This window comes from Eulemur rufifrons, chromosome 1 (genome assembly GCF_041146395.1).
Source record: "Eulemur rufifrons isolate Redbay chromosome 1, OSU_ERuf_1, whole genome shotgun sequence".
In the NCBI taxonomy this organism is placed as follows: domain Eukaryota; kingdom Metazoa; phylum Chordata; class Mammalia; order Primates; family Lemuridae; genus Eulemur; species Eulemur rufifrons.
This window is the reverse complement of record NC_090983.1, coordinates 31,898,705-32,022,307: the sequence shown is the minus strand read 5'-3', so window position 1 is coordinate 32,022,307 and position 123,603 is coordinate 31,898,705. Positions and strand designations below refer to the sequence as shown.

The window sequence follows — 123,603 nt, the reverse complement described above, 5'->3', positions numbered from 1 at the left end:
TTAAAAGGTTCCTAGTTCAGTTTCTTCCCCACTGTAGCAATTTTTTCTAAAATCATCTTTTCGTTATTTGTCTGACATCTTCCAACATCTGCTCAACACTTTCAAAGGAGACCCATTCCAAGATTGGGTAATTTTTACTCTCAGAAAATTCTTCTATTCATCCATAGTCACTTCTTCAACAAAAGTTTATGCAGCAGCTGCTGTACGATAGGCACTGTTATGGGCACTAAGATACAGAAGCAAACTTGACAAAAATCCATGCCCCTGTTGAACTTACATTTTATAACTAGAAGGAGAAAACAGACAATAAATAAATAAAACAATATGATTTTATGTTAGACATTGATAAGTTAATGGAGGAAAATAAAACAGGAAGAGGAAATGGGGACAGGTGTGTAATTTTAAGTAGTTTGGACTGAGAAGGCTCACTAAGAAAGTGACATTTAAGCAAAGACTTGAAGAAAATGAGCAAGCCCTGTGGTCATTTGAAGGAAGAATTGAAACAAACGAAAAAAGGAATACAAAGGTTCTGCGTTGTGAGCACCTCAAGGTGGCCAATGTGGCTGGAGCTTAGCAATCAAGAGGAAAAGTAGTGAAAAGGTCAGAAAGATGCACTGATAGGGAATTGGGAAAGGGAGAAGTGTCAAATTGTGTAGTACTTTATAGGCCATTGTAAAGATTGAGTGAGGTGGAAAGCCACTGGAGGGTTTTTTCACACAGGAGTGACACGAATTTACTTAAGTTTTAAAAGGCTCATTTGGTTGCTAGGCTGAGAATAGATGGGGGATGGTTAAAAAATGGAAGCAGGAACACTGTTTAGGTAGCTATAGCAATAATGTACATGAGGGAGAATGGCAACTTGGATCAGAGTGGTAGAAGTCCACATAGTGGTAAGTGTCCCATGTGGATATGTTGTGAAAGCTGGGCCAGCATGATTGATGATGGAGTAGATGTGGGCTGTGAAAGAAAGAGAAGTTTCTGACCTGACCAACTGGAAGGATGGAGTTGACATTAAGTGAGATGGGGAGAACATGGTAGAGCAGGTTTGGGGTGGGGGAAGTTTAGGACATGTTAAATTTAAGATGCATGGTAGACATCCAAGTTGGAGATGAGGAGTAGGCAGTTGGATGAATAATTCTGGAGTTCAAGGAAGATGTCTGGATTGAGAATATAAATTTGAGAATCACTAGCATTTAGATTTAAAAGCCAGGACACTGGCTGATAGCCCCAGGGAAAATATATATATGTGTGTGCGTGTGTGTGTGTGTGTGTGTGTGTGTGTGTATAAAAATAGAAAAGAGATGAGGCCCAAGGACTGAGATCTGGTGCCCTCCAGAGGTAAAAGGTTAGAGATGAAGAATAACCAACAAAAGAGACTGAGAAGAAGTGGTCTGTGAAGCAAGAGAAAACCCACAGGAATGTGCTGTTTTGGAAGCCAAGTGAAGAAACTGTTTCAAAAAGAGGGAGTGATCTGACGTTAAATGCTCACAGATCAAATAAAGGAGAACTGGACCTAGACCACTGTACTTGATTCAACAAAATGGTAATTTAGTGACCTTACTGAACAGTTTCCATAGAGTAGTGGTGAGAGCAAAAATTTCTTTTTAGTGGATCAGGAGAGACTGGGAGATGATTTGGGGACAGCAAGTATGAACAACTCTAAAGGAGTTTTGCTATAAAGGGAAGCAGAGAAATAGAGGGTAATGGCATTCCAGCATCAGGGACCATTTCTATTTTCTTATTGTTCAGTTTTCATGCATTTACACACGCTTTTCTTTCTTCCTGGAATACCCTTCCTAATCTTGATGCCTGACAAGTTCTTAGATTTTAAGACTTATTCATTCAACAAATATTTATTTAGTTCATATCACTCGCCATGCACTATTTTATCAGCTGGGATATACATCAGTGAATACAACAGATAAAAATACATAACCTCATGGAATTTAAATTCTAGTTGAGGAAGACAGCCGATGAGAAAATTCTATAGTATGTTAGTGAGCTAAATGCTACGGAAAAAAATTGAAAAATGTACGAGTGATCAGACTTGCTAGGGGAAGGAACTACAGTTTTAAATGACCTCACTGAGAAGTTGACATTTGAACAAAGATTTGAAGGAGAGTGAATGACCATTTGTATATCTGGAAGAAGTTTCTGAACAGAAAGTATTTATTCTAAATGGAGAATAACCGATACAAAGGCCGTGAGGCTGATTAATGCCTGGCATATGCCAGGAACAGATCTTGGTGGCCAGTGTGGTGGGAGGGGAATGAGCTAGGGGGAGAAAAGGAGGAGTTCAAATGAGAGAAATGGAAAGAAGAGCAGATGGTGGAGACTTCTGGACCATTGTAAGCACCTTGGAGAGAAGTGGGAAACATCATCATAGAGCTTTAGCAGTGGAAGTAGGGAGACAAAGGCTGTTGCAAAATTTCAGATAAGACATGATAGTGCCTTGGACTAGGTTGGTAGCAGTGGACATACTGGGAAGTGGTCAGATTATAAATATATTGTGATGGTAAACTGGGATGTGAGAGAGGTTTTTGGCTGAGGGATGGAGTTGTCATTAACTGAAGTGGGAAAGGCTCTGAGTGAAGCAGGTTTGTTACTGGGAAAACTCAACTCAACTCGGCACTTGTCCTGGAGGCCACATCAGAAGAAAAGTGGTTTAAGGAGAAGGAAATGCCATCATCCTAATAATAAGCAGAAATAGGGAGCTTTTAAAGGGAGGCCATTCAGCATCTGGCAATTGCTGTTCAACTGCATTTGATGATTCTGATCTGTCCCATCTCCTGTAGCACAAATAACAAAAGACTTACCCTGCCCCTCTCAACCACTGGCCTGAGCCAGGGCTGCAGGTTTTAGTTCTCAAAAAGGAGTGGAGGATGTTTTAAAGAGACAAAGAATAATTTTTCCATTTTTTTTTTCAGGCCATTCCATCTGTTACAGTTTGAAGCAGGTTAAATCTGATGCATCTGTTTTAGTCAAGTAGAATTGTGGAGTAGAAAGTTGAATATGTGAATCCGGGGAAGAGATCCAAACTGCGGACACAAATATGGGCACCTACGTGGTATTTTAAGCCATGAAACTGTGAAATCACCAAAGGGAGGAGTGTAGATGGAGAGAGGTCTAAGGAGAGAACCTGTTATACATTGGAAGAACCTTTAAAAGAGACTGAAAAGGAGCAGATAGTTAGTATTAGGGTGGAAAGGCTAGTAAGTGCTCATGGTGTGGGTGGAGGAAGATTTCTCATGCAGAAATTAAGATATAAAAGTAAAAAGTCTATTTTACCCTTTAGAAGGACAGAGAGAATGAGAGAGAGAGAGAGAAAAGGGAGGAGGGGAAGAGAGCAGTGAGATGGCATCGCATCCCAAAGAAAAAGAAGGGAGATGCCAGCAGCCATATTAGCGGGCAGTCTCCAGACGTCAAGTTGGCCGTCATTCTTGCTTCTTCTGTTCCTGGAGACTTGGTTTTCTCTGAGATGTAGTCAGGCCAATCACAGGGGATGTGATTTTTGCCTCTGAGGTATGGTTTTGGGCAGGAAAGAAGGCCTGGAGTTTACCTCCCTGTTGTCTGGTCCGGGAGCTTCTCAGGAACACCTTTAGGCTATATAGAAACAAATTCTAAAGGCTGTGAGCTGGTGAACCTAAAGACAAAGATTTATATTTCCTTTCTGGGCTCTTTTCAGGTGTTTTTGAAAACAGAGTGCCAGCAACAGCAAAGAGTAGGGAGAGCTCAAGATTGATCTTTAGCTGTTATTAGAAAATTACAGGATTAGATATTTTCCTGTTATTTCAGCAAGGCCATCCTTACATTTAGGTAGGAAAAAAACCCAGGAGTATGGTGTTCTGGAAGCCAAGGAAAGATCATTTTTGAGGACGGAGAAATTGACGATATCTAATGCTGCTGATCAAGTTAGAAGAGGTCTGAGAACTGACCATTAGATTTAGCAGCGTGGAGGTTCTTAGAGACCTTGCAAAAGCAGTTTTGGTGGAATAGTTGGAATGAAAGCCAGATTAAGGTAAGTTTATGAGAGAATTGGAAACTTGAGTATGGATAGTTCTTTTAAGGAGTTGTGTGTAAAGGTCTGCAGAGAATTGGAGTGGTAGCCTGAGGAAGAAGAGGGAACAAAAGAGAGTTCTTCAAGGTGAGGGAAATAGCAGTATGTTTCTGTGTTAATGAGAATGATCCAGTGGAGAAGAAAAAAATTGATGATGTAGAGGAGAGAATCGTTGGACTGATGTCTGTGAGGAGGCAGGAAGACATGGGATCCAGTGCACAGCATCCTTATCTAAGTAAAGCAAATTTGGCCTTAGGAACACAGTTTATCCATAACAACAGGAGAGAAGGTGATTGTAATGGGAGTTTGGGGAAAGTTCTCTACGGTTTGCTTCACTGTTTTCAGAGAGAATAACAGTGAGACAGAATGTGAAATTATCAAGGAATAGAGGAGTGACCCAGGGGTTGGTAGTTGACAATAGCAATGAGGGATAATAACATTATAGTTCAGACTAGGAATTTTTAGGGAGGAGAGAGGACAAATGGTTTGCAAGCATGAATGTGGTGCAACCTCTAGGAGGGCTGTGGGAGAAAAAACAGCCCCTGCCTGACAGGACTGCAGGCAAATCTATGTCCTCAGGGGAGAGGCTGGTTTAAGAAGAGGAAGGGAACATTCAGAGAAGAGATTAAAGCTATAGAGGTTTCATTGATAATGGAGTGAGTTCCAGAAGACTTCACCAGTTGCACAAGGGTGAGATGGAAACTATGTTCATTTCCTCTGGCTGAGGTAACAAATTACCATAAAAACAACAGAATTTTATTTTCTCACAGTTCTGGAGGTCAGAAGTCTAAACTCAATATCAGTGAGCTGAAATCAAGGTGTTGCCAGGCTGCACTCTCTGGATGCTCTAGGGGAGAATCTGTTCCTTGCCTCTTTCAGCTTCTGGTAGCTGCAGGCAGTCCTTGGCTTTTGCTGCATCCAATCTCTGCTCTTTCCTGTAAGGGCACTCATGATGGTATTTACGGCCTACCTGGATAATCCAAGATAATCTCCCCATTACAAGATCGTCAACTTAATCAAATCAGCAATGACCCTTTTTCCACATAAGGTTTAGAATTACAGGGACCTGATATCTTTGGGGGCCATTTTTCAGCCTACCACAGGACCAAATGAAGAATGTGCAGAGCTGCAGGGGGATTACAGTGAGGGAGATGAGGGTGACCTTGGGAGTCTGGGGCTTCTCCTTGTGATTGACATGGAGAATGTAGTGAGATTAGTCCTATGGACTCAAGGCAGGTAGTGGTAGAGAGGCTGAGTATTGGGGGTTAGGTAGGTGCAGGTAACAGGGTTTTTTTTAGATCTCTGCAGATGGAGGCAAGAAGACTTGGGAGGGAATGGAGACTGGGAGGTTGGTCTTATCCAAGCACATGGCTCAACATCAATTACACCCTCTCAGTGAAACTTTTTCTGATTTTTTTTTTTCCTCTGCCCAGGCAGAGATAACCATTTCTATGCGTTGTGTATTATAGCCATTATTCTTGTGATACTATAATGTAACGATTCCTTTATCTTCCTGTTTCCGTAACAGGCCATAAATCCAATAGACAGATAAGTTTAAGATTTCCTGCCACTCTCTTCTGTATTTCCATTATACTCTATGCATATCACTCTTGGTTACTTCTTGCATTGTATCAAAACAGTGTCTATACCTACATTGTACTGTGCATTCCATGAGAGCAGAGACCATAACCTGCCATCTAATGCTATGCCTAGCACCTATCACATAGATGATTAATATAGGTGTGAATGAAAAAATAGTCATTTACCTTTTTGGATTATACTTTAAACCACTTTTGATGACATTCATACTTTTAGATTTTATACAAAAGGTTATACATATACTTAATGAAAAAATTCATGGCTTGTGCCTATAGTCCCAGCTACTTGGGAGGCTGAGGTGGGAGGGTAGGAGGATCACTTGAGGCCAGGAGTTCATGACCAGCCAGGGCGATACAGCAAAGACCCCATTTCTAAAAAAAAAAATAATCAAATAAATAAAATCAAAGTATATTGTTAAGTCGTGATTGTTACTTTTTAGAATGTATTTATCAATTGTCCTTTTTTTCTTTTATTAATCAATACTACAATTTCTTTCTTTTTTCTTTCACTTTAGTGATGGAGTGCCCAGTGATGGAAACTGGCTCACGTTTTACCACTGGAATTAAGAGACATGTGAAAGACAAAAGAATTTCAAAGACTGCTAGTTTGAATGTTTCTCTTGCTTCAAAAATCAAAACAAAAATAATAAGTAAGTGCCACTGATTTTTTTTTTTTTTTTTAAGTACATTCACATTTTTACTTTTCTCTGGACAATTGATGTATTTACTACCTTATTTTATCAAGTACAGAAAATTATTAAAATGGCTATTTTGTTAACTGATGCTTTTTTTTTCTCTTTGATCCTTCATATCTCCTTCAACTTCTATTAGTTGGGTGGTTTTGATGAGTTACCCTCGGGGGTGAAAACCGAATTTTTAGCAGAGAGGTTAGGGTAGCCAAGACAGCTACGTCCTACAGTGCAAAAAAAAAAAAAAAAAAAAAAAACCAATGTGGGCTTTTCTGGAGAAGAGCTAAAAAGAGTAGCAGATTGTCCTGGCATGCTGTAGTGACTGGATGATGGGTAACCCAAAGGTAGTTGACCCAGATTGGATACTGTAGAGGGGGATTTTACATAGCTAATGTTTATCATGAGGGCACTGATCTCTTTGGAAATGGAAGTTCATGAATTCTGGAGTTAAAGTGTCCGAAGGGCAAAGAAAGGAGGTAGGAAAACTCTGTAAGATAAATTTTTGTTACTTCTGAAAATTACCTGAATGGTTCATACCCATCTTAGCAGGAGTGGGGGAAGTATCCTTGTAGTAACATTTCCTGCTGATATAGCTCCTATGAAGGATAATTGGGTGTGTCTTATGAAATAACCAAGCCTCCTGAGTGTCTGTAAATCATCATGTTGCTCCTACCCAGGTCTCTTGTGTCTTAGACCACCCCCTGCAGTGGCTATTGCCTGCTCCCTTTGGCAAGACCATGGCACACACCCTATTAAGAAAGAATATGCTGAGTTTGAGGAGTACAACAGGAAAATGCTATGGCCCTTTATTTTTTGAAAATCCTAAATGGATTCTTGTCTGTTTTCCATTTATTATGTTGAGGATGGCTGTCTGAACTACTCTCTCTGTGCCAAAGATAAAGTACTTTTTTGGACCCTGTTTTTTAGATTCCCAAATTTTCCTTGGGTACTTAAAAATATTATTAAATTTTATAAAACTAATTCAGAAGTCTAGCAGGTGGGAGGGGGAGGAGGCGATGGGTAAATTCACACCTAAGAGGTACAGTACACACTATGTGGGTGGTGGACACACTTATAACTTTGACTCAAGTGCTACAAAAGCAGTCTAGGTAACCAAAGTGTTTGTACCTCCGTAATATTCTGAAATTTAAAAAAATTTATATTAAAAAAATGTGTTATCTATAAAAAATAATTTATGATAACAAAAGAAAGTCTGATGATTCAGTTACAAACTATACACAAATGCCCCACAAATAAAACATCTATAAATTTAAAAAAACATCTTATTTTACATATGCTATACATTTATTCAGTGGAATATGTTATTACATAGTGACATGTAAATCAAAATTATGAAAATATAATTAGGCTTTAAGTATAAGGGAAAACACTATGTTTAAGTTGAGCTTTACCAAGGAATTCACAATGTAATTTCTTTGCTGCCAACAGAAAAGCATTTCAAGAGTGATTTAAATCATACTTACATAGTACTTTTAAAGAGAAGAGATCAAGTTTAGATTGTAATAGATGCCTAGAAATAAGAGGTAGGATATTTTAGATGGAGGTAAAAGGTCCCACAAAGCTTAAATGATGTAACAGTACAATAAGTACGCTCACTTTCACTCAAAGTTTAAAAAGTAGACTTTGGGAGCAGTAATTGATTTATTCAGTTCTGGAGCCACAGAAACTGGCTTTAAAGTTTTCATAGATTGGCTACTCTGATTCCTATAGGACATCTCAGAAGAGCTGCAGAATCGGCTTTATTCTATTTCCTAGTCAAAGGTAGGAAGGAAGGTAGAGCAACATGTATCAAGATTTAGTTTTTGTAACTGATCTGTTAATAATTATCTAGAATGTTGTGTCTGTGCTATGGTCCTCTTATTCCTAACTCTGTTTATACATATTCTGCACTCCTCACAACTTTTTTATTCTTCATCTTCTATCTAGCTTTTATTTTTTCATATCCAAAGTCTGGGTATATTTTTTTCAAAACTACATCTGTATTGTTATTCTCTTCTTTTCCAACCTTCAGTTAAAATATGTAAAGTAAAATGCATTTTGTCTAAAATAGTTTTACTAAGGAATATGAAAATTTATTAAGGTATACTATCAGTTCAATATTAATTCATTTAAATATCTTTTTACAGACAATTCTTCTATTTTCAAAATCTCTTTAAAGCACAACAACAGGGCATTAGCTCAGGCTCTTAGTCGAGAAAAAGAGAATTCTCGAAGAATTACAACTGAAAAGATGCTATTGCAAAAAGAAGTAGAGAAACTGAATTTTGAGAACACATATCTTCGCATGAAGCTAAATAACTTGGTATGGAATCTGTATTACTTTTGAATTCTAAATTATAGCTTAAATCTTTTAGCTATATTATTATTAATGCTCAAGCTCTAAAAATTTTTTTTAGATCTTCAATGGTGAAAAATTATTGAAAGTCAGTATGCCATGTAAATCTATGTTAAAGGATAAACTGTTAATGGGTAATAAAATGAGTGTCTTAAGTCATTTTAAATGTATGCTTGTGTGCTGAGCAAAGCAGTATAATACCTTGATCAACATTTGCTTGCTTATCATAAGCAAGGCTTGGTACATTAATACATTTTTAAAAGGTAGGAATAATTCTTCCAGTGTATTGACAGGAGGAGAGTTCCGAGTGTTTGTATTCTCCTTAAATCTCAGCATTTTATTGGCTACAAGCCAAACAGAATGAAGACAATAGTTGTTGCTTTTCCTTACAACTGTAACTCTGTCCATAGATAGGGCAGTGAAAGCCATGATCAGCTAGACTGCAACTATAGATTTAGATCCAAAATGAGTAGAACTTAATTTAAAATGGAAAAATGACCAACTGTACTTGAGGATTAAATTCCTATGGCTGACAAACTATATTCTCTTGTCATGTGATATTTTATTGAGAAGATAGAAAAATGTTTGTGGGAAAATTTATAATTGGTAGTTCAAAAGCATTTAAAGTGTGTGTGTGTGTGTGTGTGTCTGTGTGTATGTCTGTGGCTATTTGGATCACACCTTTTTAGCTCAAAGTGATCTTGATTTTTAGCTTACCATGATTTCAATTATTTTCTAATTTTTCTCACATTGATGGTGTTCATAATTGCATGGTGTGATAATAAACTCCAAGCTTTAACTGTTTACAAGGGGTCTTTATTTTACATCTACAGAATAAGAAGCTTTTAGAAACAGAAGCTGTCATGAACAATAATTTGATAACTGCAATTGAAATGAGCAGTCTTTCTGATGTAAGTAGAATTTATATGTAAGTAGTGTCATTTTTTAGATTACCAAGGATAATTGAGACTAAATAGCATCAAGGTTAGAGATTCATATTTCAAACTTTGTGCAAAAGAATGATGATAATATCAATTAACTGGCTAACAGCAAGCATATTATCATTTTGTTAATTGGTTATTGAAATTATTATATAAAAATTAGGTTTTTATTTAAAAACAGTATTAGCTCAGTGGACTATACTGGCCCCTAAACAGACTTAGAAACTTGAAGACATTAATAGAAAAGTAGCATTTCAAATAGGAAAGAATTTGTATTATTTCTTTAAAAGAAAATGGACCCAAGTCCATCCTATTTGGGGAAAAAAATAAAGGCATATCCTACTTTATACCATTCTCTAAAATAGATTCTAGATGGATTCTAATATAAAAAAGGAAATCATACAAGATAAGAAGAAAATACATATGAATTTAAGTTAGATAGGAGAGGCTTTTCTATACCTGGAAGCAAAGATAGAAACCATAAAGCTATGGATGGATTTTCCTCAGAAAAAAATTTTCAGAAAGTTAAAAGCCATAAAAATAAAAGATAAATTGCAAACTGAGAAAATCATTTAACATATGGCAGACAAAGCATTAATATTATCAATAGTTGTAAAAGGCTCTTATAATCTAGCACAAAGAGAATAAAATCGGTAGCAAAATCAGAAAGGAAGAAGGACCAAATGTTAGTGAAATTAACCCAAGTATTTAAATAGGAAAAATGTGTTGTGAAGGATAGTTAATGAGAAGGCAAAATATATGTAATATATGAACTAAAGAAAGAATAATGAAGTCTCTTTTTTTTTTTTTTTTTTTGAGACAGGGTCTCATTATGTTGTCCACAGGCTAGAGTGGGCTAGAGTACAGTGGCATCATCATAGCTTACTATAATTTCCAACTCCTGAGCTCAAAGGATCCTCTTGCCTCAGCCTCCCAAGTAGCTGGGACTACAGGCATGTGTCGCCACACCAAGCAAATTTTTCTATATTTTGTAGAAACGGGGTCTCACAATGTTGCTCAGGCTGGGCTTGAACTCCTGGCCCCTATTGATCCTTCCACCTTGGCCTCTCAAAGTGCTAGGATTATAGGCCTGAGCCACTGCGCCGGGCCTGAAGTCTCAATTTTAGATAAATTCCTTGATAGATTCTGGAGGCAGGTTAGTGCTTCAAAGCCTGTCTTTTAAATGGGATTGCCTATATTTATTAAATAGATCCCAATTTTGTTACTTCCTGGTTCTGTGACCTTGGACTTAAGCTCTTTGGACATTAGTTTTCTCATCTGTAAGGCATGGGTAATGGTAGTATATCTACAAAGAGTTATTGTAAGAGTTAAATGTGGCTAGCATGTGTTCTGATGATAGAATAAAATAAATGTTATTTCTTTCTTATCATATGTCTAAAAGTCACTTATAAGGCTTTTTATTGAATTTAAATGCAGTCTTTGTGATAAGAAGGTGTGCTCTTTCAACCATGTGGTTAATATTTAGCTCCTTTGTCAGAATTTTTATGAAAGCTAGCCAAAGAATGTGTACTTTATGATCTAACTTAATCCACATTTAGATCTTCATCTAAAGGATTTGTGTAAATGTCCCTATGGAGTAATGTTCACAGGAGGTGTGGCTAGCTGCTAGCATTATAAATGTGATATCTAGGATGAGTGACCAGGGGTGTGCTTTATACATATTTAGCACTCTTTAAGGAGAAGAGATGCTTTCACTGGGGTGGGGGGGGGGAAGAGTCAGGGAGAGGGCTCTGTTTTGCTTGCAGGACAGAATTGAATTGCCCTGAATAAATTGCTAAGAGGGGAATGTGATAACAGCAGTGGAGAGTGCAGAGTCAGTACAGGAATTGACTTGGAGAGTGAGAGAAAGAAGCTAGTTTGGTGTAGTGTGGGAGTGTCATCACCAGTACCCCAAGGAACTTTGGAGGACAGATACCCCTAAAAAAGGTTGCTCAACTGTTTGTTTAGAGTTAATGTGATATAAACAACCTCCACTGATTCTTTAAAAAATCTTTTAGTAAAGTCAACATTGTTCTCAAATGCTATTTGTGTGGGTCTCCTTGGAAAAACCCAAAGAGGGCTGTGATTAGCATCTAGATTAAGGAAAAGCAGAAAACGGAGAGCAGCTGGATGCAGAAGCTGGAGGAAGAAAGCACAGCATACAGTCTTGGTATGAAGAGGTTGGAGTGGAAGGGGGAAAGTAGTAAATGAGGAGGGAGAAATAACAAGAGTTTCAGTGATCACATCAGGCAATAGGTGACATGAGAAGCCATTGGAGAGTTTGAAGCAGAGACATTATTATTATTTAATAGACTAACTTTTGCATATCAAGTTTTGTAATTCCTTTTCTCTAGGTATTTGGTGGGGAGGGTGATGTGTCATGTAGACGTGGTTTTAACATCACAACCATATAGAAAAGTGTAGAATGAAGTTTCACACATGCTTTTGTCCTTCCTCCAGCTACTTTCTTCTCCATTCTCTCTTCTCCCTACACTTAATGCATCATGCAGATAACTTCTTACATTTCTTTATATAAAAACAAATAACAATTATAAATATTTTCTTAATTTCTTTCTTACACAAAAGATAGCTTACTATACCAACTATTCTATGCCTTACTTTTTATGTGACATATTTTGGGGATCTCTCCATGTGAGTGCTTCCTCATTCGTTTTTAGAGCTGCTTAGAATAGATCTAGAATGGACTGCTGCTATGTTAAACTAGACTCCTGTTAGACATGTGGGATGTCTTTTGCTGTTGCCTTGACATTAGAGTAGAATGCCTTTCCTTCTTGCATCATTAATTTTTTTCCTCCCTCCTGAATTATTCTCATCAGGATGCAAAAATGTAATCTCTTATCTTAAAAACAAAAACAAAAACAAAAAACCTCTTACTCTGCTTACCTCCCAGGTACTATCTCAGTTTTCTCCTTGCCTTTATGACAGTTCTATGAGAGAGTTGTTCCCACTTTCTCTGGTTTCTCTCAGACCCATTCCAGTTGGTTTTCACCACCACTCCACTAAGCTGCTCTTCTGAAAGTCACCATTGATGTCTGTGTTGCAAAAACCCACAGATAATTGTTGGTTCTTACGTCAACCTTCACATGACTTTCAGGATACCACACTCTCCTAAGTCTCTTTATACCTTTCTGGCTATTCTTTTTCAGTCTGTTCGCTATTAATAGTTCCTTTTTATTTTCCTGACTGCTAAGTTTTGGGAGTGCCCAAGGACTCTGTTCTTGAACTTTTCTTTTCTATTTACATTCATTCCCCCTAAATGATTTCATTCTGTCTTACGGTTTTAATTACTGCTTTATACTGATGACTCCCAAATTTGCCTATCTAGCTTGGCCGTCTTCTCTGAACTCCAGACAATACACTATTGAATTACCTACTTGGCACCTGTTTGGTGTCTCAGAGCCATCTCAAGTTTCACATTTGCCACCAAACCAGTTCCTTTTGAGGTTTTCATTGAAGTAATTACAATTCTATTTTCCTATCTTTTCTTCACACCCCATTTCTGATCCTTTAACAAATCCTTTGAGCTCTTCCTTCAAAGCCAGTCTAGATTCTACCATTTGTCATGTCCCTCTTTCACCACCCATGTCCAAGGCACCATTATATCTTACCTAAATATTGTAAAAGCATGTGAACTTGGCCTTCTCTGTATTCTTTTCTCATTATAGTAGGCAGAGTGAGCCTGTTAAAATGTTAGTTTGTGCTTCAAACTCTCCAGTGGCTTCTCATGTCACCTATTGCCTGATTTGATTTGAACACTGAAACTCTTGTTATTTCTCCCTCCTCATTTGCTACTTTTCCCCTTCTTCCACTCTGACGTCTTCAGAGCACAGTCCTCTTCCTGCTGCCTCAAACACAAACTTTCCCTGCAGTGCCTTTGTACACTTCCTTCACTTGGCAAGTTCTCTTCCTTCAATGGTTGACTCAAAAGTCACTTCAGTGAATCCTTCCCCGGCAACTCTATAAATTTAAACATGTTCCCACCTTTGCCCCTACTTTTCATATCCTGCTTTTCTTGCTTTAATTTTTCTTTTTAGCACTTAACACTATATAACATATGATTTTGTTTATTGTTCATACCATTGGAATGTAAGCTCCTTGAGTATAGGGATTTTCCTCTATACTAGAATAATGTCTAGAATGTGGTAAAATGCAATAAATATGCTTAAAATGTTAAATAGTGTTTCCCCAATAAGAATGATGCTTTTTTTGCTTTTTTAAATAAAAGAGTGAGGTATGTATTTTTCCTGTAATTCCTCTGTTATTTAGCTTTTAAAATAAAAATAATGCTAAATAATGTAAAATAATTTTTTAGTATGATAATGATCATATGGTCTTTCTTTTTAGGTGTCTCAATATGATTATTTTTGTAGCTTTCCTAATTTTACATTTTTGGAATAAAGTTCAGATATGATTTATTGTTCTTTTAACGTGCTAGTGAATTCCTTTTTGCCGGTGTTTTGTTGAGGATCTTTCTATTGTTATTCATAAGGGAAGTCTCTTTGAAGTCTTCTTTCTATACAGTGTTTAGCCATTGATAAAAATGTTCTATATACTAAGCAAAGAAAAAGAATTTGGATGTTTTCCTTTTTCTGTGATCTGGAAAAGTGATATAGTATTAGACTTATTTTTCTTTAAAGGTGGAATTCTTCTGTCAAACCATCTGGACCTGGGACTTTTTTGGTGGGAGTGGTAGTAGCTCTTTGTTAACTTTATTTCTTCTATGGATATTGGTCTGCTTAGGAGACTTTCTTTCTTCCATGGTGAGTTTTATTAAATTATCTTTCCTTAGAAAATTATCTCTTTCATCCAAGTTTTTAAACTGATTTTTACAAAATTGACCAAAGTAGTCTGTCATTATTTTTTTATTTTTGCCTGTGTTGTATTTTGCCAGTTGACTCATTTTGTGTATTTGGACTTTTCTCTGTCTTGTTTTCACAATGTTAGCTTGTTGCAGTTTTTCTATTTTATTTTGTTCTTTTAGAAGAACCATCTTCTAAATTTAATTTTGAATTCTAATTTGGTGTTCCAAACTTAATGATTTTTGCTTTTATCTCTAGTAAGTCCTTCTACTTTTCTGTGGTTTGTTTTATAGTTACTTTTCTGACTTTGAGTCAATGCTTACTTACTGTCTTTATTTTTCATTCTTTCTTAACTCTGTAGGTAAGATGTCATTTCTCTCTCACTGCTTTCAAATCTTTTGTATTATATTTAGTTTTGAGAATTTTGACTTTGATGTGGTTTTTTGGCATGAATTGCTTTGGGTTTATCCTTTTAGGGATTCATTCAGCCTCTTGAATCTGTAGGTCGATGTGTTTGCCAAGTTTGGGACACTTTCAACTATTATTTCTCCAAATACGTTTCTAGCCCTGTCCTCTTTCTCCTTTCCTTTTAGGACTCTGATGACATGAATGTTGTATCTTTTGCTATAGTCCTACAAACCTCTGATTCTCTGTTAATTTTTTCAGTCTCTTTTCTATTTTGTATAGTTTGGATAATTTCTGTTCTGTTTTCAGGTTCACTAATTTCCCCCCCTCTGTCCTCTCTGTTTTGTTGTCAAGCTCACTGGATTTTTTATTTTATTTGGTTATGATATTTTTTCAGTTTTAAATTTCCATTTGGTTCTTTATATCTTCTGTTTAGTTGCCAGCACTTTCTATTTTTTTTATTTGTTTTAAGCATATTAGTAATTATTTGTTGAAGCATTTTATGATGATTGCTTTAAAATTCTTGTTGGATAATTGCAACATTTGTGTCATCTTGGTGTTGGTGTCTGTTGATTCTTTTCTCATTCAAATTTAGAGTTTTCTGATTTTTGGTGTGAATGATTTTTGATTGTATCTTAGACATACTGGGTCTATTATCTTATGAAGCATCGGATCTTATTTAAATCTTCTGTTTTAGCAGACCTCCTTTGACACTACACTGGTAATAAGGGGAGATGCTGCCAACTGCCAAGTGGGGGTTAAAATTTAGACTCCCCATTCAGCTTCTGTTGATACTTGATGAGTGGGGCTGGGAGTTTGGGCTGATTTTCCCCTGGCTGAAATAGGGAGGCATACTTCCTTCCTTTCATGACCTCCACTGACACCAGGCTGAAGGGGAGAATGAGGGCAGGGATTGTTACCACCGAAGAATGGTGAAAATTCTAGTTCTCCATTAGACCTCTTCTGTCACCACCATTGAGGAGACAGAGGGGGGACTCCTTCTTATCACCAAGTGGGAATGTATAATGTATACATTTTATTTTCTGTATATTAAGATGTTTTGACATCTTTAAAAACTTTATTGGCTGAAAAGGCACTGCCCTTCCCAGGGCTAAGCAATTATTAGAGATAATATGGGCTCAGCAAGGAGCATGCCATTTGTTTTAGTCCATTTTCTGCAGCTATAACAGAATATCAGACTGGGCAGTTAATAAAGAACAGAGATTTATTTGGTTCACAGTTCTGAGGCTCAGAAGTCCAAGAGCATAGCATTGGCATCTGGTAAGGGTTAAACCCGTTCATGAGGGCAGAGCCCTCGTGACCTAATCCCCTCTTAAAGGTCCCACCCCTTAATACCATCACAGTGGCAATTAAATTTCAGTGTCAATTTTGGAGGAGATATTCAAACCATAGCACCTTTGATATGCAAACTAACCAATCCAGAGCCATACCTCCTCTATCTGGCCCTTACATCTCAGAAGGCAATATTCTTCTGTTCTGATCATCCCTAGGCTAGGCACTAGACAACTAGGGACCTCTCCATCTCCTCTTAATGGCCACACCTGACTGACCATCTCATAAAAAGAATATGAAACAGGATGTAAGTCCAGATATGTCCTCCACTGACGTCACTGGATGGGGAGGTGCTCTTTACGGCTAGGCTGTCCCATGCCTCTTCTGACAATACCCCTGGTTTAGAGGAGAGTTGCCTTGCAAGTATGGAAGTCTGAGCTCCCCATTTGGCCTTTGGGCCTTTGTCAAAAATTGACTGACCAAGTGTGTGTGGGTCCATTTCTGTATTCTGTTCTATTTAATTGATATATTTGTCTATCTTTATGCTAATACTATACCGTCTCAATTACTGTAACCCTCTAACATCTTTCTTCTTTTTCAAAGTGGCTTTGGCTATTCCAGGTCTTTTTTATTTCCATATGCATTTTAACATCAGCTTGTTAATTTGGTCATGCCCCTGTTTCTATTACAGCTTAGCTCTGTAATAGAAAAACATGGTTGTATGTTGCCTGATTTTCTGGTCATTATTAAATAATTAAAATACGTTTGTGTCAGAAAATTTAGAAAATATAGATAAGCAAAAACATAAAAGATGTATTAAAATCACCCAGACTTTGAATTTTTAAAAGCCATTCAAAGTATGTATTATAAAATCCAGTCATATATTACATAATACATATGTAGACTTGAACGTATTGCATATATAAGTAGAGATATTGTATATGCGTGGGTATATGCATATGCAACAGTCACCAACCTTTTTGGCACCAGGGACCAGTTTCATGGAAGACAATTTTTCCATGGACGAGGGGGGCAGAGCTCAGGCAGTGACGTGAGGGATGGGGAGCGGCTCTGTATACAGATGAAGCTAGCGCTGGCTTGCCCAGCACTCACCTCTTGCTGTGTGTCCGGTTCCTAAGTTTCATGGAAGACAATTTTTCCACAGGACAGGGCGGGGGGTGTGGGGAGGCAGAGCTCAGGCTGTGATGTGCGGCCTGGTTCTTAACAGGCCACGGACTGGTACTTGGGGGTTGGGGACCATAGCACATAATTTATTCATGTGCATAGAAGAATGTTTGGAAGGTCGTGTACCAAAATACTGGTAGTTATTATCTTTGGTTGGGATGATTAAGGATGAACTGTGTTTTAACCTTATCATCACATTATTCTCATTAAATATTGAAGGCTAATTAATGTAAGAATTGTTCTTTTACTATAGATATTCTATAATTTGGTACTTCAAAAACAAACATGATTTAATGAGGTTAGAAACTTTTTTTCTTTGTATTTTCTTTGTTCTTTTCAAAAATAGTTCCATCAGAGTTCCTTTCTACTGCCAGCTAGCAAGAAGAAACGGATTAGTAAACAGTGCAAGTTGATGCGTCTTCCATTTGCAAGGTAAATATGGGCTTGAATTACGCCGGTTCAGAGTACATAGATTTTATATAACACAGTGTTTGTGTGCATTGTACAATGTTCAGGATTCATCAGCCTGTAGTTGCCTATTAAGGTGGGAATGAAGTGGTACAGGTTGTGTCTCCAGGACTCCAAGGAAACTTACCTTCAATTCAATAACCAAGTTCATCTGTAGTGTCCCACTACTTTTCATTTTCTTTTTTTTTTTTTCTTTTCCTCCAGGTCACCACTGGCCCCATCTTGTTTTTTGCTGGGTATATCAGATGACTGTTTCTACCTTTATTATCTTGTGTACCTGCCCCAAGCTTTAAAGTTAACTGTCATCTTTGTTATTCTCTTGTCCAAAATTCTCATTTTTCAATTAATTTGATTATAAGTCATAGAAAGCACAGTATTTCAAAACTATCATTATAGGGGTCAATCATTGAGGCCCAGAGAGGTGAAATGACTGAGCTAATTAATATCATTAACCAAAATTCTTTTGTCTCTTTTAGACAGTGTTCTTTCTGTTGTACAACTTATAGGTTTAATGCTTATACTTAAGTGCACAAGTAAATGCACTTATATATTGAAATGCTGTGTGTACCATAGTAAAAAATTCTTATATCTGCTAGGTCACTTTCTATTCATTCTAGTTTGTTCTGTTGATTTGCCTATTATGTGTACTGTTATCACTATAGTAAATTTTAATTGCTGTAGTTTTAAAATAGTAAATTTTGTCTTTTAGGTCCTTAGTTCTTTTTCAAAAATATATTGATTGTCATTATACACATACTGTTTCATATAGACATACAAATCAGGTGTCAACTTGCCTTCCAAAAAATTTTATTGTGTGTTTTTAGGTGAATTGTTGTTTGAAATATAATATACATGTCAACATGGTAGAATTTCACAAAGTGAACACTGTTGTATAACCAATACCTAGACAAAGAAACACAGTATATTACCAGTATCTCAGATAGTCCCTTGTGCCCCCTTTCTAGTCATTACCCAACACCCACCCAAAGATAAATAATATCCTGACATCTAACATCATAGATCAGTTAATTTTGCAAGGTTTTGAACTTCATATAATGAAAGCATATAACATATGTTTCATATCTCTGGTTTCTTTTGCTCAGCATTACATTTGTGAGATTCAGCCATATTTCTGTATGTAGTTGTAAATCATTCATTCTCCCCGATGTATAGTGTTCCATTGTAAGATTATGCCACAATTTTTTTCTTGTATTTTTTTATTTCAAAATATTATGGTGGTACAAATGTTGAGTTTACATATATTGCCTTTGCACCATCCAAGTCATAGCTACAAACATACCCATCCCCAGACAGTGCATACTGCACCCATTAGGTGTGAATTTACCCATCCCCTCCTCCCCATCCCTCCTGCCTGACACCCAATGAATGCTACTTGCATATGTGCACTTAAGTATTCATCAATAAGTACCAATTTGATAGTGAGTACATGTGGTGCTTGTTTGTCCATTCTTGTGATACTTCACTTAGAAGAATGGGCTCCAGCACCATCCAAGATAATACAAGCAGTTTTAGTTCACCATTGGTTTTTTGTGGCTGAGTAGTACTCCATGGTATACGTACACCACATTTTATTAATCCACTCATGTACTGATGGGCTCTTGGGTTGTTTCCACATCTTTGCAATTGTGAATTGTGCTGCTATAAACATTTGAATGCAGATGTCTTTACTATATGATGACTTTTTTTCCTTTGGGTAGGTACCCACTAGTGGGATTGCTGGATCAAAAGGTAGTTGTACTTTTAGTTCTTTGAGGTATTTCTATATTACTTTCCATAGAGGTTATACTAGTTTGCAGTCCCACCAGCAGTGCATGAGTGTTCCTATCTCTCCACATCCATGCTAACATTTGTTGTTTTGGGACTTTTTGATAAAAGTCATTCTCACTGGAGTTAAATGATATCTCATTGTTGTTTTGATTTGCATTTCCCTACTGATGAGAGATATTGAGCATTTTTTCATATATTTCTTGGCCATTAGTCTATCTTATTTTGAAAAGTTTCCATTCATGTCCTTTGCCCATTTTTTAATGGGGTTGTTGTATTTTTTCTTACTGATTTTCCTGAATTCTATATAGATTCTAGTTATCAGCCCTTCATCAGATGTATACCATGCAAATATTTTCTCCCATTATGTAGGTCGTCCATTTGCTCTAGTGATAGTTTCTTTGGCTGTGCAGAGGCTTTTTTAATTTGATCAGGTCCCATTTATTGATTTATTTTTGTTGTTGCTATGATTGCTTTTGGGGTCTTCTTCATAAATTCTTTGCCTAAGCCGATGTCTGTAAGAGTTTTTCCAACATTTTCTTCTAGAATTCTTATGTTTTCATGTCTTAGTAAAGTCTGTTATCCATCGTGAGTTGACTTTTGTGAGAGGTGAGAGGTGCAGATCATATTTCAGTCTTCTACATGTGACTATCCAGTTTTCCCAGCATCATTTAATGAATGGAGATTCTGTTCAATACTACAATTTATCTGTTCTTCTTACATTGAACATTTCATTGGTTTCCAGTTTTGGTCTATTACAAATAGGGCTGCCATGTATACGCCTTTTGATGAATGTGTGTACACATTGCTATGGGATAGAATTACTAGGAATATATATATAAATACTCCCAGTGACCTTGCTATTCTTATAGTTTGTTGGGGTGATTTTTTTGTACTTTCTATGAATATTATTATTTGTGAATAAGGAAGTTTTCTTCCCTCCGCCCTCATAATTTATAGACATTTTATTTATTTATTTTGGCTACCTTATTGCATTGGCTACTTCTTGTTCAATATTGAATAGAAGTAGCAACAGCAGGCATTCTTACTGTGTTCCCATTATTAAATATTATGGTTACTCTTAGGTTTTTGTAGATTCTCTTTATCAGATTAAGAGAGTTCTGTTGTAGTCATGTTTGCTGAGAGTTTTTTCATGAATCATTGTTGAATTTTATCAAATGCTTTTTCTGTCAGTATTGGGAAAATAATTTTTTTTCTTTTTTTTATTAATGTTATGACATTTTAATATTTTTTCTACTCATGTAATGAATTATAAGGATTGATATGTTTGAATGTTAAACCACCATTGCATTCCTTTAGTGAACGGTTACTGATGATATATCCTTTTGATATATCACAAAATTCTATTTGCTGGTTTTGTTTTTTTTTTTTTTTGAGACAGAGTCTCACTCTGTTGCCCGGGCTAGAGTGAGTGCTGTGGCGTCAGCCTAGCTCACAGCAACCTCAAACTCCTGGGCTTAAGCGATCCTACTGCCTCAGCCTCCCAAGTAGCTGGGACTACAGGCATGCGCCACGATGCCCGGCTAATTTTTTGTATATATATATTTTAGTTGTCCATATAATTTCTTTCTATTTTTAGTAGAGACGGGGTCTCACTCTTGCTCAGGGCTGGTCTTGAACTCCTGACCTCGAGCGATCCACCTGCCTCGGCCTCCCAGAGTGCTAGGATTACAGGCGTGAGCCACCGCGCCCGGCCTATTTGCTAGTTTTTAAAAGGATTTTTGATGTATGTTAATGATGAAAATGGTTTATAAGTTCTGTTTCTTGTAACGTATTTTTTTAGGTTTTTGTGTTTTTATTATACTAGTCATAGTAAATTAATTGATAAGTGTACTTCTTTTTTTGTTTCCTGGAAGTTTTTGTGTAAAATTGATATTTTTTCTTTAAATGTTTGGGAAAAGTTATCTGGGCCTGCAGTTTTCTTGTGGAAAGGTTTTTGATAACATCTCATTTCTTTAGTAGATATAAGAATATTCAGATTTTCCATTTCTTGTGTCAGATTTGTTAATTTTTTAAAAGAATTTAACCATTTCATCTAAAGTGTCAAATTATTGGCATAAAGTTCATAATAGCATCGAGTTACATGCTTAATGTGTATAAGATATGTAGTGATCTCCTTTTCTCATTATTGGTTATGTTTTATCACTTTTTTTATTAGCCTTGCTCTAGGGATTTATAAATTTTGTTTGTCTTTGCAAATGCCCAATTTAAGGGTTTGTTGTTTTTTTTTTGTTTGTTTAGTATATTTGTTTTCTGTTTCATCAATTCTGTCCTTATTTCTTTTCTTCTTTCTGTTTTGCTTTTGTTTTCTTTTCAATTTTATTATTATTACTCTTATTTATTTCTTGAGATAATTTAAATTATCTATTTTCAGCCTTTCTTTTTAAAAACAAGCATTTATGACTATTTTCCCATAAGTACTTGCTTTAGCTGTGTCTCAATTTTTTTTTTTTTTTTTTGATGGGTTCTTGCTATTATGCCAAGACTGGATTCAAACTCTTGGGCTCAAGCAATCCTCTCGCCTCAGCTTCCCAAGTAGGTGGGACTACAGGCTAGTGCCACCATGCCTGGCTTCACAATTTTTCATATGCCATATCTTTATTATTCAGTTCAAGATATTTTCTGTTCTGATTCATTCTTTGACACTATGGATCATTTACAAATGTATTATTTAATATTGAAGGAGTTGGAGGGGTTTTTTTTGGTACTTTTTGTTGTTGATTTCTAGCTTAATTCCGCTGTAATTAGAGAACATAGTTCAGATGATTTTAGTTTTTTGAAATTTATTGAGACTTGCATTAGGATACAGCTTGATCTAATTTGGTAAATATTTTAGGTGCACATGAAAAAATGTGCATTTTGCAATTGTTGAATGCAATATTCTATATATTTCAGTTGTGTCAAGTTTGTTAATTATATCATTCAGATCTTCTATATCTTTTCTGCTTCTTTTGTCTACTATCAGCTATTGAGAGTTGTTCATTAAAATCTACCAGTATGATTATGAATTTATTTATTTCACTTGCTTTATATATTTTAAAAAGCGGTTATTAAGTACACATACATTTAGGACTGATTTGTTTTACTGATGAATTGTTTTATCAATATGAAATATTTCTAGAAATGATTCCTGCTTTAAAGTCTGTTTTGTTTGGTATAGTATTTCTGTGATATATCTTTTTCTATACCTTTACTTTCAAATTCTTTTATATTTAAAATACATGTAGGTTCAGTCAGGTGTCATTTCATTGTCTCAGGCTACTATCTTTTCTGTTGAAAAATTAGCACCCTTTTTGCAAACTGAAGAAGTTCTTTTTTCCTCTGGTTTTCTGAGAGTTCTTATAATGAATTTGTATTAAATTTTGTCAAATGCTTTTTCTGTATTTGTGGAGAGAATCATAATTTTTCTCATTTGTTCTATCAGTACAGTGACTTCAGTTGACTTTCTAATGCCAACTTTGCATTCCTAGAATAAATTTCACTTGGTCATGGTGTATTACTCTTTCTGTATATTGCTGGGTTTGATTTGCTAATATTTTCCTTTAAAATGTCCTGTGTTCATGAGGGATATTGGTCTGTAATTTGTTCATTCATGTTGTAGCATATATTAGTATTTCATTCTTTTCTATGACTGAATAATATTTTATTGTATGGATTTAGCACTGTTTTTAATTTATTTATCAATTTACAGACACTTGTGTTGTTTCTACTTTTTGAGTTTTATGGTTGGATCTTAAATAAAAGGAACATAGAAAGAACTATCCATGCAATTTGCTAAATAATTTTTCAAAATACAAAATTCTTCATTTTATTCCCACTTGCCTTCAGGGTTCCATTAACTTCAAATGATGATGATGATGATGATGATGACAAAGAGAAAGTGCAGTGTGACAACAATATTAAATCAAAGACATCACCTGATATTCCCTCTTCGGTATCAACAAGACAACCTTTATCAACTCAATGTAATTTGGAAGTGTCATTTCTTAAAGAAAATAATCAGAATGTATGTGGTTTAGATGATTCAGAACATATTTCTTCTATTGTTGATGTACTTCCCAAAGGTGAGATTGTTTAAAAATTCATTTTGAGTATTAGTATTAAGTAGTTAGATTCATCAGATTTTCTTCCTGAGGGCAATGATGTATAAACATTTAATCAGTTAGACATCTTATGTTACAGATTTGCTAACTGCTACCATTTAAAACTGGTGGTGAAAATTTAATTTAAAAGTAAATATGCTGATAAGTGTCAAATCCACAGTGGCCTAATACTGTCACTTTGGAAGCAATATTTAAAAATGAACAGGTCTGATGAGCTTTTCTGGGTATCTTGGCTTATGACTTGAAAGATGCCATATATTTATATATTTAGTTTCACCCTCTCCTTTTCATAGATATGAAAATTGGGGGCCTACATAGGTAACCCAGTAACTTTTTAAAGGTTATAACCAATTAGTGATAAAGCAAAAACTTGAGCCTGGGTAATGATTAAGCAAGAAAGAGTAATGGCACTTACATTTTATTTACATGGTGATGTTACTAAATAATAATCCTGTGGTGTAGTCTATGGTGCTTATGAATTTGTCATAGATTTTCAAATTAGGATATGGGACCATAACTATATTGAATTTATTGTTTTGAGTTAGGGTCTGGTTCTGTTGCCTAGGCTAGAGTGCAGGGACATCATCATAGCTCACTGCAACCTCAAACTCCTGGGCTCAAGTGATCCTCCTGCCTCAGCCTTCTGAGTAGCTGGGACTACAGACATGTGCCACCATGCCCAACTAATTTTTAAAATTTTTTTGTAGAGACGGGGGTCTCACTTTGTTGCCCAGGCTGGTCTCAAACTCCTGGCCTTAAGTGATTTTTCTGTCTTTGGCCTCCCAAAGTGCTCGTATCAAGGCATGAGCCATTGTGCCCAGCTATTTTATGGAATTTAGAGCTTAGAATTATTTTTCCTTTCTGGAGATGTGTGTGTGTGTTTGTGTGTATACACACACAAAAAAATATAAAATTTATATAAACTTTAGCTGCCTACTGATAGCCTTTTGATAGTAATCCTTATCAGAGTTACCATTGTTATTTGGCTTCATTTGCTGGCCTCCATCCATTCTAGAAATGTATGTTAATGGCTCTACTGTTGGCTGTACTCTACTTTTGGAACTGAGGTAGTGAATTCTCAGTATATATTTTCCATAGATACAAATGTAAAATGTGACTTATTTAGAGTAACTTAGTACTTATTTCTGAATTTTGTTTTTCTTCTTTTTAATAGAAAGCCATTATCACTCAGATCAAAGTCCCAAGAGTTCTCTAATGAGTGAGATGAGAAATGCCTCACCTATAGGCCATGGATGGGAACCATCTGCTAGTAAAGTGACTGAAAGAAAGAAGCGTGGGTCATCTTGGGAGTCAAATAATCTTTCTGCAGACATTCCCTGTGTGACAGATTTAGGTCAACAACAGATTTCAAGCCCAGAATTAAATAGAAATAATGAGATAAATGATCATATTAACAAAAAGAATACTACAATGCAAAGAAATAAACAGTATCTTCCTGGCTTATCTTCTGAGTTTCCTGCTGAATCTAATGCAGGGTATGTGAATCAAGTTCAGGATAATGATGACTTTCAGTTGCAGAAAACTGTGTACGATGCTGACATGGATTTAACTGCTAGTGAAGTAAGCAAAATTGTGACAGTTTCAACAGGCACTAAAAATAAAAGTAATAAAAAAACAAAGGAGTGTGGAACAAAAACTTTCAGAAAAGTGAAAGATTCAAGATCTGACAAAAGGAGAGAAAGATCAAAGAGACAATTTGAAAATAGTTCAGATGTGGATATTGAAGAAAAGATTGAAAACGGACCAGAAAGAAGATCTGTTGTCCTGGATGGCAAAAGGGATTCAGAAGATCCAGATTTTATTTTCAATACCAAACAGCTGGCCCAGGCTGACATCCTGGAGAAAATAACCCTTCATAATAACTTTGATCAAGATGACAGGCAAAATACACAGTGTAATAAAAAAAAGAAAAGAAAACGTGTAAGAAATAAGCAAGAGGAAACATACTCCTTCTCCCAAAGTTCAGATAAATTCCGGCAGGAGAGTAAATTTGATATGGGTCAGAATTCCCTAACTTGTAATAAAAGTAAAGCTTCTAGACAGACATTTGTGATTCATAAATTAGAAAAAGATAACTTATTCCCAAACCAAAAGGATAAAGTAACCATTTCTGAAAACTTAGAAGTCACAAATGAATTTCAAACAGCCAATCTTTCCTCCAAAGTTAATGGAAATTTATATGATCATGAGACCCAGAATATGTTGGATTTGAATGAGTATATCAATGATATGCGACCTGCTGAGCAAAATGAATCAAAAATAAATAAGCTTAGGAAGAAAGTAAGTCGGAAGACAGAAATAATTTCTGGAATGAACCAAATATATGAGGATAATGATAAAGATGTTCATGGCCCAAAAAAAGGTAATGTTTTCTTACAAACCCAAGAGGATAAAGAAACTATCTCTGGAAACCTAGAAGTTGCAAATGAGTTTCAGATACCTTCTGTTTTCACCAGAGATAATGGTGATTGTGAAGCCCAGGATGTATTGGGTTTGCAACAACAGATCACTGATGTATACCCTGTTCAGCAAAATGAATCAAAAGTTAATAAGAAGATTAGGCAGAAAGTAAATCGGAAGACAGAAATAATTTCTGAAGTGAATCATTTAGATAACAACAAAAGTGAGCATTGTCCAGTAAAGGGTAACTCTTTCTTTCTAACCCAAAAGGACAAAGCAATCATCCCTAGAAACCCAGAAGACTCAAGCGAGTTTCAAACACCTGCTTTTTCTACCAAAGATAGTGGAAACCTATGTGGTTATCAGACTCAGCATGTTTTGGGGGTGAAAAAGCATGTCCATGATATGCAACCTGCTTGTCAGAATGATTCAAAAATAGATAAGAAGCTTAAACAAAAGGTATTTCGAAAAACAGAAATAATTTCTGAAATCAATCAAATATATGAGAATGACGACAAAAGTGTGCATGACCGAGAGAAAGGTAACTTCTATTCTCCAACCCAAAATGATAAAGAAACCATTTCTGAAAACCTACAAGTCACAAATGAATTTCAAACAGCTGATTTTCCCACCAAAGATAATGGAAATTTATGTTATTATGAGACCCAGAATATATTGGATTCGAAAAAGCATGTCACTGATACACAACCTGCTGAGCAAAATGAATCAAAAATAAATAAGAAGCTTAGGCATAAAGTAAATCGGAAGACAGAAATAATTTCTGAAATGAACCACATATGTGAGAATAATGATAAAGGTATGGATGGCCAAGAAAGCTATACAAGAGATCTTGATTTCAAAATAAATAAGTGTAAACAAAGACTTCAATGCCAAGGCATTATCGGTGGATACTCCATGGAAATCAATAGTAATGAAAAGGAAAGTTGTGGGCAAATTTCAGATCCTTACCAACTAGTTAAAAAATGTAAGAAAGAATCATCAGGCAAGGCAAAGAACATTTTGACTAAAGGTAAGAACAAATCTGTTTTGCAGTTAACAGATTCTTTAGAGATACCGATCTCCTTAGAAGCTGATTTAAAACATAATACTAGTGAAGCAGATTCTGATCCAGGAAACCCAATTGAAATACATAACACTCAGAAGCAAAGAACTACAACTCTGAATAAAAAACGAGAAATCCACTTTGTGGAAGTGATAAAAGAAGGAGAGTGCCAGGTCAAAAAAGTAAATAAAATGACATCCAAATCAAAAACAAGGAAAACCTTCATAGATCCTTCTCCAGAGGGCCATGAAGTAATACTTGACACCGTTCAGGGAAAGTCAGTTGACTCTGATCAAGCTGATAAGGAAAACAATGTGGAGAATGAGAAAATGGTCAGAATTAAGCCAGACTTTTACACAGAGATGTTTAAATCTTTATCTCAGATATATTCACCTAACACACACGATTCTTCCTCTGACAATGTTCGTGAAGGTTTAGTACCTTTGAGTATTTCTTCTAGTAAAAATCTGATAATAAGAGAAAATTTTGACCTGGAGTGTTCACCAAGCTTTCAAGTAAGTGGTGATATGCATGAGAAGATGAACAAGATGAAATTTAATGTCAACCAGAGAGCACAAAAATCAGGAATAGGTAGGTCAATAACCTAAAGTGATAAAATCTTAGAAGTGTTATCTTTTAAGATTTTTTTCATTTATTAAATATTTTCTACTATAACTGATATTTTTATGGAATTTTAAAATATATAGCTGTGTAGCATTTATGATCTGTAGAAACAGCATGAAGGAATCTAAAGAAAGGTTAATACTTTGGGAAGATAACAGTGAAAGAATCTTGGACATTTACAGCCTAAAAATCTGATTTGGCCTTTACCACAAAGTTAGGCAGTTAATTTCCTTTTTCTTGTTATTTGAAAGAAATAGAATGTTTCAAATGTATATATAATAATGAATTGCACTGCTTTTGTTTTACCAGACGTGATTGCAAGTTTCTTAAGGGTGGGAATCCTACTCCATTCAGCAGCAAATATTTAATGTGATCAAAGCATTATTCTGGGTGTTGTAGAGGACTGAAAAATAAATAATACCAGCCCCCTTTCCTCAGAATACATATATGTAAAAGTAAAAAACACAGTGGTGAAATGTGGTAAATGATTACTTAATAAAAGCACATATACTATGCTAAGGGATGTCATAGGGAGTAATTTTGACTAGCGGAATCTGCAAAGGCATCATTAAACAGGTAACTCTTAGGCCCTAAAGCAGCAGTCCCCAACGTTTTTGGCACCAACAACCTGTTTCGTGGAAGACAATTTTTTCATGTGGGGGAGGGGACAGAGCTCTGCCGCCCTGTCTCCTAACCCCCATGGCCCAAGGGTTGGGAACCGCAGCCCTAAAGGATAAGTAAGATTGTTACCTGTAGTGTTTACTTTTTATATTCTTCTAGTTATTAAAATAATACTCATTGCAGAAAGTAGAGAATCAGAAAAAGGGCAGGGAAAATATCACCTGAAAGAATTGCAGTCACCCTTTTACCATGTGCATGCAGAATACAGACCTGAATCTATGGACTTTTAAATATATATTTGAACTCATGCTACATATAACATTATTTATCCCACTTTTCCCCCTTAATATTGAATCCTAAGGATGCTCTTTTACCACTAGAGGCCGAGGCAGGCAGATTGTTTGAGCTCAGGAGTTCGACACCAGCCTGAGCAAGAGCGAGACCCCGTCTCTACTAAAAATAGAAAGAAATTAGCTGGACAACTAAAAATATATAGAAAAAATTAGCCGGGCATGGTGGCGCATGCCTGTAGTCCCAGCTACTCTGGAGGCTGAGGCAGGAAGAACGTTTAAGCCCAGGAGTTTGAGGTTGCTGTGAGCTAGGCTGATGCCACGGCACTCTAGCCCGGGCAACAGAGCGAGACTCTGTCTCAAAAAAAAAAAGAAAAAAAAAAAAAATTAAAATTTTTACTGGGAGCCTAACATTTCAATATATATACGTAGAACACTAGGACTTTGATGGATAAGGCTATTCCAGTTAAAAAGCACACTGAAGCAAAAGAATTACAAAGGCCTAGAGTTGCAGGCTATTGTTAGAAGACTGGTGAAACAGCTTTCATCTCTGCTGTTCACAGTGCCTTTCACACTGTGGCAATCAGTGGCATATACGTCGAATGTGCAATAATTTGTGTGCTCTGTGAAAAGAGTTGAATTATGAGGAATTTTTGTCAGCCTGTATGTGATTTCAGAATAAAAAGGTTGCAGGCTATTTTGATAGTTTGTTTCAAATTTTAGTCTCTGTCCTCTAAAAATTGAATTGTTTTAAAATTTACTGCAATGATTTGCAAACTACTATATAGCCCATATCTATTTCCATCTGTGTATACTTTTATGAGTATTTGTGAAAAATAATATTCTTTTCAGGTGATAGACCGTTACAGGACTTGACAAATACCAGGTTTGTTTCAAATAACACTGCTGAACCTGCAAATAAGTCAGAAGATCTATCGTCAGAGCTGCGAAGCAGAAGAAGAAAGTGTACTCCTCTCCATTTCAAAGAGCCAAGTCTCAAAGGGTAAGTATTTCAGTGATATTAAAGTGATTTTAGTATGCTGTTATGAAATATATACTTTAAAAAATTCCTTCCTGAATTAGTATTTAAATGCTTTTGAAAATCAATAAAACATGTAACAACCATAGTATGATTTGGGTAAGATTTGAGGAAATGTATTCTTTAAACAGGCTTTTATGTGTGTGTGTGTGTATGTGTCTGAATTTAAATTGGTTTAATTTTATTTGGTTCCCAGTTCTGCTACTATCATTTTTTAAATTGTAGCTTGATAATTATAATTTTTAAAATTTGTTCCCTATGATTTGCAAACTACTATTTTCCATATATATTATCCCCATTTATTTATCTTCTACTTTGTTCCCTGGAAAAATTCAAAGTAGTTTATATGTGCTTTACTCTCAAAGAATAACAGTCCTTTTTCTTTTCTTTTATAAATTTCAAATGTACTCCAACAAAGAGAAAAGTACCCTCCAATTTATCCATTTCTCAGATTCAACAGTTATCAAGTTTGCCATATATGCTTCATTTATCCTTTTTGTTGCAGTAGTGTTTACAGTCATAAATATGAAGTCATTTAATTCCTGAAACACTTTTGTATATATCTCTAAAAAATAAGAACTTCTTAACAAAGTTCTTAGCAAAACCAGACACAATTATCACATCTAATAAAAAAGATAATTCTGACAGGTATTTTAAAACAATAACCAGCAGATGGCAATAATACACGGGAGGGTGAAAGAGAAGCAAATTGAAAGTGAAATAAAGGACCAAGGGGCTTTTCTTTTCTCTCTCTTTCTTTCTTTCTTTCTTCCCTTATCCTTTCCCTTTTTATCTCTCTCTTTTTCTTTCTTATCTTTCTTTTTCTCTTTCTTTCTTTCCTTCTTTTCTTTCTTTCTTCCCTTTCCCTTTCTCTCTCTCTCTTTTTTTCCTTTCTTTTCTTTCTTTTTCTCTTTCTTTCTTTCTTTCTCTCTCTCTCTTTTTCTTTCTTTCTTTCTTTTTCTTTCAACAGCTTTATTTTTTTTTTTTTAATTTAATTTTTTTTTTTTTTTGAGACAGAATCTCACTCTATTGCCTGGGCTAGAGTGCCGTGGCGTCAGCCTAGCTCACGGCAACCTCAAACTCCTGGGCTCAGGTGATCCTCCTACCTCAGCCTCCCGAGTAGCTGGGACTACAGGCATGCGCCACCATGCCCGGCTAATTTTTTCTCTCTCTCTATATATATATTTTTTAGCTGTCCAAATCATTTCTTTTCTATTTTTAGTAGAGACGGGGTCTCACTCTTGCTCAGGCTGGTCTCGAACTCCTGACCTCGAGCAAGCCTCCTGCCTCAGCCTCCCAGAATGCAACAGCTTTATTGAGATATAGTTCATATACTATGTATTTCACCCATTAAAAGTATACAATTCAGTGGTTTTTAGTATATTCACAGATATATGCAACCATTACCTCTAGTCAATTTTAGAAGATTTCTTCACCTCAAAAGGAAACCCTGTACATCTTTTAGTTATCACCTCCTACCCCACAGTTCTAGGCAACCCCTAACCTACTTTTTGTCCCTGTAGATTTCCCTGTTTCATATGAATGGAATCATATAACACGTGGTCTTTTTAACCAGTTTCTTTCACCTAGCATGTTTTAAAGGTTCATCTATGTTGCAGCATGTATCAGTACTTCATTCCTTTTATGACTGAATAATATTTCATTATATAGATATACCATATTTGTCTGTTAATGGACATTTGTCTCATTTTCATCTTTTGGCTAGTATGAATAATGCTGCTGTAGACATTCGTGTGCAAGTTTTTGCGTATATGTATGTTTTTATTTTCGTGGGTATATGCCTAGGATTAAAATTGTTGGGTCATGTGGTATAACTCTATGTTCAATCATTTGAGGAACTACCAGACTGTTTCCAAAGCTGCTGTACCATTTTACATTCTCACCAATGGTGTGTGAGATATTTAGTTTTTCCCTATCCTCACTAATACCTGTTTTTATATGACTTTCTAATTCTAGCCATCCTAGTGGGTATGAAGTGGTACCTCATTATGACTTTGATTTGCCTTTCCCTGATGACTAATGATGTTCAGTATCTTTTTGTGTATTTACTAGCCAGTTGCATATCTTCCTCGGGAAAATGGTTGTTAAGATCCTTTGCCGTTTTTTCAACTGGGTTATTTGTGTATTTATTAAGTTGTAAGTTAAACTTTTAATTTTGAGCAAATTTTAGACTTTTAGCAAAGTTGTAAAAATAGTACAAGATTTCCCATATGCTCTTCACCTAGCTTTCCCTAATTTTTTTTTTTTTTTTTTTTTTCCTGAGATAGGGTCTCTTTCTGTTGCCCTGGCTAGAGTGAGTGCAGTGACATCATCATAGCATCACAGCTCACTGCAACCTCAGACTTTTGGGCTCAAGTGATTCTCCTGCCTCAGCCTCCCAAGTAGCTCGACTACAGGCGCACACCACCACGCCTGGCTGATTTTTCTATTTTTTTGTAGAAACAGGGTCTCACTATGTTGCTCAAGCTGGTCTCGGACTCCTGGCCTCAAGTAGTCCTCCCACCTCAGCCTTCCAAATAGCTAGGATTTACAGGCATGAGCCACCACACCTGGCGCCTAATTTTAATGTCTTACCCACAAGACAATGATCAAAACTAGAAAATTAGCATTGGTACAATACTACAGTTAAACTGTAGACTTCCACTAACATCCTTTTCTATTTTAGACTTCTATCCAGAGTCCCACATTGCATTTAGTTGTTGTTTCTCCTAAGCAGCCTCCAATCTGTGGCAGTTCTTCAGTTTTTTCTTTTCTTTTATGCCTTTAACATCTTTGAAGACTATTGGTCAGTTATTTTGTAAAATATCCCTCAATTTAAGTTTGTCTGATGTTTTCTCATGATTACAATGTAGTTGTGCATTTTTGGCAAAAAATTCCACAGAAATGCTATGTCCTTCTCCTTGCATCATATCCAGGCTTCATCATGTTAATATGTTTCATTATTAGTAGTGTTAACTTTGCTCACTTGGTTAAGGTGGTGTCTGCTGAGTTGTTTCACTGTAAAGTTACAATCTTTTACTTTATAGTTAATAAACATTGGGGGCGATACTTTGAATCTATGTATTTTGTTTCTCAAACTTTCACCTAGTAATTTTAGCATTTATTGGTGGATCTTTCCTGCAACAATTACTACCGTGGTTACTAATAGTAAGTTTCTATTTCTCTTCTTCCTTGTATATTAATTGGAATTCTACTGTAAGGAAGAGTTGTCCCTTCTCCTTCTATTTATTTATATCAGTATGGGCTCATGGATATGGATTTTGCTCTATAGATGAAAATCCAGTACTATCAATATTTATTTTGTTGCTCAGATTATTCCAAATTTGACCATTAGGAGTTCTTTTAGGTTGTCTTCTGTGTCCTTTCCACAAGACTTTGTACTATTTTGAGCACTTCCTTACTTTCTAACAAACAAGACATTCCAGGTTCATCTTAATGTTTTTTCCTGCCCCAATCCCAGAACTAAACACTTGATTGAGAAGCCTAGTTACCTTAATTGGAGAATTGTGTTTAAAAGCCAAGATCTGAGCACAAGGTATGTTCGTGTCTTATATTGTATTGTATTAGTTATCTATTACTGCAGAACAATATTATCATAAACCTAGTGGCTTAAAGTAGCAGTCTGGACACAGCTTAGTTGGGTGCCCTGCTTAGGGTCTTACAAAGCCTCACTAAAGATGTCATCTAGTCTGGTTCTCATTTGGAGGCTAAACTGGGGAAGAATCTGCTTCTAAAGTCACACAGGATGTTGGGAGAATTCATTTCCTTGTTGTTATGAGACAGAGGGCTTCAGCTTCTTGCTGTCAACTAGAGGCTGTCCTTAGCTCCTTGCCACCTGAGCTTCCCTCCCAAAATGGCCACTTCCATCAAAGCTAGCTATGGAGAGAGTCTCTAGAGTAAATCCTCTAGTAAGATGGAGTCTTATATGAGGAAGTGTCATCTCAGAAATGAGACATCTCGTCACCTTTGCCATACTCCATTTGTTAGATGCACGTTCACAGCTCCTGCCCATACTCAAGGGGAAGGGACTATACAAGAGCATGAACACCAGTACGCTGGGTTCATGGGGGGCTCCTCCTGAGAGTCTGTCTACCATGGTTGTTGTTGCTCTTAGACACTCTCAGCAGGCAGAGCTGGGAAACATGTATGTGTAGTAACTCACACATACAACACTTTCATATTTCTGTATCTCTCTGTATATATTGTAAAAACCATGAGTTTATACTAATACCTCTGATTCCAGTCTAATTCCACAGCATTCATTTTAGCTTTCCCCTTTTGCTTTTTAGTAATTTTTTTCTCCATCAATGAGATACTTGGCTCTCTTTATCTATGAACTATTTACTTCTTTGTCCAATTCTAGTATACACATAAAGTAGTTTCAAGAATGCTAACCCATATCCCTGTGAGAGACATTTACTAACTAGATTATAGCATTTAGGCAGTTCTTCTTTGTCTCAGTTTAGTTCTTTTCTTCTCCAAACCCTTCAGTGTAGTTATGTTATTCAGTTATTCATTTGTTATTGTTTGTATTCCATTATTCTCCTCCTACATTTTGAGAGGTTTTATTTGTTTACTTTTGGAGTTTGTGAAACATTTTCAGGTTGTATAAGTGAGAACTAAACAAAATGGTATATGCTGAGAAGTGTCAACTGCTTCCTCATCTCTGCTACCCTGTTTTCATTACCTCTTCTTTCTATCCCGTTTTGACCTACCTGTGGGTAACTAACCAGTTTTTTAAATTTCTGGTTTATCCTTCCTGTACTTATTTTATACAAATAAGCAGATATATGTATATCTCCTTTTTCCTTAACATAAAGGTAGCATAGTGTGGCTACTTTGTTGAGCTTTACTTTTCATTTAACAGTGTGTTCTAGAAATCACTTCATGTCGATTCATAGAGATTTTTCTCATTCTTTTTTTGCAGCTGGATAATACTTCATTGTGCCTAAATATATATAGTTTATTCAATCATATTCTTATATATGTACTTTTAGGTTGTTTCTAATATTTTGCAATTATAAAAATACTACATTGAACAATCTTGTGCATTTATATTTTTATATTGTTGGGGGTGTATCTTCAGGGTAAATTTCTAAGAGTGAGATTGCAGGGTTGAAAAATAAGCACATATGTAGTTGTCTTAGATATTGCCACACTTCCCTACAGAGACTTGTACCAACAGGCACTCCCACCAGCAGCAGCAGTCCCCAGCCTTTTTGGCACCAGGGACCAGTTTCATACAAGACAAGGCAATTTTTCCATGGATGGAAGGGGACGGGGGGTTGGGGGGAGGGTTGGGGAGGCAAAACTCAGGCGGTAATGCCAGTTCCTAACAGGCCACAGCCTAGGGGTTGGGGACCACAGTGTTAGAGCACACATTTTCCACAGCATCATCAACAGAACATGTTGTCATATGTTTAGTTTTTGCCAGTGATAGGTGAGAAATAGTATCCCAATGTTGTAATTTGCATTTCCCTATGAGTCTGAACATTTTTTTCATATGCTTGAGGTGCATTATATCATTTTTTGGTCTGTTCATGTCTTTTTCCTATTTGTCATTTGGATTTTGGTCCTTTGTCCCTCAGTAATTAAGAAATTTTATATATATATATATATATATATATATATATGTGATATCAGCTCTTTGTGGTATATGTTACCAATATTTTTTCTAGTTTGATTGTCTTTTGACTTTATGATGCTTTTAATTAACCATGCAAAAAGTTTATTTTTATGTAGTCAGATTTACCCATCTTTTTGTTTTATCCTTTTTGAATTTTGAGTCATAGTTAGAAAGCTTTTCCCTGTAGTATGGTTAAATAGGAATTCACCCATATTTTCTTCTAGTATTTTTATAGTTTCATTTCTTACATAAATCCCTAGTCCATTTGGAATTTTTTTCTTGTTGTGGTATAAAATATGGATCTAATTTTATCTTTTTTTCCAAATGGCTACCCATTTGTCCGAGCACCATTTATTTATTCCAGAATTCAACTTTATCTAAAATATTTGTGATTTTCTATACTAAATTTCTATATGTATTTTTGGGTGGTCTAATTCTGGATTTAATATATTGCAATGGTCCACTTGTTTATTGTAGAGGCTTTATTGTAGTATGTTTTAATGTCTGGTAGGGCCAGAATTTTCTCATAGTTTATCTTTTTCCTTGTTTCCCTAGCTATTCTTTAATGTTTGTTTTTCCATATGAACTTCTGTGCAGTATTGGCCTGTCTAGCTCAGGGTTTCATAATCTCAGCATTGTTGATATTTTGGGCTAGATATTTCTTCGTTGTGGGAGGTTGTCCTGTGTCTTGTAGTATGTTTAGCAGTATTCCTGACCTCCATCCACTAGATGTCGGTAGCATCCTCCCATTTATAACAACCATAAAAGTCTCCAGATGTTGCAAAGTGTCAACTGGGAGGCAAAATCACCCTGAGTTGAAAACTACTAGTCTAGCTTATTATTTTTATTGAGATTGCACTGAATTTATACATTAGTTTAGGAAATTAATCTTTATAATACTGAATTCTGTACAACAATGGGGATATCTATTTGTTTATGTCTTTTTTTATGTCTTTTAGAAGTGTTTTAAAGTTTTACTTACATAGGCTTTACACATATTTTGCTAAATTTAGTTATAAGTATTTAGCTTTGTTGCTATTGTAAATGGACGTGTAAATCACACCCAGTGTTATTCATGTATATCAAAACTGTTCACATTTGTGTAAGTTTATATCTTGCTACTTAGCTAAATACTTTTATTCTCTTATCTCACTGATTCTCTGGAGTTTTCCAAGTGTACTGTCATATCATCTGAAAACAGAGATAATTTTACTCCTTCCTTACCCATTTGTATGCCTCTAATTGTTTTCTCTTGTCTAATTGCATTGGTTAATACCACTAGTACAATGTTGAATAGTAGCAGGAATAGTAGGCATGCTTGTCTTGTTCCTGATTTTGGTAGAAATTATTCTATTATCTCTTCATTAAACAAGATACTTACTTTAGGATTGAGGTATGTATATGTAATTTATCACATTATGAAAGTGTCTCTGAATGCCTGTTGAGTGTTTTTATCATGGGTGAGTATTGGATTTTGTCAATGGCTTGTTCAGCATCTATGGAGATTATCATATGCTTTATCTCCTTTAAATTTATTAACATGGTGTCTAATGATGAGTTTCCTAATACTGAACTAGTCTTGCATTCCTGAAATAAATTCCACTTGGTCATGATGTATGTTTTTCATAACGTGATGGATTGTATTTGCTAAAATTTTTTGTTTAGAATTTTTATGTCAATATTCACAACTGACATAGGTCTATAGTTATCTTTCTTTGAATTATCTTTATCTGACTTAGGTGTAATATTACAGTTGCTGTATTAGGGGAATCTAGAAGGTCTCCTTCTTGGTTCCCTTAATGAAATAATTCATAAAGCATTATAACGTACATATTTACCATAATATATTATATATAATTTGTAGAACATTGAGAGTGTCTGGATTTTGAAGGTTTAGTAGGATCTCCCTCTGAAACTGGATCTGGTTTTTTTTTGTGAAGTAATTCCTTAATAACTTTGTCTATTTCTTTTGTAAAAATTGTTCTGTTTAAACTTTCTTGTTCTAATGCACTCACTATAGGTTATTTGTATTTCCACAGGAAATTATCTGTTTCATCTAGGCTTTCAAATTTATTTGCATAAAAGTCTATGACAGTATCTCTTATGAATTGGACATGTAAATGAATTCTAAATATCTTTTCTTTCAATGATTATTTCACCTTTGTCATTTATTATTTCTTGTTTTTGCGCTTTTTCTCTTTTTTTCCCTTGATCAAGTTAGGTAGTGGTTTGTCTATTTATTAACTTTTCCAAAGAATCAGGACTTTGATTTACTAGTTATATCTATTTTCTGTTCTCTACTTTATTAATTCCTGCTTTATAGTTATTATTTCCTTCTTTGTGTTTTCTTTTGATTTACTTTGTCCTTTTTCTAGTTTTTGGAGCTGAGAATTCAATTTATTATTTTTATTCTTTAATTTACATGGTAAAAATGTTTAGTACAGTTCATTTTTCTCTGATCAATTCTTTAAATGCACCTCACAGATTCTGATATACAGTGTTTTCATTGTCATTTTAAAATTTCTTTTTTTACTTGGAAGTTATTTATTGGAAGGTTTTAAAATTTCTAGGTAGGGCAGGCACAGTGGTTCATGCCTGTAATCCCAGCACTTTATGAAGCCAAGGCAGGAGGATCAGTTGAGGCCAGGAGTTTGAGACCAGCCTGAACACTATAACAAGACCCTGTCTCTATAAAAAATTTAAAAAAAATAGCTGGGCATGGTGGCCTGCACTTGTAGTCTCAGCTACTCAGGAGGCTGAGGGCGGAGGATTACTTAAGCCCAGGAATTTGAGGCTACAGTGAGCTACCATCACGCTACTATACTCCAACAAGGGCAACAAAGCAAGACTCTATCTCAGAATAAAGTAAAGTAAAATTTTCAGATAGATGGGCCATTCTATTTTTTTGTTTTGTAAATTCTAGTTTTATTGTGGTCAGAGATTGTTTATTGTAGTATTTCTACTTTATGGAGGTTGCCAGTGTTTCCTTTGTGACCTAATACATGATCAGCTTTTGTAACTGTTCTGGGAGCACTTGAATAGTGTTCCCCATAATCAGGGTGTGAAGTGTGATATATAGCCATAAGACTGTGTTGATTATGTTGCTTAGATCTTCTGTCTCCTTACTTATTTTTTATCCACTTGATCTGTCGTCTTGTACTGAGAGTGGTATGTTAAAATCTATTATGTATTCCTATCTCTCCACATACCTCCTGTAGCTTTTGCTTCAGAAAGGTCGTGGTTCTGTTTTTTGCTGCATAAATATTATAATTACTATATAAGTTCATTGTGGGTGGTGGCCTTTACTATTACACATTTCTGAATTTGCCACATTCTATGCTCTGGCACTTAAGTGATAAAGACTCTAAAAACATATTTATGTTCCCTTCCTGATAACTCCTGCCATTCCTATCATCATTGCCTATGGTGATCATTCCATAACAGCAAGCAGCTTCAATCGGGATCTATTTTTACAGGAGCTGCCAGAAGCTGTGATATACCTGCTGCATACCCTTTCCAATCCAAAAAGAAGGAGAAAAGAAAGTGGCAGCTGGGTGGTCATCACTCAGTATTTGTACTGAATGTTCATTGTGATTTTTCGTTTTAAAACATTTACCAGCTAAGCTGTTTAGCAAAAAAATCTGCATGCACAGATCTAAACTAAAATAGGACACTATTTCATTTTGCTATAATTAGGTTAGAATAGGTAACTCTTTTGAAAGGATTACATAAATTCTATCTGATTACCTAAGGCATGAATATCATATTGGCTCACAAGAAAGAAAGAGACCTTTCCATTTAATCTTTTAGACCTTTTTAATTTGGGACCATGTGCATGTATTTCATCCAAAAACACATATATATACACACACATATATATATAAAATGTAAAGAATAAATACAACTCTGCTTCTTACAACATGGTATACTAGTTGCATGGATCAGCACTCTTACTGAAAAGATAAAATTACTGGATAAAATACTAAAAGGCAAAAAAACTTGAATGCATCTATTGTCTGTCAGAAGCAAATGCAAATATTTTCTAGGGAGTCCTTCTTCATCTCACATCTTAACATATTTTCCACAGCCAAAGTTCCAAAGGAAATGAACAGCTAGCTCACAGTTAAGAAAAATACTACACGTGCAAGGGAACAAGGTACCAGCAGAAACAGCTGTTAGGAGAATCATATACAGAATATATTAAATAAAATAAGTATGTCTGATGTTTCAATAAAGGAGAGGCTTGAAAATGAATAAAGATGTTGAGTTGAAAAAAAGCAAATCACAGAAAAACACCTACAGTATTATTCCATTGATATAAAGGTCAAATGTAAATAAAACCAAACAATATACTTTTTAGGAGTGCAATACACAGGTGGTAAAAACTATAAAGAAAAGCAAAGAAGGATAATTGTTACTTTCTGGGGAGGAGAGGGACGTGACCACAAGGAAATACACTGGAAGTTTCTGAGATGTGGTAATACCTTATTTTTTAACTCGGGTGATAGGAACATGAGCATGTATCTTATTGTTTTTAAATTGTACATTTTCATGTATTGTTGGATGTGTGCTACATTTCTTAATAAAAAGGAAATATGTAGTAAAGCATGCAATGTGTAAAATCTATGTTTATTAATTTTTCTCAAATCTTATAATTCCCACTATTGTAGATATTTCAAATATATAGCAAAGCTTGTGGTTTAAGGAAACTGCTTTTCTACTGGTATGATGCAACAATTTTCTTCTCCCTGCTTCACAGCAAATACTAGTTTCGTGTTGTTATTATTAATCTTCCTTTTTTTCTACTTTGCAGCAAAATGAGAAGATGAGGTGAATTTATGGATTCTGGTTTTTCTGAATTCTCAAAGCATAATGAGTCAAAATAGAAACATAACTAGGATCAAGAAGATGAAACGTTTGATGAAAATTTGCTTTTTTTCCTCTTTGGCCTTTTCATGGAGGGTTGATTTGTCCCTTCTTGTGTTTAGATATATGTGCATAAAATAGCACATGTATCTTTAGATACATGTGCATAAAATAGGACATATGTCTAAATTTTGTAATATTAAACTTTAAAATCATTTTGGTCATCGCCTAACATCTTCCTGGTTATATAAGCTGCTTTCTACCTAATATCCTTTAACCAAACAATAGTTATTAACCTTTTAACCAAATAAACTGCATTAATAAATACTTTTGCATTGGTTATCTTGTATACCAAGCTATCTTGTTTTGTTCTGTTTTTAAACCATTCACTATGTGAGCATCTAAAAGGTTTTAAAAGTCACATCCTACCCTGGCTAGTTTTCTCTTACCCTTCATTCTTCTACTCTCAGAAATACTTGTGTTAAGGTGTCAGTTTTTGTATTACTTCCATTGTATGTAATCCGATGACTTGGGGGAGGGATTAATCTTTTAAGTTCCTTTGAATTTGGTTTTTATAACTAAAAAGATCACTTACTATTCTAGTAATAAGAAGTAATAAATCCTGTTCATATCTGAGATTGATATATAGCTTATCATATGAAAATTACTAGTAAAACTTTATGCTGCCTAGATAGAAAAGCTTTCTTAGACAATATCAGACTACTGAAGGGGTGGGCCCAGAAATCTCCATTCAACAAACACTTCAGGTAAGCCTAGGACAGATTTTTCTAGTTCTGCACTTTGAGAGACTGCCGTAGGGGTACAGGGTACCACAGAACTTATTCATAATATTAAAGATGACATTTCCAACTGCTAAGGTAGAACAGCCACCCAACAATGTCAGTTGAATGGAGGCTAGAAGCTTTATTAAAGTAACAGTCTATGCGGTGGTTAAGAGCTTGACACTCTGACAGTCTTTGTTCTCTTTCCTGAACTATTATTTTAAGACTTTGGGCTCCTAGAGTCACTCTGGTATTATATTTTTGTTCCTATTATTTCTTTCTATTTTTTCTTTCTGTAAGAGTTTTCTTTTTTCTGTTGCCATGCAATTATTTTTTATTTTTTATAGTCATATGTATCAACCTTTTCCTTGACTATTGCTGGAATTTGGTCACAGTAAGAAAAAATTTTCCTACTCCCAGGTTCTAAAAACATTTACCAGTGGTTTCATTTATTTTTTAAATTTCTAATTCATGTGGAATTTGTTTATTATGTGGTGTGAAGTATGAATGCAATTTTGACCTTTTTTCCAAATGATTCTCTATTAACTAAAAAGTCCTGCTTTCCACTATTTTGAAATGCTACCTTTTAATGTTGTATTTCCATGTGCACTTAAATTTATTTTTTGATTTTCTGCTGTCTTCTAGTCTGTGTGTCTTTTTATGCCCAATACCATATGTTTTAAATTACAGAGAGAAGAGTTTGAAAGTTTTCCTTATATAGGTTTTGCACATTTCTTGATAAATTTATGCCTAGTTTATCTTTTTTCTTAGTAGTATAAATGAGGTCTTCTCTTTGATTTTCTCTCCTAATTACTGTTTGCATATATAAAGACTATTGATTTCTGTATGTTAATTACTAAACTGTTTTTGTTTGTAATACTTTTTTCCAGACATAACTCCTGAAAACCACACTATTTTTACCTCTTTTTTCAATTTTTATGCTTCCCATTGCTTTCTCTTATCTTATTGCATGGCTACTACTTTAAGTAAAATGTTAAATAGTGGGAATAGTGAGTATCCTCGTCTCATTCCTGATTTTTTATGGGAACACCTCTGGTTTTAATTCATTAAGGAAGATGGTGGCTTTTGGCCTGGTTATGTATATTTATAATCACATTAAAGTATAATCTATCAATTATTATTTGAGTGCCTTTTTGTTTTTATTTATTTTCAGAGTCTTGCTCTGTCGCCCAGGCTGGAGTGGGGTGGCGTGATCATAGCCCACTATAACCTCAAACTCCTGGGCACAAGCAATCCTCCTGCCTCAGCCTCCCTAGTAGCTAGGACTACAGGAATGCACCACTACACCTGGCTGATTTTTTTATTTTTATTTTTTGTAGAGATGAGGTTTCACTATGATGCCCAGACTGGTCTCCAACTCCTGACCTTAAGCCATCCTCCTGCCTCAGCCTTCCAAAGTACTGAGATTATAGGCATGAGCCACCATGCCCAGCCTGAGTGCTTTTTTCGAAAAATTATGAGTGGGTGTTGAATTTCAACAAATGACTTTTGGCATTGATAGTGATTGTGTAGTTAGGGTCCAGCCAAGGGACAGAAGCCACAACAATTAATTGTTAACCATATATAATAAAGAAATGAAAAAAGAATTGGAAAGGCAGAAGGGACCACTAGTGTATCATAAAGGAAGTAAATATGGGAAGCACCCACCACCTCCAGGGCTGAAGGAACAAAGGGAAAAAGAGTGAACTTGCTGAATTGTAAAGGCTTGGAGGAAGAGTTTCAGGACCTGGGACACTGCAACTGGTTGGGGCCGGTTTCCCATAAAGGCTATGATGAGACTGGTCTGATAAGATGGAGCCAGCTGTGAGTACTGAAGTCAATTGTTGCTGCCAGGGTGAACCATTTCTGTGGTTATGCTGATAGGAACAAAGCACTTTTCTCCTTTCTCCTCTATACTTCCAGTTTGCCTATAACATCCTCTACCTGGTAGAGACTAAAAGGAAGGCTGGCAAAGAAGAAAGCTGATTTGCAAAGTCCTGGCTTTAAAGGGAAACGGAGAAGTATGGATTTGAAGCTGAGACACAATAGCTTAATAATCAGCACAAAAATCTATCAACGTGATACGCTACATAGATTTGCTGATACCAAAGCATTCTTGTTTTCATGGAACAAATCCGCCTTTTTAATGTGTGCTAGCTGTTGTCTCAACTCAGCCCATCTCTCTATACATTGCTATATGATGCTAGGACTGAAAAATATTTTTTTCTTTCCAAGCTGACTTCTTTTTAGCTCCTGTCAATAGGGGGCACTTGAAGGGGATGGAAAATCAGAGTGAAAAGCAACTCACTCCTTCCTGTTTGCTTGCTCTTCTTGTCAGTGTCATCAAAGTAATGGCACTTTACCCAGCAGGAGCAGTAGGTTAAGGCACCAGTTGGTTTTAGCACTTCTAGAACCAGCCACATTATGCTCTCTTGGAGGTAACAGCACTAGTTGGATTGTGCCCTTCATCAGAGGCTGCAGGTCTACCTTTTCAAGGAGGCTTTTTCAGGCCCCTGAGGTATAAGCACCATCTTTGCTGGACCCCATTCTTAAAGGTCTGAGTTCTGACTTCTGGAAGCCCTTTTCCTAGCTCCTGAGATATTAACAGTGGCTCCTTCAGGTCTCCTCCAAGTTTCTCCGGTCTAATAATCCCAGCGTCTTCCCTAACGTATGCACACTTACCCCAGTTGGTGTCTATACATTGCTGAAAGAATGCAAAATGAAACAAGCCTTATTAGAAAAGATTTTGGCAATATTCAATAAAATTACATATGCATTTATCATTTGCTCCTGCAGTCCTACTTTTAGGAAACTATACCAACATTCCTCTTGTAAAAATACAAAACTTGCACTATGGCATGGTTTGTAATAACAATAACAAAAAAGAACAACCAGTGTACCATCAATAGGGGACAGTTTATTTGAAAGCAACCTAGAATGAAAATAATTTTCTATTAGGTTGGTGACAGAGACACTTGACCTTAGAAAAAGTATTTTGAATTTACATCTTCAATAGAATGTAATCTTTTAATCTTTATTAAAAGAACTACAAAGAAATCTTAAACTTTCACTCACTAGTCTTATTGCTACTGTAGTAGTGTGTGGTTATTTTGAAATACATCTACGGACAGGATAAAGCAATTATGTTAAGGTTTTAGAACCAAGATTGTTGGCCTAGAGGAAAGGGATACAACTATAATCCAAGAAGATTTTTTAAAACCTCTGTAATCTAAAAATTTAATTAGAAATATCAGTGTGAATATGTGCTTTTTGTCACCCTTCTTTTTAAAATTTTGTATTTCCTAGTGCTGCCCCCTAAAAATGTGTAAAAACAATGACAACTCATTGGCAATGAGCACCTCTAGCACCCAGATTATGGTTTCTAAATACTTATTACCCATTTTAACATACTGACTGCCACACTAGAAAAAAGAAATTCCTTGGGGCCACAGTGTTTTGTTATGAAAATAGAATAAAAATTTCAAAAATAAAATGATCCTTTCTAATTTAATGAAAAATGTGGAGGGTTTTTTTACTGTTTTCTGTGTATAAGTTATATAATTTGAAAAATAGTTCTCGCGGCTCTCAAGGTGAAGAGACATGAGTTACATATGCTTCATGAGGCCCTGGGCTCAAAACTAGTGTGAGTTAAATACGACTCACATGGCAGTTAATGTGTTAAGGAACCTGGGACAGGTTAGGAAGTCTGGGACAGGATATAGACAAGGTGAGCCGGAGGCATTTTTATTGTGCCACAAACCAAGGAAATTATCAAAAACTAATGCAAGCATATCAAAAGGACACAGTTTCCAATTTGAAGGTGCTTCCATTGGCCTAAGATGAGACAAACAGCATCTTGAAGAATGATGATTACAACTGATGAAAACACATTAACTATAGGAAAAGTCTTAAATTCATAATGATAAGGGGGGAGAGAAAGTAAAACATTGGATACTACTGGAAGTAACTCAATACTCTGAACATTTATAATTTAAGGGAAAGTAATACAAACTTATCTTGCCTTTCTGGTATGAATTTAATTTGTGAATAGTCAATAGCTCTACTGAAGGACAGAGTTCTAGCCAAGAGGATCCCAGAAGAAATGCTAGAATTAGAAAAATTGCAGCACCCCAATAAAATTACTGTTCAGGCAGTGCTCAACAATGGATGTGAAACCATTAGGTGAAATTGTTGTTGGAGAAATTCATTATGAAGGGAAACTGAATCCACTGATCAATCTTAGCATTATTAAGAATGAAACAACCAGACTTCATGGCAACCAAGAATACTATGAAGTATTCTTGACCCCCTCCAAAAACAAGTTGACCCTGAATTTAATCAGAGCTTTAGATCTAATGTTTAGTGTATAGAAAATAAGTAGGAGAGAAGAACAAATAACACCGGAGAGAAGCAATCAGCCACATTCAAAATGTGGTTCATTTCAATAGGACAACAGGCCTGGTTTCTTCTTGGACATGTTGAGATTTGTTTTAAAAAAAGGGGGGGAGTGGGTGAGGAAACTTCTAGATTAAAAGAGACTGAAGACGGCCGGGCGCGGTGGCTCACGCCTGTAATCCTAGCACTCTGGGAGGCCGAGGTGGGCGGATCGTTTGAGCTCAGAAGTTCGAGACCAGCCTGAGCAAGAGCGAGACCCCATCTCTACTAAAAATAGAAAGAAATTATATGGACAGCTAAAAATATATATAGAAAAAAAATTAGCCGGGCATGGTGGTGCATGCCTGTAGTCCCAGCTACTCGGGAGGCTGAGACAGGAGGATCGCTTGAGCTCAGGAGTTTGAGGTTGCTGTGAGCTAGGCTAACGCCACGGCACTCACTCTAGCCTGGGCAACAGAGTGAGACTCTGTCTCAAAAAAAAAAAAAGAGACTGAAGACAACACAAGCAAATACATTGAGCAGCCCTGTTGGATTCAAAGAAATCAAGAGTAAAAGACATTTTTTAGACACAGAAATGGCATTGTGTCTGAGTAATAAAATGTGTGTGTTTTTAATGTGTACTGAAGTATTTAGGAGTAAAATAATGTGTCTGGGATTGGCTTAAAAGTACTGCAGAAAAATGAGGGAGTGTGGCAAAATGTTGAATCGTTAAAGTTTAGTAAGGGGTGGGTTGATGCTAGTTGTATGCTTCATTTTAATGTACAAATTTTGGAAAATCTCACAATAAAATTTTGTGTTTACATAAATGAAATGACATGGGAAAATATTCTAGGTATGTTAAAATGAAGTCTGGAAAATAACTAGTTTAATCCCATTTGAATTTTTAAAAGTGTAGTGCAGATTTCAAAAATGTAAAGATGAACCCAAAAGCTTAAGAGTGGTAAATCTTAAATTGTGGGCTTACAGGTGATTTTTATTTTTATGCTTTTCAGTATTTTCCAAGTTTTACTTTTTAAAACAGTTTTCCAAGATGTTTAACATCTGTTGGTATTTACGAGATAAACTGCAAAGAGTGATAAAACATTTTTTAAAAGTTTATTTCTATATCAAGGTAGCTCTTGATTTTAAAAATAAACTTGAATAATTATTTCTAAAACTCTCAAGAAGTTGTAAAACCATTCGTTGTCCTTAAGATCCTCTCCTGCAGAGCAGAGGACAGAACTGCAGCAGCTGGGGGGCGGGGGGGGGAGGTCTTATCATTTAGCTGGAAAGCCACTGAAAGCATGCAATAACGTAGGATCACCAAAGCGATGGATCTGCCAAGCCGCAAAAGAGTGTGGCACAGACGCTAAGCGCCACAGGCTGGGAGACGAAGGGGTCGTCTTCACCTTCGCCTATGGACTGCAGCCCCCACAGAGCGTCCACGCACATACCAGATCCCGGGAAGAGTTTTCCCGGCAAGGAGCTCGGGAACATTAGGACTTAATCAAGACTTTCTCCGTCGAGGGGGTGGGTTGGACTTTCGGCTCCGCAAGCCCCGCCCCACTCGTCGGGTCGCGCGGCCTAGTCCCTGCGTCTGCGACTCCTCGGAGCCGCCGCCTCCGCGCTGGCCCTGGGACTGACCCCCGCCGTCGGGCCCGCCACCATGGACCCGACTCCCGAGCTGCTCTTCTACGTGAACGGCCGCAAGGTGAGCGCGCCCGCGGGGCTGCCGCGGCCGGCGAGCGCAGGGACCAGCTCCCGCCCCGTCCCTCATCCCTTCCGCGCCCGCCACTAGGGCTGATGCGCGACCCCACCCCGGGCTTACTCGCTGAAAGCCAGGTCTGCCTCTGCGTCCTCACCGCCACCTCTGGGGCAGGGAAAGGACGTGTTTGGGGGGACTGTCCTGGATCTCCAGGCCCCCACCTTCCTAATGGTCCCTTTCCGTCTCCTTCCAAGGCTCTCAGGCTGATACCACCCTCCCCCCTACACAAGAAGGAGAAAGAGCTCTTCTTACCACCAAAGCCAGCGCTCCCAGTGCCCTCCTGCAGGCTCCCGGCCAATAACGGGAACATCTCCCAGCAGGCTGAGAGCAACCTAAGGAGGGCTGAGCCTCAACGCTCAGGGTGTGTTCGGATGAGCAGGGAGCAATTTAGAGTCGGGACAGAACCTTAGAGATGAACTAATTCAAACCACCCTCATCGTTTCTCAGATGAAAAAATTGTGACTGCAAAGTCACAGCTAGTTCCTGGTAGAGCTGAATCAAAGCCAGGCTGTGCGGACCCTACGGTCCTCCTGGGATCCACTGCCGGGCTCACTCCGCAATCCTCGGGGACAGTTCCAGGCAGTGTCCAATGTCTGGGGCCGGCAAAGCCCCGCGGGATGCGGGCATCAGCTCTGCTCACTCTAATGTTGTCCCAGCATATTGACACCTTTGAAGGGGGAAACAGGCAGGAAGGTTAAAGAGCTAACAACTGAGCAAGGACTGTGATAACGCCTTTCCATGGTGCCGGTGCTGGTTCATGTGGAGCACCTGTGACCCCTGCTTCTGGCTGGGGGCACCCAGGACACTTGCCCTGGCTGCCCCCAGCTGCCTCCCCAGGAAGCTAACCAAGGTTAAGCAGCAGGCCCCTCACTTGTGCGACCTGCTCTAGGCCCTGAGCCTAATTTCACATGTATGGTTTTCTATTAATTTTTTAAAGAGGAGCCCTCAAATTGTACAAGTTCTAGCTCCCATAAAAGCTTTGCCCCTGCTGCCTGGGTTCCACTCTGGGTAAGGTGAGCTCGTTTTTCCTGATCTATAATGGGGGCCATTAGGACCCCTCACAAGACTGCTGTGAGGGTGAAATATAACAGGGTGACATGATTGACATTATGTCATTTTTTCTTCTTTTGCACGACAGAATGGTATAGTAAAACTGGCTTTTTTTTTAGACAAACAAGGGTTCAATTCCAGCTGTAACTCTCATTGAGACAACCTAACCTCTCAGAGGCTCAATTCCTCTGTTAGAAGGGGCCAATACTACCCACTTCATACAGAGTGATCACGAGTGTTCAATCCGTGTAAGGGCCGGTATATGCCAGGCAGCGTTGCAGGCCCCTGAGACAGCAGAGCACAGACTTGGCGGAGTCCCTGCTGGCATGGCGTTCATGTTGTGCGGGGGAGACAGCAAGCATAGAAATAAATACTTAATGTATAATATATAATGTATAAACGTATAATGTCAGGCAGTGGTAAGTGCTGATATAAAAAATAAAGCAAAGTGAGGGGACCGAGAGTGGGTAGGAGCTGATATTTTAGATGAGAGGGATGTTTTGGCCCCTCTGAAAGGGTGACATTTGAGCAACCACTGGGAGGCAGTGAGGAGCAAGCCGTACACACACCTGGGGACAGAGCCTTCCAGGCAGAGGGAGTGGCGGGGACAAAGGCCCCAAAATGGGAGGATTTCTGTGTGCTCAGGGGACAGGTTGGGGGGCTGGACACATGGCCAGGGGCCAGATTACTAGGGCTTTGGAGGTGACAGTAAGGGTCTTGGTTAAATGAAGAAACAGGTGTTTTGAGTCTAACAGCTTCTCCCCGGTTCTCCCTCCCCTACTTCCAAACAAACTGCATTGGGATTTCTAACATAATGGCCAACAACAGTCTGCACTCTATTGATTTTTAAAATTAAATAAGCTGGTTCTTATCTATCAGCCCACTTTGTTTGTGGGCCAAATATCCTGTTATCATTTGTAAAGTGTACTCTAGAGATATTTATTGACTTACTTTTTTAAATTACTCCATTCAAAGAAATTGTGTCACCCTTTCCCATTTCTTCTCCTCCCTTCCAAATTCTGAAGCAGCATGTGCTTCAATACTGGTAAGCAAGCCTGAATGCTACGTGGCAAGAATTAGAATAAATTTTCCAGTTCAGAGAGTGACGGTCTGTTGAGAAAATGTGAGAGAGAAACCACCAGAGAAGAGGGGTCTTGAAGTCAAACATGAACTCTGTAACTAAAAACTAGCCTTTGAAAAGGAAGCTTGGAAGCCACTTAGGAGACAGTAGGTGACGTGATTGGTCTTTGGTCTGTACTTTTTGCAAAATCTCCCCAGGTCACCAAAATATGTCATCAGGCAGGAGCTAAGACCATGTGGAGGCAAGAACAGTGCACATTGGTCAGAACCGTAGTTGTAGAGACACTTCTGGAATCTTATTCGCTCCACTAAGGGCCCAAAAGAACAGGTGACCCATTTAACATGGATTTTAAGAGAAGAGGGGCCCATGAATAAATTATACCATAGATGCCACATTCTGACCTCAATTTAGGAACTGAAGCGTGTCATTCCGTGAGGCTGTGAGGTGTAGTGATCAAAGGTGTGGGTTTGGGAACTAGTCAGGCATGCGTTTGAATCCTGTGCTGTCTGTTCTGCCACCTGGCAGTCCAGGGCCTCAGGCAAGGTACTTAATATCTCTCAGCCTCAGTTTTCTCCTCTGCAAAGCAGAGCTAATAACAGAAACTTATCTTCTGGAATTGGAGTGAAGATTAAATTCCATGGACAGTGGTTAGCAAGGTGCTTTTACACAGTTAACACTTAATATGTGGAAATGATTGTTAATATCTGGACCAGAAAATAATCTCCTTCATTAGTAGAGCCAGAACTTGCTTAGAAGTGTCAAGAAGGCTAGGAAATAGTCATTGAACATTATTTGCTACATGGGCTTAGGGTCTTAGTATTATGTAGGAATCTGGAGAAAGCTGTTCATTGGCTGGTGTTTCCTGGGGTCTTTGGTCTACTGAGCTGCTGAAATGGCTACAGTGATTCAGAGAATGGGGTTGGCGGGGGCCACCGTAGAGGCAGCTTAGGCAGGAAGAACCAACAAGCAAAGTAAATTTTAAAGCAATCTGAGCTCAGGCAGAAGTGTCCTCATGGCTGTCCCCTCTGGCCTCCTTGTCTGCTCTGAGGCTGCTGTGGGTTATTCTTCTTTGCTAACCGTGGCCCACAGCATACACCTCTTTCTTCCCTCTTCTTCTACCTCTCAGCCTTGTCCTTTCACATGTACCTGTATCTCATCCTTCTTTTCTATTCTTTTCCCCCCTTTCTCTCTCTTCCTTTCTCTTCTTTCTGCCTCTGTCTTGGATCTGGGCCAGGTCCCCTCAGGCACTAGTCACCAGCCGTGCACAAAAGAAAATGATTTCTTAACCTTGTGCAATGTGAACTTGGACTCTCCCAAAAGGGCTGGCAGAGATCCAGAGGGACAGATTCCGCCTTTGCAACACCCAAGGCTATACTGAGATGAGTATGTGCAGCGACCCTGACCTGAGAACTGTCATCATCTCTCCAGTCCAGAGTCAACAAGAATAACTCTGTCTCCATCCCCTCTGTACCTCCCAGTCACTATCTTAGTGTGACCTTCCTGCTTCACTCCCAGAGCTGCCAGGACAGGGTGCAGGTCCCTGTTTCCACTTCAAATATGATCTCAACCAAATCAAGAAAAATAAACACATTTCAAGCCAGTGGCACTTTGAACCAGAACTCCAATCTCTTGAAACATCTCCTGGAACAAATAAACAGACAGCTAAGCCCTGCTTCTTCCATTAATTCCTTCCCAAAGTATGTAAATATTCCCCAAGCATAAAATGCTATTCTTTACTCTCTGTCCATTAAAACTGGGCTTCTGTGATTTGCCGTCATATCTGGGGACAGAGGTTGTGAGGCTGGGCCAGAAGCTTTATGTTATTATCTGAGATCCATTTCCTCTCTCTTTTTCTTCTGCTGTCATTAATGTGTTGCCTCATGGTCTAAGATGACTGCTGGAGTTCTAGCCATTTCGTCCCTATTTCAGGCAGGCAGCAGGAAGGGATAGACAACCAACAGTTTCTACCACCAGTAACTTCTCTGTTTTTCTTTCTTTTCTTCTGTTCAGATGCCCCAGTCTGTGAGAAATCATTCCTCCCTTCTTGGTGTTCTCATAGCAAATTGTACACATCACATTCAAGTCATTCATTTAATTAGTTAACATTTATTACATCCTTATGGTATATCCCCAGCACAGAGCTCAGAGTTTGACAGAGAGAACAGAAGATGGTTTCTCTCAGGATTGAGATAGGCTTACACACACACAAATAATTATGACACAGAGTAAAACGTGACATAAAAGAAGGGAAAGGACATTGGCCATGGAAACACAGAGGAGAATGGTCACTTGAAGCTGGGGACTGGGAAAAGGTGTATTAGGTGACAGCACTCTGCCCAGGGAACATTTGAGCAGGGCAGGGAATGACAAAATTCTGCCAAGTAGAGAAGAAAGGGACCTTTAAGACAGAAAGAAGCCTGTATGCAGATGTGGTGAAGGTGAAAATCCATGCGCTGCTGGGATCAGCCAGTTCTTCCATATGATCTGAGTTCAAGATACATGGAGATAATGGGGCAGTTTATTAAAGCGCCTGGCCAAGGAATTTGAACTTCTTCTTGTACCCCAGGAATGCTTGGATTGAATTCACCTAAGACACACTCAGTGTACTCGTTTAAAATGTACATTTTCTGGTTCCCTGTCCCAGAAGTCCTGGTTCCATAGAGATTTCATTTTAACAAGCATCCCGGTGATTTGGGAATTCCGAGCATGACAGTTTGGCAGGCAGGAGTGGTGTTAAATTTAGGCAGATATTGAGATGACTTGGATTTTGGAGTGTTCACTCTGGAAGTGGTGCAGAGGGCAGTATCGTGAGTGGCAGGGGTGGAGGCTGGGAGACCTGTTAGGCAGCTGTTAATATTATAATCATTCAGGCAAGTGTTGATATAGGCTCATTCCAGGTAGTGACAGTAGAAGAGAGGGTGTTTAGCAAATTATTTTAGGAGTGGAAGTGGAAGAACTTGGTGACATTGATTGTGTGGATTGAAAGAAAGAAAAAGTTGAAAATAGCTCAGGTTTTTAAACTTAGATAACCCAGCAGATAGTGAGGCCATGAAACAGGTTAGAGGAAAGAAGGAAGGAGTACGTTTGGGAAATGAAATAAAGAGTTCCATTTGAGGCCCAGTTAAGTTGAAGATGCCTGGGAGGTACCCTACTTTTTTTCTTATATCGTAGTATGTGTACACACACTCACGCACATGCTCGTATCTCTTTTCATGTTGCAGACTTTCGTAGGGCACAGATCTGACCTTGGCAACTGGCACATGCCTCACCTTTCCTTGCATGTGGACACTTAGAAATGAGGGTGAGGAGGCAGCCATGGATGAAGCACATGCCTCTCCTCACCTGCTTCCCAGGAGGGCAAATTACTTACTATAATACGGTGAAAGATGAATTCGGCTTCTGAAATTCTGAAGCAAATTGTGCTTCTATATGTTCTGTGAATTTAAAAGTAACCCAGAACTTTTAATCAAAAAGGAGAAAACATGATCACCTTGGAAAACATAACCAATCACGGCGTCCTGATCGTGCCGTCCACAGGTGCCACTGTGCTGCCGGCCTGCTCCCGTGAACTTGCCCGCTGTGTCCTTGCTGCACAGCTTTGCAGCACGTGGCACACACGTTTTACCTTCTCCTTTGTTTCTTGGATTTGGGGGACAAGGTTCGTTGTGGTCTCTTTCTGGAAGCTGTAATTATTTGAACATGATAAACAAGTCTTTTTTTAAAAAAATCAACTATCAGTTTCTCAGAGGCTATTCTATTCCAAAAGCTTCTCTCTCTGTCTCACTTTCTCTCTTTCTCTATCCACTCTACTCTGTTTTGCTAACGTCTTTTCTCTCACTTGCTTCTGACTCTCTAGGAAAAGCTGGACAGGAGTCATCGGTGTTCCCATTAGTAGACACAATCACTGCCTTAGAGAACAGAGCTAATTCAGAACTAAGGACAGGGGTACAATTGTTGGGGGGGCTCAAGATTACACTTAAGAGAGGTGATCTGAGTATCACAGTTGTTCCATAAACATGAAATCAACTTGAAAATACGAGTAGAAGGATTAATGAAAGTGCATTTCCCTCAAATTAGCATGTTCCTACCAGTGTGAATTTCCCACTAGCTCTGTCAATTTTGTGTGCCTAACTCATTTTCTCTATGGTATAGGTGATAGAAAGAAATGCTGATCCTGAAATGATGCTGTTACCGTATCTGAGGAAGAAGCGTATCCTTTGCTTTGTGTGTGTGTGTGTGTGTGTGTGTGTGTATTTGTGTGTGTGTATGTGTATGTATAGCTCTTATGTCCTCATCAAATGATATGTCAAATGTCTTTTTAGAAACATGCTGAGACATATTCCCTACTATAATGGTTTTATGTTTATCTTTGAGGAAGTTCTGCATCTTAGTTTTTTTTTTTTTTTTTTTTTTTTTTTTGAGACAGAGTCTCACTCTGTTGCCCAGGCTAGAGTGAGTGCCGTGGCGTCAGCCTAGCTCACAGCAACCTCAAACTCCTGGGCTCAAGCGATCCTCCTGTCTCAGCCTCCCGAGTAGCTGGGACTACAGGCATGTGCCACCATGCCCGGCTAATTTTTTCTATATATATATATATTTTTTAGCTGTCCATATAATTTCTTTCTATTTTTTAGTAGAGATGGGGTCTCGCTCTTGCTCAGGCTGGTCTTGAACTCCTGAGCTCAAACGATCCGCCCACCTCGGCCTCCCAGAGTGCTAGGATTACAGGCGTGAGCCACCGCGCCCGGCCTGCATCTTAGTTTTATAGACAGTACACAATTGTGGCTGTCAGAAGAACCAAGTTCTTTCTAATGTCTGTATAAAATGGAGAAACTAGCAATGGAAACTAAAGCAATAGATGTTTAAAGAGCTTAATTAAGCATCTCTTAGAATTAAAAGCAGCAATATTTACACTCTATTTTCAAGGACTAACCATCATGCCCATTAGAAAAAAGAGAGCACAGAAATCACCTAAAATGAAAGTAAAAGAAAAATGGAGAAATTAAACCTGAAAATGTTACCCTAGCAAAACTTCCTAAATAAAAGCCATCTTAGGAATGGATTTTTAGCTTGCTGTGCGTGAACACCAGTGAGCTTCCAGAGGTCAGTAGACCCCTCTAAACCATATACAAAATTATGCGACAGTGGGAGTTTGTACATTTTCCCCAGGAAGAGTGAAATTCCCCAAAGAGTACACAACTCCAAAGCATCAATAACTACTTTTCAGAAGCATGAGGGTGGAAACATACTCCTGAAACATACTCATGGAAGTCATTCAAGATCTTTGGACATAAAATCAAAGAACACTGCCTTCCAGGTTATCCACAGTACCTATGTATACTATGTAAAGTTTGGTTCACTGTGAGTGACTGAAAACCCCAAAAAGTAGTGAATAAGATAGAACATAGAAGTTTCTTTCTTTCTCACTGTGTTAGTTCAGGTTCTCTAGGAAGCAGATACCAAAAATGGATTAAACGTGCAAAGGTTTTATTAGGAGAAATGCCTGCGTGAAAGGAAATAGGAAGGGAGTCGGAGAAGGCTTACGGAGCCGTTAGACCACAGTACAAGTCTGACACTGGAAAAGAAGAGAGGGAGAGAAGGTTGAATGGAAGGGCCCTAGACTTCTGGTCAGTCTAAGGCATGTTCTTCAAAACCACTGGGGCTACTTGGCCAGGACTTCATCTCTCCATAGCTCTGAGCCATTGGCGGGGGGCAGCCATGGGAGGCACGGCCTTAATGAAAACCAAGGCAATCGATTTCCGAGTGTAGCAGATGGGTCTCTCAGTCAGTTACCCTCCATGTTCAAAGGGCTCTGTAAGACATGTTTGCATGGCCGTCATACTCACATAAGGGAAACCCAGAGTTAGGTGGATCAGGGCCAGTAAAGCAGTGTCACGACATTGTCAGGGAGCCAAGCTCCACCCTCCTCAGCATGCACCTTTCTCCTCAGCAGTGGGAGATGACTAACTGAGGTCCAGACAGCAAATATAAATGATCCAACAAATAGGAAGAAGTAATTGGCAAAGAAGGGGGCACCCCTCTCCTTCTGAGGACACTCCCCTCCTGGAAGTCATGCACAACACTTACATTAGGTCATTAAGTATGGAATGTCCGATTTCCTTAAGTGCTAAGTTTGACAGTTGATATCTTTGACATTGTCACTTTGACACTTCTTGTTTTATTTTTAAGGTACATCCTCATTATTTCAAACACATGGTTTTTGGCTTGTGATTATCTTTCAAATCTTTTTTTAGAGTAACTTTTGTAAAACCATGGATAAGTCAAAATTCTTGTTATTTTTGAATATGAGTTCCATCGTGGAACTGATGCTGCACAGATAGCTTGAAACATCAGTGAAGTGTTTGGGAAAGATGTGGCTAATGAACACACAGTACGTTGATGGTTCCAGAAGTTCTGTTCTGGTGATTTTAATCTCGAAATAAGCCATATGGGCAACCTGAGACCAAGGTGGATAATAAGCAAAAAGCTGTAGTGGAAGCAAATCCATCTCAACCTATACATGAATTAGCAGCAAGGTTTGATGTTACTATTCCAACAATATTGGATTATTTGACACAAATCACCAAGGTAAAGAAGCTGGATAGATGGGTACCACATGAATTAAACAAGTGTCAGAAGAGAAATCATCTCAAACCTTGCCTTCTTCGCTGTCATGACATAAAGGCAAACCGTTTCTACACTGTATTGTTACATGTGATGAAAAATGATTCTTTCTGACAATCACAAGCATTTGGCACAATGGTTGGATAAAGATGAAGTGCTGAAACACAGCCCCAAACCAAATATTCATCACAAAAAGCTAATTGTGTCTGTTTGGTGGTCCAGTGCTGGTATTATCCACTACAGCTTAGTGAAACCTGGTCAGTTGATTACAGCAGATGTCTACTGCAACCAATTGGATGAAATGATGAGAATGCTTTCAATTAAGCAGCCGATATTGGTCAATAGAGATAGGCCAATCCTCTTGTAAGACCATATGTTGCAAAAAACAACTCTGCTCAAACTACAGAGGCTGGCCTTGGAAAATCTCTGTCATCCACTGTATTCACCAGACCTTGCACCAACTGACTACCACTTCTTCCAGGCTTTGGACCACTTCTTGCAAGGAAAAATATTCAATTCTCAACAAGCTGTGGACAACACCTTTCGAGATTTCATCACCATTCACTCTCCAGGCTTCTTCCCTGCTACATAAATAACCTACTGTTAAGATAGCAAAACTATGTCTATAGTTTAGGCACATACTTTGATTAATTGTATTGCTTCTTATTTGAGATATAATAAACCAAACTTTGATTCGAAATTGGACATTTCATATTTAATGATCTAATATGTACATCCCATTAGCCAATATTGTTAATGACCTATCTAGCTGCAGAGGAGGTTGGAAAAATGTATTATTTATTCTGGACAGCCACATGTGTGGCTAAAAGTTGGGGTTTCTATTACTAAGGAATAATGAGAGAATAGATATTAGGAAACAGCTAGTAGTTTCTTCCACTGAAAGGCAGAGAAATATGACAAACATGGCTAATATGACACAAATATTTCTAGAATTATTTATCATAATAAACAGACACAGATAAGGATGAGAACAAATGTGTAATATATTCATACCTTCAAATACTCAAGCCCTTACATGGGTAGACTCTTCCTTTTTTAGTTTGGCCCTATTTTTGGTAACCTGAGGTTCAATTGTTTCCAAAAGGAGGGCACAAGATACAACACATAAGAGGAAATCAAGAATTTACAAGATTATAGCTGGTATCATGGCAGACATACAGATGTCGTTTGATGAATATGTACTGAACTTGACTATACTTTTAAGAGTCTGTGATGGTGCTGTCTCCTAAGGTCAGGGCTATTCTAAGGAAGGAATTACGGAACACATGATCTTTAACCATGCTCCTTCCAGTTCGACTCACAGGAACTAAGTACGGCTGTGGAGGGGGAGGCTGCGGTGCCTGCACAGTGATGATATCACGACACAACCCCACCACCAAGAAGATAAGGTACCTTGCTGCACAGTCCACCTATAGTTGGATGTTTTGCACTTTATTTCATTCCTTCATTTAGTAAATATGTATTGAGTACCTGCTAAGTGAAAGGAACTGTAGCACTGGGGGTACAATAGTGAACAAGACAGACATGGTCCCAGAAATATGAATGGGTTGGGGAAAATATGTACCATCAGTGAGGACAACATACAGTCAAAGAATCCCCTGTCAAATTGAAAGGCTGCCTGACTCCCTGTGCTGTCTGGAGAGGAAAGGCCGGCTAAAATCGCAGTGGAGGATAATGCCATCATCACACTCCTATATTACTCTCACAGCCTCCTAACTTACCTCCTGGCTCCCATCTAGTGCACTCTCCATGCATCAACAGAGAGATCTGTTTCGAGTATAAATCAGATCAAATCACTCTTCTACTTAAACATCACCAATGGCTTCCCATGTTTAATACCTCTTTATGTTTGGTGTTTATCCTTCTTCAGGTTTGCCAAGTTTCTTGGATCTGTGGGTTGATGTATTCTGTCAGCTTTGGAAACTTCTCACGGCAGTCTCTTCAAATATTTGTTCTGTGCCATGCTCTTTCTCTCTTCCCTCTCCTCCGGAACTTCAATTATGTGCATGTTAGACCATTTGCATCATTTCACAGATCTCAACTGAGGGCTAAGGACCTTAGCACTGGTGAAGTTTCAGGTATCTGCCTGTGTTCCGCAGCCAGACCACCTGCTTTCTGCACTCTGAGAGAGGCCTCCCTGCTTTACAGCCTGGCTCCCAGCTTTTTAGGTCCCTGGGGAGTTCCCTTTGCCCTCCTATCTCCCCTTCCATGCTTTGGGAGATCTCTCACAGCCGTGCCACCCTGTCTTTAGCCTCTAGGGTAGTGACTACCGTATACTCTGTGAAGCCTGAGTGCCTAGGGTTCTCTTTCAGTTCTCCCATCTGTCCCCTAACCTTCTTTTTTTAAGGGCCAAAGTGCCTGGAGAGTTTCTTTCAGCTCTCCTTGCCCACCCATTTTTGGGGAACTACCCCCAGCACTCAGTGATCCCTGGTGGGGAAGACATTGGCGCTAATGCCGGCCAGCTTTGGGTTTGACTCTGTTGTATCAGCCCACATGCAACCATTAAGTTTGTTGAAAGTTGGTCTGGTTTCTCCTTTTTCCCCATCTAAGGCAGGTTCCTCCTTCTTCCATTTCAGGAAGAGAACAACTGTGATATAATGGAGTTTAGCTCATTTATTTATACAGTTTAGCTGATAAAGTTTTTTTATGTACTCAGTATCTGATGAGTTTTTTAAAAATTATGATTATGTGGCTCGTATGACTTATTTTGCTTTTTGGAATAAGAGCGACAATTTCTGTATCTAAATTGAAAATGGCTGTGTGTGTTCCTTCATTTGGATATACGAAAACCAATCCCCAAATAGTGTTCACTGAGATTATTTTTAGTTTTCATTATTATGAGAAACATGTAAATGAATGTTCCTATAGATATATTTATATTTATGTTCATGTCTGTGGCTATTTCCCTGTGATACATCCATGCAGGTGGAATTGCAGAGTAAAAGACAGTGTGCGTCTTCAAGGTTTTTATGTCTTTCAGTGAAATGTCTCCCAGAAGAGCTTGCGGAGAATTTAACTGCCATTCTTATAAGCAGTATATGAGTCCCACTTTCTCAAGCCTTTGCTACCAAGGGATATTACAATTTTTAAAAAATTTGTCATTTTCCTTGATAAATTGCTTAATTTGAGTCCTTCTTAATTTTTGAGGTTGAACATTTGTTTCACATATTTATTGGCCATTTGTGGCCTATTTGGCAAATGAGAACATTTTAAGAGTCATTTTGAATTGGACATTTTCTAGCAGTGGTTCTGTGAGATTGAGGAGCTCTATATTCCACACCCTACTTCTTCTGAAGCACAATATCGCATTCACTTTATCACCTGACCAACCCCTGACCCAGCATCTTCCTGGAAGATAGAATAATTCCTAGGTGGATGGGTGGTTGCATGTGACCAGAGAATGTCAGCCACCCCGCCACCCCCTCCACCACCTTATTCAAGAAGAAAAACTATTGAAGTTAGTGGAAACTGTTCTGAAATTAGAATTAGGAGGCTTAATTTTAATCCTGCCTCTGACACTGCATCTGTGACCCTGAGTAAATTACCCTGATCCTCAGATTTTATGTAATAATACTTCTGCAAAATGGGTGCAGGCTAAGGAAAAAATGTGTATGCAAAGGCCGGGGATGTGATACAAACCTGCCGTAGTGGAGGTGCCCAGTGAATGCTTGTCCCCTTTCCCCCTGGATACAAGGTAATTTGCAATTCATGCTTCTCTTTTGCATTCTGAAGACATTACCCAGCCAACGCCTGTCTGATCCCCATCTGTTCTTTGCACGGTGCCGCCGTCACCACAGTAGAAGGCATAGGAAGCACCAAGACCAGAATCCATCCTGTTCAGGTGAGGATGTGCCTCTTCCTTAAGGGTCTTTGTGCCTCCAAAACCATTAATGACCTTATGAGTCCCCAAGATTAAGAGAGCACAGCAGTCTGGGCCCTGCTGCTCGGGCCCTGCTAACACATAAAGCCCAGCTGGGGCCAGGAGTGAAGCCTGGGATACCGGGAAATGTGAGTGTTTGTGACTAACTTCTTGGAAAAATGCTTTTGGAAGACTACAAGACTTTCTCTTTTCCAAGAAAACCCTGACGTCTCTGGGTTTGTTTTCTGTGTTCTAATTAGATGGGACCTGTCCATCTTACATCTTCCAAACTCAGAGAGAAACAAGAGCCATGTGCATTGAGGGACATAACTTTCTTTTTTTTTTTTTTTTAATAAGGTGAGAAATAACATGATCTTAAAAATGAATGAACATCTCAGCTACCAAAACGATTTATCAAACTTAGGACTTGTACAGAAGACAGACGGTAGGAATTGTCAATGAATTTTGAGGCTTTTTCTCCCAAAGCGGCACCTTGTTAGAGCTTTTGCCACAAGAGAAAAGACACCTTGAGACTCCTGACTCTTTAAATTATGTATACATTGCCCCTAAAAATGCCGTCACTGCTTGTTTTTATCTGAGTTAATGAGGGTCACTTATGAGGAGAAGTAGAAGAGAAAAACGATAGGAGCAACATAGAAAATGGCAAAACTTCAAGTTCTTTAGATTTGAAGGGATCTTGGCTTTGATTTATTTTCCATGAAACCTCATTCCCTAGAGGGAGAGAATTCTGCTCGGTACCCTTGTGAGACTTGGCCATATGCAGGCGTGCAAACACCCTTTCATTCCCTAACTGGTGCTGAGCTCCCATCAGCTTCCAAAATGGACTTGCACCTTGGAACTTAGACTCTAGAGAGAAAATGCTCAGGGCGACAAGTCATGGAAGAAATAAAAGAAATATTTCCTTCTCTTTTTTTTATTTCTCAATTTGCGTGTAATTTGGTTCGTTTCTCTGAAGGACTTCCTTTATCTCAATAATTCAGAACCTCAACTGCACGTTGAAACTACCTGAGAATCTTTAAAAGATGTATACCTGTGGCCCACCCCTAGTGACTTGGTCAGTTGATTTGGGGTGCTGCTTGGGCCCTTGAATTCTGGAAGCTCTCAAGGTGATTGTAAACTCTGCCTTCAGTGAAGCTCTAAAGCTGATGGGGTCAAACATCACAACAACCCATCCCCAGAGTGGAAGGCACCTGGGGTGAGAAGGGCTTTCAGGGACTTCTTGTTCAACTTTAATGTGCAAATTGCCTAGGATCTTGTTAAAATGTAGGCTCTGACTCAATCAGTCTGGGGTGGGGCCCAAGATTCTGCTTTTCTCACCTTTCTGTGCTTCCAGGAGAGGATCGCCAAGTGTCATGGCACCCAGTGTGGATTCTGTACTCCTGGGATGGTGATGTCCATCTACACACTGCTCAGGAACCACCCAGAGCCCACTCTGGATCAGTTAACTGATGCTCTTGGTGGTAGGTTATGTGTGTGTGTGTGTGTGTGTGTGTGTATTTTTAAATAATGATGATGATGATGATGACAGCTAATAATAGCTACCTACTATGTTCTGCACACTGTTTTAAATGCTATTTGAAGATTATCTCCTTTAATCCTCACAATAACTTTATAAGATAGGTACCATTATTATGCCCATTTCATAGATGGAGAAACTGAGGTTTGGAGAGAGTACTTTTGTTCAAAGTTATACCACCAATAAGTAGAAGAGTTGATTTGTTCAGATCAGGATCCATACCAGACCCACACATTGCATTTGGCTGATATATTTCTGAAGTCTCTTTTAGTCTGTAAGAGTCCCCTCCCTTTTTTGTTGTTTGCTTGTTTCTGTAATCATGAAAAGGCCAGTTTTTCATTTACTCTTGGAAAGAGTCCTTGGCAAGAGTCCTGTTGTCTCCACACACTGCTGTTGCCACACTCTCCTGTAGAGCGGGTGCTATCAGGGTCATGGGAAGTATTAGAGGGCTGCCAGTGAATACAGCATGAAGTTGAAGTGACTGAGGTCTTGTGGTGATACTTGTTTCAAAGAGCTGTCTCTATCCACTCTAGAGCCACTGTATCAAGTTCGAGAGCTCAGTGTATGTGTGTGTATTGCGGGGGCCTCATCAACAAGAGTCTAAACAATTTTTAAAAATGGTAGCCTCTCAAATCCCATTTCTGCTGGAACTCTCATGGCTCTATTTGTCTTTGCCTCCTGCCCCCTGAGGACCTCATTTCTCTGCTAGTGAACGTGGGTCTAAAGCGCATGTGTACACCTCCTCTGCAACACTGTTCCAGGGAGAACCAGAGCAAGTGGAAGCAGGAGGGAGAGACAGCACGTAACTGTCTTCTGCCTGCTTTCCTGTAGGTCTTACCGTGCATTTATTTCATGACTGTTTATGCTGTGAAGAAGTGACAAAGGGTTCACAAATTTTAGGGTACCTAAGATATATAATACATGGGGAATTTATGAATAACGAAGATTCCTGGGACACACCCCCAGATAGCTTGACTAAGTGGCCTTGTTTTGTAAGTAAGACCTCAGATTTGGGGGTGGATGAAGAACACAAGACCTCTGTGAGTGAAACACTGGCCTAATAATGTATCGTTGTTGACCGTGAGCAATGAGAGTCAGAAAATATGATTAAGTATTGAGTTTATTCAAACACAAAGTTTGTGGATGACCACCTGGGAAAGACAGACTCCAGAGGAATGGAGTCAGTGTTCCCAAGTGGGGAAGTTAAGGTTTCACTTACACGGGCAGAAACAGAGAAGTTCGGCATTTTCCATACAAGGCCAATCCATATGTTACAGTGATTTGATTGTCTACAGCTTGCTGCACTCAAGGAAGGTTGCTTTAACATTCTGTGAGGGGGAGTAATGATCTAAAGGGGTCCTATCTCTGAGGGTATTGGGTGGTTTCTAATCATTTACAGGAAAAAGCAGAAGTTGCAACTGCATGACTCAGGCCACATGTTATATTTCTCTGAAGGCTCAAAATAATTTAAAGTTCCAACAGCTTCAAGTTTGAATTCCTTAATTTCACACTCTCAATAAACTGTGTGCCCAACTGCTTCCAAAGTTGAATAACTACCTTTGCTGCTGTATAATGACTTTGATCTTTCTTTTCTTTCTTTTTTTTTTTTGCCTTTGATCTGTCAAGTGAAGCTTAGCACTCTCTCCCTCTCTCTTTTTTTCCAATAAATTGTTAACTGCCATAGCATTAAAAATGAGGACTTTTTTTTCTCTTAAAAAACGAAGGAAATCCTGCCATTTTCAACAACATATATTAACCTGGAGGACATTATGCTAAGTGAAATAAGCCAGACACAGAAGAGCAAATATTATGTGATCCCACTTATATGAAGAATCTAAAGTAGCCAAACTCATAGAAGCATAGAGTAGAATGGTGGTTACCAGGGGATGGAGAAGGGAAAACAAGGAGGTACAGGTGACCCTTAAACAACATGGGTCCAAACTGTGTGAGTCCACTTATACGCACGCAGCTTTTGTTCAACCAAAAGTGGATCAAAAATATAGTTGTCGTGTATATAGAAGACCAACTTTTTTGTAAATGCAGGTTCCACAGGGCCCACTGCTGGACCTGAGTGTGTGTGGATTTGGTTTCTGTGGGCAGTCCTGGAACCAATCCCTTGCATATACCAAGGGGCAATCGTATTGGTCAAAGGATACAAAGTTTCAGTTACGCAGGCTGAGTAAGTCCTAGAGATCTACCGCACAGCCTACCGTCCATGGTTAACAATACTGTATTGTAAACTTAAACATTTGCTAAGAGGGTAGATGTTATATTAAGTGTTCTGATCACTAAATAAGTGAGTAAATAAATAAATAGCAGGAGGAAACTTAGAGGTGATAGATATGTTTACAGCATTGACCGTGGTGATGGTTTCATGGGTACATACTTATCTCCAAACACATCAAGTTGGATACATTAAATATGTCCAGCTTTTTGTACATCAATAATACCTCAATAAGGTGGCTTTTGCTTTTTTTAAAGTGAAGCTTAAATCTTGAATGTGCCTGTAGGGAAAGTTTTTGGCTTGAAATCGTTGCGGTGTTTGAGCACCTTTTATAAGCAGAGGGCATAAAAACTGTTTACAGAAAAGTACAAATGGCTGAACTGTTAAAATCTGCCTCGAGACTGTCAACTAAATATCCCGTGTTGGGGATGAAAAAAATCTGACTTTGTGGATTAGGTGGACTGAAATGTCAAGCAGAGTTTTCTTCTAGGATAGGGTCCCTATTTCCATCCTGCGTTTGGCAGGCTGTGCCTCTGGGTCACTTGATTAACAGAGCTTGTTTATTCCCCTTCAGGTAACCTGTGCCGTTGCACTGGCTACAGGCCCATAATTGATGCATGCAAGACTTTCTGTAAAGTAAGTAGAAAGGAACACATGGTTGAGTATATTTTTCCCTCAATGGAACTAAACAGTAGGGGTTGTCAGGTGTGATTATGGGGACAGCCATTGTTACTAATACAGGGCTACTTCTTATCTCGGTCTGTGACTGCTGTTTTATTTGACCTTGGCCTGGTCACATAATGAGCACTGAAGCCTTTTGACACTGACTGTGGATCACTGCTCCAAGAGGTCTTCCCTGACCTATTTGTCAGGTCCCCTGTCCTGCCCCTCCTGCAGCCCCGTGCATGTATGATGTGCACACGTGCACAGTGTGGCACAATTGTCCGTCTGCTTTTCTGTCTCTTCACGAGATTATGGGCTGCTTAACAGCAGAGGCTGTACATTTCCAGGGCCGGTCACTGTACACTCACTGGGTAACTGCTCAATCAATACTTATTGAATGGATAAATAAACAAACAATATCGAAGTGAAGGACATAAGATTGCCCTTTGGAAGTTAAACTGTGAAATCAGTACATCACAGATAAGAACACACCGATGATAATAACAATACTTGTTAATATTTTGTGTTAATATTTGAAATATTAAAATTAATATTAATAATCATTGTCAATATTTAATATTTATTGCTATGTGCCAGGCTCAGTTATAAGATCATTATATATTTTAACTTGTTTAGTAATCACTGCTCTTCAAAATTTCCTATAAGCTCAGGTTTTTTATTAGCGTTAGTTTGGCTGTTTAAGTACAAACGGCTCTTTCCAGGTATCTAACAATATTGATTGTGATTATGGTAGTCACCTGCTTTATTTTCTACTTAGTAGAATCAGCAATAAATTCCTAGTGATTTGTTTTTTTTGCCCACTAGTCTTCTGGCTGCTGTCAAAGTAAAGAAAATGGGATTTGCTGTTTGGATCAAGGAATAAATGGATTACCAGAATTTGAGGAAGGAAATAAGGTCAGTGAAATGTAAAGTTTTTATAAGGTTTTCTCAGGACATGAGCAGTAGCTGACTTACTCTCAGGGAGAATAAGTGGCTACCCAATTGGACTAATTTCAGGTGTGTCATCGTGTCCCCTCTTCCATTCTCACTCTATTTCTATAAAGAAAATTTTTTATCCTAGCAACTTTGTCCCTCAGTCCAGATATTATTCCCATTTAAATACAGCTATCTATAGCAGAGAAAGCACATTGATCCCTTAGTGCCTCTTAGTTTTTAAAGAACAGTCTTCAAGTCTTTTTTCAAAAGCCAGAAGCAAAGTGAGATGTCAGGGAAGTGAAATACCAGGCGGAGCGAGTAGTGATGGGAGCAGTTCAGGGAACTGTGCATGTTCCCAGCTGTGTCTGTGCCACTGCCTGGCTCCTCTGCTGTCCCCCAATTCCAGAGAGAGGGCAGGGAGCTGAGGGGTCCAGAGGCCAGTCGACATCTGTGCTGAGCTGCTGGTAACCAGATCTGTGTTCATGCCCTTGGTTTGCAGCTCAGGGATTATGTCTGACTGTCCATCATCTTCTGACCTTATTCCACAAAGGATTTTACAGTAAAGTTGCCTGATGACAATAACTCCTGATACCTTCTCTTTTTAAGATGAGTCCAAAACTCTTCTCAGAAGAGGAGTTTCTGCCACTGGATCCAACCCAGGAACTGATCTTTCCTCCCGAGCTAATGGTAAGTCCAGCGACATTGAGCTCATCCTAGAGGAATTGATGGTGAAATGTCAGGAAGGGCATTTGCTTATGGATTCTCTCAAAAGTTGGCAAATAGGTAAGACCCATCTGTCATCCTTATCGCAAAGTCTGGAGAGTATGGACTGAGGAGGAGGTAGAGGAATGAGGGTGGAGTCACCAGGAGGGGACAGATGGGTTGACTGTAAGAAGCAGCAGATAGTGTTAATATCTATGAAGTCAGGAAACCATGTGTGTCAGTGTAGACATGTTTTCTACTTTCAGTTTTGCTGAAGTTTATTCTTCCATAGAATGATTTGACAAAATTAAGCATGTTATATTTTTTAACATTAAAAGTTCCTTGGAGACATGAGGGCACCAAAGGGAGATACCTGGAGCAGACACTAGAAGTAGAGCACCATTACACTTTTATCCTCAACTCTCATTCTTTGGAAAGCTCTACCTTTGGGTCACTTTTATTTTTCAGAGGACTTGTATTTCCTTTGTCTGTTTGTACAGTGACAGAGCCGAAACAGGTGGAAATGTTATCCCAAGGCACCTAGACTCCCTATTGCTTTTTCAATAGATCATGGCTGACAAACAACCACAAAGGACCAGGGTTTTCGGTGGTGAGAGAATGACATGGATTTCCCCAGTGACCCTGCAGGGACTTCTGGAAGCTAAATTCAAGTATCCCCAGGCCCCTGTTGTCATGGGAAATACCTCTGTGGGTATGTAGAACCCCGGGGACTTCTTATGGGGAAACTGAGGAAAAGGGTTTGGGGGGAAATAAACTTCATATATGTGTGTTCTCAGGAAAAGCAGTCTGAAATAGCATTTGTAATCCTTTGGACTTGATTTCCTCAGCATTGCTCAAGAGACTTTGTAACTATTCATTAAATAAATAAAGCCCTCTTGCCCCACATTGGCGCCGTGTGCAGAGTTGCACCAGAGGGGCTTGCTCCATAGCAAACCAGCAGCAGCAGTGCCAGCGACAGCGGTCCTGTCTTTCCATCTGGGCACTCTCTGGGCCTCATGTTTAATGGCTCTTTGTTTCCTCTCTCAATGGTGTCCCAACGGGCAGAATATGTTTTACTTAAACTGCAGTTACAAGGTCTTCCTGTTGTGTCCAGTGGAGGCTCAGTTTGGCTGCCCACCTCTTTGAGTAGCCCCTAGAATCGTCCCAAGGAGAATTTTGAGTACACCATATGGCCCAAGTTTTAAGGCTGACAAGTGTAAGGAAAATCCATTCAGCCATTCTCTCCGTATGTGATTTGGTAATAACCAGATGGATAGAAAGATACATAATTTTTTTTACATTTAAAAACATCAGTTTAATCGTAATTTCAGAATTAAAAAGGCAGTTAGCTGCTTTATTCTACTCTTATTTTTTTCAAATCCTTTAGGGCCCGAAGTAAAATTTAAAGGCGTCTTTCACCCAGTTATAATTTCTCCTGATAGAATTGAAGAACTGAGTGTTGTAAACCATGCAAATAATGGTGAGTTCTTAAATCCCTGTTTTCTTAGTTAAAATGCATTAATCAATGTATTTACCTTTCCCAGCAGACTATCAGAAAAAGAATTATTCCTAATTATAATATACAGAGAGATTATCTTCTTATAAAAGTGATAACATCCTGGGTACAATGAACACTACCTGGGTGATGGGCACACTTATAACCCTGACTCAAACATAACAAAATTGATGTAACCAAAAACATTTGTACTCCTGTAATATTTTGAAATAATAAAAAAATAAAAAATAAACCTAAACAAACAAATAAATAAATGCAGAAAACAAAACAAAAAACATTCTGTGTGGGGGGTTGTCAGGGAAGAATTCTTTGAAGTTACATTAGGCACTAATTGTCTGAATAGCCAGATTTTTACTGAAGAACTTTGTCTGCAATTTCAGAGAAATGCAATACTATTCAAAGAAGCATATTGTGCTAAGTGCTGGATAGAAGATAAAGATGAACAGAGCACAGTCTTTGTGCTCCAGAAGCACAGTAGCCAGCAAAGCAGGTTTATTTATTAAGCAGCTTACAGAATGGTTTTTCCCTCTCTGTAGAGGAAATTTATTTAATAGCAATGATGGGAAAAAATATAAATGCGGGTTTAGAGTACAGCCTCTGAAATCTAATTCTTGAAAATGACATATGTTAGCTATAAGATCTTAGTCAAGTTGCTTAACTCTCAGTTTGTTCATCTGTGAAATGGGGCTATTAATATCTTATAGGTTTGTTCAGATTCTAGGACATTACCTAAAGCACCCAGCTTAGTGCTTGATAGAGTGAGTGATCAAAGAATTTAGCCTCCAACACCTCTACCCACCTCCACCTCCATCACCACCTCCACCTCCATCACCACCACCTCCATCACCACCAGCTCAACACTATCACCTTCATCACCACCGCCACCTCCATCACCATCATCTCCATCACCACCTCCATCAAAACTACCACCATCACCACCACTACCTTTATCACCACCACCCCATCAACACCATCACCACCACCTCCATCACTACCACCACTACCACCTCCACCAATAAGCAGGGAGGCACGTATCTGGTATAAAGATTTTATGTCTGTAGCATTGGTCTAATGGACATTTTCAGATTAGCATTGATTGCATTGCGTTATTTACAAATGACTTCATTTCAGAGCTGACTCTGGGTGCTGGCCTCAGCCTGGCCCAGGTGAAGAACATTCTGGCTGATGTGGTCCAGAAGCTTCCAGAGGAGAAGACACAGATATACCGTGCTCTCTTGAAGCATTTAGGAACTCTGGCTGGATCCCAGATCAGGAACATGGCTGTATGTATTTGATGACAGCGAACTCTGGTATGAGTCCCTTGGGTGACTGTCACTGATGAATCATGGTATTTTCATTCATTTTGGAACAGACAAAAAGAATTGTTCTCCAAAGCCTTGTTAATCCTTACTTTAGCACTGTGTTTTTATAATTACATAACTGATATGAAAATAACTCCTTCTTTTAAAAAAGTCTTTAGGGGGACATGTCATGAGCAGACATCTAGATTCAGATCTGAATCCCCTCCTGGCTGTGGGAAACTGCACCCTCAACTTGCTGTCAAGAGGTAAGTGACAGCTCCTACTTGGGGATTACGGAATCCGTTCCTCCTACCCCTGTGTCTGTCTGCGTAGGCAGGGAGTCCAGTTTTGAAAATAACTATTCCCTATAATATCAATAATTCTCTCTGCCTTTCTGGATGCTGGAAAGTTGGTCAGTCTGGTCTTAATACCACACACTCTTGATCTCCTCATCTGTTTTTTTTTTTCAGACTTTGTGCTAGATATTTTCTCATACTGGTCACCATACATTTAATATGCTTGTATTGGTTAATGTCCAGATATGATTTCATTATTGGAGGGAACTATAAGCTATTGAGAACTATCAGGCCCCTTTGTTGAGGACACTCTCCAGATGGTACAAGACCATTGTGGTGCCCACATTAGGCTTTGGGCTCAAACTTAATTTGTCATTGGTGGAAGCCTATAGGTCTTTTTTAGATGAACAATGGTTTGGCCTCATTCTGTATTTATATACTTGATTTTTGTTTTTGGAACTAAGTCCAGAATATTTAATTTGTATCTCTTATTCCAACTTGTTCAACAATTATTAGAAAGTTCTAATTGGTCTTCTATAAATTTTTTTTAGTTTAAAAACATGGACTAGCTTTCTATTACCTGCATTGTTAAATACCTACTGCTTATATTATCTAAACCACAAAATTATCTTAAGAAGGAAGATTTCCATTCAGAATTTTCATAGGTAACATCCCTTTAAAAAGTCATACCATAAGAAACAGGTTTTGTGATGTGAATATAGACATCAAAAGCTTCTTAGTTTGGGGTTTTGTACATAGCAAAGCAGCTCCCTTGCTGCAATCTATTGAAAGTCAGTCCCCAACACAAGGGTTTGTAAAAAAAAAAAACAAAAGCTTCTCAGCCTTCATCCCCAAATCATATGTTGTTATAGTTTTAAACTGTTCTTCCTCCCAATATATTGATTAAAGTACTGATTAGGTGCTGGAAAAAGATGTAAACAAATGAAACAACACCTATTACACAAATTCATTAAAGGCAATTTATTTGTTCACTACTGTACCTAGTAGGGTTCTTAGTTATAAACAATAAATACTTGTTGATTGACTTGATCAAAATATCAAGAGAAATATTACTATCTTCTCCCTACTTGTAAAGCTCTAAGTGAATTGTCCTGTTAAGGAAGAGGACTGCTAAGTTCCTGTTGTACCTAAAATTCTGGGTTACTCTGTTTGGTATTTTTATCTACAAGCAACCAACGAAGACAATAAATAAATACATAAATAAATGAAGCCTAGACTGGAAGAAACATTGCAAGTTGCAATGGTAAAGATTTGTTAAGCACAGGAAGAGCATTTCTTTCCCTAAGCAACCAGTTTCCTCAGGTATTTGGTAGAATTATTTCCCATGTGTTAGAAGTTTATTTAATAGACCACAGATTCCAGGGAAAGTGTCATTTCTTTCCACAGAAGGAGAACGACACATTCCTTTAAATGAGCAGTTTCTCAGCAAGTGCCCCGATGCAGATCTCAAGCCTCAAGAAATCTTGATCTCAGTGAGCATCCCCCACTCAAGGAAGGTGAGAATGTCACACTGTCAATTTCCAGGTGTTACCCGTGAGCCTTGCTTGTTTATTCCAGCACATGGTGGGTTAAGAAAAAGTGTCCAGTGTTTACAGAGGAGATAAAAGCTCAACTTCAAGAGATAGTATGAGATCATTATTTTAAGAGGACTTGTGAATAGTTACCTTTACTTGTGTTACGCACACCCCTCTCATTCCTAAAATCAGGAGACCTTTCTAAATAAGACATGAAGAATATACCATTATCTATGTCTTGGGGTTTGAAAGAGGTTAATGAAATACATTTGCTATCCAACTTAGTGGAAACAAGAGTTTGGCATCAGATAGACTCAGGTTTGAGTCCTGCTGTCAAGACCTACACTACTTACCGCATCACTCTGACCTTTAGATTCCTCATCTGTAAAATGAGAATAAGCAAGCCTGCCTCAGAGGATATATCCGTTTGCCAGGGCTGCCGTAGCAAAGAACCACACAGAGTTACTTGCTTTCCTGAAGTTCTGGAGGCTGGAGGTCTAATGTCAGGGTGTGGGCAGGCTTGGTTTCTTCTGAGGCCTCTGGCACCAGCTTGTAGATGGCCATCTTCTCCCTGCCTTCAAGCGGTCTTCCCTCTGTACGAGTCTGTGTCCGGATTTCCTCTTCTTGTAAGGGCACCAACAATTTTGGATCAGGGCCACCCTCATGACCTCATTGTAACTTTAGCTCTTTAAACACCCTATGTCCAAATATAGTCATATTCTGAAATACTGGAGGTTAGGACTTCAACATATGAATTTGGAGGGGGACGCAGTTCAGCTCAAAACAGAGGATGTGACAAAGATCAAATGAGGCAACATACACAAACTGCCTAGTGCACAGTTGTCACTTTTTCTTTCAGTGGGAATTCGTGTCAGCCTTCCGACAAGCCCAGCGGCAACAAAATGCGCTAGCGATAGTCAATTCGGGCATGAGAGTTTTCTTTGGAGAAGGGGATGGCATCATTAGAGAGTTATCCATTTTCTATGGAGGCGTTGGTGCAACCACCGTTTGTGCCAACAATTCCTGCCAGAAGCTCATAGGAAGGTAAGGCATTGGGTCCTTAGACTCCAGTTAACGGAGTAGCCCTTTCGTGGTGAGATGTAACTATAAGAAGAAAAATGCTTATTAGTACTTTTGTAGTTAACGGCATAGAATTCCAATACGATTTTTATGATTATTTCTATGTCTTGATTTTGTTGAATTCTGAAATAGGCAGCATAGTCTGTGTGTGCGTGTGTATGAGAAAGAGAGAGAGAGCCCATCTCCCAGTAGTACAAATTTGTGTTCTATGTTGCGGGAGAATAATTTATCATGATAAAAAATAAATTATGTGAGTTTGTTCTATGATAATTTGCTAAATGCATTTGCTTACTGGATTTCCTATTTCTATAGATAATACTAATAGATAATATCTCTTGAGCATTTAGTCGGTATCAGCTGCCTTTTCTGGACAAATAACAGGAAGAGTGGTTAAAAGCATGAGCTTTAGGACTTGAGTGATCCAGGCTGCCTAGTCCAAATCTCAGTTCAACCTCTGTTAACTTCCTGATCTCTGCCAGCTTTCTTAAGCTCGTGGTTCCTGGGGTTCCTTAGCTGTGAGAGACGGATGATCGTACCTACCCATAGGGCAGTTGAGAGGATGGAATGAGTGAATACATAGCAGTACGAGATACTTAAAGCAGAACCTGGCATGCAGCCAATGTCCTAGTCATATGAGGGTCAGTAACTCCTGGGCTAAGGACTTTACACCAGCATCACTTATTTCTCAAGATGCCTCCATGAGGTGAGTTCTGCTGTCATTCGCCTTTTACAGATGAGGACGTGTGAGACCTGGGCCAGACACCTGGGGAGTGGTGGGCGGTCTTGAACTTGGGTTGCCTGACTCCGGAGCTTGCACTGTTATTTCCTGTATTAAACTGTGGCGATTTGTCTTACATGCAAGCTGAACCTGTGAGCTCTGAGTCCTGTCAGGCCAGGAGTCTCCTCTTTTGACTCTGCAGGCCCTGGAATGAGGAGATGCTGGATGCAGCGTGCAGGCTGGTTCTGGACGAAGTCTGGCTTCCAGGCTCAGCTCCAGGTGGGAAGGTTGAGTTCAAGAGGACGCTTATCGTCAGTTTCCTCTTCAAGTTCTACCTGGAGGTGTCACGGATTTTGAAGAGGATGGTAAGTGGAACTGGTCATGTAGTACTGCAGTCCCCAGCTCGTGGGCCACAGACTAGTGCCAGTCCGTGGCCTGTTAGGGACCCGGCTGCAGAGCTCCACCCCACCCCACGCCTCCATCCGTGGAAAAATTGTCTTCCAGGAAGCCAGTCCCTGGTGCCAAAAAGGTTGGGGATGACTGCTATAGTAACACCCCAGTACTGGGGCTATGGCGACACCCAAAGTGAAGGCAACAGCCCCTGCTGAATAGCTGTAGAGCACAAACGACAACCCAAATTAGAAACACCTGGCCTTGCTGGGGGCCTCCCTCAGCCTGTCTGCGGGTGGGCGTGAGTTTGGGGAAGGATTGTAAGTAGAGCAGAGAGTTGCACAGGATTTTGTTTAACACCATTCAGTTGTTTGTTTCTGGCCTGTTCTTCTAGATAATGTTCAGAAAATTTGCTAATGATTTGAGTGTGTTTCCCTCAGTAATGCATTTCTTCCTCTTGAGGTTTTACCTTCATGCTCAGGTTTTCCTTCATGTGTCTGGCTTTCTTCTCTGGGTTAGGCTTCATTTCTCTCACCCATAAGATGCTGATGGCAGCTGCTGCACAAGACTGTTGTGAAATGTGTCACTGCAGGAAAAGGGCTTAATATGGTTCCCAGTGCTTCAGGCACTGCTCAGTCATAGTCTTAACAGTGGTAATAACCCAGGCATTCTTTTGTCTGGTCTCCCTAGTGACAAACGATTAGAGCTGCAAGATTGTTGTCTAGGGAGGATACAACTGAAATTCATTCTCTGAATGAATTTACTAGACCCAAAGGGAACTTGAACCTTACTGGCCTCTTTAAGCCCATGCTGCAGCCAGCCAACCAAGCTAGACTAGAGGCCAAGAACACGCTTCACGTGGTATAGACATCAGTATGATTGCTTTAAATAAGAAACACAAAGTCCTCTCTTATCATAGGCTTTGAGGGTGTCTTCTCATTGCGGATGGGAACAACTGAGAACCAGAAAGAAAGGTTGTATCAAAATTTTGAGAATGGAAGCTTGAAATCATATATAAGTGACGTATTATCATCAGGTAACCAAAAGTGAGAAAATAAAGCCAATTGTAGTGCAAACTAAGACAACTTCTTGCTGAATAAAGTGATACAATTTAAAACTTTCACCTTATAGTCTTATACATTCCATTCAACTTCCCCTCTTTAAAAATAATAGCCTTTGTTGGTTTTATTTTCTATCAAAATTATTTAAATCATAAAAAATAACCATCAAGTATATTGTTTAAAGTACCAAGACCCGAATGACCCATTTCCCTCCGTCCTAAGGAGTGTTTTTCCTGGAGGTTGGGAGGCTCCTCCTGCGGGTGCAGCCTCTGCATTCTTGTCCCTCCCCAGCCGGCTGGTCGGTACAGGGTGGAGTGTAATGCCCGTCAGCAGTGCCAGCAGTGCCGTGCTTCGGCTCTGACTTTCTGCTAGCTTAAGTGTTCTCTTCCTTTCCATTTAATTTACTTAGCTCCTATCTTCCTGTTGTTTTGGTTTGTACAACACAATCATTCAAGAAAGCGTGCGAGAGAATCATAAGAAACAAAGAGGTAGCGAAAGTCGGTCGTCTACTGTGTTCACGCGGCCGTTGGTAATGTGTGGGCGCGTGCCCGTCCCTTGCAGAGCGCGTCCTTGAGTCAGGGAGCTGCTTGCGCTTGCAAGGTGCTGGACAGGGTGAGCACTGCGAAGCACGTGTTGGACTTCAGAGTAGAATGCCTGCTAGGCATCATGCTAGCCTCCCTTCTAAGACCATTTCGGCACATTTTAAACCATTGTAAATATCCGCCATGGTTCTGTTTTTCAGGACCCGGTTCACTATCCTAGCCCTGCAGACGAGTATGAGAGTGCTTTAGAAGATCTTCATTCCAAACATCACTGGAACACAATAAAGTACCAGGTTAGTGGCATTTTTAAAAGAAATTCAGAGTCCGGGCTATAGAGCCTTGGCCTGGACATTCCCCCTGTCTCTCGGTGATTCTCAGACTTTATCAACCCAAGCTCCCTTTCGCAAACTCACAGCTTCCTTTAGTGTTAATTAAAATTTCAGAATCAATGAAGAATTCTAACTAAACACAGATCTAGCTGTGGTAATTTTAAAGAAAAATACTGATTTTGGTCTTAAAGGCCACATGCTTTGTACTGTGGCCTCACACCACCCACGTGCACAAGTTGCCCAACTCAGCACGTGCTTCCTGCCCTTGGCACCGTGGAGGTCAGAGCGGGTTCTGTGGCAGGGCCGTGGGCTGCCTTGATTTTATTTCTAAAGCAGCAGAAGACACAGCCCCTGGAGGTTGATAAAAATGCACTAATGCTTTTTAAAAGAGCCGCCAATTTGTTTTGTTTGAATTATCTCCACATTCCCCCAACCCCTACTCTCCAAGTGGTTTTTCTGTGAATCAAACTAAAGTTCTAAGAGCTGCTTGTAAGCTCTCATAATGAAAGCTGGCTATTAGAAAGGACAGAATTCCTCTTAACTATCAAATGGAATTTTCTGCCATAAGATCATAAAAATACTGCCCAAAGTCATCCTATTGGTAAACTGGATAAGATTTGGTTTTTTTTTTTTTTTTATTTCATCTTGTTATGGGGGATACAGAATTGCAGGTTACATACGTTGCCCATGTACCGCCTTTCCCCGCAAGTCAGAGCTCCAGGCGTGTCTGTTCCCCAGGTAGTGCGCGTTGCACCCATCATGTAGGTATATATCCCTCCCTTCTCCACCCCCCCCTTCCCGAGTCAGCACCTTCAAGTGTTGATTTGGTTGTTTTTATTGAAATTATTATCAAGAAACATGACCTTGAGGGTGTTATTAAGTCAACAACATGAAGAGGCTTTTAAACTCATTAGGTCACTGAATCTGTTGTTATAGTTATAAAACCTTACAGTATGTTGTAATGAACATTGAAGTTGATGTATACCCCTCAGGGTTTTAGGTTTGATATGTTTAAAAATTCAAATACACACAGCTCCTTTGAAAGTGATCATTTTGAAAATTAAAAACGCTACATCTTCCCTGGTGTTCTCTAAAATGTGGCAACTGAAACCTGCCTTGACAGTGGTATAAACTTCAGAAAGGAACAGCAACAACAAATTAATGCACACTCAGATCATCCAAGGAAAACTGAAAATCTTCACATAGTAGATGATCTTGAGCAAGAGTTTATTATTGATTGCAAGAAAAAGTTTGGGATAGAGTGTGTCTCCCATACAGAGGAGTTTTGTTTTTGTTTGCCTATGGTTTTTCACATACGCATACGAGTATCCACATTGCTAGAGTGTCATTAGCACTCACCATAAGCATTTTTCCCCTAAATCAATTCATTTGCTTTGAAAGCATTTTGATACAGCTTCAAGTAACCGCCAGTTTGAGGAAACAACATTCTTTCTTCCGTAGTGTCTTTCGCCACATGCTGAGCAGAAGCAAGTGATCACCTATAGTCTCTTCCCTTCTGTCATATGATGTTAGCGGGGCATTGTGGGGCTCATCTCAAAGGAAGAGTCCCTCCCTGATCCAGGGTGGAGGGTGGGCCTAGGAACTGCAGCGAGGGCAGTGGATGGTATGGGAAGGGAAGGCGTCCACAGCTTTTCCCAGACCTCACGCTGGCCGACCTGACTGTATGCCCCCCAGTCTTCCAGAGAAAGCCCCTGGGAATCTGGCCTCAGCCCAGGACCAAATGCAATGCTGACACAAGAGTTATGGGTGACGTTGCCACCAAGGCTTAGCAGGCAGCTCCTCAGACACAGCCTTCGCTCTGACCTCTGAGCTTGGCTTCTGTCGTGTCTTTTATCCCACTATCCTTCTTTCTTCATACCTCCAATTCTTCTCACAATATCCACCCAGCTAGGAAAGCCGACAATTCTCTTCCTATTTGAAATATCAGGATAGACATTATGTTGGTGAATCTCCACTTCGGTTAATGAAACACATTTAGGGTACTTACAGAACCAGTAGAAAGATGTTTTACTCCATGGGTCTCTAAGAAAGAGGAACATTAGTGAGTCATTACTCAAATTGCAGGTCCCTTTGGCTTTATTCTCCACCAGGATTGTCTATTTCTTAGACTTCCTCACTCAAAATAGGAAAATATTCTGGTTGAAGTCAGATCCTCAATATTTTTTACAAACATAGTGATGATGTCATCATACTCTTCTGTAAAATATTATATGTGCCATGCTTCTATATAAACATAAAATAATTTGGATAATAAAATGTAAAGAAATACATGAACATTAGCAAGAGGACATAAATTTATATTATCAGGAAGAATGATTTAAATTCATTTACTTACACAAATGGAATTTCCATTAGAGATGCTTGAGGTCTATATTCAAAAAATTTGAAAAAAATAAAAACAGCATCATGACTCTATGTACCACTTTGCCTATTGAATTACTGCAATATGTTTATTGTCCTGGTGTTATTATTAATAGTGAGTGCTTTCATTCTCAAAAGTACTCTGGTTTGGTTGTAAATTATGCATCTACCCTTTTCTGGGAGACGTTCATAATATGATTATTCCTACTTTCTCTGTAGAACTATAAAAAGTATACTTTGGTTATTTGTTAAACAGAATGTAGACCCAGAGCAGCTTCCTCGAGACCCTGTTGGCCACCCCATCATGCATCTGTCTGGTGTGAAGCACACCACGGGAGAAGCCATTTACTGCGACGACATGCCTGCCGTGGACCGGGAACTTTTCTTGACTTTTGTAACTAGTTCAAGAGCTCATGCTAAGATTGTGTAAGTGGTAAAGTTCTTACCCAGTAGGCATAAATGATTGCCCTTTTATCTAAGTTACATTTGTGAAAAGTAATGGTATGAACAGGGTAAGTGATTTGTTGGCAATATCCAATGCAGACCACAGATGAAATGGGATTAAAATGTAGGATTTACTATAATTTGTGATTTCATAAAGTAACTTCTTTGTCCCAGGAATTTTCTCCCAGTTGTCTGGCAAAGAACTACTAGAGCAGCTATTTGACATGTCTTACCTCTCTCATATCTTATTCTCCAATTACCTGTGCTCTTGGGTGGTACGGCTGCTCTAACGAGCTTTGCTGCATGTGTTATCACCTAGGTCTATTGACCTGTCAGAAGCTCTCAGCCTGCCAGGCGTGGTGGACATCATGACTGCGGAACATCTTAGTGGTGTAAACTCCTTCTTCTTTTACTCCAGACCTGAGACATTTCTGGCGACAGATAAGGTACTGCATTTTTGCTTTCTGTTTGAAAAATAACTTCCTCAGTTAATGTTCCTTCATATTTTCTTAAAAATGGCATCTAATTTGGCATATAATAAAAGATTTCAGTATTCTTTGAATGCTTATTATAAAACTCTATATTCTAATATTGAATGAATTCAAATACATTCATTTTCCATAAAATAAAGAAGTTGACTAGTTATGTAAGAGATACTTTAGGCCATACACAGTGGCTCATGCCCATAATCCCATTGCTTTGGGAGGCTGAGGCAGGAGGATCACTTGAGGCCAGAAGTTCAAGTCCAGCCTGGATAACATAGTGAGTCCCTGTCTTTAAAAAAAATTTAAAAAGTAGCTGGGTGTAGTGGTGTGCGCCTAGCTACTCGGGGGAGTCTGAGGCAGGAGGATCACTTGAGCCCAGGAGTTTGAGGAGTTTGAGGTTACAGTGAGCTATGATGGGACCACACACTCCAGCCTGGGTGACAGAGCAAGACCTTGTCTCTTTAAAAAAAAAAAAAAAAAATTATTTTGTACATACATACACACTTTGGTGTTTTATATTTTCTAGCAACAATATAGTATGCTGTTAACAAGTATGAAAGAATAAATGAGGAGAGATTAGTGATAACTTTTATTACCAAACCTCTTCGCTGAGAATCCCTTGCTATTGCCCCAGTCTCAGTATGTCCCAAGTTCAAGTCTGAGTTCCAGTGGTATGTCCACCATGAAGCCTTTCCTTATCCTTTAATCCAGAAATTCTCTCTCCCTCTCTGAACTTATTCTGACTCATTCATTCATGCTGCCATGTATTCAGGGGCCTTTTTAAAGTGAGCATCTATTTTGTCTGGTCACCATGGCTGAACAAGATACTTGTGGTCCCTACCCTCATACAGCTTACAGTCTAGAGAAGAAACAATGTGGGCCTTTTATGCACTTTCTACCTTGCATTAACCTTGTTTATTTCTATGTGTTATATATTTCCCCTACCTAGTGTAATTCCTTGAATGAGCACCCATGTCTGATTTCTCTGTGTGTTCCCCGCACTGCCTCCCATGTAGCAGGGTAAATGAGTAGAGGCACAGTGATAATGTTGTTGCCATTTGAAAGTTACAAGTGATTAAAACTTTGGCTACTGTATCTCAAGTTATCAGAAAATGCAGCAAGAACAGCAGTCAGCAGGTTTTCTGCATAACTTAGACTTCTCAGTTCAGTGTTTACCCAAAAGAGCTTCATAATTTGAAACAGTCCCTACCTTTGGCGCTCCCTGGCGGATACAGTCGATAAAAATGAAAGCTTAATGACTGAGAGTTTGAACTCAAGGTTGAAACTCCCCCAAGACAGGGCTGTGTAGCACTGGCAGGGACAATGAGAATTATGACCTTTGCATAAATGTTAACTAAAGAAGTAAAACTGGTCCCAGCTGCACCATAGTGCCTGCTCTCTGAGGTGTGCTGATGGGGATTGTAAGCATCCCAGGGGCCACGTCTATGTGCTAGTCACAGGGGCAAAACCAAGCGTCTGTGGAGAGCAAAGAACAGCACCATAGACAGTGTCGAACAGCACCAAAGGCAATCATTGCCTGTATAGGTTTAATTCCTTTTCAAACATTCATTTAAAATTCACTTTATGCCTTAAAAAAAATCTTGTCATTGTAGAAATTGTAAACATACACAAAAGTAAAGAATAGTACAATGAACCCCACACAGATCTATCACCCAGCTTCAAAAATTATCAACATGTTGCCATTCTTGTTTCTTTTCTCTTTCCACTGCTCCCCACATCCACCCCCAATGAACATACTTTTTTGTGTGTTCTAGGTTTAACATTTTTAATATTATTTTTTTTTCTGATGATAAAACTACTATATGCTCATTGTGGAAAAGACATAATAGTTTAAAGTAGATTTTTAAAATGAGTGATTAAGTTTGAATTGTGAATCACAGTATAGGGTCAGAGAGAGAACTCAACAGCAATGGTGGCTTCCTCCAGTCCAGACTGTTTTACCTTTCTTGAGATTTAAGTTCCCCCTGCCCCACATCGAACTTTCTGCCCTGGTCCCTGTGTGAACTGCTTGGTCCAGCTCTCCCACCTGCAGGGGAATGATGCTGGCTGCCAGCCCCCTGGGAAAGGGGATGCCAGAACAGCCCTGATTGTGGCGTGGTGTGGCAGCCACACGTCAAACCGTGGGACAGGCTCTCACAGGCCAGCTGGCCCTCAGGCAGCCCCATTGGCTTGGCCTGGAGCCTAAGTCAGCTGTCCTGAAGACAGCATCACTGCCACCCCTCTGCAGCCATCGCTGCCGATGATACAGCACGAGGCTCTCAACCTCCCCCAGTGCCTGGAGTCACTGTGGTTATAGTCGTGAACAGATGTGAAGGGGCCACATCTGTGTGTATCTAGCCCTGTGCTAGGAGGAAGGAAGAAAATGAACAAAAGAGAAGACCTGGTGCCTGCCCTCCCTGACCACAAAGGTCTTTCTGTGTCGTAGGTATTTTGTGTGGGCCAGCTTGTCTGTGCCGTGATCGCAGATTCAGAGGTTCAGGCAAAGCGAGCTGCTAAGCGAGTGAAGATCGTCTATCAAGACTTGGAGCCATTGATCCTAACAATCGAGGTAATGAGTTCAATGGTGGTGCCAATTCCAGGGCCAGAGGAACAGATATCAGTGGTATATCACTTAAAATGCTTTTGGCTACTGTAGCAGGAAAATATGACTCAAAGTGGCTTCCCAAGCACAGGCGCCTTATTGGCCCCAAACTGTATCAGCATGAGCCACTTCCTCAAGGACCTGATGTCTTTCTGCCTCTGCTCTTTGCTGCCACAGGACGGGCTTTATCCCCATGGCAACCAGGACAACCTGGGCTTCCTTGTTCATGTCCTGTGGTAAAGAGGAACATTATCACCCCAGCATTCCAAGCACAAGTCCTGGGACCCCACCTCATTTAGCCACTTAGGTCACATGTCCAACTTTGAGCTAATGACTGGAGGAGCTGTTGGTTACTACTGGGGGTGGGGGTCAGATGTCTCTGAAATCTGCAGGCTGTGGAGTGCAGGAGACTCAAACAGAAACCTGAGCTCTGTTTGGAAAGGGCAAGGTGAGCCAGCAACGTCCAGGACAGTGGGTCCACCCTGCAACTCTGTGTTCTCCGTCACCCAGGCTCTTGCAGGCCCAGAGTGAGGACCAGCAAGATGTCCTATGAAGTGAATATCAGAGAAACTATTTTTAGATTTTTTAAATGCATATCTTAAATGAGTATGAGACATAGATCATACGATGCCTACAGGCATTCTGGCAACTTAAACAAATTGGAGAATTGCATTTTTTATCTTGATTTTTAGAAAGGAGTTGGAAATTTATAACGGCTATAAGACATCTCTGTAAAGTGATAGGGTGTCCTTCTGCGTACATTCCACTAGTGCTTATAATTCACTGAGTGATGAAAGGATGAAAGTTGGGAAAGCGGCAGGAGTAGATTGGGCTCAGCACACACAGACTCCGTGAGCTCTGGGAACAGCGTTAGCTCCACCACATAGTGCAGACATGGTTCTCTAGGTGATGAGCATGGCCTGGGGCAGAAAAAGAGGAAGTGACTCAGACAAGATTAGCCTCTCCGGGAGAACTTGGCCTTGAGGGTGTTTCCTGCCATGCTGCTCTGTGCTTGGGAACATGGAGTTTGTTCCTGGGAAATTTTATTAATATTTTAAAATTAAAATAAAATCATATCAAGAAGACAAAAATATAGAAGTTTAGTTGCAGTCCAAGTATGATTAGACCTCCCAAATTTTCCTGCCAGTTTCAAATTCAGACATTCTGTTCCCTTCTCAGATCCTTTTCATTCATATGTTGCCTGCTGCTCTTGCTTACTTTATATAGTCCTTCCCCAAAATTTTGCTGTAGAGTTAAAATTGCTTCTTAGCAAGAAATTATTTACATAATGCTTCATCAAAAATTTTGTTTGTAATTCTTTGCCCAATATCAGGGACTAGATATCCACCCTTCTTCCCTCCCCTAACCTTTCAGCCAAATGAAAGTCCCAGAGAGCAAATTGATACCACTCTGTCCTTGCCCTCCCCAGCTCCAACCAGCAGATCCTTAATTGGCTGCCAGAGAATGCCAGCATCAAATACCAACCTTTGGCATTGCGGAAAAGAGTTACCACACGTTTGATCAGAGATTAAGCTCTCCAAGATCCATCAACTGGATTAGAGTGGATTGAATCAAAGCTTATAGCAGGGAAATATGCCCATCTCCCTACACATCGCAGTTCTTTCATCACTTTCCTGACTAAGAAATATTCAGGAAATTGGCTCGAAGTTACTCAAAGAGCAAGCAGCAAGTGAAGTTGAACAAGATTGAACTTTTAAAAGTAGGATTTATAAAACTTGGCTTCTTTTTTTCAACCTGGAGTATCTTAGTCTTAGATTAATAAGAAAAGCATAAGAGTTGATTCCAGCATGACCAGAGCTAGCACCTCGCAGAGCTCACTACGTGGTTGACAGGGTTCTAGGTTGGTTTCATACATTAACTCACTAAATACTCACAGAAGTCTTATTATTCCCATTCTGATGAGGATACGACAAGACAGGGCTACCCAATGTCACAGAGCTAGGCAGTCACAGAAACAAGCAACAAGCGCTCTATCAAAAAAAACCTGGGCCCCGCAGGTGGTGAGAACCAGCCAACCCAGTTTTCGGATGGAGGGAATGGCAATAGCACATCCCTGTAAGGCATGTTGGTTGATAGGTCTAGATGCCTACTGGTGTAGACCAGAGGGAACCAGAGTTAGGAGACTCCCCAACTGCCAGGAGACTGGAATTTCATGGATGGACAAAAAGCCATGTAGATAATGCTAGCTGGAGCTGGCTATCTCATTTGACAGTGGACACACGGATATCAGCAAGACAAATTCCCTGGGGTAGGTAAGAAAACCAACCTACATTACTATAGCTACATCCCTGATTGTGTGTACCACTGTGCCCCTTCACTGTGCACCCAGGGGAAGCAGCAGGAGCCCGCGTTTAGGAGGATTTGTGGCACCCAGACAGGGCTTGTCTGGAATCTTACTTCCAGGGCCGCAGGTCCCAGGTGCTCACCTGCTCTGTGCAAATGAAGTGCTCATGCCCCCAAAGGGGGGGTGTGGGGCGAGCAGGCAGAGCCACCGTGGTCCCAATCACTGGATGTCTTCAGCTAGCATTTACTGAGTGCTTACTGTATGCCATGTAAGTTCTTTACGTGTCTCCTTTCATCTTCTCCACAACCCTATTGGAGCTATATGCACAACTGTTACTGCCATTTAGCAGGTGAGGCTAAGAGAGGTGAGGTAACAGGCCCACAGTCAAACAGCTAGTAAACGGAGAAAAGGAGCTTAACACTGAACCCCTGTGCTACGTGGCCTTGGTTGCATAAAATGAGTTGTGGAGTGAAGAGAATAAACTGCCCGGAAAATATTAGCACCATTCTGGGATTAGGTGCCAGGTTTTTCCTGAGCATACTCAGTTTCTTTGGACTCCATGGCACATTTGCCTTTGCTCCTTGGGGAGTCTCTCTAAGCCCAATTCTTAGCTCAGCTCACGGGGGTCATGCTGGACGTTCATGGATTCCAGAGCCAGGGGCCTGGCTGCCACCCAAGGGCTGGACCTCCTGCCTAGGATGCCTCTCTTTTCCATTCTCTTTCCAGGAAGCTATACAACACAATTCTTTCTTCAAGCCAGAAAGGAAACTGGAATATGGAAATGTTGATGAAGCATTTAAAGTGGTTGATCAAATTCTTGAAGGTAAAGAAATGGTGGGAGGGAAGCAACGCTGGAAGCTTCCTAAGCGTGTCCAGGTTAACGCCCCTTTGCCTTCTCAGAAACAGGCACCTCATTCACAAGTGCGTTTCCCTAGGAGCCAGGGGCAGGCAGACTGGGCGGCGAGACCTTGCCCTTGGCAGCCCCCGCATGCACTGACCACCTGCCCTGCCAAGGCGAGGGCTGTTAAAGATGTCATCTCCTTTCCCGTTCACGACCACCCTGCAAGAGGGTGTTATTATCCCAGTCCCACGGGTCAGGAAGCCAAGGCTCAGAGTGATTATGCAGTGTGACCAAGCTCACACACCAGCTAAGTTGGTCATTAAATTGATATCCTTTTTTAGGATTTCCAAATCCAGTGCTGCTTTCTCTTTCATCCTTTCTCTCTCTGGTTCTCTCTCCCTCCCTTCATTCCTTCTCTGCTTTCTGCTTTCTCCTTCCCTTCCTTGCCTCCTCCCTTTCTCCTTCCCTCCTCTTCTTCCAGCCTCCTTTCCTTTATGTATCTGTGTAAGTAAAATTAAATTTGCCTCTTAGAAATTGGTTAAGTATAATTTTCCAATGAGAATTTCACAGCTTTTTACTTTGAAATAATTTTGAGCTTACAGAAAATCTGTAGAAACATTAAAGAAACTCACATTCCCCAATCTGATGGGGAAAAGTGTAACATTTTTCTACACTTGCTTTATCATTCTGTGTGTGTGTGTGTGTGTGTGTGTGTGTGTGTGTTGGAAGCATTGGGAGAGAGAGAGAGAGAGATACACATGTTTTTTCTGAACCATTTGAGAGGTAAGTTGCAAACATAATGTCTCTTTACCCCTAAATAGTCAGTGGTTGTTTCCTAAGAACAAGAACATTATCTTACATAAACACACAGTTATCAAAATCAGAACATTAACATCCACACAATACTATTATTTAATCTGCAGATCTTATTCAAATTTTGCCGGTTGTCTCAATAATGTCCTTTATAGCAAAAAAAAAAAAAAAAAAAAAGATTTATCACAGGGCTTAAATTACCCATGCTTTTCTTCACTGTGCTCTGCAGCTGTCCCTGCTGTGAAAGCTGTCCCCAGAGCCTGCCTCCCAAGATCCCTGATTTCCCCAGGCGTGCTGGGTGGGAGGGGGCAGTCTGTGCCACATCTCAGAGCAAAGAAGTCTGTTGGCGTTGTCTGTCTTTAAGTGAATTTCCAGGATAATGGCCCTTAGCACATGTTAGAAATTCCCATCTCCTTAATTTTTCTCTCCAGCCCTGATCCCAAGCACAGGAAGAGTCCTGGGTACAGAGCCAGAGCTGTGTAATGTGTAATCGCTCAGCCCAGCTGCTTGAGTTCGAAGCCCATCACGTCCCTTAGCTCCATAGCTGTGTCAAACCTGAAGCTAGTCAGGGTTGACCGGGTAATGTCATCTAGAAGCTATAGGAAAGACACCTTGTACTTGTCACCCACCAATTTTTCTTGGCATCCTGTCTTATTAGCTGTGTGATCTTGGCACGGCACTTCTCAGGGCTCAGTTTCCTTGTTTTAAAATTATATAAGTAAAATAAAAACAGTCTTAAAGGTGCATTATGAAATTGTAAGAGATAATCATGTGTGTTTGGCACACAGTAAGAGATCAATAACCATGAACAACAATTATTATTAGATTTTGATGATTCCATTGTTCTCTTGAAAACGCTATTAGTGAGTGCTAACACGTTGGCAGGTGTTCCTTTATCAGGCCAATGTTTCCAAGATTTTCTCATTATAAGAATCACTGAGGATATTTATGAGACCTGAAGTTCCCTGTGTCCATTTTTAGAATTCTGGAACATCCAAGACAACCCAGGAATCTGTTTTAACAAATTTTCCATGTGATTCTTGGGGTTAATAAAATGTGGCAAGCACTGAAAGGTGAGTTTGATTTATGGAAGTGGAGAAGAAAGGGGGGGCTACACTTCTAGCACAGAGGGTCCATGGCATGAGCATCTTGTAAATAACAATATTTAGGGGATTCCTCTTCATGTTTAGTTCTTGCCATAATATTAGTAAGTTTTTCTGTGAGAATTCAACTGTTGTATTTTTCCTTGACATCTTACTTCATTATTTAATTCAATTGGGTGATCTGTTCAGTCTGTCTCTTAACTTAAATTTTAACTTGTTTCTCCCCATACCCTATTGATAAGTATAAAAGTGATATAGAAATCCTTAAAACTTTTCAGTTTCCATCCTCTTGACTCACTAGTTTGAGTCTATTTTTTTTCTTTCTCTGCTATTGTCATTTGAGTTAAGAATTTTTGACGACTTATTGCAATGAGAGGTAACAGGAAGTAACAATCATAGCACTATCATAACAACACTTTGTCCCTTTTGAAAATAGGTGTTTCCAGAAAAAAATGTTTAAAAGATAAAATACGTGGAGAATTATATCAAGTCTTAAAATGTGTTCTTGGAGAAAGTTATGTGATTGTTGTTGTTTTCCCCATTGTGAAGATATATTTCAGCCCTACCTAATCCCAGTGCCTGTTAAGATCACCACTTACAAACGAGCCAGCTGCGGCCAGAGAGGCTATGTGATTGACCAGGATCGCATCTCAGTTTCCCAACTCTGAAATTGGTGTTCTTTCCTCTACATTATCCTGCTTCTCATTTATCTCTTTAAAATTCTGTTAGCTGGGATGGGCTTTACACTGGAGAGCGCAGATGACAATCTCTTTAGCAGGATTTGTAAGAGACCTGGGGAGTCCTGAAACTGAGATTATTTTCCCCACAACCTGTCCTGTTGGGCATGGTGCAGACAGACACTTTCATATCTTAGTAGCTTTTGGGCTTTAAGGGCCTCTTATTAAAATGTAAATATGCCTGGAGGAATCACTCCTAAACTCATAGTGGGATAACATTTTATCTCAAGGATTAGTTGATCAAATTGGTTTCCAACCGAGAGAGTTGAGAGCAACAGCCTAGGGCGAAGAGGGGGCACCGAGGTGGGGGCTGCAGGAGTGGGCAGTGCAGTGGAACAGGGCTCTAAACCGTTGCCTACTTTGCAGGTTTCAGTAGAAACAACTCTACCTAACATTTTTTCAGCTCTGTATATTATAAATAAAGTAAATATGTAACAAAATAAATTCTTATTGGACAGGCAGAATCAGTAATACTGCAAGCCATGAATTTGAGCCTAGTGACAACAACATGGGTTTTCAGACTTTGCTAAAAGCTAAAATTGAAGTTAAGATATGAGCTCTTGAAATTTAATGTTTATATCTTATAAGTGAAGCAGAATCTATCTGTTCATTCTTCTGTGCTCTTTATTCAGATTTCGGATAAGATAACGAAATCCAGACTCCAGTACAAAATACTTCTTCAGGAATCTCCCTCAAACAATTTGCAAATCACTATTATTGGGTACATTTTGAAGTTTTGAAAGTTCTACCTTCCACCTAACACAATGGTTGATCATAGTTGTATTGTTTGTTCCCTCTGTTTTTCTTCCCCACTTACCCCGCCTTCCTGTGGGTTGCAACATTTTTAGAATTTCATTTTGATTTCCCTATAGTGTTGTTGAGTGTATCTCCTTGTATAGATTTTTTTTTAGTATAATGACATATAATAAAATTTATATATATAAAATATCCCACTGGTATCAACATTTTACCAGTTCAAGTAAAGTGTAGAAACCTTACCTCCCTTTATGTCCTTTTACTCTACTCTCCCCTATTTATAATATGATTGATAATCATCTTAAATGTTTTTTCTACATACATTGAGAACCTCATGAAGCAATGTTATAATTTTGCTTGAAACACAATTTAGAAAACTCAAGAGGAGAAGAAAAGTCTTTACCTCTATTTTTGTTCTTTCTGTTGTTCTTTCTTTCTGATGTTCCAAGATTTCTTTTTTTTTTTTTATAATAATTCCCTGTCTGTTTCAATAGCTTCCCTTTGCCATTATTTTAGAATAGGTCTGTTGAAAACAAACTCTCTTAGTTTTCCTTCATCTGAGATTTCTTTTGATTTATTTTTCATTCTTGAAGGATATTTTCACTGGATATGGAATTCTGAGTTGACGGGTCTTTTAGCAATAGAAAATTTTTACACTACTTCCTCTGGCCTCCATGCTCTCTGGTGAGTAATCTGCTGTCTTTCAAAGTGCTCTCTCCCTATAGATGAGGTAGTGTTTCTCTCTTGATACTTTCAAGACGGTGTCTTTGTCTTTCTGAAGTTTGACTGTGATGTCTCCTGGCATGTATTTCTTTGAATTTATCCTATTGCATTGCTCAGCTTCTTGAATCAGTAGGCTTGTGTCTTTTGCCAAGTTTGGGAAATTTTTAGCCATTGTTTTTTCAAATACTGGACTTCAGTGACACAAATATTAAATCTATCTTTTATTATAGACACACAGGTTCCTGAGGCTCAGTCTATTTCTTTCCAGGCTATTTTTCCCTCTTATTCAGGTTTGTTGATTTCTATTTTTCTGTGTTCTTGTCCACTAATAATATCCTCTTTTCTCCCTATTCTATTGTTCAGCCCATCCATTGAGCTTTGAAATTTTTTCTTGTTGTATTTCTCAATTTTAAAATTTCCATTTGATTCTTTTTTTATATACTTTCTATTTCTTTGCAAAGACTTTCTATTTTTTCATTTGTTTCAGGTGTTCCTATAATTGCTCAATGAAGCATTTTTATGATGGCTGCTTTAAAATCCTTGTCAGATAATTCCAACATCTGTGTCATCTCAGTGTTGGCATCTGTTGATTTCTTTTCTCATTGACGTTGAGAGTTTCCTGATTCTTGGTATGAAGAGTAATATTTGAACATTTTGGATATTATGTTATAAGGCTCTGGATCTTATGTAAATCTTCTATTTTACTAGAATCTTCTGTTTCTCCAGACTATTCTAACCCCTTGCTGGTGGGGAAGAAGGGGGTAATACCTTGTTACTGCCAGTTGGAGGTTAGGAGTCCAGGCTCCCCAAGTGGTCTCCACTGGCACCGCCCCAGCAGAGGGGTTGGGACACCTCATGGCAGCCTGATGAGGGTGGAAAGTATAGGTTTCCTACTTAACTTTTACAGGTGGAAGTTGGGTTGCAGTCTTTTTCTGTGGTGTTTGGCTAGAGTAGAGTGTTTATTGCCTAAAAATTTTTCATCTTCCTCGGCTTCCCCTTTTCTGGTCTTTTGGCTAGAAAGAGTAAATTTTTTTTTTCTGTCTTTGCCTATTGGTGTTTTTAGATTGCTGGCTTTTCTAGAACTAAGTCTGGAATCTATGAGGCAAACAACAACAGCAAAACCCACTGAACTCACTGTGTGTCTTTCCTTGGGTCCTGAAGTCTCTACCAGGTCTGCCTTCTTCTCTTTACCTTTCAGAGTCTTCTTGTATTTGTTTTATATATAATATTCAGGATTTTCAGCTGTATATAACAGGAAGAACAGGGAGAAGTACATCTATTTAATCTTCTCCTGGAACTGGAAGTCTCCTTGCCATAGTATTTTGACTCCAGAAAGTCGCACATGTTTTCCTAGGGCTCTAGGACCTAGCATATTGGCAGACAATAACAGATTCCGGCAGGACCCTACTTCAAATCCACAAGTATACTGAAAGCTAAGCATTGCTATTTGCGACCCTTCACCGTGCAGCGTGCTGGCCCAGCAGAAGCACTGTCAGTGGGATTTCTGCACAATGAGACAACAGCTGGGGGACACCACCTGTACTTTCTGGTTGCTTCCTCAACTTTCATGTATTTTCCTATAACAGGTGAAATATATATGGGAGGTCAAGAACATTTTTATATGGAAACCCAAAGCATGCTTGTTGTTCCCAAAGGAGAGGACCAAGAAATGGATGTCTATGTGTCCACACAGTTTCCCAAATACATACAGGTAACATGAGGCCACTGTGGAGGGGACATGGTTTCTGCCAGAAAAATGTACAAAGAGCAATTAGAGATAAAAATGTTCTTTCTTCAGGAACTGAAGAAATACTGAGTATTAGTAGCCATACTGATTTGGGTATTAATAGCCATATGATTTCAGAGCTTTTAGAAGAGTATTATTAAAGTAGGGGCCTTTTGTTGGAGGTTCTGTAACTATAAAACCAATTGTGGAATCAGCAGGTCTCTTTTGCTCTGCTTTTGGCACTGTTAACACAAAAGAGAAAAGAGGAAGGCCTGCCCCCCAGAGCTTATGCTACCTCACTGATACGAAGCAGTTAGGAAATAGTATTGGGAAAAGAAGTAGCCAGGTGCTAAATCAGCTAAGTGAAAATGTACATGGGTGTAGAAATGAAGAGAAAAGAGAGTTTGCTGAGGCTAGAACCACCTAGGTAGACCCATGAAGAAGAAGTTTTAAGTCTGGATTCATGGTAAGAATGATGCTTGTCTACATTGTAGGAGAAGAGAGGCCATTTCGAGGCAAATCCACGGCAAGATCAAATGCCACTCATTCATGTATTCACTCATGCTTCTGCAAACATTTGTTGCCTGTGTCCTGTATCCCAGGCAACACGCGTGAAAGGAAGAAGGAATGGCACCGTGACTACCTGAGCTGGAATGGAGGGTGCCTTACAGGGAGGCTAGGTTTAAGCACCAGGGGGAAAGTAAGGGAAGCAAAGCAAAGCGCTCTTGATTCAGTAGGTCATAAGGAGCCAGTGCCGTTACCAGAGGATAGGAATGTGAGGATCTGGAGAATTGCCTTGTAGAAGGTGGGCACAAAGTAGGGTCAGATGGCCTCTTTTCTGGGCCTATTCTGCTATTCACTCCCTGTGTGATGGTGGGCCCTCACTTCAACCATCTTGGGCTCCCTATCTATAAAAATTGGTTGTTAAGATTAAGTGACCTCCAAACATTATGATGGCAAGAAAGAGCATCCAGGGAAGACCAACTGGTCAACTTTAGCAGTAATCCAAATGGGAGGTGAGAAGTGCTCATTCTCCTGGGAGATGGTAGAATGTAAGGAAAAGACCCAAGTTGGGAGAGCCTTGGAAGGCCACAAAATCTCACTGCTTTAGGAAACATGTCCCTCATGTGAAAAAAGGACACTTTGGGTGTGGTTCATAGGGAAGATACAAAAAAGTATTAGCACAAAATCCAGTATCTCACTGGTAGTGAAGAGATACTTGATATTAATAATAGTTTTGGCAATGTCCTTATAGCCAGATGTTGCTGAGAGCAGCTGGGGATGCCTGCCAAGGTTAGACATTGTCCTATTATTTAGCATAGCCACCCAGTTTGGGCATCATGTACAGCATCTTGGAATAAAAATGTGCAGTGGCTGTCACACCCCCACTTCAGGGGACAATTTCTTTTTGTTAAGGTCATGGGTGTGACAATGATAGTCACAATTGTGTCCTTGCTGAAGATGAGTCAAATTAATCAGAACTGTTACTGTTCACAGGACATAGTTGCCTCAATCTTGAAGCTCCCAGCCAACAAGGTCATGTGTCATGTAAGGCGTGTTGGTGGGGCGTTTGGAGGGAAGGTGATCAAGACTGGTGTCATGGCAGCTGTCACCGCATTTGCCGCAAACAAGTATGTGGAGAAAATCTGCTAAATATCCTACAAAATAAAATGAAATCATGCTGAAAGCTCTCAATATCAGGATTAATGAAGAAGAATCTGGGCCAAGATTATTTAAAATCACATATAACATACAAACATAAGCAAGCTGTCAGCTTATTATAAGCTACTTGTCTTATATTGTCAATCTATATCCATAAGAATCAAAGTAAGAATCAATTACTTTAGACATGACTTCCTTTACTTAGAAGAAAGAAATATATATATATACACATACACATATATATATACACACACACACATATATATATATGAGAGAATCAATTACTGAAAAGAATGAAAGCCACAGAAAAAATATTACCTGGAATACCTGGAAAGTAGACAGAAACAGGTCCTGAATGGGTAGGGGTTACTTGTCCTTAGCACCTGTTGGACTGACCTATATATGTATAGGTCATTTATATGACCTTTTGGACCATATATATATAGTCTTGCTTTAAATAGAGACTTTGCTTCTGTTATGTTTACATTAATTTATATTGTTATTTTCCTTTGAGTATCTTAAAACATCATCATAGGAAATGGTCTTTGGAGCAGGCACACCTAGGAGGCTTAATTTCTTTGCTGAGTAATATAGGTCAGTTCCAGCAAAAAGACCTGGATTCCAGATCTGTCCTATCAGGGAGCACTTGGCAGTTAGCATCTTCATTTGTGCCAGTTTAAAATGTGGCCTTGGAAACATTTGCCCATAGCAGAGGTAGTTATCACAGTGGGAATACCCCCAGAGCAATATCCTGGAGACTTGAGCATCCAAGAACCTCCCTCCCACAAGTAGCAAATGCCAGGCATCATGCCCTAACCCAAAGGGAGGGGAGGCCACCTGGTATGACTGAGATCAGCAGAAGCTGGGTGTGTAGGGTAGTTCTGTGGTTCTGTGATGCATGTGGGCATCACTCAGCTCCACTCAGGCTCTCATCAGGAGTTATATAAACCCCAGATAATACCTACTTGGTAAAAAAGTTTACTTCTCTTGCTTTTTTGCTATTTTAGACATGGTCGTGCAGTCCGCTGCATTCTGGAACGAGGAGAAGACATGTTAATAACTGGAGGCCGCCACCCTTACCTTGGAAAGTACAAAGTGAGTAGAAGAAGAAGGTGTGGGGGAAGGATTTGTGTTGCAAACACAACATTCCATCAAGGCAGGGGGCAGTGTTTGGCTACTTTCTAATGGGGAATGACTAGGAGCAAATCAACACGTCATCTAACTTTCTATTCCTTGTGCTGACTGTTTAATCACTGACTGATTCAATGAAGCTTTCCTGCTTTGCTCAAAGATACCAGTTTAAGAAAAAATACTAGCTGGTATTGGCTGTTACAGAGTGAATAATTTGAAAACATGAGGATATATGTCTATGAAAGTAAATCTGATAACCATGCTTATTCCCACATGTAAAAGAGGTGAAAATAGAATAATCCCCATAATAATAGTGTTATGTGAAATAGCAATTATTTGCAGGTGTGTTCTTCATTTTTCAATACATTATGGATATTTTTGTAAAAAGGGTCCCAGAAATTTCTAGGAAAATTTTCATAGTAGAATGTAATTATACTTTTGCTTTATAAAATATAATTTTACTTGTCACAGTAGGCTAACTGCTCTAAAAAATAACTAAAAACTCTCAGGGACTGAGACATTAAAAAGTAGACAAAAGACCTGAACAGAAGCTTTTCAAAAGAAGATAGACTTATGGCCAATAAACATGAAAAAATGCTCAACATCTCTAATCGTCAGGGAAATGCAAATCAAAACCACAATGAGATATCACCTAACTCCAGTGAGAATGGTTTTTATCAATAAGTCCCAAAACAACAGTTGCTGGTGTGGATATGGAGGGAAAGGAACATTATACACCCTTGGTGGGACTGCAAACTAGTGCAACCTCTATGGAAAACAGTATGGAGATACCTCAAAGAACTAAAAGTAGACCTACTATTTGATCCAGCAATCCCACTACTGGGTATTTACCCAAAGGAAAAGAAGTCATTTTATCAAAAAGACACCTATACTCGAATGTTTATTGCAGCCCAATTCACAATTGCAAAGATGTGCAATCAACACAGGTGTGCATCAATTCATGACTGGATTAACAAAATGTGGTATGTGTGTACCATGGGGTACTACTCAGCCATGAAGAAGGATGACTTAATGCCTTTTGCAATGATTTGGATGGAACTGGAGACCATTATCCTAAGTGAAGTATCTAAAGAATTGAAAAACTAACTCCACATGTAGTCACTATTAAATTGGAACTAACTGAAGAGAACACATGTGCTTAGAGGGAAGTAAAACTTAATGGAAATCAAACAGAGGGGAGGGAAGAGGTGGGGATGGGTGAAAACCTACCTAACGGGTACAATGAATACTATCTGGGTGACAGGCACACTTAGAACCATGACTCAAGCATTATAAAAGTGATCCATGTAACCAAAAATATGTATACCCTTATAATATTAATACTTTGAAATTAAAAAAAATGAAAACATAATCTCAAGTTAAGAGATGAAGCACACATGGTAAAACCATGGGGAAAGATGAATATGAGTCATAGTATATCCATGAGTCTTCTTAAAGAAGGTGAAACATAAATGTCCCTTCAAGAATGAGTATGCAGAAAGAAGGCATGCCAGATGGTGGGAATAGTGACAGCAAAATCACAGAAGTGGAATGACATGGCATGTCTGGGAGGGGCAGGAGTGAAGGGAGAGGGGGAATGGCTACAGAGTGCTTCCTGGAGGGTAGCGAAAGAGGATAGGTTGGTTTAGGTGGAGCCTGACTGAGAGGGGCCTGGAGTCACTTGCTCTCATAAGAAATACTGAGACTGAGTAGTTCCTTGATCAGTCTAGTGCCATATCTAAACACGGGTGCTTTGGGGAGGGAAATAGGATGGCCTGGGGAGAAGAGAGGATGGAGGCAGGTGGACCAGCGGTGGCAGCGGATGCATTCAGACATGAAGCCATTGGGGTCTGAGATAGGATGGTAAGATGTAGAAGAGATGAGTCCAAGAGCCATTGTAGTGTAAAATAAAAAAGGATTTGGTGAAAAGTTTGGCAAAATACAATGGAGAACACAACCACAAACATTACTTGGAGAGTTCTAGAAGAAACAGACAAGTTGGAAAGAGGAACCAATCTGGAAGGACAGTGATGAGCTTGTTTGTGTAAGTGTTGGGGAAGAAGTGACAACAGGACTTTAAAGCAGAAATGTCATTCACCACCACGGGACTTTGTTAAAAGGACTGGGTTATAGTGATAGAAGCCATCATCACAGGGTGATTAAAACTATGAGAAAATAATGTTTTCTGATGGAGAGTAGTATGAGGATAGGAGACAATATTTGTAATAGTCATACTAATAATTTATATTGAGAACACTTGCTATGTTTCAGACACTTGCCCATAATTTTCTGTGCATTACCTTATTTATTTCCATTTCACAGATAGTGAAATAAGTTACATAGCTTGCCTAAAATTACAGCACTAGTCATATATCCAAGACATCACAGCCAAATCCAATGTCATGAAGCTTTTCCCTATGTGTGGAGGGTTCACAAGGGGCAAAGTAGACTTGAGAGAGGCTTGCTCCTGGCACCAGTACCAAAGGCCAGTTCTCCTCCCCCAGGCTGGATTCATGAATGACGGCAGAATCTTGGCCCTGGACATGGAGCATTATAGCAATGGAGGCGCCACCCTGGACGAGTCATTATTTGTAAGTGTTTTAAGAAGCAAGTTCACATTCCTGAAAGAGTGTTACATAAAATGATTTCACTCAGAAAATGTTCAATAGTTAAGTAATATTTAATTATGAAAGTATAACAGTCATTATTGCAGGGGTAGGCACGTGTTACTGGCGCCCACAGCGTGAGCCCAGAGGTGTTGGCGGAGTCTACATCTGTGTGTCATCTCCATGTTTCCCTCTAAGTATTCAGAGCTTTTCCCACACGCGAACATGAGACCAGGCTTTCTCAGCTTTGGCCCTACTGACATTCTGGACTGGGTGACTCTTTATTTTGGGGGCTGTCCTGTGCTTTGCAGGATGTTTAGCAGCATCTTTGGCTTCTGCTCCGTGGATGTCAATGACACCGCCACCCCCAAGTCCTTAACAACCAAAAATGTCTCCTCCAGACATTGCCGAATGTCCCCAGGAGGCAGGTATTGTCCCTGGTTAAGGACCAATGCATTAGACCCAATGCCAAAATATTTTTTTCCATTTTCTCTGTTTTCTAGGATATTATATTCATTACATTCTGTAGACCCAGTGCTTAGAGCCTATGAATATTTCAAAGGCTTCTGTAAATGTTTGAAATCTGAAAAAAAATGCATTAACTCTAAAATATGAAAAGAAAAAAATAAGTACTTCAAAAGAAAAATTATTCAAATACTTAAAGATTATTTTACAGCAAACATTCAGGGTGTGAGTATATTTAGCTTGTTTGATGTGATGTAGAGGGACTGCCATTTCCAGCCGGGTTTGGGTCTGAGTCTTAGGCTGGGGAGACAGGTACAGGCTTATCACATCAACTCTGGATTTCTCCAGGTGATAGAAATGGGAATTCTGAAAATGGACAACGCTTACAAGTTCCCCAACCTGCGCTGCCGGGCTTGGGCATGCAGAACCAACCTTCCATCCAACACGGCGTTTCGCGGGTTTGGCTTTCCTCAGGCGGGGCTGATCACCGAATCCTGTATCACGGAAGTTGCAGCCAAATGTGGTCTGTCCCCTGAGAAGGTAATACTAAATTAGTCTCGCACACAAAAGACTGAGAATTCAGAGGTGGGGGGCCTTTGGCGGTCATTCAGGTTGACAAATTTAAGATCCTGGGGGGCAAATGATTGGCTCCAGGTAACCCAGCTGACTAGTTAATATAAAGCCAGGGCTCCAAAGTTCAGTGACCTTTGTCTCACTCAAAATCCTTCTCAAAAATCCTGGAAACTGAGGAGCACTGGCTCCTCAGACGAGTGAGCACTGGCTTCTCACCTGGTTAGTGACAGGCCTCCATCGATTGAGGGCATAACCACTACCAACAATTCCACTAAGCCCCTCATTCCCTGCCTCCCTAACGTCTCAGCAAGCTGGGAAAAAGTTGGTCATTTTAGTTATTCAAATGGTCTCCTTTCAGTTCTTTAAGTCTCAGCCCCAACTTCATTCATTAACAAGGAGATTTCCCTCCCTGGGGCCTCTTCCACCCCAGACCCTGCAGTGGAGTTAGGGTGGGGAGAGGTGGTGAGCTCTCTCTCACCCCTGCTCCTCCCCTGTGCCTTCTGCTGTGATGTCCGTGCAGGGAGGAAGAGGAGGAGGACCAGGGAAAACAGACAGCCTCTCCTCATGTGACGTCTCCCAGGGAGCTCGCAGTCCTCTCTTTGGTTCCATGTAGCCACTTTTCAAGTATGTTGTCTGTGGCTCCATTTCTGTCAGCTCTTCCAGAAATTGAAGTCCCTGATGAGAGTCAGTTAACTCTCCACTGACCTTCAGTGGGCACCTCACGTAGCAGTCCTTGGAAGGCCCCAGTCCCCATTCATCTACCTTCTTCCCCCCATTAGACTTTATGGCCGTAGGTAGGAGCCACCTTCCTTATGTCTCTTGGACTTGGTTTGGGGTGGGGGGTCCTTGCCCCTCCCTTCCTGGCCGTCTTACCACAGCCTCTCTCCCAATGTCCTGCCACATTTGGTAGCAGTAGGGAGGAGAAGCATGTGAAGCGCTCTCCTCATCCCCAGGGAAGCTGGAGGAGAGAATAGCCTCTTACCATCACTGCTTTCCCAAAACAGCACAGCTCTCTAATTTCTAGTCTTTCTCTTACAAAATGACCTGAGAATTTTTTAGAGTATGTGTCTGTAATGGCCCCGTCAGCCTGGGGAGGAGGCTGGCCACAGCCGCTGAGAGTTTTCTCCTGAGAATGTGTGATACTTGGGTTCTTTTACTCAGTGCTTCAGACATCCTAGGATAGAATCTTTTAATTTTTTCTTCATCCTAGATATTGGTTATGTTTAAGCAAACTTTCACATTTGCATGTTTTGGAGGTGAGTGGTCTTATCTGGCCACAGCATCTGAACAATCCAAATCATGTGGCCTGGATGACCTTTCAACAGATGTTCCCAACATAGCCGGAATTAGGAGTCTGTGGTGTACCTGGACTGTGTCGAGTCCCATAGGAATATAGGGGAAGGATCCCTTCCTTTGAATTTGCATGACAGCAGCGTAGAAAGCATTTAAGTAAGTGCTAACATATTTGATAGAGGCTCCAAGTAAAGGAAGAGGAGAACGCTGTGTGTGGGGAAAGGCCTCCACAGGACTAAGTAGGACTCAGCTTGGAGCTTGTAGGATGGGCAGAATTTGACCAAGAGGACAGTGAATAGGCGAGACTACATCTGCTGGGCTCCCTGTACCCCTACTTTAATCTTCTTTTCTTCCATAGGTCCGAACGATAAACATGTACAAGGACATTGATCAAACACCCTACAAACAAGAGATTAATGCCAAGAACCTGATCAAGTGCTGGACAGAATGTATGGCCATGTCTTCCTTCTCGCTAAGGAAAAAAGCTGTGGAAAAATTCAACACGGAGAATTACTGGAAGAAGAAAGGGCTGGCCATAGTCCCCCTGAAGTTTCCTGTCGGCCTTGGCTCAGTCGCTGCTGGTCAGGTCAGTTCTCCAAACACAGGTGGGAACACACCCAGAAGTGGCCCAGACAAAACAAAAGATATTGAGGAAACTTTTCCTTAAGTCAGGTTAGCCATGGGGATGCAGGACCCAGCTGTTAAACTTCTTGCAAGTTGTGCTTAGTCAAGCCAGCTTTATTCTGGAGGAGACAAGAGCTCCTCAGCCCACATCCCCACAGTTGGTGAAAAACATTCCTGCTGGGAAACTGGGGGACTTGAGGTTTGCTCCTGGCAATAAGCAGTGGAGCCAACTTGCTCTGGGCCCGGATGGCTCATGTGGAAAGTAAGAGTGCAGGACCGACGCTCTCCACGACTCTAGTCTGGTGATTCTGTGTCGCTGGGCTGTGAAATAGAAACGGAAGCTGCAAGGCATATGGCGCCCCACTCCTTTTGGGTGGGTTGGGTTGGGGTAAACTAAAGCCAGAAAAGTAAATCACTTCAATAACTTTTTAACACAATTTTCAGAGTTTGTTCATCTCATAGCTGTTAAAAATTTAAAGGGGAGGACTGGGAACTTCTTTTGTAGTTTATTTTCTTTATTGGATTAAATAAATGCCCTTGCTCTGTTGCTAAATCCCAGTTGCTGTTTCCACCTCTTCATTCATGAGTGAAACTTACCCCTGACGGCTGGTGAGGGACCGTGCTGTTCTGGCTCACGGTGCAGTAGTGATGGGGGACCCCTATTCATTTTCCTACATATATGTATTCTTGTATGTACAGATAAGCCAGAGGAGCCCTCACAATTGGTGTCACTCCTCTTTGCAGGATTCATGCCTTCGGCCGAGCCATGAGGAAGGCACGGCAGGCGTGTTGCCTGATCTCAGAAGAGCAGCGAATGGGGGGAGCAGGGAGAGGAGCATTAGTGTGGATGTCATATGTTGAAACCGGAGCTGAGGAGGCCAGGAAAAGTGGGGGTGGGGGTCCTCTCACATTCCTGAATCCATCTGTTCACCTAACTTTCCTAGTTGAGCCTTGGAGTAGCTTAGAACGTTTGCATGCAGCTTTGATTGTAGGCAGGGGTGGGTCAGAGAAGTAGTGTTATAAAGGATGATCTTATTGCAGCCTTCTCATTCCTTGCCTGCTTGTGATGGCAGAAAATGACACAGAGCCATTTAGTCATCGGCACACAATTTACTCAGATGCAAGAGACAAAGGGCTATGGGTGAGGAACTAAGGCAAAAACAAGGTTATTAATGAATGACAAGAAAGTGAAACAGCCACATTGCTGATATGGAGAAAGTCTTAGTGGAATGGATAGAAGATCAAATCAGCCACAACATTCCCTTAAACCAAAGCCGCCTTCTGGATGAGCAAAGAAAGTGGTTTCTTGAGATGGAGTCTACTCCTGTGAATCTGCTGTGAGCATTGTTGAAATAACAACAAAAGATTCAGACTATCACATTAACTTAGTTGATAAAGCAGAGGCAGGTTTTGAGAGGGTTGACTCCAGTTTTGAAAAAAGTTCTACTGTGGGTGAAATTATATCAAACAGCATCACATGCCACAGAGAAATCTTTCATGACAGGAAGAGCCAATCAATGCAGCAAACTTCACTGTTGTTTTATTTTAAGAAGTTGACACAGCCACCTCAACCTTCAGCAGCCACCACCCTGATCAGTCAGCAGCCACCAACATTGAGACAAGACCCTCCACCAGCAAAAAGATTATGATCATTGAAGGCTCGGATGATTGTTAGCATTTTTTTAGCAATAAAGTATTTTTAAATGAAGATATATATATTTTTAGACATATGCTATTGTATTAGACTATAGTACAGTGTAAATGTAAAGCATACTTAATAGACTACAGTGTAGTGTAAACATAACTTTTATATGCACTGGGAAACCAAAAACCTTGTGTGACTCACTTTGTAGTGAAACTCACTTTATTGCCACGATCTGGAACCAGACTTGCAGTCTCCCCAAGGTATGCCTGTGCTTAATTCCTGCTCTGAGAACACTAAAGGGCACGGACAGTCCCTAATTAGCCTCTGTGTTTCCAGTGCCTTACCACAGAGCATGGCACAGAGTAGGAACTCAAACATCTGAATGGCTGAGACATTTGGGGAATCTGTGCGATTAAAGCTAACTTCTCACCAATACCAGTAGTTGTTGCTTGAAGATTTAAATTTCCCCGACTAAGCCCTCTATTCATGTTGGAGAACCATCTGCTCCAGCACTCCAGTTGTGCCGATTTTGTAGATGAAGCTTTGCAGAATTATCTTTTGTAGTTCTAACAATGAGCCATCCGGTGGTGCCACTTAACTAAACTGAATTTGATATTTTAAATGGCCCGAGGAGATTGCAGCATCACATGGAACAAATTACTCAGCAGTCTTTGATAGAAATGCTGCCCTGGACACGCAGGCTGAGTGCTGTCACCAGCAGGGTCACACAATGTAGGAAATGTACAATCCACTATAATTGTAGCTCAATCAAATGTGCCAAGTCCAACTATGAATTACACCCACTTTCTGCAGAGCCAAGGAGGCCAGATGCAGAGTCTACAAGCTTAAACAAGAGATCGAAAGGCTATGCTATTGCAAATTCACTTATCAAACATTTATTGAGCACCTACCACAGGCGAGACACTATGTTCCATTCCAAGAAATGCCTCTGGACATAGTCCTTCCTTTCCGGGGACTCACATTCTAGCCAAGTTCAATGATGTGCCACAGAATGGGGCCCAGGAGCTACTGTCGCAGCTGGCATTACCTGGCATCTAACGCACAACCCTACGGCCGCCAGCTCTGGGCTCTGTGTAGAGGAAAGCTACTCCTCATCTTTATTCTTTTGAGAATAAATGGCCAGGAGCCCAAGACGGTGTTTCCAGGAGTCACGTGTCAACAGGCAGTAAAACATGCTCTGCTGCATCTTCCCAAGGCCTTTGGGTGTGAGTGTTATGGCTACTGTGCCTTCTTCAAGATTCTAAGAGTCTCCTTTGGGCTGCGAATATATGTGCCTTTGTCCTAAGAGAAAGCACCCTGATGTCTCTGTTTGCCAGCACATCTCTACTTTACACCCGCTGCCCAAGTAAACGGAGCCCACTTTCCCTGTCAAAATTGTCTTATTTGGAACAATAGAGACTTCTGGTTGTCATTCACTAGGGTAATGAACCTTTGGATAAAGAGGCAGTTTTCCAAGTGTGGTCCACAGTCCATAGATGGCTGTGAAGGCCCTTCTTGTGGGCAGAGAATTTATGGAGGAATACAGAACTTTCCTTGGGTTTATCTGGTGATTGACATGTAATTCCATCCAGTTTTACTTATGACCAGGGTTGCTTACAAGTAATCTAAGTGGGTAATTAAGGCTTACTAAAATTTTAGGTTTATTAAGTGGAAATGAGCTTGTTACTAGAATTTTCCGAAGACCCTGCCATTAAATCATAGATTATTATGCCACTGTGCATAAAAACTTAAATGTTAAGAAACCTAGCTGACAGAGCTTTAAGTGACCCCTGGCTTACCCAGATCACATCCATGAGGTTGGCACTTCCCAGCTGAAGAGCTGCAGAGCTTGCCTTGCAGGCTGTCCTGGACTGCAGTGGAACCACGCAGAGGCATCTTCTCTAGGACCATATGCTATTGATGTTGTCTTATTAATATATTGGAGGCTCAAAGCGGAGAAACCATCCTGTGTTCTGCAGCCCTCTGGGATATCTCCGTACTCTAGTTTAGCACAGGCAGATTTGCAAGAAGGCACATTCTTGTTAATCGTAAAACATGTTTAGCTTAGAGTCTGGATGTTTCTTATTGCAGGAGCTTCTCATGCTGTTGGCAGGCCGGTTCCTTCTGGATCCTTGTGAGGCACTATACAGTTAAATACGATTACTTCCAAGTTCCCTTTCCACTCCAGAGCTCTGTAATTCTGTACCAAGATGATTTAGGGTGGGCTTAGCTCATTTTGCAGCAAAAAAAAATTAATGTCTATCCATCCCATCTTATTTGGATGTTTATTTTCACTCCTCTGCAACACACCTCCAGCTATGGGATTATGTGTGCACACAAACAGTTATTCTCCCTCTCGCTCAACCTGTCTCTACTTAACTTTGCATTAAGCCCCCCTCCTCCAAAGAGAAACCTAAAATGTTGCTCCACTCTGGGCTGGGGAGAGAGGGGTTCTTAGAGGCACCAATGTGCTCAGATGTCCTAGTTAGGAAATAGTAGCTTAAGGAACATAGTCTTGCCATAGACTCAAAGCCACCTAGGGGCAACATGGCCTCTCATGGGGTGACCACAAGGCAGTGCTAGCCCAGTATTGCCCTGGCTCTGCTCGGTGCTCTCAGGGAAATGGGAAAAGCATCTCTGTGGTTTGGTTGTTGTTGTTGTTGTTTGTTTGTTTTTGGCAGAAGCTAGGGGGATGGAAAGGAAGGGGTCATTTCCAAGGAAAATGTTTTAATTGACATGATATGTGATAATATCATCAGAAAGCTCATGGATACTGTTTTCATCTTTTCTGCTTAGGCTGCTGCCCTGGTTCACATTTACTTAGATGGTTCTGTGCTGGTCACCCATGGTGGAATTGAAATGGGGCAGGGCGTCCACACTAAAATGATTCAGGTAAGATTGCAAATAACTGGATTAAGTTGGGTGTGTGCTTATAGATATGCTCATAAGAGAAAAACTATCAGTGTATATTTTCCATTCCAACATAAAGGATAGGATTTAGTTTTGACTACTTAAGCTGTTAAGCTATTAGCAGAAACTGAGAAAACAAGCCAATTTTGTAACTGAACTTCCTAAAAGAATGTGTCAGAAGAATCTCCAGTTGTTTCATTGCTAAAGAAGGTTGTGTGTTTATTGCTGCTTTCTTTTAGATATACTAACAATAAAGCTGTCTTTTTCGAATTTTGTTAGGCAATAAAATGATGTCTAAATTCTGATGTATTGCATTATTTCTTAACCTTTTCATATTAAGGGCCCCAAACAATTGATAATATAAATTATATTTGGTATTTCTAGTCAAATTTTACCAGTTTTCTTTTGGCTCACTTATTTCAGATTAATTTTAAGCTACTGTTTGTATATTAATCATAACAGTAACGTTATAGATTATAAAACATTTGGAAGAGGAAGAAAAAATTTTTTAAAAAGACCTTACACAAATCCACCCCTTAGAATAAACACCATTTGGGATCTTTCCATCTTGTCTTTTTTTCTTTTTCAACAAATTGCTAGCATGCTTTTATATAATTTTGTATCCTGATTTTTTCCCACTGATCCTTATATAGAGTAAACACTTCCCCCTGTCATTAAGAATCCTTTACAATCATGATTTCTAATGGCTGCATGTGGATGTATGTATAATTTAATCATTCCCCAACCGTTGAACACTTTAGTGAATATTTTTGTACATTAACCTGTGATCGTATCAGTGTTTGTTTTCTCAAAATAGATTCCCAGAAGTAGAATTACTTGGTCACAGGGTGTGATTATTTAAAATTATTTGACACACATCATCAGATTGTTTTCCAGAAAGTATCCATCTCTTTATACCCCTAACCAACACTGCATGTTATAGACTGTTGAAAATTTTAGATAATTTGATAGGTAAATGAAAGCATTTCATTATTACTTTAACATTATTCTGGGTATAGAGATGTTGAGTGTGTGTTTTATTTTATGTTAATTTGAGAATTGTCTAGTCACACCTTTTCCCATGTGGAGGGTGAGATTTCAGTGTTTTCCTTATTGGACCACCAGAGACCTTCGCGTTCTAAGCCTGTGCACTCTGTGCAGACGCTCTGAGAACCAAGCGTTATGGAAGGGCCCTATATGCCTGTGTGCTTGTAGAAGTTGTAGGTAAACACTATTAAACTATGCTGCTAGCAGGAAAGAGGAGAATTTTGGATGTCAGCTAAAGTTAGCCATATGATTTTGCTCTCTAGTACTAACAGTAAAGGAAGAATAAAGCAACCAGCTAAGTTGTTGTGTTGGCACATGGCCCGTGGCACCATCTCCTTCTTCTGTGACCCATGTATTCATGCTGCTGCTTTTCCAAAGCCATCGCCCTCTTCCATGAGAAGCGCTCTATTCCTGGAGCAACTCCACAAACGTGGATAGGAGATAGACATCTCCTGTCATTGATAAAGTTGTCTTTGCTAGCATTTTGCAGAATGTGGTGGTAGGAGAGATCTCGAAGGCGTTGATTCCATGATGTGAAAACTTGAATGAAGCATTTCTTCCTGCCTTGGCCTGAGGCCTCACCTCCTCTTTCTGATGCTATTGCATATGAGAAAGTCAAAGAAAAAGAAAATGTGTTTAGGACTTGGAGTCCAGACTAGCTACAGGGTTTTTAGAAAAGAGAAACTGGAGGAATTTGTGGTCCTGCTCTCTTGTCCATATCGTGCATATGAGGGCTTTACACACGTGCTACCACCTGGGCATGTGCACAAGTCTATGACTGATCAAAGTATTTGAAAAGAAACTCTCTCCTAAAATCCAGGTGGCCAGCCGTGAATTAAGAATGCCGATGTCAAACATCCACCTGCGTGAGACAAGCACAGAAACTGTCCCCAATGCAAATGTCTCTGGAGGGTCTGTGGTGGCGGATCTCAACGGGTTGGCAGTAAAGGTAACAATCACTGCAGTGGCGTCCAAATCATTAGCCCTTGTGAGGGCCAAATACGTGGGTGGAGCTCAGAAGATATTGAGCGTTAATCCATCTCTTATCTCCTTCCCCCAGTCTCAGGCTCAGTCAGGGGTGCAGCACCCAGCAGCTCCTGTGCTGGAAATGCCACCTCTTTTTCTCCCTCACTCCTGACTTCTCACTGGTCAGCAAGTCCTTTCAGTTCTACACAAAGATGTCCCTGTGTCTTTCCACTTCTATATTACGTTAATATCACTTTGAGTCAGACGCCCACCCCTCGCCAGGGCCATCGCAAGACTTCTGTCTCTCCACCCCAACTTCCTCACCTTCCACTCTGCTTTCCACTAAATCTGATCGTGCATGTTTGAAAATAGCGGCCAGTGGTGCCAACAGTTTTTCTAAGTCCTGACTTCTTAGCATGGCTTACAACGCCAGCTCAGACACACACACACACACACACACACACACACACACACAGATGAAACCTTTCACATCCACCTTCTTACAGGATTGGTCTCTTATCCATGTTCCTTCTTAGATGAGCCTATGGAATGACACATACCATGTTGTTTCAAAATTTGTGTTTGCATGAAATTATGCTCATAATTTTAATTAAAAAATAATCCCTAGGATGCTTGTCAAACTCTTCTAAAACGCCTTGAACCCATCATCAGCAAGAATCCTGGAGGAACTTGGAAGGATTGGGTGAGACTCACTGGTTCTCTGTGTTTTATGTTAGAAAAAAGGGGGGGGAGGGGAGAGTGAGAGAAATATGTGTGAATTAAATAGCTGCAGAAAGGGCACATGAAAAGGTACCGCTGTTGCATAATGATAAATCAGAGGCCCTTTGGCTCTCGGCATGTGGAAATCCTATCACCATGTGGTAGAAGAACTCTTCCACCTGAGAAAATTTTCTATTAGAGAAAAAGATGGTTCTTCTGCCAGAACTCCTATTTTAGGCTAGAATTACTTAATGCTTCTTCATACAGAACCTAAGTATTTTCTGGATAATAGCTGTAAATCTGCTTGTTCTCTTTTTTGGGGTTCCACTATTCCTAACATAGAAAAACAATATTAACATCATTCTACGAAAGTAAAAATCATGTAAGCACTCATTAAGAACTAGGAAACCAAGCCATTGGGTATGTGTTCATCCAGTAGTAGATGCTCAGTGGAATGGAAATATTTAGCTTCTTCCTTTTATCTACTTACAATCTATTAGGAAGGGAAGAAACATATTCTAAAGCCAACTAGCAAACTTTTCCAAGTAATAGCTTATAAAGTACCAGATGATGTGGAACAAATATCCATAAAAACTGGGAGCATGTGTCATGTGGACTATTCTAGAATGTCAGGTTTTGCAACATTAAAAGCACAGCTCTGGGGGAAATAATATTTGGGGAGTCCCACTTAGAAATGGTTCTTGCTATTCTATAGAGTAAGGACTCATTATTTATAATGTGTATTTATGGGAGCTCTCAACCCTTTCTGGGCATATTTGTTTCTGCCCTCTGCGCTGTGCTGCCTGAGCCCAAAAGGCTGAGTCAGTCTGAAGACAGCTGGAGAGAGACACAGTGCAGAGAATCGGTCCTCCGCCTGCCCACTTTCTGCTGCAATGACTGCACTTCTCACCTTTTTTTCTTAGACTTGGGGACTTGGACCTAATCCCCATTTTTCTGTATAGTAGTCAACTGTGTGCATTACAGAGTCAGGAGAACTTTTGGTGTAAATGGTGCAATTTAGCAAAATTATTCCCCTCAGCTGAAACTGTTATGGATACCCGAAAATAAAATGAAACATCTAACTGATCATTGTTTTCTGCAATGTCCCATGTTAGTAGCAGAGTCTTTCCAGATGACTGAGTGGATTTCTTCATAAGTAGAACATACGTTGATGACTTTAGCCTAGTCTATAAGCACAACATACCACGCAGGCAGTTATTACCATTGTATGCATTGGACAAATGCTGTGGCTGCAAGCAGTGAACAACAAGTGCCCGTAGGATGGAGAATGCTGAAAGGAACAAATTAATCTTGGTCCTTCTTCATTATTACTGCTGATAGCTTTATTTAACATGTAGTCAAATTAAAATTGGAGTCTTGATGATTCTTTCTTTAGCCATCCTCAGTGCATTGTGTTATGCTCTTCCTTCATAGGCTCAGACCGCTTTTGATGAAAGCATTAGTCTTTCGGCTGTTGGATACTTCAGGTAAACTGTCCTTTTAGTCACATGCTGTGGAAAATAACAGCGGTATCTTCAGGAGTTTCAGTTTTGTTTGCCATTTTGGCAAAAGTTGATTTTATACCTTCTATGTACCCATCATTATAAAGATTTAATATTATCTGCTAGCTAATCCAACTGTCCAGAAAGACTTTTGCTAGGAAAACTAGGCACACAAATGAAATTCAACTGAATTGATGATTCAAATCACACTGGACAGTATTATAGGGCTCTCTGGGGTCAATACTTTGAATCCACAGCAGTGGCTGACTTTTTGTTGAAAACACAATCTATCCCTTAAGTTAAGAAACAAAGGTGGGGGGGGTGCAAATTAAACCCATAAGATAGGTACCATCTTACACCTTCAGGATTGGCAAAAAAATTGACAATAACCATGTGACATCAAGATGTGAAACAACAGGAACTCACTTAATTTGGAAACCATTTTATGAAATTATTTTGCTAGAGAATGAAAGCCATCAGAGAGCAGGGTGATACGGCATCTTATGTGGTTTGGACACTTTGCCAGTTGTCATGGGCGTCCTGGGCACTGGCTGGCTCTTGGAACAAGCATTGGAAATGTTCTTAACAGCCCACTCCAGGCTGGGGGGAGCAGAGGAGAGAGGGTAGAGTCCTGGCAAGCTGCTGCTTCTCTCTTACCACTGACATGTGTCTGATGTCCTTAAAGAGCAGCTGGGAACAGAGCAGGCCGTGGAGCCCAACAGTGAGAGATCAGAGTAGCAGCAAAGGATGAGAGCCGGGGACCTCGCCCCTCACACACAAGGTTGTTTTCTGAAGCCAGAAAGATAGACAAAGCAGGCGAGTCCTTGAAATAGGCTTTGGTGATACAGGTTGAAGTCCCCAAACCTGATGACAGTAGGGTTACATGACCCAACATTAGCCAAAAGCAATAAGATGGCTGATCATGAAGTCAGCAGCTCACCCCCAAAAGTAAGGAATCATCGGCCAGGAGTAATGGGTGTGTTTATCAGACAAAGCAAGTTAAATAAGGAAGAACTAAATATTTATTTATTCAACACACTTACTGAGCATGTGTTATGTGCTGGCATATCATTGTACAAGCATATTCCTCTGGTTTGCACAACTCATATGGGTCTGTGTAATCATCATAGTTTGTGATTGGGGACTTGATCACTTAACACCACTCTTCAATCATCCTGTTTCCTCCAGGGGTTATGAGTCGAATATGAACTGGGAGGAAGGTGAAGGACATCCCTTCGAATACTTTGTGTATGGAGCTGCCTGTTCCGAGGTTGAAATAGACTGCCTGACGGGGGCTCATAAGGTCAGTTCCAACCAGAAAGGTCTTCAAGTTGCACTTTAGATGCACCTACATTCCACAGATGCCACCTCTCTGAGGACAGATGGGTGTGGGACAGCACCATGCACTTGGCCTACAGGTGATTTCTCTCGATTACCAAGAGAAAATGCTCAGTGTTTGCCTTGGCGGTTTGGTTGCTTCCAGTGGAAAACAACTGGTGGTCTCTCTTCTTTATTTACCTCGCCCTTTTAAATGGAATCAGGAAGGAAACTACTTCAAGAGAGAAACACAGCCTAATGGGGGCTTCCATGTAGACTGGTGGCACAACCAGCAATCCTGACCTCTTGTGAGAAGTGCCAAACTGTGACATTCTTGAAGAATTTCATAGGCATCCATATTCCACTAACAAGCACCAAGAGCCAGCCCAGGATGGGCAGTGGACAGTTTTTGATATCTTTTACTTTTAGGTCTTGCCTTTTAGGTCATTTAAGAGCATGCTTATGCTTTTAAGGGATGCCATGAAGAGATGCATACACAGATTCACACACACACACACACACACACACAAACACACACACACACAACTCAGAGACCAAGTCGTAGTGTCAGATTTATTCTCTCTCTGCTCTGAAACTGCAAAACCTAGAACACCGTATGACAGTTTGAAGACTTTTTGTTATTACATCCTGAACTCTATGGTTCAGTAAACATCACTCAGCCAGTTGTACTCTGGGTGCTGGGCTGTAGTCTAGCCACGAAGTTTTGCAACAAGAATGATGAGGGCCATAGATGTTATTTTTTGCTGTGTCATATGGTGTGAATTAAACTCAATCTGTTGCATCACCCAGCTTGAATTAAAATCAAGTAAATATTTTTTCTTCTATTATGTCCAAGAAAAAAAAAAACAGTGCTTAAGCTGGTTAAGAATATTGGCATAACTTTGAAAGTTTTACATAATAAACTTAGTCACATAATAAAATCTTTGTTGCTTCTTCTCCTGAAATAATGTGCCCCAAAGAAAGGTTTTACACCAAAGCTAGCCTGGCAGGAACTGTTTCTCAGTTTCAAATTATCTTCATTAAAATAAACATTTTAACTTTTTTTTTATTACTAGAACCTCAGAACAGACATTGTCATGGATGTTGGCTGCAGTATAAACCCAGCCCTTGACGTAGGCCAGGTATGTGTGACTCATGTGCCTTGCTTTCCTGTTTGTAAAAGCCAAATTTGATGTGGGGTCTGCAGGGGAGCGTTCTGTCAGGTTTATTCATCCTCTTATATTTCTGCCCCTTTAGTCAAACTTTCCATTCAGGCCAGCTGCAGAACTCAAAGTTCTTACTGTTTAAAAAGGGGAAGGAAAAAAGGTGTTTTTAGGTACTTTTTGAAGAAACATACAGTCTGCAATTGGGAACCTGAGTGAGGCAAGACCAAGCCTCAAGGTGACCGGGGAGCCCCGACTTTTGGGGTACGGGTAGAGTTCGTGCTGAAGGCTGAGCCTTCGCCATAAGGCGGGCTGCAGCTTCAAGGAGCTTAAGGTTATGTTGGGACAACAAACCTCAAATAATCAGAGTAGTAGCTATTGATAGGCAGCCTGTGGGCTGAATTCTACCCACAGACATTTTAAAATTTAAATTTGAAATAATTGACAAGGTTGGAAAATCACAAATATGAAGCTTCTCTTGCAAACAGAAAACTTGCCAGGGGGGGACCTGCATTTCCATAGGGCACAAGTCGGTTAGCTGCACCTTTAGAGAGTCACACACTCTCCAGTGACACAGGACCCACCTGGCATCATCACACACTTGCTTTACCTGCCTCAGAGCGTAATCTCACGTCCTCGCCAGTCATGTCACTGTGCCGTCTGAGACTGGGAAGAATCTAGGCGATGGAGAAGTCAAAAGAGGCTTCAGGGAAGACGTGGGTGTGGACCAGGATGTCAAGGAAAGAACAAGAAACACCGTTCTGGGTGGAGAAAGAGTGAAGGCAATCAACCAAAAGAAAGGCATGAAAGTCAGCGCAGGAGCTCACCGCCTATGTGCAGTGAGGCCAGCACGGATGACGGTGGCGAGGGCCTGTGTGGGAGGAGAGGGCCTGAGGCAGAGGCAGGGAGCAGACGAGGCCTGGGGGAGGCCCTCCCTCCAGAGACAGGACTTAACTTAGTGGGAGGAGGTGACTTGGCCGGGAAGTGGCCTGGAGTTTTAGGAACACTCATCTTTACCTCCGAGTCCAGAGACGTGAGGCCGGCCAGCTTGGGAGCGAGGAGGTGGGATGAGATGACGGGATTCCAGCTTCCGCTAGTGCGCTGGGGTCTGCGGACACATAGTCAGAGGGTTTCATCTGCCTCACAGGCAGAAAAACAGGGCATTTGGGCTACAGGCTCTGGGAGGACTCCTCTCAAGCTGTCATTTCAATGGCCAAACCAAGACTAGAACCCAGGTCATTGGACTTTGAACTTAGCACTGCATGGGATGTTTAGAAATGCTTTTAGGTAAACTTTCAGCGACAGGCTCCAAGACACCCTGAAAAACCTGCGTGAATTGTAATTTAAAAATTCCAATGAAAAGCATCAAGTTGAAATGCTACTTACTGTTAACTGTATTTTCTCATACATGGTAATTCTCCTTTTTTTTTTTTTTTTTTTTTTTTTTTTTGGCTCAGATCGAAGGCGCGTTTATTCAAGGCATGGGGCTTTATACCATAGAGGAACTGGATTATTCTCCTCAGGGCCTTCTGTACACTCGTGGTCCAAGCCAATATAAAATTCCTGCCATCTGTGACATTCCCATGGAATTGCACATTTCTTTCTTGCCTCCATCTCAGAACTCGAATACCCTGTATTCGTCTAAGGTAAGCTGTGCTCCGGGAACAAATGCACGTTTACCTGATGCCTGCGGGGCGGCAGGAGGGCTACATCCTTCTCGTGGTTGGTATTTTTACCAGGACTACAGAAGAAAAATCCCTATGAAACATTTTAATTATAAAGTAATTTAAAAACATAAAAAAAATTGAATATTCCAAATCCTGGAGACTAACAGGAACTACTGTTGCCATCAGATTATATCTGATTTATCATCTTGCAATAATTATCTTTATGCTTATATGAGGCTTTTTGTATTTGGGATTCTTTCCTTAGGCTAGATTTCTAAGAATGGGAATACTGGGTCAAAATATGAAATAACTTTTAAAAAAATTTACATAGTATATGGTATTATATGCATGTACACTACATATGTGCATATACATATGTACACATACATACATAGTGAGAGAAAGAGAGTCACAGTCTACTGGGCTTGTTTCCCTGCCAGGGTCTGGGAGAGTCCGGGGTGTTCCTGGGCTGCTCCGTGTTCTTCGCTCTCCGTGACGCGGTGAGTGCAGCCCGGCAGGAGAGAGGCCTGTCTGGGCCCGTGAGGCTCAGTAGCCCGCTGACCCCAGAGAAGATTAGGATGGCCTGTGAGGACAAGTTCACAAAAATGGTACGTTCTGCCCAGTGGAAAAAACAATTACAAAATTCTGAATTTGGGGCCCCTGTCCTTGTGGTAAAGTTTTGTTAACCCACCGCTGTTGTCTCCATGGAAGAAAAGGTGACAGGAATGCTGGGGGCATTTGAGCAGGAGAAGAGCAGAATGGCCCTTGAACGTGAGCCCCTGGGGTTGCGTTTCTTCATCGGCCTGGCCCTGCCTGCAGGGGGCCTCCGTTCTCTACCACTCAACGGCAGAAGGTTCATTCCCATTAGTTGTATGTTCCTCTCTTGTTCTGTTCCCTTCCGAGGACATCCTGGTCAGGAATAGAAGTTCAGAAAGTGTGCCCTGAACCCAGGACACCCAGGCCAAGAATATGGGCCCCTCCGACGGTCTGCCTCCACCCTGACCCCAAACACCACCGGGAAAGTGGATCACAGGAATCCCTCAGACAACAGCCCCCCTGCCAAGCAGACATCTCAGCCCTCCTGTTTTCAGTGACCGGATTTTTAATTATGGGAGGAAGTCAAGCTCTTCACAGTTATTCCCTGATTCTAAGAAAGCTGTTCCTTACATTGAAAGCCCCTTCTACACTCCTCCCACGCTGGCTCTTTGTGGCATCGTTCATGGCTCTCCATGGGCCGCCGCCAGCCACCCCTTCCACGCTGGGGAAACAGAGACCAACTCCACGCTTCATGAGGCCCCCTTCCTGCATGAGACCATAACCCTGTAGCCGCCCCATCTCTCCTGGATCCCTCCGCAGGTCACAGCTGCTGTTCCCTGACCTCTCAGGGTCCGGTTGCCCTCTGGTGGTTTTTAGCCTATTTTATGTTCTGCTATTTTTCACCTAAGTCACAAACATTTTCCAAATAGCGAATATCCAAATTTATTCTTTTATCCTAGATTCCAAGAGATGAACCTGGATCCTATGTGCCTTGGAACGCACCCATATGAATCAAATACAAACTTCTGGAGAAAATGGGGTGACTCTTCCCACATGGCAAACTATTCAGTCTCTATGCTCTAAGATGCCGGATCCGAAAGACAGATTTTCACAGTTCAGAAATCATCCCACAGAGTGTTGCTTTTATATGAAGCTGATTTGAAATGTTCCATTTAGATTTGATAGATACACTTAAGCAATTTATAAATCATTTTAAATGGTATAAACACTAATTGGTTTCCTCCAGGGTGATAGTCTCCATTACTCTGTCCCTTAGATCCATCCAGCTAAATGGAATAGATGATGACTTGTGTGTGACTCATATTTGGCTTGTATCCACCAACAGAAATTATACCGTCTAGTGAAAGGCAATTTTCTAAATAATTCTATTATTAGTATGAACTATAAAGTTGTCATTTTTTTCTAATTTGTCCTTTTCTGCTATCACCCTCTTTTTCTTGTCAGGATAAATATAGACACTGTACCTAAAAATTCTGTGGGATCAAAGAAAAAATAGAAAATTGGACTTTATGAAAGCTAAAAAAACTAACAAAGTTTGTGCTTTAAAAGATACTATGAAGAAATTGAGAAGAAACCCACAGAATAGGAGAAAATATTTGTAAATCGTATATCTGATAAAGGTCTTGTATCCTGAATACATAAAGAACTTTTATAACTCAACAATAAAAAGACAAATAACTCAATTTAAAAATGGGTAAAGAAATTGCTGGATCATATGGTAGTTCTATTTTTAGGTTTTACCCTAAATACCCTGACTTGATCATTACACATTCTATGCATGTAAGAAAATATTACACGTACCCCATAAATATGTACAAATACTATGAATCAATAAAAATTTTTTAAATGAGCAAAGGAATTGAGTAGACATTTCTCCAAAAAGAGATATAAATGACCAATAAGCACATGAAAAGATGCTCAAACTCATTGGTCATTAAGGAAATGCAAATCAAAATCACAACGAGACACCATTTCACACACACTAGGGTGGTTATAATCAAAATGATAGACAGTAGTAAGTGTTGGCAAGGATGTGGAGAAACTGGAAACTTCTTCATTCCTGGGGGGCATGTAGAATGGGGTAGACACTGTGGAAAACAGTTTGGCAGTTCCTCAAAATGTTAAACATAGTTAACATAGAAGTTAAACATAGACTTACCATATTCTTAGGTATATACCCAAGAGAAATGAAAACATGTTCACACAAAAACTTGTCCACAAATGTTCATAGCATTATTCATAATATCAAAAAGTAGAAACAACCCAACTGATAAAATGCAATAAACAAAATGTGATATAGCCATACAAGGGAATTTTATTCAGTCATGGGAAAAAATAAAGTACCATTACATGTTATAACATGGACAAACCTCAAAAACATTACCTAGATGAAAGAAGCCAGACACAGAAGGCCACATATTGTATGATTCCATCTATACAAAACGTCCAGAATAGGCAAATTCAGAAAGATAGAAAGTAGATTAATGGAGAGGGGACTGCTAATGGGTATGAAATTTTGGGGTGATAAAAATGTTCTAGAATTGGTGGTAATGATTGTACAATGTCAGTATACTAAAACAACTGAATTGTATACTTTATAAATGTGAGTTTTATGGTATGTGAATTATACCTCAATTTTTTAAAAGAAGCATCTGTGGAAAGAAACAGAAAACTTGAGAAAGGTTGAGAAGTTGTGAGAATCATGAAAAATCGACCCCTACGGCATTCGGAGACATGGAAACCTCACAGGGAGGCTAAGCAAGACATAGTCACAGAGAAACTCGACTTCCATTAATGGTAGCGCAAGCACCCGCACTGAGCTATAAGGCACCAGAGACTTAAGATATGATATCTTCTCCCTGTCACACCCTCAGCATGGAGACTGTTGTCCCAGGGCACGGTTAAGACTATAATAGTTCTTTAGTGGCCTCAGACTAATGACTAAGGTCATTCTTGTTATGGTTACATGGGTCTCTCCCTTTAGATAACAGATTTTCTCATTAATACCACAAATATTTATGGAGCATCTCTGTGCCAGGCACTGTTCTAGGCATTTGGGATAGATCAGTAAACAAAATAGAGATCCCTGTCCTTGGGAAGATCCTATTCTGGTTGGGGAGACAGATAAAATAAAAAATGTAATAAGGGAATTAGAGAGTATGACTGATGTTGGTGAGGGCTAGGGGGAAAGTAGAAGTTGAGCAGGTTATTCATGGCTGATAGAGAGTAGGTTGCAGCTGGACTAGGTTAGGGAAGGGCTGCCACGGTGACAGTGTGAGCTGAGCAGGTATGGGGAGGAAGTGTGTTCCAGGAGAGGACACTAGAGCACAGTCACTCCAGGAGGGCTGGAAGGCATGCCGGGGAGAGGAATGGGCCCAGCCTGCCTGGGGGACAGCAGTGGGGCCCCCGCGTACCACGTGTCTGGCGCAGGGTCAGGGAGTGGGCAGTCACGTGGGGCCTTGAGGCCATTGTCAGGACTTGGGCTTTTCACCTGAGCAAAGGCAGAGCAGAGGAGCAACGTGAACTTAGTAATAACTTCTGTTGTGGAGGATCACCCTGGATGCCATATTGACGCAGGTCGTGGGAGGCAAGGGCAGAGGGTAGACATAGTGCTCTGCCTTCTCCCTCTCTCTTTCGGGGGTGCCTCCTTTTCGTCCCTTTGCCAACTCCTCCCCCTCCATCCTGCCTCTGTGGATGCTGGAATTCCTGCCAGCATCCTCGCAGCCATGGGTCCTTGTTTCCCATCGTGTCACATGCTCCCTGGCGGGTGACCTGCTTTACTCCCTGCTGGGGAAGACTCTCTTGCTCGAGCTTTAGCTCTATAAACCCAACTCGCGCTTGTTATTGCCACTTGAATGTCTGAAAGGCCCCTCAGACTTTATGTGTCCCAAACACATCTCCTTGGCAGTACAGCCATCCACAGGCTACTAAAGCCAGAAACGAGGGAATGATCTGAAACGCTCTGTGCTTTCGTGCACCACACATTCAGGCACGAAACCCTGTCAGTCCCACCTCGAGACAGTTCCTGAATCCGCCTCTCCCTCGCTTTATTTCCATGGCTGCTGTTATTCCAAGCCACCTTCCTTCCTCCCCTGACAGTTACAATAGCCCCCTTCTGATTTCCCTGCATTCATTTTGCTTCCCTTCCAAACCGTTCTCCTTCTTGAAGCCACAGTCGTATGTGAATACTTGTGGACACAGACACACACCTGTGCACACACAATGTGATCATGTTACACCCTTGCCTAAAACCCTTCAGTGGCTTCCTGTTCATCTCGCCGCAGCCTTTGCCTGTGTCCTCTGCCTGGAAGGTGCTATTGCTTCCACCCCACTTTGGTCTGACTGCTACTGTGTAGTTACATGCGCAAAAGTTAACCTGAGGATCTTGTTAAAATGCAAGACATAAAGTCCTGCAAGCCCAGAGGCAATAAGGTAAGATGAAAGTGGAGCATCCAGAACCAAGGCCCGGCAGGAATGGAAGAAGAAGCAGGCTGCGTGAGCAGGTGACGCAGATCCCGCCACCCACCACTGCTGCTTCAGCATCTCTCCCTCAGCTCCACCTGGAGCTCCTGGGCAGAGTGGAGGGTCCCTTAAGACAAGCTGATGGAGAAGGGAAAAGTCTGAGCTTGGTTCACAAGTAGGTTGGCTCCATATGCAGGTACAAGCCAGATACGCACAGTGTCTGCACTACAGCCCCTTTAAGAGGTGGCGAGGGAAAGTCTTCCCGATGGGTAGAGCTTTGGGAAGCACACCTGCTTAACCACTTTATGTGAAAAACAGAAGTGGCCCAAGGTTAGAACATACACGGAGCAGCAAAATGTTTGGCCAGCTGGCCAGGGGCCTGGGAGGGGAAAGGCTGCGCACCAGACTGCGTGCATGGGCACATGGAGTGGGCACCACGTGTGAAGATTGTCATATCACAGGTTAACACCCACAGAAAGCTCCTGCCGTGAAAGAGTTGCTAAACAACCAAGTGGACAAAATGACATGGCCATTTGACGTTAGCCAGCCTCTGTCATTGGTCACTTCAGTGCTGACACAATGGGTGTGAGAAGAGTCACAGTGGCCCAGATGAGGTCGTGCATGGGCCCAACGGCATGGACTCCTGCTCACCACACAGCTACTGAATGTCCAGTCTGCCCAACACAGAGCAAAGCTAGTCCTCAACTTGGCACCCTCTCCCCAGGAGACCAACTGGCCATTTGGTGGCAAGCTGACTACATTGAACCTTTTCCACGCTGGAAGGAGCAGTGATTCATTTTAACAGAAATAGATACATTTTATGGGTAAAGGTTTGCCTTTCCTCCCTCCAGGGCCTTAGCCATCACCGCTATCAAAGTGCTTACGCAGTATTAAATCCACCGTCATAAGATCCCATGTAACATCATGTCAGACCAATTTACAGCAAAGTAAGGAGATCCACTTTATGGAAGGGTGGGAGTCAGTGCGTGACCATGAAACCCACTGGCCACATCACATACTGCACCACTCAGAAGTGACTGATCTAACAGGGCCATGCAATGCCAGCAAGGCCATGGGGGCTCCCTCCTCCAGGGCACAGATACTCAAAATTGAGGGCTCTATTTGATGCTATGTCCCTGGTGGGCAATTAACAGACTTGCAGAAAATAGTTGGGCTTTTATAGTGTAGTTAATACTCATTGTGTATAATAAAAGTCTTCAGATAGAGAAAGTCAAAGCTCTAATAGGAAAAAATAGTCAAAGGACAGAAGAATAAATAGAAATATTCTCTAAATGTGTAGCTAGGCTATCGCCTCACGAAAGAAGAGAAATGTCAACTATGAACTGTTGTTTTTCCCACACACTGGCAAACAGGATAGTTTGGGTAATACTCGGAGCTGGAGAAGGCGTGGGAGGCACACTCTCATACATGATTCACATGTTAAGGCTCACGTTTTAGAGGCAATTTAGTCAGATCCAGCGTTGTGCATACCCTTCAACCCAGAAATGCCAATTCTGGGAATTTGTCCGACATAAATATTTGCCCAAATGTGCAAAGATGATGTCCAAGAATTTTCATTGCAATATTATTTGTAATACTGAAAAAAATTAACATAAATGAATAGGAGACTGTTTAACAAATTATGGCAATAATAAAAATAACCTTTACTGAGAGCTTGCTATGTGCCAGGCACTGTTCTAAGCACTTTGCATGTACGAGCTGATTTAATCCTCAGAGCAACGCTGAGGGAGATACTATTCTGTCCGTTTCACAGGTAAAGCAATTGAGGCACAGAGAACCTAAGTAAATTGAAAAAAAGCAGATTTTGAAATACCGTGAATAGTTTGGTTTCACTTCTTAGAAACTAACAAAAATAATGCACATGTGTATGTATATATTCATATGTGCACGGGAAAATTCTGTATGGATACACGGGGATCTGGGAATAGTTAACTCTGAAGAGTAAATGTTCGGATGAAGGATTTGCATTTTTTGCTTTATGTACTTTTGCGTTGTTCAATTTTTTTTAAAAAAAATAAGCCTTCTTTTTGCAATTTAAAAACAACTTAGGAAAAAATACATTTAACACCAAGACACTCACCCAAATGCAGCACGTTTGCATGATTCAGTTCCGTGTCACTGACTAAAGTGGGTTCTTGTTGCTGGCCATAAGGAGAAAGTTGATTCCAGTGGGCTGCTCTCGGGACAGGGAGAAACGTGCATTACGTGAGAGCTAAACTGAGATTAAAGTTCCAGGTTGTCTTAAGGTAGGAGGAAAGTGGGGGGAATAAGAGTGTTGGGAGCACAGACAGGATTCGATTGGAGGAGCACACTCAGAGAGCAGGTCCAACTCCCCACCCCCCGGGGGGGCTGCCCTCACCCGGCTGTTTACCCGCCTCCAGGGAGCACCTCCGCAAGACCGCAAGTCCAGCAGGTGGACACAGCAGCAGGTGCTTTCAATACAATTTCACAAGATTCAGCCAATTATTTTGGCAAAATGTCTCATTCAAAGGAGTCAGACCAACTTGTTTACTTTGTAAATGGAAGGAAAACAAGTTTTCTACATTGTCTTTACTGAATTCACATAGAGAAAGGAATCACGGTAGAAGGGATCTTTTATTAACCTTTGCCAAAAAGATATGAGGTTCAGGTGACTGGTGTGTGAGCCGCCAATTTGCTATATGACTGGGACAAATCTGTATCTGTAGTTGTCCGGGGTGGGGGCAGGAGGAGAGACAGAGAGAAGGAAAGGAAGAAAGGCGGGAGGGAGAGAGAGACAGGCAAAGACAGAGAATCTCTGTAATGATGCAGAAGACATTAAGATTACTAAATGCAAAGCCCTCGACATACCGAAGTCTTCAGCCCACCTTCTGTAACTGCATCGGTCTTCATCTGAGCGTCAGGTGTTGACCCTCTTTCCTCAGATCTTCATCTCTCTCTCCCTCTCCACTTCCTCCCACAGCCCTGACTCCTCACACCTCCGTGCCACCACCGAGGCCGCCCCATACAGACACCCCCAAATTAAGAGTCTAAAAACTTCAGATCATTTGCAAATAATCATAAAATGTTTGACCAGCAAAAATGGAAGAGAAGTAACGCTAGAAAGCCAGGAATACACTTCACAGTTTACATTTTAACCCCTTGCTCCTTTAAGCAGGGTTTCTTAAATCGTTTAAGAGAATGGGCCAAATAATTTTCCGGTCCCACTTTGTTCTGAGTTCTTGAGATTTAGCTAAGGCATAATCCATGACTGGAATGCGCTCTTTGCTTCTCACTGTCCTTGGCACAGTGCCCAATGTGCAACCCAATATCCTTGTTTTCAGCACCACTGGCCAAGAAGAAGAGGTAGTCCAAGTTGAAACTGAGCATACTGGTACTGTGTGCTGCGTGCTCCACACACAGCCATGAAAAGAGACGAGGGCTCAGGGTGGCTGTGTAATGGCCCGAGACCCCTCAACTAACATGCAGTAGAGGGACCTGGGCTGTCATCTGTCTGCCCCCAGAGCATGTGTTCTTTCCACTGCTCCACACTGCCTCCCCTCAGGGGATGGCAACTCTTCCAACATCCCCTTACTAAAGGGAGGTGCTAGTGGGTCGTGCGAATGTTTTCCTGTGGATGCTGAAAGAATGCTACTTGCCTACTGCTGCCAAGGTCTTTGTTACTTAACTTTTCAAATGTGAGTGAAAAACAAACAAAGGGTATGCTTTGCAGGTGGTGATGAGCATTAAACCCTAATTCAACTCTCCACTTCTTTTATTCAACTATGAAGGCAAAGATTTTTTAAAGTGTATAGCTACTCAATATTTCATAACTTTTTATTATTTTCCCAAAACCAGTGTTGTCTTAGAATGCAAATTCTTGTTGGTTATCCTCTGAAACAAAGCCAAACATTTGTCCAGCAGAAATAGAGCCAAATACAATACAGTGTTTTATGTAATTTCATAATTGCCAAGAGTGATGTTTGGTCAAGCCAGGCAAATAAGATCAACAAACATATTCTAAATGATTCTTACTATTCAGAAACAATGAATCGCAGGAAAATGGCCTCAACCTGTAGAATTAATGTCCTCTGCTCGGGTCATTGAGAGGAATTCAGACCCTGAAGCAAATTTATTGTTCTATCTGAGAAAGAAATCCTATCCTTTTGTTTGTTTGGGAAAGCAAAGCAAATAAAAAAAAAAAAAACCCTGTGGAAACTGCAATTTCTCTTGCAGTAATAGAACTTCCTTCTATCAGGCTTCATTACAAACGTTTTGATTGTGCATAGGAATAGGCTACAGTAGGCGGCTTGTCTTGCAAATGGAATGGTATATGACCGTGGTTCCTAAATCTAAGCAAGGATAATGATCACCTGGGGATCTTGTTTAAAATATGGATTTTTACAGCCCTACTCCCGGAGACCCTGAGGCACTGTGAGAAAGATTAATTCACAGGGACCCTTGGCCTCTTTATCTGTATCACAGTTAGCTGAGCTTCCTGCCTCGGTCTCCAGGGCCAGCTGCCGGGCCAGCTATGAGCACGTGATCCTTGCCCGCTCCACCCCCGCGTGGAACCCAGGGCAGACCCTGGGGAGCCAGAGTTCCAGCGCTGAGCCCCACAGTGTGTCTGACCAGTCTGCCTCCTGCAGGCTGTTCTGATCCCCAAACGTCAATCACAGAGTGAGGACCGGCGCCCCCTGGAGGCTGGGCCCTGCGGCAGGTTTAGAGACCGGAAAACACAGCTACACTTGCAACCAGGCGAGATGACACGCAGCATCCAGAGGGCAGCCCTGGCAGACACTGACTGAAAGTTTGGGCATTTTGTGGCTGATTCACCAGGCCCCTCCCAACCACCTGCCTGAGGCAGGGATGCAGGCTTCAGTTCTCAGAAAGAGTGGAGGAAATTTTAAAGACAGAAAACATCTTTTTTTTTCCCCCAGGCCATTCTCTCTGTTACATATTCCCCACTCTCATTTCTACACTTCCTTGTCTATGGGAGGAGGAGCGACTACCCTGTTACAACTTCAGGCCGTTTCATTACTTCAGGGGGGAATTCTCCCTCCAGGAATGCTTTGGATCCTACCACAAAGACATGGAAAGGGGATGATTCACGTTTATTTTGGTTCCTATAATAAAATGGGAAAAACAAGGGTGCATAGTCTATGTTTCCTTTGTGTAAATAGCCATGCTGCTAATTGTAGCCAGAAAAAATAATTTTGTGACCTGTATGTTTTAATTTGGCCTTTGTTGCTATGTAATAGTCTTTTATCACGATTATAAATGTTGAGTATCCTCCAAACTGAGTTATAAACCTTTGGAAGCAAGGATTATTTCTTGTTCTAAAAATACCTTTCCACACCACAAGGAATTTGTGTTCCGTAACAGTTGTTGGCAAACCTGTGAGTCAAAGGCCAGAGGGGAGGAATATCACTGCCTTGTTGGTCTTCCTGCCCCCAGGAAGTCCCTCAGGACATCACAGCACACAGCTGGGTGTGTTAGTCTCAGGGCCAAGTTTTTATAGGATTTTTTTTTTAACTCAGGTACTGAACATTCATTAGTAAAATTTTCCAGAAGTGAATGAAACACCAGGTACCCGCCTAGGTCAGAACAAAAGTTAAGAAGTGGAAAAGCTGGAGCTGTCTTTATGGAGAGAACCCTTGACAATAAATCCCTCAAATTGAAATTCCCTTCAGGGCAAGGGGCAAGTGGTAGCAGAATGAGGAGATAACAAAATAAAAGCGTGTAATCCCTATGTCTGTGGTCTTGGGGGAATTCAAACTGTGCCCTTGAAGCAATGCACTGGGTTGATCTTGGGGACCTCCGTTCCCAACTACCTCAATGGAATATTTGCCCAGAAGCCTCCCCGGGCATTTTAAATGTGCACAGTCATAGCGCTTCCAGCTGTTACCCCTCTACCTGTACCAATCAGAAGCCACTATTTCATTTCTGAGAGCTTCCTGCCCCTAAACTTTCAAGCTAGAACCCTGTGTTCTTTGCTTTGGGGAAGGATTGCTAAAGGCCACAGCACCCAGTGTGGGTTCTGCACCCCAGGAATGGTGATGAGCTTCCACAGAGGAACCACCCGGAACCCTCTACAGAGCAGTTCATGGAAACCTTGAAGGTTAAGTCACTAACCTCTTAAATCGTAGAAGAGTATTGTCCCTAACAAGAGAAGGAAGATGCTAGAGCATTTTTATCCAAGCAATTAGGCCAAACTGCTACACAAAGATTGGTTTTTTGGTCTTTAGGATTCACTCCTGTTGAGTAGTGTTGGCAAAAATTATCCGTTCCTATATAGCAGGAGGGGAAACTGAGGCAAACAGCCAGAAAGTAAAGTAAATTTTCCATATGACTATTACATTCTTGGCCCTGTATCAGTTGCTTCTGGTAATTTTAGTGTGACATATTTTTGGGTAGCATATGCTTATTGAAACAGTCTTTGCATCAGTGTCATTGATGCAATTGCAATATTATTGGTGTTTGGAAACATTAGGACTTTAAAATCTTTTAATTATGTGCTTAGACCTAACGAAAAGAAGCAGTGACCTTTTGGTTTTTTATTTGTTGTTGTGGCTGTAGCTGCTGAAGTTGTTACGGAAGTATTATTAATGCTTATGAAATCATAGACTTAGGAATTAAGGAAAAAATCACTTACGGCTCATAAACTCGCATTTAATTAAAATGCCTTAAGACTTTTAAAATGGCATTTCCCCTTTTTTGTCCTTTTGCAAACTGTTTTATTCCTATAAAATTTCATATATGCATTCTATCCTGTCAAGATACTTTTTGAATTTTATTCTGTTATTTGCAAGTCAATCTGATAAACATTGCCTTCTATCTTTATGTAAGTCACTGACTAAAATATTGAATGGAATAAACCAAGCAGAGAGCTATGAGAAAATTGATCGACACGGAACTGCTGTTTAATCAAGTACAGCTCCTTCTGCGGCATCGTGCATTTTCTGACAACCCTCCCTCCTGTCCTCAGAAGCACGCAGGTGTGTCGAGTGCCTGGTGAAATCCCCATGCGCTGTGTCTACAGCACTGATCAGAGTCTCAGTCTAGAATTCTTACCCCAAGAGGGAATGAAGCTGGTTTTCTTGAGCATCCAATCTCCTCTTAGGAACCACTGCTTCTTGGCCCTGTAGTTAATAATCCACTCCAGAATAGATCTAGAACATCTCCTGAGAACGAAGTCAACCACACCTCATAGCCATCTTTTTGAAACCCAGGATCAGTGGTTGCTTGTCTCCAGTATTCTAGCACCACTTGGCTGCATCGTGATGTCTCAAAAAGATTACAGACATGGTTTCACGACCGCCTCTATGAATTATTTCAAGGTCATGGGACATAATTCACCGTGATCAATCTGACTCATTGAACCGATTTAAACAGGCTGAGCTCCCTCCTAAAATAGCCACATGTCTTGGGCTTCAAGTCTTTTTAACTATGCTTGTCTGATGTTTTTAGTTCACCAAGCATTCATTTGTGAGAAATATGCAAGCAAAAATAGAAATGTGGTTCTGCCTTCTCTCCAGCTTCACTGAGCAGGGTATTTGTTCTCTGTTTGATACGGAAGAGGCAGGATTTGAACTCCCATAAGCTGGTTGCAGACTCCCTGTCCTTAACCACCTCATTGAATTTATTTATTTTCCCAAGACTATCTTTCTTATTATTTTCTTGGAGAATTACCAGAACCTCCTTTATTATTATTCTTTTACC

The 123,603-nt window shown here is 40.1% G+C and overlaps 2 protein-coding genes and 1 long non-coding RNA gene across 3 annotated transcripts; 2 read left to right on the top strand and 1 right to left on the bottom strand.

The window, feature by feature from the left end:
• Positions 1-6,172: 6,172 nt before the first annotated feature.
• Positions 6,173-46,948, top strand: SGO2 (shugoshin 2). The gene is made up of 8 exons (XM_069474231.1): positions 6,173-6,305; positions 8,492-8,667; positions 9,534-9,611; positions 17,691-17,776; positions 23,447-23,682; positions 24,896-27,796; positions 29,593-29,743; positions 46,663-46,948. Exons 1-8 carry the CDS (start codon positions 6,173-6,175, stop codon positions 46,946-46,948), a joined length of 4,047 nt encoding a protein of 1,348 aa, XP_069330332.1.
• Positions 46,949-47,006: 58 nt separating this feature from the next.
• Positions 47,007-112,606, top strand: LOC138395080 (aldehyde oxidase). Its single transcript, XM_069487514.1, has 35 exons — positions 47,007-47,159; positions 53,497-53,554; positions 57,278-57,374; positions 59,719-59,827; positions 61,200-61,326; positions 64,181-64,242; positions 65,095-65,184; positions 65,812-65,892; positions 66,475-66,619; positions 67,295-67,387; positions 68,555-68,706; positions 68,897-68,990; positions 70,428-70,537; positions 71,415-71,599; positions 72,556-72,718; positions 74,547-74,639; positions 77,314-77,483; positions 77,821-77,947; positions 80,433-80,555; positions 83,620-83,716; positions 89,453-89,577; positions 91,090-91,223; positions 92,262-92,349; positions 94,890-94,976; positions 95,805-95,996; positions 97,681-97,908; positions 102,388-102,483; positions 104,369-104,497; positions 105,143-105,217; positions 106,669-106,721; positions 107,925-108,039; positions 109,130-109,195; positions 110,674-110,862; positions 111,324-111,491; positions 112,380-112,606. The coding sequence occupies exons 1-35, from the start codon at positions 47,115-47,117 to the stop codon at positions 112,428-112,430; spliced, it is 4,017 nt and encodes a 1,338-aa protein (XP_069343615.1). The 5' UTR covers positions 47,007-47,114; the 3' UTR covers positions 112,431-112,606.
• Positions 109,106-110,660, bottom strand: LOC138395764 (uncharacterized). Its single transcript, XR_011235554.1, has 2 exons — positions 110,234-110,660; positions 109,106-109,977 (listed from the first exon to the last, which is right to left on the bottom strand). It is a non-coding gene; the product is annotated as an uncharacterized lncRNA (long non-coding RNA).
• Positions 112,607-123,603: the final 10,997 nt, after the last annotated feature.

What these genes read in the sequence shown, in the direction of transcription:
- SGO2 (XM_069474231.1), top strand. Translation starts at nt 6,173, where the DNA reads ATGGAGTGCCCAGTGATGGAAACTGGCTCACGTTTTACCACTGGAATT. An exon ending in AATCAAAACAAAAATAATAA is followed by an intron (nt 6,306 to 8,491) that starts GTAAGTGCCACT and finishes ATCTTTTTACAG; the next exon opens with ACAATTCTTCTATTTTCAAA. An exon ending in ATGCGTCTTCCATTTGCAAG is followed by an intron (nt 17,777 to 23,446) that starts GTAAATATGGGC and finishes ACTTGCCTTCAG; the next exon opens with GGTTCCATTAACTTCAAATG.
- LOC138395080 (XM_069487514.1), top strand. Translation starts at nt 47,115, where the DNA reads ATGGACCCGACTCCCGAGCTGCTCTTCTACGTGAACGGCCGCAAG. An exon ending in AATTTGAGGAAGGAAATAAG is followed by an intron (nt 65,185 to 65,811) that starts GTCAGTGAAATG and finishes TCTCTTTTTAAG; the next exon opens with ATGAGTCCAAAACTCTTCTC. An exon ending in GCATCCCCCACTCAAGGAAG is followed by an intron (nt 70,538 to 71,414) that starts GTGAGAATGTCA and finishes TTTTTCTTTCAG; the next exon opens with TGGGAATTCGTGTCAGCCTT.